Source organism: Nycticebus coucang, chromosome 10, assembly GCF_027406575.1.
Source record: "Nycticebus coucang isolate mNycCou1 chromosome 10, mNycCou1.pri, whole genome shotgun sequence".
NCBI lineage: Eukaryota > Metazoa > Chordata > Mammalia > Primates > Lorisidae > Nycticebus > Nycticebus coucang.
Genome location: NC_069789.1, coordinates 115,027,006 through 115,157,808, shown reverse-complemented (window position 1 = coordinate 115,157,808; position 130,803 = coordinate 115,027,006). Strand labels below are relative to the sequence as shown.

Below are 130,803 nucleotides of genomic sequence, written 5' to 3'. Positions count from 1 at the left end.
GGGTGATTTAAAAAAAAGCATAAGACCAAGAGGTGGTCTGCTCAGGCTGCCTGCCACACGGTGGTTGGGCAGTTTTGTATCTGTGAAATGTTTACTATTATTAAACATACTACAGGCTGGGCAAGGTGGCTCATGTCTGTAATCCTAGGACTCTGGAAGGCCAAGGCAGGTGGATTGCTTGAGCTCACGCGTTCAAAACTAGCCTGAACAAAAAAGCAAGACCTCGTCTCTACTAAAAAAAAGAAAAAAACTAGCCGGGCGTTGTGGCGGGCGCCTGTAGTCCCAGCTACTCGGGAGGCTGAGGCAAGAGAATCGCTTAAGCCCAGGAGTTGGAGGTTGCTGTGAGCTGTGTGAGGCCACGGCACACTACTGAGGGCCATAGTGAGACTCTGTCTCTACAAAAAAAAAAAAACTGAGGCAAGAGGATCACTTGAGCCCAAGAGTTAGAGGTTGCATTGAGCTATGATGATGTCACGGCACTCTACCCAGGGCAACAGCTTAAGACTCTGTCTCAAAAAAAAAAAAAGACATGAGACAAGAGACATGAGACCTCATATCTATTTTTTTTTTTTTTTTTGAGACAGAGCCTCAAGCTGTCGCCCTGGGTAGAGTGCCGTGATCACAGCTCACAGCAACCTCCAACTCCTGGGCTTAAGCGATTCTCTTGCCTCAGCCTCCCAAGTAGCTGGGATGACAGGCCTCATATGTATTAAAAATAGAAAAACTAGGGCGGCGCCTGTGGCTCAGTCGGTAAGGCGCTGGCCCCATATACCGAGGGTGGCGGGTTCAAACCCGGCCCCGGCCAAACTGCAACCAAAAAATAGCCGGGCGTTGTGGTGGACGCCTGTAGTCCCAGCTACTCGGGAGGCTGAGGCAAGAGAATCGCTTAAGCCCAGGAGTTAGAGGTTGCTGTGAGCTGTGTGAGGCCACGGCACTCTACCGAGGGCCATAAAGTGAGACTCTTTCTCTACAAAAAAAAAAAAAAGAAATTGAAAAAAAAAAAAAAAAAAAAAATAGAAAAACTAGGGTGGCTCCTGTGGCTCAGTGAGTAGGGCGCCGGCCCCATATGCCGAGGGTGGCGGGTTCAAACCCAGCCCTGGCCAAACTGCAACAAAAAAATAGCCGGGCATTGTGGCGGGCGCCTGTAGTCCCAGCTACTCGGGAGGCTGAGGCAAGAGAATCACGTAAGCCCAAGAGTTAGAAGTTGCTGTGAGCTGTGTGACGCCACGGCACTCTACGCGAGGGCGGTACAGTGAGACTGTCTCTACAAAAAAAAAAAAAAAAACAAACAAAAAATAGAAAAACTAGGGCAGCACCCTATGGCTCAAGGACTAGGGCCCTGGCCCCTATGCCGGAGGTGGCGGGTTCAAACCTGGCCCTGGCCAAAAAAAAAAATAGAAAACTCGGGTGGCGCCTGTGGCTCAGTGGGTAGGGCGCCGGCCCCATATACCCAGAGTGGCAGGTTCAAACCCGGCCCGTGCCAACTGCAACAAAAAAAAATAGCTGGGGGCAGTGCCTGTGGCTCAGTGAGCTGGGCACTGGCCCCATATACTGAGGGTGGCAGGTTTGAACTTGGCCCCAGCCAAACTGCAACAAAAAATACCTGGGTGTTGTGGTGGGTGCCTGTAGTCCCAGCTACTTGGGAGGCTGAGGCAAGAGAATCGCCTAAGCCCAAGAGCTGGAAGTTGCTGAGAGCTGTGATGCCACAGCACTCTACCAAGGACAGCAAAATGAAACTCTGTCTCTAAAAAAAAACATAGCCAGGCGTTGTGGCGGGCCCCTGTAGTCCCAGCTACTCAGGAGGCTGAGGCAAGAGAATCCCCTAAGCCCAGGTGTTGGAGGTTGCTGTGAGCTGTATGATGCCACGGCACTCTACCGAGGGCAATGAAGTGAGACTGTCTCTACAAAAAAAGAAAATAGCAAATGTGGTGGTGGGTGCCTGTAGTCCAGGCTGCTTGGGAGGCTGAGGCAGGAGGATCACATGAACAAAAGAGTTTGAGATTGCTCAAACAGCTCTCTAGCCTGGGCAACAGAGTGAGACTCTGTCTCCAATAATAATAATTATTATTATATAATTATATAATAAAATAATAAACATGCTACGGAGGATGAGCATATACATATGTTTTTTGCCCACTTGTGCAGCCATTCCTATGGGATACATTCCTAGCAGAAAAATTTCAAACTTAAGCATGCCTGTTTTACTTTGATGTCACTTTTTGAATATTGAAGTTATGTTTTGCATGTGTAAAACCTTCACATGGTTCACAGTTTGAGAGCTTACAGAAAACAACTTGACATACAATCTCAGCTTCTTCCAGAGGTCAGTTCCCAATTTCTTCTGTGTTCTTTTACAGATAGGTACAAGCAGGTAAAAACAAATAGAGATATATATTTATTATCTGGCTTTTGTATCCAGTGGGGCAGCCTACTTTATTCTGCAGATTACTTTTTTTTTTTTTTGTAGAGATAGTCTCACTTGATTGCCCTTGAGTGCTGTGGCATCACAGCTCACAGCAAACTCCAACTCCTGGGCTTAGGCGCTTCTCTTGCCTCAGCCTCCGGAGTAGCTGGGACTACAGGTGCCCACCACAATGCCCAGCTATTTTTGTGGCAGTTTGGCTGGGGCCAGGTTTGAACCTGATACCCTTAGTATATGGGGCTGGTGCCCTATTCACTGAGCCACAGGTGCTTTCCCAGATTAGTTTTTTTTTGGCCTAACAACATATCTTAAAGTTTATATTAGGACAAAAGCCATATACTAATTTTATTTTATTTTATTTATTTATTTTGTAGAGACAGAGTCTCACTTTATCACCCTGGATAGAATGCCATGGTGTCACACAGCTCACAGCAACCTCCAATTCCTGGGCTTAGGCGATTCTCTTGCCTCAGGTTCCCAAGTAGCTGGGACTAAAGATGCCTGCCACAATGCCCGGCTATTTTTTTGTTGCAGTTTGGCCAGGGCGGATTTGAACCCGCCACCCTCAGTATATGGGGCTGGTGCCCTACCCACTGAGCCACAGGTGCCACCCTATTTTATTTTACTTATTTTTTTTGAGACAGAGCCTCAAGCCATTGCCCCTGGGTAGAGTGCTGTGACGTCACAGCTCATAGCAACCTCCAACTCATGCGCTTAAGTGATTCTTTTGCCTCAGCCTCCTAAGTAGCTGGGACTACAGGTGCCCGCCACAGTGCCGGGCCATTTTTTGGTTGTAATTGTCATTGTTGTTTGGCAGGCCTGGGCTGGATTTGAACCCACCAGCTCTGGTGTATGTGGCTGGTGCCTTAGCCGCTTGAGCTACAGGCACCGAGCCCATATACTAATTTTAAAGGCTGGATAGGAGTCTCTTGTATGAATACCACCTTTTTTTTTTTTTTTTCCTGTTTGCCACTGGACAACCAGGGATGCCACCATTTTTTTTCTTTCTTTCTTGCTTTTTTTTTTTGAGACAGAGTCTCAAGCTGTTGCCCTGAGTAGAGTGCAAGTCATCATAACTCACAGCAACCTCCAACTCTTGGGCTCAAGTGATCCTCTTGCCTCAGTTTTTTTAGTTTTAGTAGAGACGGGTCTTAACTTTTGCTGATGCTGGTCTCAAACTGGGGTGCTTAAGCAGTCCACCCACCTCGGCCTCAGAGTGCTAGGATTACAGGCGTGAGCCACCCCGCCCGGCTGCCACCATTTTTTTAAGTGGTCCCCTATTTTGGGCCACTTACAATGTTTCTGATCTTTTGAGGTGTCCACTTTAAACTGTGACAGAACTGCCAAACTGCTCCCTCCATAAAACATTTCATTCACCTATTGACAATCCTACCAATTTGTTTCTCACCAGTTCACCTGGTGTAGATCACACTAGCAGCCAAAGAGACTGGGTAGGACATGGGCAGTCTCAGTGCTTGTTGCCTGTGAAAGTGAGGAAAAGAGGACTGCCGGTTTGGCGATAGGGGAGGTCTGGAAGCCACTGGAACAGTTTCTGCTGGAGGGCAGATGGTGGATCTGAGAGGTGCTGCAAGAGTGGGCTGATCACACCCCCAAGTTGAGTTAATGGCCATGGTGGGGTGGTCTGGGCAGGAGGGGCAGAAAGGAAAGGGCCGTCACGTCTAATGCCCCTTGTTTTTTCCACAAGAAGCCAATGCCTTCTGCTGAAATTAAGACCCTGCACCACGTCCTCATTCTCTCCTTCTCAGCCCAGCTCGTGATCTGAGGCTCCTGCTTCCTGATCCAGGTCTGTAGGATGGGCATCGTAAGACTGTCAACCTCATTAACTGGCATGTGAGAATTCTGTGAGTTCAGACGCAAAGTGCTTAAGGAATACTTATGGATGACTATTACTGCTTCTTCAAGAATTTTTATTTTATTTTTTATTTTTTTCTGTGATTCTTCTCTGCTTCTTTTTTTTTTTTTTTTTGGTTTTTGGCCAGGGCCGGGTTTGAACTTGTCATCTCTGGCATATGGGACCGGGACCCTACTCCTTGAGCCACAGGCGCCGCCCTATTTTTTATTTTTGAGAGAGTCTTACTCTGTCACCATGAGTAGGGTGCCATGGCATAATTATACTCAGTTTTTTCTTTTTCTTTCTTTCTTTTTTTTTTTTTTTATCGACAGTCTCATTTTGTCACCCTCGGTAGAATGCTGTGGCTTCACAGCTCATAGCAACCTCCAGCTGTTTTAAAATTTATTTTATTTTATTGAGACAGAGCCTCAAGCTGTCGCCCTGGGTAGAGTGCTGTGGCATCACAGCTCACAGCAACCTCCAACTCCTAGGCTCAAGCTATTCTCCTGCCTCCGCCTCCCAAGCAGCTGAGACTACAGCCACATCGCCCAGCTATTTTTTGGTTGCAGCCGTCATTGTTGTTTGGTGGCCTGAGCTGGATTCGAACCCACCAGCTCAGGTATTTGTGGCTGGCGCCTTAGCCGCTTGAGCCACACATGCAGAGCCAACCTCCAGCTGTTTTGGGGCTTAGGTGATTCTCCTGCCTTAGCCTCCCGAGTAGCTGGGACTACAGGCACCCACCACAACGCCCAGCTATTTTTTGTTAGAGTTTGGGCGGGGCTGGGTTCGAACCCTCCACCCTTGGTATATGGGGCCAGTGCTCTACCTACTGAGCCACAGGTGCCACCATTCTATTTTTTATTTTATTTTATTTTTTATTTATTTGACACAGAGTCTCACTCTGTTGCCATGGGTAGAGTGCTATGGAGTCATAGCTTACAGCAACCTCCAACTCTTGGGCTCAAGTGATTCTCTTGCCTCAGCCTCCCAAGTAGCTGGAGCTACAGGTGCCCACCACAGCACCTGGCTGTTTTTAGAGATGGGGGTCTTGCTCTGGCTCAGGCCAGTCTCGAACCCATGAGTTCAGGCAATGCACCTGCCTTGGCCCCCCAGAGTGCCAGGATTATAGGCATGAGCCACTGCATCCGGCCTTAAGAATATTTTTTAAAAAAATCAAGTGATAACAGGTTGGGCACCAGCTCTAATTACCAGTTCAGCTGACTAGTGGGTAGAGGCTGAGAGTCAACCAAGCTATTCTTTGGGAACTTCAAAGATGGAAGAGATTGAATCAATCTCTAGAAAACAAGCTGATGGGGGTACATAGACTACCAGGAAGCAGCCACAGGGCCTAATTGAGGTTAGAGGTCACAAATTTGCAGTTCATTTGTTTGAAAAAACAAATAGGAGTTGAGGTTATGACAGCCGATTGGTGTGGGCCCTGCCTTGAGATTGGCAGGAAGTGGACAGTTAGCTTACCTTGCTATTTATTTCCTCTTAACTGTGGAAGTAGAGATCTAATAAGCTGACCTGCTAGGACCCTTTGCAATGGTTGTCAACCTTCCTAATGCCACAATGTATTTTCATTGTTACAAAGGGATCACAACCTGCAGGTTGAGAACCGTTACTTTATAGAGAATTAAATGAGAACTTGAAATTGTATACTTACTGAAGGGTAATCACTTAAAACTGTGGGTCATTCTTTGATAGCTACTGCTAGAGGGAAGGGTAGGTCTATTGGAGGGGACAGCCCAGGCAAAGGCCTGAAGGCCACAAATGGTAGGGCACCTGTGGTGAGTAGACAGATGGGATTAAAGAGGGAGATGGAGAGAGAGAGAGATATCAGACTGTTAGGTTAATAAATCTCAGCAGGGCTGGGTGAAGTGGCTCATGCCTGTAATCCTAGCACTCTGGGATGCCGAGGTGGTTGGATCCCTTGAGCTCAGGAGTTCAAGAGCAGCCTGAGCAAGAGCAAGACCTCTTCTCTACTAAAAATAGAAAAAACTGGCTGGGCGTTGTGTTGGGCGCCTGTAGTCTCAGCTATTGGCAAGGTTGAGGCAAGAGGATCACTTAAGACCAGGATTTTGAGGTTGGTGTGAGCTATTGATGCCTTGATACTCTACCCAGGACAACAGTAAGACTCAGTCTCAAAAAAGAAAAAAAAAATAAATAAATCTCAGCAGTTAGTGGCTGGATTATGGTGCAATAACAACCCCCAATTTAAGTGGCTCGAAATGCCAAAGTTGGATTTTCTTACTCAGGAGAACAGTCTACTGTGAGGCAGGCTATTCCCCCTGGTGGCTCTCTTCCAACAGTGGCATGGGGGTCCTGCTGCTTTCATGCAATAACCAGTCCCTCCATTTCAGAATCCTTGGTCTCCAATACTGGGAACAATAGCAGTAGAGCAAGGCTCTGAAAAGCTCCCACAAGCAAGAACTCTGATCAAACTTGACTACTGGAGAAGCTGGGGGAGGTGGTTTCCTGGTGTGTCCTGAAAGGGGACATGGGGTGGCAAGGATAGCACACTGCCTCGTAGAGTGGAAGAGGGTGTCTAAAGTGGGATGTGCTCTTAGGGAGGTGATGAGGTCATGGCAGACCCAGGTTACCCACTTGTAGTGGGACTAAGTCAACTTTCAGCTGGTGTCTTGGGCTATCCCTGGGAATAAGCTAAACATGGTCATCCTTATGAAGCTCTCAATCTAATGTGGGAGACAAATGATTACAAATTATGATGAGAACATTGAAGGAAGATATTTAGAGCTTATAGAGCATATATCAGGCAGATGTTTTATAAAAAATTAAAAAATCCTTACTTTGTAATTGCAAAGAAAAAAAGAAAAAGAAAGCTGAAGTGGGAGGATCCCTTTAGGCTGGGAGTTTGAGACCATCCTGACCAACATAGCAAGATTCCCATCTCTAACAAAATTTAAAATATTACCTAGGCACGCGGTAATGTGAAAGCTAGGCTATCTGTAGCCTTAGCTACTCAGGAAGCTGAGGTGGGAGGATAATTGAGCCCAGGAGTTTTTTTTATTATTATTATTAAGTCATATACAATACACACAGATCATGAATGCATTTATGCATATGTGGTGTACAATTTGTTGATTTTTTTTTTTTTTTTTGTGGTTTTTGGCCAAGGCTGGGTTTGAACCCGCCACCTCCGGCATATGGGACCGGACCGGCGCCCTACTCCTTGAGCCACAGGCGCCACCCCAATTTGTTGATTTTTTTTCATACAATCTGACGTGGTTACATCAAACCAATCAACATAGCTTTCGCCTCATTTACTTGATTATTGTGTTAAGACATCTATGTTCTACACTTGACAGATTTGACTTGTACCCTTGCTATATGCTCCATAGGTGTGGTCCCACCTTTTACCCTCCTTCTATCAAACCTCCCCCTCCCCTGAGCCCAGGAGTTTGAGGTTACAGAGCCATGATCACACTAGTGCACACCAGCCAGGGCAACAACAGAGCAAGACCCTCTGTCTCTTAAAAAAAAAGAAAAGGGTAGGGCAGCGCCTGTGGCTCAGTGGGTAGGTTGCTGGCCCCATTTACTGAGGGTGGTGGGTTCAAACCCGGCCCTGGCCAAACTGCAACAAAAAAATAACTGGGCTTGTAGTGAATGCCTGTAGTCCCAGCTACTTGGGAGGCTGAGGCAAGAGACTCGCCTAAGCCCAGGAGTTGGAGGTTGCTGTGAGCTGTGTGACGCCACGGCACTCTACTGAGGGCGATAAGTTGAGACTCTGCCTCTATAAAAAAAAAAGAAAAGGGAAGAAGAAAATCCTAAGACAGCAATAAATTTGCTCCTATTTTTTAGTCTAAAACATTTTCACTTATCCATGTTGCCTTCCTGTCCTTGTCTATGTCATATAACTTCTCTGTATTCCCAGTTTGTCTTTTTAGTAAACTCAATCAGACTGACCGTTCATTGGTTAAACAAATGTTGGATAAAACAGGGTTATTTGGGCAGTGCCTGTGGCTCAGTGGCCCCATTATACTGAGGGTGGCGGGTTCAAACCCAGCCCCAGCCAAACTGCAACAAAAAAATAGCCGGGTGTTTTGGTGGGTGCCTGTAGTCCCAGCTACTGGGAGGCTGAGGCAAGAGGATCGCCTAAACCTAGGAGTTGGAGGTTGCTGTGAGCTGTGATGCCATGGCACTCTACTGAGGGCAATAAAGTGAGACTCTGTCTCTACAAAAACAAACAAACCAAAAACGGGGTTATTTGAAAAAGACAAATCTGTATCAGGATAGGCTGGATTATGGCGTAATAACAATCCCCAAATTAAAGTGGCTTGAAATAGCAAAGGTGGATATTCTCATTCATGTTGTATCAAGTGGCAGGTTGGAGCCTATGCTTACAGATTATGAATGTTGCCGGTGACACAGTAAAAGGACTAGTGTCACCAACAATTACATGCTCCAGGGCTGGGTGTGTTGGCTCACACCTGTAATTCTAGCACTCTGGGAGGCTTAGGTGGGTGGACTGCTTGAGCTTATGAGTTTGAGGCCAGCCTGAGCTTGAGCCAGAGCCAGAGTGAGACCTTGTCTCTATGTTAGCTGGGGCACCCATAGCTTAGTGGTTAGGGCACCGGCCACATGCACAGGGGCTGGTGGGTTCAAACCCGGCTCCGGCCTGCTAAACAAACAAACAACAACAACAAATAGCTGGGCATTGTGGAGTTTGCTGTGAATTATGACACCAGAGCACTCACAAAGTGAGACTCTGTCTCAATGAAAAAAATAATGCTGGGTGTTGTGGTGGACCCTTCTTGGGAGGCTGAGGTAAGAGAATCGCTTAAGCCCAAGAGTTTGAGGTTGCTATGATGCCATGGCAGTCTACCGAGGGCAATAAAGTGAGACTGTCTCAAAAAAAAAATGATACGCTCCAGGCTGGATTCACACTTTTGCTTATATCATATTAGTCAGAATTAATCACCTGGCTACACTCAACCATAATGGCCTTAAATGGAGGGCGAGTGGGGATCCATAAATACATGGGAGAATAGCATCAATGGCCATCTTAACATTTCAGATTTTTTTCTTTTGAACCAAGAACTCTATTTAAACAATCATCCTATGTGGGACCAAGACCTCTTTTTCTTTTTGAGACAGAGTCTCACTATGTCACCCTCAGTAGAGTGCCATGGTGTCACAGCTCACAGCAACCTCAAACTCTTGGGCTCAAGCATTTCTCTTGCCTCAACCTCTTAAGTAGCTGGGACTACAGGCACCTGCCACAATGCCTGGCTATTTTTTTTTTTTTTTTTTAGAGACAGAGTTTCACTTTGCTGTTCTTGGTAGATGCTGTGACATCACAGCTCACAGCAACCTCCAGCTCTTGGGCATAGGCGATTCTCTTGCCTCAGCCTCCCAAGTAGCTGGGACTAATAGGCACCCTTCACAACGCCCAGCTATTTTTTTGTTGCAGTTTGGCTGGGGCCGGGTTTGAACCTGCCACCCTTGGTATATGGGGCCAGTGCCCTACCCACTGAGCCGCCCCTATTTTTTTTTGTTGTTGTTGTTTTTGTTGCAGTTGTCGTTGTTTAGCTGGCCTGGGCCGGGTTGAAACCCACCAGCCTGTGTGTACGTGGCCAGCGCTATAACTGCTCTGCTATGGCTGCTGAGCCCCAAGACCTTTTCTCTTAGTATTGGTTTCCTAGTTAGCAAACAAGATCATTTTCTTCTATAAACTATATCCACAAGCAACAATGAATCATCTCTCTCTTTTTTATTTTTTTATTTTTTTTGGTTTTTGGCCAGGGCTGGGTTTGAACTTGCCACCTCCGGCATATGGGACCGGCGCCCTACTCCTTGAGCCACAGGTGCCGCCCTCTCTCTTTTTTTTAGAGACAGAGTCTCACATTGTCGCCCTCAGTAGAGTGCTATTGCATCACAGCTCACAGCAACCTCCAGCTCTTGGGCTTAGGTGATTCTCTTGCCTCAGTCTCTCGAGTAGCTGGGACTACAGGCGCCTGCCACAACGCCCGGCTATTTTTTTTTTTTTTTTTTTTGTGGTTTTTGGCTGGGGCTGGGTTTGAACCCGCCACCTCCGGCATATGGGACCGGCGCCTTACTCCTTGAGCCACAGGCGCCGCCCATCGCCCGGCTATTTTTTTGTTGCAGTTTGGCCAGGGCTGGTTCAAACCTGCCAACCTCAATATATGGGGCCAGTGTCCTACTCACTGAGCCACAGGCGCTGCCCCATCTCATTTTTTTTTTTTTTTTTGTAGAAACAGAGTCTCACTTTATGGCCCTCGGTAGAGTGCCATGGCATCACACAGCTCACAGCAACCTCCAACTCCTGGGCTTAAGCGATTCTCTTGCCTCAGCCTCCCAAGTAGCTGGTACTACAGGCGCCCGCCACAATGCCCAGCTGTTTTTTGGTTGCAGTTCAGCCGGGGCCGGGTTTGTACTCGCCACCCTCGGTATATGGGGCCGGCACCTTACTGACTGAGCCACAGGCACCGCCTCCCATCTCATTTTTTTAAAAGAGGTTTGGTAACCTAAAGACATATAGGAAGCAGATCAAGGGTCTTTGTAGCTTTCATAAGCTTTTCCATTCAGTCATTTACCCTTGCTTTGGATGCACTTGACTTGGCAACATTTTTTTCTTTTCTTTTTTTTTTTTTGAGACAGAGCCTCAAGCTGTTGCCCTGGGTAGAGTGCTGTGGCATCACAGCTCACAGAAACCTCTAACTCCTGGGCTCAAGCTATTCTCCTGCCTCTGCCTCCCAAGTAGCTGGGACTAAGGCACCCACCACAACGCCTGACTTTTTTTTTTTTTTGGTTGCAGCCGTCATTGTTTGGTGGGCCCTGGCTGGATTTGAACCCGCCTGCTCAGGTGTATGAGGCTGGTGCCTTAGCTGCTTGAGCCACAGGTGCCGAGCTGGCAACATTTTTTCTTATAACAACTCATCTTTGTTCTTTTCCTATGCAAGCAAACTGGTTTGCATGTAAGCAACTCTTGCGTTAATATTTCTTGGTTGCAGCCGTCATTGTTGTTTGGCGGGCCCGGGCTGGATTCGAACCCACCAGCTCAGGTGTATGTGGCTGGCGCCTTAGCTGCTTGAGTCACAGGCGTCGAGCCTTGCGTTAATATTTCATTAGTTTAATAATGAATTAAAGTGTTAAGAACAATTGGTATAGGGCGGCGCCTGTGGCTCAGTGAGTAGGGCGCCAGCCCCATATGCCGAGGGTGGCGGGTTCAAACCCAGCCCCGGCCAAACTGCAACCAAAAAATAAGCCGGGCGTTGTAGTGGGTGCCTGTAGTCCCAGCTGCTCGGGAGGCTGAGGCAAGAGAATCGCGTAAGCCCAAGAGTTAAGAGGTTGCTGTGAGCCGTGTGATGCCACGGCACTCTACCCGAGGGCGGTACAGTGAGACTCTGTCTCTACAAAAAAAAAAAAAAAAAGAACAATTGGTATAAATGGGTTTGGGAACAAACAGATGCATCTCAGGGCATATGCAGCCTGACATATGAGAGCAGAATTGCTTAGTCATAATAGTATCAGGCTAGCTGGATATGTCATAAGATGAAATAGAAAGAGTCAAGGTGGCAGACTGGGTAAGTGAGATAGTTTCAGAGAGTTTTCAGAGAGTGTTACTATTAGAATTTCAGCCTATATTTTCATTTCACATTCTGCCATGAGTTTCCATTTTGCTCACCCTGGAATGTATCCTGGTATACCTCTCTCCATACAATCCTAGGTATTTATACCTACACGTGTGTCCTCCTTGGGTCTGAAGGATGGGAAGGCATTAGCTGGGAAAGAGATCATTTGGAGAGGGTGGCAGGGGCCACAATGAGGAATCTGGATTAAATTCTAAGGGCACTGGGAATCCATTGGGTGGTTTTGATTAGTGGAGTGAGAGAGAAGGTGGCAAGGGTTAGGAGGTGTCATCCAGGCAAAACATCTTGCTGTCTTGGACCAAGGAGAATGAGAAGTAAGGAAGCTGTTTTCTGTGGGTTCCTCACCTCCTTCCTGTTGTCAGCAGGGTATCCTGACATGGTAACCCATGGGATGCTGTAAAGTCTGTGTCCAGGGAGCACTAAACCCCTGCTGTTCATAGTCCAGGTCAGACTGGGGGCGTAAGGCTGGACTTCAGTCAGTTCTTGGGGAGGAGGCTTAGTGGGGCAGGGAAATATCACCTGGCCAGGGTTTCTCATCCCAGTTCACTGGCCACTCCTCTGACTCCTTTGCTGATTCCTCCTCATGGCTGTGACCACTAAAGGGATGGAGTGTTTTAGCCTTCTCATGATCTCTTTAATTCAGTCTCATGGACTAAAACACAGATGACTCCCACACCATCTAGGCTGGTGTGTCTACATGGTTTCGTCAACTTTCTACATGGAAGTAGGGTTCCCTTCCCAACTTCCTGGTACAGTCTTGTCCATTGCAGTAAGTGGCACCTCTGGATAAGCAAAACCTTGGCATCACCTTTATTTCTCTCTCTCTCTGTACAAATCCTTTGGGCTCCAGCTTAAAAAAATACTGTGAGGCCAGGTATGGTGGCTCATGCCTGTAATCCTAGCACTCTGGGAGGCTGAGGCAGGTGGATTGCCCAAGGTCAGTTCAAGACCAGCTCGAGCAAAGTGAGACCCGTCTCTACTAAAAATAGGGAAAAAATGGCTTAGTGCTTGTAGCACAGTGGTTACAGTGCTGGCCACATACACTTGAGGGGCGGGTTCAAACCCAACCGGGGCCAGCTACACAATGACAACTGCAACAAAAAATAGCCAGGCGTTGTGGCTGGTGCCTGTAGTCCCAGCTACTTGGGAGGCTGAGGCAAGAGAATCGCTTAACCAGGGGTCCTCAAACTTTAAATAGGGGGCCAGTTCACTGTCCCTCAGACTGTTAGAGGGCTCGACTATAGTTAAAAAAAAAAAACCAGGGCGGCGCCTGTGGCTCAGTCGGTAAGGTGCCGGCCCCATATACTGAGGGTGGCGGGTTCAGGCCCGGCCCCAGCCGCCCTGCAACCAAAAAATAGCCGGGCGTTGTGGTGGGCGCCTGTAGTCCCAGCTACTTGGGAGACTGAGGCAAGAGAATCGCTTAAGCCCAGGAGTTGGAGGTTGCTGTGAGCTGTGTGAGGCCACGGCACTCTACCGAGGGCCATAAAGTGAGACTCTGTCTCTACAAAAAAAAAAAAAAGAAAAAAAAGAAAAAAAAATACCAATGAACAAATTCCTATGCACACTGCATGTATCTTATTTTGAAGTAAAAAAACAAAACGGGAACAAATACAATCATACCACCTCATGTGGCCCGTGGGCTGTAGTTTGAGGATCCCTGAAGCCGAAGAGTTTGAGGTTGCTGTGAGCTGTGACGTCATGGCACTCTACCGAGGGCAACATAGACTCTGTCTCAAATAAATAAATAAAAAGATAAAAATAGAGAAAAAAAATTAGCCAGGCATCATGGCAGGTGCCTGTAGTCCCAGCTACTTGGGAGGGTGAAGCAGGAGGATCATTTTAGCCCTGGAGTTTGCAGTTGCTGTGAGCTATGATGCCACAGCATTCTATCCACGGTGACTGAGACTGTCTAAAAAAAAAAAAAAAAAAGCTGTGAAACAGACCACTACCACTGCATCATCCTGCCTGCAACCCATCCCATCTGTGCCTCTTGCCTGGATTATTGCCACAGCATTCTCTCTCCTGCTTCCACTTGTCCCTGACAATGTTATTTACAACCCAACAAAAGTTAGTCTTCAGCAGCCAACAGTTGCATATGGTAAATATTCCAGCTGCTTCTGTAGACTTGTAAAGATACCCTGTGCATGATTTTTGTTTACAATGTAAAGGACCCACTCTGGGTCTCTTTTTATCCTTCCACTTTCAAGATTCGTGTTCTTGCTGTTCTTAATTTTTTTTTTTTTTGGCCGGGGCTGGGCTTGAACCCGCCACCTCCGGCATATGGGACCGGCACCCTACCCGTTGAGCCACAGGCGCCGCCCTGCTGTTCTTAATTTTAACACACTTCTGCAGCGTACCTAGAATTGCAGGCTGCTTAAAGGTCACTATGCTGACTTCCTGTGCTAAATATATCTCCTCATGGTCACCATCTCCTTCCCTGTGTATTAGCCCACACATCCTAACCTGTGATTACTTGTTTTCCCCAGTGGACCGTGGGCTCTGCTAAGGACCTGGTCAAAAATAGTCATCGTAGAGTACTCATCACCCACATGGAACCGGACAGATTACTAATAGATTTTCTTTTTTTTGCAGTCTTTGGCTAGGGCTGGGCTTGAACCCGCCACCTCCGGCATATGGGGCCGGCACCCTACTCCTCTGAGCCACAGGTGCCACCCAATAATATATATATATATTTTTTTTTGTAGAGACAGAGTCTCACTGTACCGCCCTCGGGTAGAGTGCCGTGGCGTCACACGGCTCACAGCAACCTCTAACTCCTGGGCTTAAGCGATTCTCCTGCCTCAGCCTCCCGAGCAGCTGGGACTACAGGCGCCCGCCACAACGCCCAGCTATTTTTCTGTTGCAGTTTGGCCGGGGCTGGGTTTGAACCCGCCACTCTCGGCATATGGGGCCGGCGCCCTACTCACTGAGCCACAGGCGCTGCCCCCAATAATATATTTTTTTAAAAAAGAAAAGCTAACAGTTAATTGTGCCAAGCACTGGTCTGAAGGATGGAGTTAACATTTTGTTAACTCATCTGATCTTCAGAACCACTCTAAAGTTAAACATTATTCACATTTAAGAAACAGTGTAAGTGATGGAAGAAATTTTACACAACTGCTATTGACTACGCAGTCATTTTAGTTGGGCCAATTAATGGCCAGGGAGACTGGGAGCGGTAAGCTTGGAGGAGTAGATGATAGGTGGTCCGAGCCCAGGCGCGAGGACCAATGAACATGCGCCTGACATGAGTGGGTGGGATCTCTCGGGACCACTGGCTCCGCCCAAAGAGCGCGAAGACCGCTGGGAGCTGTGGTCCCTCACCACGTAGCCACATCATCTCCTGCAAACCTTAATTCTTCTCATGTGTAGTGTAATCCCTATCCCACGCCTCCGGATAGGTTGCCAGACCCGTTATTCCATCCTCCTCTCTTCCCGAGGTCTTTTTGTGTGTTATTCCGGCTCCGCGTCCCGGGGTTCTCGGTAAGGCCTCTCAGCCCCGAGGACGTAGTCGATGTGGTGCCTCGCCCCCCACTCCCTTCCCCTTTTGGTATAGTCTTTGTTCCCGCCACGCCCCCACAAAGTTGTTTCTGGCTTGTCCTCCCGGTTCATCACCCCCTTGCGGGAGCGGCCCATAGTATTTCCCTTAAGCCGTGCACTCACACACCCGTTCGTTTCCCGAAGGCTCCCTCAGCCCGTTTTGGTACGCTCCAGCCACGCCCCCTCGCGCACTTGGTACGCGCCGGGTCCCCCATTCGCCGCAGTGGTTTGGCCGCGGCGACCCCTCCTCGGCGGCGCGTCCCCCGCGTTTGGTACAGCTCGGCCGGTCTACCCTGAAGCCGCGCGCTCGCGCCTCTCAGTCGGTGGAGTCTGCAGCCCTCTGTGTGGTCCGCGGCAGCCCCCAGTCCACTCAGCCCCAGCTCGCCATGGTCCGTCCGCGCCGTGCCCCGCACCGCTCCGGCGCTGGGGGTCCCCTTGGGGGTCGCGGCCGACCCCCGCGGCCCCTGGTAGTGCGTGCGGTCCGCTCGCGCTCCTGGCCGGCCAGTCCCCGGGGCCTGCAGCCGCCGCGAATCCGGGCCCGCTCGGCCCCTCCCATGGTGAGCCCCCCGCCCTTTTTCCAGAGTCTTCCACGGCCCCGCCCCCGCCGGCTCTTCCCTTGGGCTCCTGCCTTTGTCTGCGGTCCCTTCTACTTTGAGGTCTCCCCTGTAGGCCAATGGGTGGTCCCGCCCGGGAACGGGTTCCCCCGTGGAACCCCCGGTGGTACGCGCCCAGCTCTCCCCTTTGTTACGCGTTTGGGCAGGAGTGGGGGGGTTACGGGGGCGGGGCGGGCTCAAATTACTGCTGACTCTGCGTCCCGATTTAAATGCGGGGTGGGGGGCGGGCGGGCAGACGGCCGGCACGCGTGCTTGTTTTTCCAATTGGAAAGTTGGCCTCTTTCAGGGGTGGAAATCTGGAAATAGGGGTGGGGGCTGGGGACGACTGCGAGCGGGGGTCCTGCGTTTTGCACACGCGTGCCCAGATGTTGCAACTCCGGGGCGTTCTCCTGGGCCAGCACGGTGGTCGTGGCCTGCGCACCCAGAATTTGCACTCTCGCCCAGATGTGGGATGTCTTTATGGATGGCATTGAGCCCAGACCTTAAACGTAAACATTCAGCTTTGCAGGTACCGTGTATTAGCACACGCTTCCCCAGACCCAAAACACGTAGGTACTTTTCAAAAATCTTAAAGGTTTATCTGGGGCCATAAAACGGCACATGTTTGCTTAAACGTGAGGTTTCCTTTGGGGTTGTGTTCAAGTTCACATCTTAAATACGCTGCCCCAACCCTTGTTCATGGCAGAGCCATGTCGGTTCTACTCAGGCTTCTAACAGGCTTCCTGGGCTCTACCCAGAGTCTGATAAGCTCCCCAGACTTAACCATATCCCTTCCCTCTCCTGCCTTCTCCCGTTCCTGAAACTTTTGCATCTTGTTCCACAGTGCTTCCTGGGTCCTTAAATATACATCCTAATGTATTAGACCTCGATCCAGATACCAAATGGGCTTCCCTCTGCAGTAAACAACAAATCAGGTGGCAGAGGCACAGCTCAATTTTGCACACGGTTGTCCAGATGTGAGATTTTCTTTTCTTTTCTTTTCTTTTTTTTTTTTTTGTAGAGACAGAGTCTCACTTTACCGCCTTCGGTAGAGTGCCATGATGTCACAGGACTCACAGCAACCTCTAGCCCTTGGCTTCTGCGATTCTCCTGCCTCAGCCTCCTGAGCAGCTGGGACTACAGGCGGCCGCCACAATGCCCGGCTATTTTTTGGTTGCAGTTTAGCCAGGGCTGGGTTTGAACCCGCCACCCTCGGTATATGGGGCTGGCACCCTACTCACTGAGCCACAGGCGCCAACCCAGATGTGAGAGATTTTCTTTAGGGTTGCACTTTTAGCCAAGTCCTTAAATAGAGTCCTCCCTTCTTGGGTTTTAGGCAAGCATCCCTGGTCATTACATGCCCCAGATCCAAACACCTTTCAAGTGTTAAGTCAATCTCCTCTCCCAGACAAGCAGACATTAAATATGTTGCTGGAACTTACATAGGGCCCTTAAATGCCTTCATCTGATCTTAAATCTGTTGTCATGGCAGTAAACGCATATGTATGTGGCTATATATATGTTTTGTTTTTTTGGCCAAGGCTGGGTTTGAACCCACCACCTCCAGCATATGGGGCCGGCGCCCTACTTCTTTGAGCCACAGGCGCCGCCCCCCCATATATATGTTTTTTAAAACTTTTACAGACCAAATACCCAAGGTCCAAGTACACCATAAAACTTCTTGTTGCAAGTGTACCCTCTCCTCCAAGGCCCATCAGCTGTGTGCTTTACTTATGTCTTAGTGCCTGCAAACCCAGGGCTTCCATGCCCATTCTCCTTCTCACATGTGCTCTGGCCTTAAACACATGCCAACACCAAGATGCTCTGGTTCTCTTCCTGATCTTACACAATTACCCAAGTCCCAGAATAATCTCCCCAGGTGGAGAGCATGTTTGTTCAGGTTTTAGTTCCCACAAAATGGGAATTTTCTTGGCTGTCATTATTCTGGACAAAAGACCTCGTACTTATAGGAAATTTGGAAAATACTCTTTTGTAATAAGAGGAAAAGAAACGGACGTTATGAATTTTTCCTGGTGCTTGGAGGCACCTGCTGCTTAGATTTTCATGGGTTTCCTGGTGCCAGGCTGTTTCTAAAGTTTTCTCTTGTTTGCCTTCAGATGTTTTTGGTTTAAAAAAATAAGTGGGATAGTGCCATGTGAGTAGAATGTGTAGGTTTGGCTTTATTGCTAGAACATTCTGGTGTTTAGCAAATGTTTTGGTGGGAGACCCCTCCAGACCCCTGCTTCTCTTGTAAATGGTTCTCCACCTCCCTGCTTTTTACTGGTTGGTTCTGTTCCTCTGTATGGTTTTTGTTGCTGCCTCCTTGGAGTCTGCCTGATGTGTGTGAGGGCAGGCCAGCAGGCGCCTGGGAAGGTTGGCTCTGGCACTGGCATGAACTAGAGAGAAGAGTTTGAACTTTCTCTTGAGGTTGATGAGCCTTAGGAGGGTTCTCAGCTTGGGAGAGGCAGGGCAGGCCATTATGTCTGTGAGGGCTGTAAGGAAGCCCTGGGCCCAACCTGGAGCACAGTCCCTGGCTGCTGGCCTGAACCTCTTGTGGGGGCGGGGATGGCAGGTGAGGAATGGACTTTCTGGAGTTTACTGGGCCAGTGTCATGATAGCCAGTGGGCTGAGGGCAGGGCAGCAGGTGAAGGACACGAGAGCCAGCCTCTCCTGGTCTTGACTGCTGGTGGTGATGAAGCTTCAGAAGTTTCCACAGAGGATTTGGGTCTTAATAGGATGTCTCTGAAATATGTAGCCTTTACCTGTCCTTGCAGGTCCCCCAGCCTTAGTTTTCCCATTTGCCCCCTAACTGCAGGAAGGTGCTCGGGTCTTCGGTGCCCTTGGTCCCATCAGCCCCTCCTCGCCTGGGCTAACCCTTGGGGGTCTGGCTGTGAGTGAGCATCGGCTCAGCAACAAGCTGCTGGCCTGGAGTGGTGTCCTCGAGTGGCAGGAGGTGAGCGAGTGGGTCTGTGTTAGGCTCCCTGCAAGTCTCTGTGATGGCTGGGGGCTGGCCTCCAGGGTCCCATCTGTCCCTACAGGCAGGGGTCAGGCCTGGGCATCTAGGCTGTGTGCTGTGATGCCCCTCCTGCCCCCACAGAAGCGCAGACCCTTCTCTGACTCCACCGCAAAGCTGAAGCGGACCCTGCCCTGCCAGGCGTACGTGAACCAAGGCGAGAACCTGTGAGTGTCCCGAGGCCAGGCAACCAGGTGGGCGGGGTGGCTGGGTGGCCCTCCCTGATCTGCTCTTTCCTATAGGGAGACCGACCAGTGGCCACAGAAGCTGATCATGCAGCTGATACCACAGCAGTTGCTGGTGAGATCCCTCCCCCCCACCTGCTCCCCTGAGTATTCCGTACCCCACCACTGACTTGGCTGTTCCCTTGTCACCCACAGACCACATTGGGCCCCCTGTTCCGCAACTCCCAGCTGGCACAGTTCCACTTTACCAACAGAGACTGCGACTCACTGAAGGGGCTCTGCCGCATCATGGGCAATGGCTTTGTGAGTTGGGATGGGCAGGAGGGTGAAGCAGCACTCTGCAAGCACTCTCTAGTGACAAGCTCAGAACATCCCAGGCAGGGTGCCATGGCCCAGGCAATATCTCCTGGGGTAGTCATTCCTTCTCATTGGCATCTCTATCTCTAGTCCTGGCTACAAGTCATGATCTCAAGAATTCTCATTAAAAGCAGAAGGCAAAGTCACCCTGGGAAGCTTCAGGCCGAGAGTTGGCCATTGGGTATGTGAGTGAACACAGGGGTCGACATTCGCCTGCCGGGGTCCATAAGTCTACTGGGGACACAGCTTATGGCAGGGACCTGGTGAATGAGGATGGCTAGGGGAGTGAGCAAGGAGGGAATAGTTTGTGTTGGGGCTCAGTTTCCTCATCTGTAAAATGGGGCTAACAGTATGTTTTACTGCACAGGGTCACTGTGAGGTTGGAGCAAGTGAGTGTGTGACATGCTTTGAGTGGTGTGCTTGGTGCACAGTACTCAGAAAACAGGAGCTGAACTCAGGGTGACGGTAGTTCATGAGAGGGGCTGGGTTGCACAAGGTGCTCAGGTGGTGGTGAGAATAGGGTGGCAACTAGCTGTCTGCCCAGGATGCCCTGTGGAATTGACTCTGGGGTTATCCCCAGTTCCTGTTCCCCTTTGGGACAATCTGCCTCCCCCTGTCCCTGGCCACAGTCTCTAGGGTGCCCTGTGTGCTGCTGAGGTCCAGGCAGCTCTTTTTCCTGCAGCGCCTGGCCAGACTGAGCTGTGACTAGTGTGAGGTCTATTGGCTGGCGGGTGATGCTGCACTTAACCGTGTTTGCTGAAGGCTTTCTGGGGCCCTGTCTATGTGGCCCTGGGGTGGGGGGCGGGGGGCAGAGATGGGTCCCTGAACAGGTGGTCCCTGGGCTGGACCTGGGGTCAGAGGGACTGGGCTGATAGTGCAGAGGGGAGAGTGTTCTGGGAGGTGGCCAGTGAAGGTGAGCATAAATGTTCTGGGATGTATCACATCTGTGTCACAAAGAGGCACCAGCACCTCACCTCACCTGATTGATATAGCACTTGCTGTGTGCGCTGTTTTACACCATTTACGAATGAGGACGCTGGAGTTTGGAACAGGAAGTGGCCTGCCTTTGGCCATGCAGTGAACAGTAGCAGAGTGGGGTTTGCACCTAGCGGTTGAGGTGATGTCTGTGTTCTTAATCCTTAGGCCAGGTTGCCGCTTATCAGGTGGGTGTAGGCAGCACATGAGCTTGGCTCAGCAGGGTGGGTGCCAGATGGAGCCTCTCGGATCCTCAGTGCCCCAAACGTGTGTCCCTGGTGCCACCCGTGGCCTGCCAGTCACTGCAGGGTGGAGGGAGATGCTGAGATGAATGTTACATGCTCTTGTTTTGTTTGCAAGCCGCTGTGGGGGTGACCACAGCCTAGATTTTGAGGGCTTCTGTCTTCTGACAACTCGCCAGATGGGGCAGGTCAGCATGGAGGGCAAGTGGCCCATGGACCCTGGTGGTGCCCATGGGGTCCCTGACCTGCCGGCCTCCCCTGCAGGCGGGCTGCATGCTCTTTCCCCACATCTCCCCCTGTGAGGTGCGTGTGCTTATGCTGCTGTACTCGTCCAAGAAGAAGATCTTCATGGGTCTCATCCCCTACGACCAGAGTGGCTTCGTCAATGCCATCCGGCAGGTCATCACCACCCGCAAGCAGGTGTGCCAGCTGAGCTCTGCCAGCCCCTACTGGAGCCAGTAAGGTGTCAGGCCCAGGCCAGCCTCTGGCCCCACAGCTGTGCAGCTAAGTTACATGCGACCAGATTGGCTGCAGGCACAGCATGATGTGATGGCAGGAACCAGGGAACTGGGAGGAGACTGAGGCTCGTTCCTGTCAGAACTTAGTGGGAAAAGTGGCCTCAAAGGCTTTGAAGAGCTTTGGCAAGAGGGATGACAGAGGGTGGGTTCCAGTGGTGGGAAGCCCCTTGGAGCAGGGGAAGTGAGGAGCTGCTCATCAAGGAGAAGGCTGGTGTGAGGCTAGAAGACTCTGGAGGCTGACCAAGTGTCCTGGTCATACATTGTTGCCCCCTTTTCTCAGAAGTGTTTGAGCTTGTGTAACACATGGCTGCCTGGTTACCAGATATAGACCCAGGGCTTTGTGCACCAGGTGAGGGGCTGTTATTTTTTTTTTTGCAGTTTTTAGCCAGGGTCAGGTTTGAACCCGCCACCTCCAGCATACAGAGCTGGCTCCCTACTCCTTTGAGCTACAGGCGCCACCCAGGGGCTGGTTTTAGTCTCAGGTATTAGGAGCCATGGGAGGCTGTGAGCAGGTGAGGGGCAAGGCCAGCTCTGGGCAGTCACTGAGGCCAGAGTTGGGACTAAGGCAGGATAATGGGCAGGGCTGGGGTCACAGGGTGGGAGGAAGGGACAGGAGGTCTTAGGACACCACTGAGATTTCCCAGGAGTCTGGCCCCTTTTCCCCACCCCACCTTCCCCCTCCCACAGGCAGTGGGACCTGGTGGTGTCAATGCGGGCCCAGTCCAAATTGTCAACAACAAGTTCCTGGCATGGAGTGGTGTCATGGAGTGGCAGGAGGTGAGTGCTGGGTGGTTGGGGGATCTGGGGCTGCTGTATCCTTGCTGTTTCTGGGCTGTGAGGGGGCACTGGAGTCCAGGTGCCCTTACCAAGTTCTTTCTTTCTCCCCTAAAAGCCCAGGCCTGAGCCTAACAGTCGGTCCAAGAGATGGCTGCCATCTCACGTCTACGTGAACCAAGGGGAGATCCTGTGAGTGCCGGGCTGGGAGCAGAAGCCCTGTATCTGTGAGACAGGCCACCTGACTCTTGCCCCCTCATGCCCCACAGGAGGACTGAGCAGTGGCCGAGGAAGCTGTACATGCAGCTCATCCCACAGCAGCTGCTGGTGAGTGAGGGGGGAAGGTGTGGGATGAGAGCTTTCCAGATGGAAGGCACGGGTAGCAAGGGTACTTCCCAGGGAGTTGGCAGCTGGAAGAGCAGCAGAGCAGGCCAGGGTGGAGAGTGGGGCCCAGATGGAGGGCAGCCACCCAGCCACAACTGTCCAGTGGAGGTGGCGGGTCCTTAGGCCTGACTGAGGGCTTCTAGGAGCCCAGCTGATCACTGTGTTGAGGCTGAGTGAAGGGTGGGGATGACTGGGGAAATGAAGGGGTTTGGACCAAGGCAGTTGCTGTCAAGTATGAGCAAAGAGGCATTTGAACCTGGCAGGGGCTGGGGCTGTCTGAAGAGTAGGGTGGAGGGTGAGGGCTCCCGGGTTACCATGTAGACAGTGTGTCCCATGCACTATAGCACAGCACTGACAGGGTGCCTTGGTTTGGTCCTGGTGTGGGTGGCAGGGGTGAGGCAGGAAGCCCTGGGGAAAGCTGAGGGCCAGGCCCTCCCCACAGACCACCCTGGTGCCGCTGTTCCGGAATTCCCGCCTTGTGCAGTTCCACTTCACCAAGGACCTGGAGACGCTGAAGAGCCTGTGCCGGATCATGGACAATGGCTTTGTGAGTGTGGCCTTGGGTGGTGGGTCACTCTGGGCAGATGGCTCTGAGATGGAGCTGCTTCCTGGACCACTTCCTGGCTGGGGAAGTGATTGCAGCCTGGGGAACACTCTGGGGTGTAGCCATGGCTCCCTGGTGCTTAGAGCTGTCCTGACCCTGCCACACAGAGAGGGATGCGCCCATAAAGCCTTCCCCTTCTTTGCCATATCTGGGTTTATTCAGGGCCATGAGGGGCTGATAGCACTGAGTGCCCTCTCTGTGTTTTCCCTTGCCCTGCAGGGAGGTTGGAGGGGTATCTGCCTCTAGCTCAAGGTCTCAGGGTACCTAGTGATGACCTTGTCTGGTTGTTCTTGGCTGAGTCCTGTCTTTTTTCTGGGCTTTAGTTTTTCCATTTGTGAGATGTGGAGGGTTGGACTTCGGTCATTCTGAACTCTTGTATGTTGCCTTATCTCTGGCCCTTTCCCATCTTAGGGTGATTATCTGTCTTGAAATTACCACATTGTTTCCCTCTAAGCCACTCTAAGCAATAATACCATATAGCTGTGCACCAAGGGTCTGGCTGCATGTTGCAAAATGTTATGTTAATTTACATGAGTTTTCTTGGGAAAACCATAAAGGCCTTGTGTGGCCCTGGGCCCTATACCCCTCACATGGTGCAGAGCTGGCCTCCACTGGGCTTAGTCAGGCTCCTGAGTTGGGGCCATAGGCTCTTGCTGCTGTTGGCTCTGGTGGCTGCGGTGAGGGTGGCATAGGAACAAACCTCACCTGCCCAGGAGCTCTCAGCTCCTTTTGGGGACCCCCCCAGGCAGTGCACAGGGCTGAGACCTTGTAAATCCCTTGAGTTCTTGGCCTCAATTTTCCCCCTCTGTATAGTGGGGACAGTTTCTGTGTAGGATTCAGTAAGACCCATCAGGGATGGACATGGGGAGCACTGGGTCAGTGTACCTATTAGAGATGGTGTCATTACAGCTCCTGGCTGAGCCTGCGACATGAGATCTGTGGTCATCATGGGGAGACCGTGGTGGGAGGTTGGCTGCATAGCTTGGCCTTCTTTTCTCTGGTCACTTGGAAAGAGGTTGGGGCACTGTGCTTACTGCCAGGTGCCCTGGGGCCAGCACCATGCCCCATCTGCTGCATGCCTGTGTCAGCCTGTGGCATTGTGTGGGGCTCAGTGTCAGTGGATGCTGCAGTTCCCCTGGAGTTCGTTCCATGTGGATTCCAGGGCTTCCTGTGCAGAGCCCATTGGCCCTAAGCCCACCTGTGGCTCTTGCCGGTATCTCCTTATCCCCCAGACGGGGGTAATGACAGTGCCCACCCCTGGGGATTGCAGAGAAAAAGCAGTTAGGGTACACCTAGCTCATAGTGCACTTCATGGTGCCAGTGCTGTCTGAGAGACACTGGCCTTTGCAGTGGGGTGTCCCCTGATGAGGCGTTCTGTGCCCTCTAGGCTGGCTGTGTGCACTTTTCCTATAAGGCTTCGTGTGAGATCCGCGTGCTCATGCTCCTATACTCCTCGGAAAAGAAGATCTTCATTGGCCTCATCCCCCATGACCAGAGCAACTTTGTCAATGGCATCCGGCGCGTCATCGCCAACCAGCAGCAGGTCCTACAGAGGAACCTGGAGCAGGAGCAGCAGCAGCGGGGGGTGAGGAGGGCAAGGAGGGCTCTGGGCCCCCCAGGGCTGCATGTGCCCCCCATGCCCTCCCACTGACTCTTGTTTCCTCCCCATAGATGGGGGGGTAGTGGCCACCCTCAAGGCTGGGCCCCTCCAGGAGTCACAGATGAGGCCCCCGCAGAGACTGGTGAGTGGTGACCGTGTGGTGTGCAGGATGGACCCTTGGACATGCTGGGGCTTTCAGGAAGAAGTATGGTGACCCTGACCTTGGGAAGACCAGAGCAGTGGTCTCCTGGGAAGTTTCAGCCCTACCCCCAGGCAGGGGACTTCCAGGGCACAGGGGGCTGTGCTCGGAGCCCTGGCCAGGTCCTCCCACTGTGTCCCCTGCTCCCAGGTGAGATGCTTCTGAGCTGGGGCCCCTGGGGACTGCAATTGCCCAGCAACACAGAAGACAGTGTCCTGAGTCTCCAAGGACGTTCCCTACCCCTGTATGTTTCCCCAATAAAGCCTTTTAAAAATCTGCCTGCTGCTTCTGCTGACTATCCAGGTGCCAGGCAGCCTACAGCCCTGCATGGAAGGCTGAGCCTCATCCACCCACTCACTCACCCCTCACCCCATGGCTACAGTGCTCAGGTCTGTTACCAAAAGGGTCCCCTGAGGCCCTAATTTTTTCATAGCATCCATCTAGGTGGCATCTAGGCACATGTATGTTTTAACATGCTTCTAGGGGAGGCCAGGGTTGCTAGTGTGCAGCCATACTTTTGAGATACTGTTACCTGAGCTGGGACGCCAAACAGTTCAGCATAGAGCTGCTGTGGGTGATTCCCCAGCTTTGACTAGCTGGGCCTGTGGTATGTGGGGTGGTCTTCAAGGGCCTCACCACATCCTGTATAGATACTGCTGCAGGAGGCATGAGGCTGTGCCCTCCCTGTGTGGCTGTCTTTGGTGCCTCCAAGGCTGTGCTTCTGGTTTCCCTTTGGATCCAACAGGCCTCATTTGGCTGTAAGCAAAAAGATGGCCGGGGACATTATCTGCCTATTGTGGTGGCTCAAGCTGCAGGTCTGGCTGGCCCAGGTACTCTTCAGGGCTCAGGCTGTTGTCTGTCCTCAAATCTCCCAGCAACAGTTCCAGACCCACATCTGCTAGGTTAAAGTCCAGTGTCAGAGAATGTGAGCCCTGGGTTTTGTCCCCCCCACACGCCAAAAGACAGCACAAAAAGCCCTTTTTGTCCCCATGTCAACCAAGCTCTGGGTGGGTCACCCTGGCCCACAGGGTGGGTATGGAGAGGCCCACTCAGGGCCCTGCCCCTTGGGTTTGCCATGCTCTAAAGTGTCCACAGCAAGGTCCTGGATGGAATGTGCGTCTCCAAACCAAGATGGATCCTGACCCAGAGGGACAGATGGATGGTACCAGCCATCGGGCACCTACTTTTTCTGTTTCCTGGAAATGTCCCTAAAGTCTATGTGTAGGAGGGCGGCGCCTGTGGCTCAGTGAGTAGGGCACCGGCCCCATATGCTGAGGGTGGCGGGTTCAAACCCAGCCCCGGCCAAACTGCAACAAAAAAATAGCCGGGCGTTGTGGCGGGCGCCTGTAATCCCAGCTGCTCGGGAGGCTGAGGCAAGAGAATCGCGTAAGCCCAAGAGTTAGAGGTTGTTGTGAGCCGTGTGAGGCCACGGCACTCTACCGAGGGCGGTACAGTGAGACTCTGTCTCTACAAAAAAAAAAAAAAAAAAAAAGTCTATGTGTAGGAAACAAAAGAGCTGCCTGGAGCAGGCCTGTGGCCCACCCCCAGCGGGGACCCTCCCCTCCTTTTCCAACAAAATGCTAGACAAGCTTAAGCAAAAATAGCATTTATTGTGGGACAGGGCCAAACGCGGCTCAGGGCTCAGCCCTCGGAGAACTGGCGGTACAGCCGTTCCAGTGGTGGCTCTAGCTGCAGCCGGAAGGGTATCTCCAGGATCTCCAAGAAGCCTTCAGCCTGTGTTGGGGCCTCGAACTGCTTCCTGGTGGCAGATAGGACAGTGACAGGAGGCTGGTCCATTGCCCCTGCACACACCCTGTGCCTGCCCCTGCCCATGAGGTACCTGTAGCTGAACATGACCATGTCAGACACAGGTACATGCGAAGAGCCGGTCATCTCTCGGAACTATAGGGGGTATCGGGGAGAGCAGGACAGTAAGACTGGGAGTCAGGTGGGGCCAGGGCAGCTGAGGGGAGGTGGGTTGCTAGGGAGGTGTGGGGTGGCTCACTCGGTTGTTGTGTCGAGCATGCTCAAGGGTGGCAGTGAAGAGGAAACAGCGGCAGGGGACACCGGCATCTCTGGCGCACTGGATGTACCTGTTGGAGCCAGGAAGGTACTAGGCTGTCTGCAGGCCCTGGCTCAGTACCAGGGGCCTTCCACGAAACCTTGTTACCTGGCCCGGCTGGTGGCATCAGGGTTTGTGTTGTCGATGACGACCCGTTTCCCTTGCTTTAGAGCTGTCTCACATGTGGTCACACAGCGCTGCCATGAGCCCAGTGTGTCCTGGGAGATGAAGGGAGAGCTGGTCATAAACAGGGAGACCCAGGAGGAGAGAAGCCCCTGAGCTGGGGCAGAGAAGCAGGAGACAGCAAGGTGGTGACAAAGGGAAGCTAGCCCCAGAGAGACTGGGACTGAGTGTGGTGGGGACTGTGCAGATGGGTCATACCCTGTTCACATGGACGTATCCGGCTGACACAAGATGCTTCGTGAGGAAGGTGGACTTCCCAGCTGTGGGGGACAGTGTCAGTGGGTGGCTTAGGACCAGATTGGGGATTTGGGCATCCAGAGAAAGGGGCTAGGGCATCTCACCCCCAGGAAATCCCACGGCAACAACCACCTCTGGGTTGGATCTCAGGAGGGAGCTGGATTCAGGGAGGCAGAGAGGCCCAGAGATGGACACGGTCCTCTGGAAGGGGCCAGACAAGATGCGTTAGACCTTTGCCCCAGGCCCACAGCCCTCCCCCAATGCCCCAGGCCTCACCGGGTCAAAGGCGGGGAGCTGGAAGCTGGCTACCGGCCACTTAAGGAAGAACTCTTCAGGTGTGGTGAAGGACAGGCCAAGGTTGAGGGCAAACTGGAGGTAAGGGCACAGGTCAGAGTGCAGGGTCAGACTCCTGAGGGGTGGGACAGAGGGAAAAATGTGGGGATGGGCGGGGCCTTACCAGGCGGTCTGCATAGGAGAAGTCTTTCTTCTTCCGCCCAGGGGCCCAGTTGGCTGGGCGTCCAGCTGCATCTGAAACACACAGGACACCCTCTCTCCACTAGCAAACTTGGACAGGCAGTCCCAGCCCAGCCACAGAACTCTCACCTTACCTCCCACAAAGACACTGTCCTCAATGGAGATGGGCACACCCTCGTTGGCCTAGGAAAGACAAGTAGAGACAACCCCTTCCCACACCACCTACCCTGAGTATTATGGGGCTTGTTGGGGCTGCTTCTCTTGGTCTATGCCCTGCATCAGGCCTTATCTCTTGACTTTTCATGTCCCCATCTTCCGACCCCTTCTCGCCTGTCCTTGTCACCACCTCCACCAGCATATCACCACCACTGCCTCTCACCTGGACTAGTCAGTCATCTGTTCCCCACAAAGCCACCAGGGGGCGCCTTTCACCACTTATGTCTGCCCTATCCCCTCTCCTGGAGCCCTTCTTGGCTCTTGCCTCACTAAGGATAAAAGTAGTCTTCACTGCAGCTCACAGGGCCCTTCTCTCTCCTTTTGCCCACCAGTACTAGCCCATGTCAGTAACCATGCAAGGCCCAGCCCTACCTCAGGGCCTTTGCACTGGCTGCCACTCCTGTCTGGACTTCTCCAGGCATCCACATGGCTCCCTCCCTTACCTCCTTTACACCTTTACTCAAATGTCACCTTCTCAGACCATCCTTGAGCACTGTAGCTAAACCAATACCTTGTTTCACAAATCCCTGCTATTTTACACACAGTCTGTCCACTTCAAGTTGCTCCTCTGTTGGGGTGGCCATGTCTGACTCATTCACTGGCTTCAGCTCAAGAATGGGCTGAACTTCAGAATAAATGTACACACAGAAGTGTAGTGAATGAATGAACGAGCAATTTCTCTCTGGACCACTCTGATTTTCAGAGTTCTAGAGTATTGTACTCATAAACCAATAAATAGGACAAGTAAAAACAGAAGGCAGGGACCAAGGGAGTAAAGACGACGAGAGAGAAAAAAGTCAGGATCAAAGGCTCAAAGGATGACCAGAACAGGGAAGAGGGTGGCAGCCCAGCTTACCCGCTCCTGCAGATGGTCCCACATGCCAGTCACTGGCTTCCGATACAAGCCTGCATGTGTGGCCACCAGCACCTGTAGATGAGGAGGGTCACACCATCCTCAGCTCCCCTAGAGCACCCACTGGATGCTATTCCAATTCTCACCAATCCAGGAAAGCTGCCAATACCCCAGAATTTTGTTGGGTTTCTGTCACCACAACTCCACCTGAGGCCTCCACAGGGTCTGTCTTCCCCACTTGTTCAACTGGAGTCGCGTACCTTCTCTCTGGGTCTCCCACATAGCCCCTCAGCCTCCTTTCCAGCTGTACCTGGAAGGGGACGCCCAACTTCTCCACCACAGCCTCCACCTTGGCCTTGAACTCTTCTGCTGGCAGCTTTCCACGCCCAATGCCCATCTGGTTGGTGAAGATCACCAGCTGGGAAGCAGATTGGTGTTACCAGGTGCCCCCCTCAATAGGGCCCTGGTCTGTTTTGCAGTATGGCCACCACGTGCACATGCACACGTTACACGCACATACCTTGAAGCCCTCTGCTTCTAGCTCTTGGAGTTTCCGTGGAATCTCTAGGTACAAGATCCTAGGGTGGGTAGGAAGCAGAAGGGTGACCTAGGGCCGGGAGGTGGACTCCAGGCCTCACTCACACCATTCTCTTGCCTCTTATCACCTCCAATCACTGGGGCCAGTGGGAAAGACCTTCCCCGAACGTGTAGTGATGAGGGTCCCATCCAGATCAAAGCCAGCTACCTAGTGTTGTCAAGAAAAGAGGAACAACAACAGCATCATTATCCTCTAACCCTCTTCAATCATAGTCTGACTCATACCAATCCTATAAGGCAGGGTCTATTATTACCCCCATCTTAGAGATGGGGAGGCTGAGCAATCACTATTGCATCTGTGTGATCTCTAAGTACACAGCCCAAGATCTTTGCTGGCTCCTATTACTCCTATGTCCCACCTCAGTGTTCCAGTCTTTAAAATGGGGGTTAACATCTTAGTCACCCTCTTCTCCTGCCCTCCTCCACCACAGAGGGTTAATAACCATGAAAATAAAAACAGGAGCAAAGCTTTGTTTGGGTGCTAACTGCAGATCAGGACTGTGACGCATGCTTTTCATGAAATCATCATCGTAGAGGTGAGAGAAAAGGGACTCAGAGAAAGTAGTGGTCACGGGATTTGAACTCTAGTCTCTCTGGCCCTAAAACGATACTTATAATTCCTGCTGAAGTGGTCATGATCACTGCTGATTACTGGGTGGTTCTGTGGGTCAGACAGGAGCCGAAACACACCATTTTCCCTACTGCTTACAATGACCCTTGAGTTTGTCATCAGGCCCATTTCTCAGAACAGTAAGTGAAGGTTAAAAGTAGTAGAGATAGGGGCACAGAACAAACTTGTGATTAAGTCTCCACTATATGGCTGCTCTCTTAGACTTCAGCTTGGACCTCACCTTGCCCTGGGGTTTTACCCCAGAAGCTGTGAACACTAACAACTTCCCGAAGTTCTCCCAGCCGGAGGATGACTTCCGCATTCGCTTTTTCTGCTGCTCAGCATCCTTCTCCTCATTCGGGGCCACTGGATGGGTGCTGGGTAGAGTATCCGGCTGGGCTCCTCGTGTGCCAGTCTCTTCAAAGCGCAGGGTCAGTGGGTGGAGGCCATTGACCAAATACAGTGTGTCCCCCACCCTTAGAGAACACTCCAACCCTGGCTTCAACTCCTGGATCCCCACAGTTGAAGGATTAACTCCCAGCTGCAGAGAAAGAGGGAGGTGCTGTGACTGGTTTCACGACCAAAGGACAGCTCCTCTAATCAAATACCCTGAGAAAGCACTTGCCTTTCTGCATCTACCAATCAGACCCTTAAGCCCTACCTCTTCACTATACACCACCCATCAGGGCTTTGGAAAGATTACAGGTTTCCAGTGCTGTCTAATTTGAAAGGAAATGAAGGGACACTTCACTGAAAGAGGAAATATTGGGCAGCGCCTGTAGCTCAAAGGAGAAGAGTGCTGGTCCCATATGCCAGAGGTGGCGGGTTCAAACCCAGCCCTGGCCAAAAACTGCAAAAAAAAAAGAAAGGGGAAATATTTCTTCATTCTCTTCTCACCAATCAGATTTTTTTTTTTGAAGGACAGAGTTTTATTGTCGCCCTCGGTAGAGTGCCATGGCACCACAGCTCACAATAACCCCAAACTCTTGGGCTTAAGCGATTCTCTTGCCTCAGCTTCCTAGTAGCTGGGACTACAGGCGCCTGACACAACACCCGGCTATTTTTTTGTTGCAGCTGTCACTGTGGCTTTAGCTGGCCTGGGTTGAGATTGAACCCACCACCCTCGGTGTATGTGGCTGGCACCATAACCATTGTGCTACCGGCGCTGAGCCTTCAATCAGATTTTTCTAATGGGCCTGTTCACTTGCTAGCTTGTGATTTCTCCCTGAACCCCACCCCCAGGCCTTGCTGCCCCTTGCAGAGGTACCTGTTTCACTGCCACTGTCCGGTTTTCAAGATCTGCGACCAGCTCCACTGAGGGTTGAGGGGGTAGAGTCAGGATTTACATACTTTCGTGATTGGTTCCCTTATTACTGGGGAGCATAGCCAGATTCAGGTTATGGCATCCATTGAGGGAATAGAGGCGGTTTATTTCTAAATGGGATTGGCTCCTTGACATTCAATAGCCAGAGAGAAGCCCTAAGATTGCCTTACACTAGTCCTTGCCTAGGAGCAGGGTGGATACTTTTCTCTAGCGAAGTGACTTCCTCTTTGACAAAAACTGTGGCTAGATGTTCCTAGGCTTTGCCTGTTACAGCCCATCCCTTCCTAGACAAATTAATTTTTCTCTATAGGATGTTTCTCTTTGACAAGGGTCGTGGCCTGTTTCAGATCTTCAGGGTTTATGAGCATCCTTCTCTGCCCAGTGATAATTTTTCTGGGATTGGCTCCATCCCCTCTCCCCCTGGCGTCTGCCTAGTTCTAAGTCAAGCACAACCTTTCTCTTCCTGTGCTTCCCACAGGGCATCTTCCAACTTCCGGACTGGCTGCACTACACAATCCCACCTAGTAGCCAACCATGTCCTTCACTGAATTAACTGTCCACCTTTGCCATCGCCAGTGTTCCTGCGTTGTAGCAGGCCCTGCCCACCTTGGTTTCTGGAGCACTTCCGGTCCGTAACTTGGGTCAAGGGTCCCCGGCCTAGAACCAGGGCTTGCCCGTCTGAGGGCAGGAAGATTGGGGGCGCCCCTCCAGGGGGGCTCTCCAGCCATAGGCGGCCCTGGACCTCCACCTTGGCCATCCTGGGAGCCGGCCTAGGGGAGAAAGCAGATAAACTAATTTAGGGGTTAAGTCGCCTAGGGTGCTGCAGGAAGTCCCGCCTCCTCCCACTTCCACTAGGAAATCCCTCCATCCGCTCAGGACTCCGGAAATCCCGCCTTTTTCCAGGCAACGAGACCGGTACCATCCATCGGTGTATTGGACTCCCTACTTCCCTAACGCAGAGACCGAGCCTTCCGATTACTCCCGTTTCTCCCCCACACTCACCTGTGCCCGTCTCTCGTGTTCAGGCGCCACTTCTGACCAAGGGGATTGCTAACCGAAGCTTTCCGTCTGCACCACCGATGGTGGCTGGCGGTTTCTAGGCGGACGGAAATGACACGTCCCACGGAGGCGGGCGGGGCCTTGTCTCCTCCCACGACAGCAGCGCCGCCTCTTCCCAGACCTAGGTCCCTTAAGGTACTTTGGCCACTCTGGCATTCATGTCTTGCTGCAATGCAAAGCTCAAGCCAGTAGGAGGAGTGGATACTCCGTTTGTGGATTTTCCTCTTTCCACTTTGACCTCTAAGGTCTTTCTTGCCCCTGACAGCACCCCTAGTCCTAGATCGTTCTTTTGCTTTACCCTCGATAATGCAGTTTTCTCACTTACAAAGGAGATAATCGTTTCCACGTCGTGGTATTACTAGGATTGGAGGAATTAAGACACAGTTTATACATGTTTGCGTGGTAGCAAGGCCTGTTTGTCTATTGTTAGCACTCTTCTCTCCTGGGTCTCATGGGAGATGGAGATTCTAACTGCAGACCACGTGTTCTACCTTCTCTCCAACCTCCAGCCATGTTATGGTCAGAAATTCCCTTCTGGAGGCTCCAGGCTTTGCTGAGAGAATACGTGGGCTCCAGAGACTGATTTCTTAAGGACTATGCCGGCTCCAACACTCATGACCCTGAAGATTGGGATTCAATGGTCACACAGGACTGAAACGCTCTCCCCTAATCTATGAATCTCCGTTTTCTTATCCATAAAATTGGGACAATAATACAACTCTCAATTTTGCTTTTAGAACCAGCTGCTGCTCATTCAGCTTCAGAAAATATCTGTTGAATGAACACCTCACACTCAATTCGTCAGAAGTAAAACTCTTTTATTTAAGAGCGTCCCTCCCAACTCCGGATCCCTTACTCCCACGCTCTCCCCCACACCAGGGCCGGAGAGTAAGGCCCCAGCCCCCCACCTCGGGTGGACGAGGGCCCTTTAAGGCACCTGTGGGGTTGGGGGAAGAGGAGCGGGAGCTGGTACCGTCCTGGTGCAGGTATGGGCTTCAATTGGCAGGTTGTTGTAGGGATGGAACGGATGAGAGGGGGGTGTGAGACACAGGAACAAGATTAGGCCCACCCTGAGGAGGCCAAGGGTACAAGTTGCCAGGGCTTGGGCAAGTATAAGATCCCAGCCCTAGTAGTGTAAAGAACCTATATTGAAAGCTGAAGGCCAATTCTGGGCATGGGTCGAGGTGGGGGGCTTGGCCACTCCCCCAGGAAGGTTGGGCAACTCAGGAAGGGCGGATGGAGACTCTTGGGAAATGGATCAAGCCCTTTGTAGGATTCGAGCCAATCAAATGAAAGAGCTCGCCAGTCACTACGGTGGAGTGAAGGCGCCACTACCCAATCCTAGGCTTCGGCTGTACTCTACCATCGAGAAAAGCCTCTACCATCGAGCAAAGCCCTTGTCGCTAGGCAGAAACCGGATTTGACCCATTTACGGCTCCGGGGCTGGCGGTAAACCAGTCAATCCCTAACAGAATCTGTCTCTGGGTAGAGAAAGCAGCGACAGACTCAATCGGGAGGCCAAACATATCTCGCTTCTCGGTGCCAAAAGTCGGCAGGAATGGTCAATCCGAGGAGGCGTGGGGAGACCGGCCCCACATAGGATCCAAATTGATGGTCCCTGGGGACGGGGCTGGGGTGTAGTGTGGTGCCGGGCAGACGCAGGACGGGAGGCTCCCTCCCTGGCTTCAATATTTCCGCTTCAGTTTCTGGAAGTCACTGGTGTTGAGCCTTGGTCGAGGCAGGTCCCCGAAGACCTGGGTGTCCTCAGCCTCCCGCAGCACCAGCGCGCGCATGCTCGCCGCGATCCGGTCCAGGTCGGGCGAAGAGGGCTGCAGGGACAGCGAAGTCGAAGGGTCAGTGCTGGCACCTCTGACCCCACTGCCAGCGATGGCCTTCACCTTGTCCTGCCCCATGCAGACCTTCTACCTTTGACACACCTCCTCCAAGAAGCCTTCCTGCCCCTCTCTTGCTCTCCGTCTTGGCCTGGACTCACACGGTGGAAGTGCTCTTTGTCCACTGGCCATTAAGGCCGTACACCCACCCAGTCTCATGTCTGAGGATATGGAATGGGGATTCGGTCATTTTCCAATCAGATCGCTGTTCTGACTAGCTGTGAACTAGAGTTTTCGCCTCCCTGGGCCTCAGCCTCCAGCTCTGAAAAATGGGGCTGATGATAGGGTCCCTGTGAAGGCTGAGGTGAGATAATCAACAGTTACTGTTCAAGAATGAAATAACACGTCGCCACTGCTATAAAGAAAGGATCCCCCACACATATGGGCCCCCAATGGGGAGGGGTCCTGCAGCCCCAGCACTTGTGGTACCTTCACTGCAGACCATCACCCCGAGCTGGGCCTCCCCCTGAGTAGAATGGGAGAGGCCATTGGCAGCACTGGGATCTAAGCTGGACAAGAAAACAAGTATTGAACATTCACTTAATGTGTGTCTTCGAGCTGCATGCAAGGACAGCCATGGCTGATGGACCTGCCAGCAGGCCCTGTTCTGTCTCCAGCTGTCACTGCCTCTCTGGCCTGCCTACAGCCTGGGGAGAGGAGGGGGTCACCTTTGTGATCTCTGGTTTGCAAATGAGAATACTGAGGCCAGAGAGAGGCACTACAGGGACCCAGGCCTCCTCTCTCAAGCCCACAGCTCCTTCCCAAAAGAAGCTGGTCCAGTTCCAGTTCTGTTCCTTACAGGCCCAGACTCATGAAAGTAACATGTCCTCTCAGTGCCTTGGTTCAGAGAGTTTCAGTAATAAATAAGGAGGACCCACTAAGGCAGGCCAGCCCAGTGTCATGAATGAGGACAGAAGACAAGGGAGTGGGGAAAATTCTGGAAGATGCCAGGAATGCTTAAGGTAGGCATGGGGGGCTGATGTGAACGCCCCTAGCCTCAGTTTCTCCATTTGGAGGAAATGCCAAAATACCTGTGCCTTGTCCAGGGCAAGTGTCCTAAAATGGAGCTACTCCTGGAATGGGGAAGAGGCTTTTTCTTTTTCTATTTTTTTTGTAGAGACAGAGTCTCACTTTATGGCCCTCGGTAGAGTGCCGTGGCCTCACACAGCTCACAGCAACCTCCAACTCCTGGGCTTAAGCGATTCTCTTGCCTCAGCCTCCCGAGTAGCTGGGACTACAGGTGCTCGCCACAACCACGCCTGGCTATTTTTTGGTTGCAGTTTGGCCGGGGCCGGGTTTGAACCCACCACCCTCGGTATATGGGGCCGGCGCCTTACCGACTGAGCCACAGGTGCCGCCCAGGGGAAGAGGCTTTTTCACAGGGCACTAAGACACACTGAGGCTGCAAGAGTGAGAAGTGGAGGGCTGTGGCCCAAGAACCCAACTCTTGAGCTGAGGGGAAAGACTCAATCAGGTAAAGGGGTGAGGGCTTCATGAAGGAGGTATCTCTGAGCCCTTCCAGACATATTCCCTCTCTCCCCAATGCCCCATTTGTCCCTCACCTGCCCATTCTCCTCATCTGATGACCGTGCCTCTGTCCTCTTCTCCTTAAAGGTCCAGACGGGCACGGACACAGGCAGGGACTTGGCATACTGCTGTGTGGGCAGGGCTGAGGCCGGGGTCACTGAGTAGGTTGGGGGCCCAGCGGGGGTCTCCTCACTCAGGCTGCCATCTGGAAGAGAGGGTAGTCCTTCAGCCTCTGTTCCTGCCCTAGTGCCAGCCCCTCAGGCATGGGGACAGCCTGGGACACTCACCATCTGTGCTCTCAGGGTCTGACTCACAGAAAGGGGGCAGGTCCTGGAGGGTGGCATCCTCATCCATCACAAAAAGCCCTGTGGACGGCATTAAAGGCCCTGGCTAGTAGGGTCCCTGCCATACTCCAGGTATCCTCAACTCCAGCCACCACCACCAACTCCCTGCAGATTTTGTGATTACTATACCTTCTGGCTCAGATACCCTTCCCTCTGTTATCTACCTGTCACCTGCACAAACGAATCCAGTTTCTGTCACTGTTATACTCTCAGGTGCAAATAACTGGCTCCATTAATGTGAAATCTCTCTAAGATTTGTTTGGAATGATGTGACTCAAATATAGGCTAAGAGAAATATGGGATTATGATCTCCATTTGACAATGGAGACCCGGAGGCCCAGAGAGATTAAGTCACTTGCCTGAGGTCCCACAGTTAAGTGGCATCACCAGGATGTGAACCCAGGATGCCTGGCTTTAGCGCCTGCCCTTTACCATATGCATGCTTTCTTCAACACTGGTGAGGCAGCCAGCCACTGGTAATAACCAATGAGTTACTCCTATTTACTGAGCTGCCTGAAAACTCCTATTCACTCCTCAAAGCCCTAGTGTTATAGTCTAGCCTCTAGGAAGCATCCCAACCTCCTGCTAAGGATGTAACCCTGCCTCTTGTGGCCTTCACAGGCCATTGCCTTGTGTCAGGACTCTAATTCGTTGGCCAGACTTGGAGTCTCTCAAGCAACAGGCATGCATCTGCCTTGTCTCATTGTGCAATACTCTCAGCACAGAGCTGGCACAGGACAGCAGAATAAGGAAACCAATAAGGCTCAAAGAGAAAATGACTGGATTAAGGTCACATAGTGAGTCAAGGGCAAGCCTGTCACAAGAATGCAGCTTCCAAGGAACATCAGGGCTCTGAGACAACCAAGTCCTACCCCATGGAAAACCTCCCTTTGCCCGCTCACCTCCGTTATCACTCCCGCCCAGCCGCTCCCCGGATGTCTCAGTCTCTGTTGGCTCATCCTCATCTTCCCCATCATCTTCTGTGGCCAGAGCAGATCGGGGTGGGCTGGGTGGCTGTGGTGCTGGTGGGGGTGCAGGGGGCCGGGCTGCGGCGGCAGCCCTGTGGGCCAGTGCTATGTCATGGAGACACCTGCGGGCAGCCTCTGCCAGCGCCCCCCGGCCGTGGGCCGCATAGGCACAAGGGCCTGGGCGGGGTGGTGGTGGTGGGGCAGCAGTTAGCAGCACCAGTTCTGTCCCAGTCCGGGCCCGGAAGCGCTCAGCGGCCCCCACCACAGCCTCCCACAGCTCCTCCGGGCGCCCTGACGCCATCCACACCCTGTGGGCCAGAGCAGGACAGAGGGGGCTGAAACTTGGCTGACTACACAATCCTTACCCAGCCCCTGGATGGCACTTGCACCTGCCCCCATCTACCCTGTCCCAGCCATGCTCAGTGTCCTTCCAAACCCACTCCTCTGGCAGAGAGGAGCCGTGGGTGTAAGACCCACGTGGATTCAGAAGATTGAGCACAGAAAAATACAATATTTAAATGTTGTAGACAGGCTAAATAAAATACATGATTAAAATGAGTTGCAACTGTTTTCTTTTTGCCCTCTTAACTTAGCTTCTAGAAAATGTAAAGTTATACATGGGGCTTGCATCATATTTCTGCCAGCCTCTGTCCTGGCTTCCCCCTAGTCTGTCTCAAACAAGCCCAGAGGAGTCTCTCTACACCTGGAGCTGACCCTGGCCCACACTTGAATCCCCAGGACAGGGTCCCAGCCCCTCAGCCTAACCCTGACCTCACAGGATATATGCTTCGTTGGCTTTCTAGAGCCTCTGAGGTCCAAGGCCTTTGGACAAGTTGGTCCCTGTATGTGGAAAACTACCTGCAAAGCTTTTGTGCTTCCTAAGAGACCCTGTTCTGACAATTCCTGTCCAGGTCTTCCCTCATTCCCAGGATAAGTTGCATGACTTCACTAGTCACCACAATTTCCTGGGATCCCGTCTTCATACCTCATGTCACCTGAGCTTGTGACAGTTGTATCTCTGCCTGCTTCTTCTATCAGACAGTGAGCTCCCTAAGATCAGGGATTCCCAATCTCAGTCCAGATGGTTATATCTCCTTACCAGGCAAGAAGAGCAAGGGATGAGAAGGCTGGGTTCCTAGCCCGACTGTCTCAAACCTGTTGTGTGACCTTGGACTACTCACCAGCCCTCTATGTGCCTCACCATTTCTTCCCCCCGTTAACCACAGTAGTTGAGCCAGAGCTGCTGGGTAGCAGAAGAGGCTCTTTGGGGAGGTGGTGAGCATGTTCACTGGAGATGTTCAAGCAGATTTGTTGTCTAGCCCACCAAGGCTGTCGTGAATACGAGTAGGGAATTTGGATTCAATTTTCCATCCCTGTGTGACTCCTAATTACAGAAGCCAGTGTTTGCTGAGTGATCCCACACCGGGCACTTCACATGGGGCAGGCAGGGACCCAAGGGTGTGATCAACCTTCTTTCCCACCCAACAGGGTGGAACTGTTATGCCCCCCACTTTTTAGTTGTAAACTCAGGTCCAGGGAGATTCAGCATCTTGACCAGGGTCACACAGCTGGAAAGAGGAAGGGCTGGACTTGGGCTCTCATAAAATCCCAACTGCCATTCTGCCAGCCTCATGAGAAGAGATTTATGATCTAACCCAGACGAGGAAAGTGAGGTTCTGAGCGCTTAAGACACTGGCCAGAACACACACAGCTAGAAAGGGCAGAAGTGGGACTGAAACTGCTGTCTGCCAGGCCCTTAAATCCCAGAGAGCTAGGTGTCCAGTGTCTCAAACACACTCCTCATGTTTTCCTCATCTAATGAAGGAGGAAAGCAAGGCTCGGAACAGGGAAATGCCTAGTCCAAGGCCACACTGTCTGGCAGTGGTGGGCCTGGGGCTTTCATGTCTTTGGACTCATATCCCCTAATGACACATGGAGAATAAGGGGAGCAGGCTCAGGATTAAACTTCCCTCTGTACTGTATCTTGCAGGAGCCACAAGGTTAAAGAGAGTGATGGGTGAGGCTGCCCCACACCTGAAGGGAGGCATGGGCAAAAGGAGCAGGGTCACTTACACACACCTCTCTGCCCAGGCCTTGGACTCTCTTACCCAGCAGGACAGTAAGCCAGTATTCCTTCAGCTTATGAAGGAAGTCATGTCCCCTCCAAGGAGCTGACAGATGGAGAAAGAACCCAGCTCCAGTGGAGGAGTATGCCACTGGGGAGAGGTGAGAAAGAGCTCAGACCTGCCCCCAGAAGAGGAACAGTAAGATGACTGGCCTCCTAGAATGAGCAGGAAAAAAAGGTACGGAGGAGAGGAAGTGGAGAGAGGAAAGTGACTCCAGGAAGAGGTGAGGAAATGCCCCAAGTAATGAGGAATGCTACTGAACCCCACACTTGTCAAAATCCAAGTGCCCCTCACCCGAAGATGTGAGGAACCCGATCCTCCACACCGTGGACAGGGGTGGGGTGAACGTCTGGGGCCTTGCTCCGCGGTTCGGAGACCTCCCCACCTCGCCCAGGGGTCCAGGAAAGACCCGCTTCTCTAGGAAGAAAACAGGAAATCCCGCCCAAGACAGGGGGCAGGACCGGAAGTCCCGCCTTTGGACGGGTGAGGGGCGCCCCGAGGCCCTCAGAACAGCCCCCGCACCCCACCCTGTGGAGGTGATCCTCGGCCAAGGTAAGGATCCCATAGGATCTAGACACCGGAAGGGAAGGATATCTAGGATTTGTCTCGGCTCAGACAGACGGTTCCCCCGAGGGACCTCTTTCCAGCGCTGGGCATAGGGTCCCTGGGCGTTCTCTGCCCTCTAATCTAAGCAGGCCACATCCCTCCCATGAGTCGTTTGCCCTCCCAGCGCCCGGCTGCCTCAGGACCGCCAAATCCTCCCCACGCCACGGTTCACAACGCCGCCTCCACTCACGTGCCCGTAGCCAGCATGGCCGGCCCGGTGCCGTCGCCGCCCTCAAGAGACATGGCGGCGTCGTACGTCACGTCCGCGTAGTTGCCCTTCCTCCACTCTGCACACTCCGCCTCCCCTATCCCGGCCGCCCGAAATCAAAATGGTAGTAACGGGACTTCATCCGGATCAGTGGGCAACGGCGACAGCAGGATGCCCATAAGAGAAAGGTTGAAAGAAACGCTTCAGCTTGCGGAAAACAAGCCTAGATCATTTCGACAAGATCCTCAAGAAATATGGTAGTGCGCACACATTCACTCAAGAGTACAGTGAAACTTAAGGCGAGCGACCTGATTTCCCTCACACACAATTTTTCCCACAAAAGTGGAGGAAATATCTGTGCTCGTTAACGACCTGGAGTCAGCCTGGCTTCACCTGCCCACAATGTGTATGGGGCTCTCCCTCCAACCTACCCCCTTTAAGCACCAAAGCTGACAAAGGTTCTTATATGGCAGCATTCTGGCTTCGGTTTGCCCAGCTTCAAGATGGCGGTTCAGCCCGCATTCTCTCCATGGCTGACTCAGGAATTAAAGAGTCTGAGACTGCTTCGTTTCCGAGGGCACTGACGACTTCATCCCGTTTTCCCGAGTCCCTTAATGCCTCTTGTGATGTATGGTTCCTCTCACCTTTTCCTTTATCCGTTCTTTTCCAGCACTTCGCCGTTGCGCCCCACAAAGAAATGGGACTGCCCGTCATTAACATGGCCTCAGGCGATCTGCTGTGGCCGTACCCTCGAGCAAAATGGCAACTTTTTGGCTTCGATGCCAGTATACAAAATGGAGTAGGAAGTGGGCGTTTCGGGGAGAGCTTGAGCTAGGTGGTGGAGCTCTTCCTAGACCTTCCCACTTGTTTACCTCGTGGAGAGCGTGGTAAAACTGCGCTTGCGCACTCTCCTGCCCCACTTTTAGCATCTGTGCCATGTGATTTGAACTCTTGTAGTTCAAGTTCAGTTACCCCATTCTGAAAGGTGGTTTCACCCACTCCTGCTCTAGAACTGGCAGGGGTAATACCACTATCTGGCCTGGATGGGGGGAGTATCCTTTCCGGATGTGAAAAACACGTTGACCCGGAAAAGGAGGAGGCCAGGGCAGTGGGGCCTTCGGCGGCGGCTATGGAAGTAGCCGGCTACAGGGTAAGTATTCTCTCGCTTCTTCTATTTGAAACGCTCCCTTACAGTGGTCTGCTTCTCCCTGAGGCTGGAAGGGCATACCGAGAGGTGCGGAAAACCTCAACGCGCCGTCACCCTTCAGTCCACCACCCAGGGGGGAACCAAATTCCTTAGCCCCCTGTGTATTAGAGCTCTTTGGGCCCGCCCCCTTTAGAACGCACACCCTCACCCATAACGCCCAGAAGGCCTCTGGGCTGGACTGCTCCCAGCCTTATTCCCTTAGCTGGTCTTCCTGGCCCCGCCCCCTTGGGGGTAGCTCCTCCCCGGGCTCGCCCCCATTGGCTTCATCCTGGGCGTGTTGGTCCTCGCTTGGGCCCCTCCCCTCCCGGTTCTTGCCCCAGGTGGTGTTTGAGAAAGGAGGCGTGTACCTGCACACCAGCGCTAAGAAGTACCAGGACCCGGACTCCCTCATCGCTGGCGTCATCCGCGTCGTGGAGAAGGTGAGCTGGGAGGAAGCAAGGGTTCAGGAGGGCTCCGAGCCGGTGGGATGGAGGCGGCATCTGTTTGAGGGCTGGCAGTTAGCCATGAAACCTTAGAAAATGAAATGAGGCCTGGCGCTGTGGCTCAGGAAGGCTGAGGCAGGTGGATTGCCTGAGCTCACGCGTTCGAGACCAGCTTGAGTCAGAGCAAGACCCCCCCCCCCGTCTTTAAAAATAGACAGGCGTTGTGTCAGGCGCCCGTAGTCCCAGCTACTTGGGAGGCTGAGGCAAGAGAATCGCTTAAGCCCAGGAGTTGGAGGTTGCTGTGAGCTGTGATGTTACAGCACTCCACCCAGGGTGACAGCTTGGGGCTCTCAAAGAAAAAAAAGAAAAGAAAAGAAAAGAAAATGAAGGCCAGATACAGTGGATCACTCCTGTAATCCTAGCACTCTGGGAGGCTGAGGCATGTGGATAGCTGGAGCTTACAAGTTTGAGACCAGCCTGAGCAAAAGCGAGACCCCCATCTCTACTAAAAATAGAAAAACTGAAGCAACAGGATCACTTGAGCCTAGGAGTTGGAGGTTGCTGTGAGTTATGATGCCACAGTACTCCACACAGGTTAACAGCTTGAGACTCTGTCTGAAAAAAATAAAGAAAGAAAAGAAAATGAAGTGAGAGGCAGAGCTTTGAAAGGCTGAGAGTGGAGACTGGAGAAGTTTGTGGAGACTTGCAGGGGAAAGCTTTGGCAGTGGTGTTTGGGAAGCGCCTCTAACTCCTCCCCTCTTACCTAGGACAATGACGTCCTTCTGCACTGGGCTCCTGTAGAGGAGGCTGGAGATTCCACTCAAATCCTTTTCTCCAAGAAGGTAGGCCTCCCTTTCTCCTTCTTCACCCACTTTTTTCTAGGTGGGCGGAGTGGAAGGGATTTGTGGAACCTGGGTACAATTCTAGGCAGGGGCGGGGGGTGGGGGCCCTGTTTGGAAACCGGGTTCTCTCTGACCCCCTCACCTCTCAGAAATGAGACTCTCAGGTCGTAGGGACAGCTACCTGTCCACCCCCTTTACTCCTTGGGAGAGCCCTGCCAGGGTATAAGAGGATAACTCAGCCTGTAAAGTTGGTTGAAGGGGTGTGGCATTTCTTCTGGTACAGTGTGCCACCTTGTCCAAAGGACAGAACCTATAATCCCAGCACCTTAGAAGCTGAGGTGGGAGGAGTTTTGAGATCAGGAGTTCAAGACCAACCGGGGCAACATAAAGAGACCTTGTCTCTAAAAAAATTTCAAGAATTAGTCTGGCATTGTGGTACATACCTGTAGTCTCAGCTACTCAGAAGGCTGAGGCAGGGGGATTGTTTGAGCTTAGGAGCTTGAGGCTGCAGTGAACAATGATCATACCAATGTACTCCAGCCCTGGTGACAAAGCAAGACCATATTTCATTAAAAAAGAAAAAAAGAGGCCGGGCGCAGTGGCTCATGCCTATAATCCTAGCACTCTGGGAGGCTGAGTTAGGTGGATTGCTTGAGCTCAGGAGTTTGAGACCAGCCTGAGCAAGAGTGAGTCCTCGTCTCTACTAAAAACAGAAAAAACTAACTTGGCATGGTGGCGCGTGTCTGTAGTCCCAGCTACTTGGGAGGCCGAGGCAAGAGGAACGCTTGAGCCCAAGAGTTGGAGGGCAACAGTGAGACTCTACCTTAAAAAAAAAAAAAAAAAAAAAGTCGTATTTGTCTGTAACAGAAATAGAAATAACAATAGTTTAAGCAAAATAGAGGTTCATTTCTAGTAAAAAGCCCAGGCCTGGGGGACTCATGCTAGTAATATTAGTGCTTTGGGAGGCTGAGGTGGGAAGATGCTTTGAGGCCACAAATTTGAGGCTGTAGTGAGCTGATCCAGTCATTGCACTCCAGCTTGGACGACAGAGAGAAATCCTGTCTTTTAAAAAAACAACAAAAAACCCACAGCTACTTGGGAGGCTGCAGCAGGAAGATGATTTGAGCCTAGGAGTTTGAGGTTGCTGTGAGCTATGATGATGCCTCCACACTCTAGCCTGGGTGATAAAGCTGATAAAGCATACCTTTCCCTTTTTTCTTTTTCTTTCTTTTTTTTTTTTTTTTTTTTTTTGGAGACAGAATCTCAAGCTGTCGCTCTGGGTAGAGTGCCATGGTGTCATCATAGTTCATAGCAACCACCAACTCTCTTTTTTTTTTTTTTTTTTTTTTTTTTTGAGATAGTCTTGCTTTGTTGCCCTCAGTAGAGTACCATGGTGTCTTAGCTCACAGCAACCTCAGACTCTTGGGCTCAAGTGATTCTCTTGCCTTAGCCTCCCAAGTAGCTGTTGCTCTGGCCATTTTCAAACTTGTGAGCTCAGGCAATCCATGCACCTCGGCCTCCAGAGTGCTGGGATTACAGGCATGAGCCACCGCGCCCGGCCAACCTCCAACTGCTGGGCTCAAGTGATCCTGTTGCCTCAGTTTTTCTATTTTTAGTAGAGATGGGGTCTTGTTCTTTCTCAGGCTGGTCTTGAACTCATCAGCTCAAGCAATCCACCTGCCTTGGCCTCCCAGAGTGCTAGGATTACAGACATGCTCCATGGTGCCAGGCCCAGCAATACCTTTTCTGAAAAAAAAAAAAAAAAAAAAAGAGAAGAACAGGACTGACACCTAATGCCACAGAACTTACCTGCCAGGGGAGTTGCCACCACTGCCAAAATGAGGGTAGAGAGGATAAGAACACCACTGATGTTGTCAAACTCCACCTGTGGCAAGAAGCCACTTGGCACCCACCTTGGCTGGGCACTAGAAGGCTGAGCTGGTCACCACCACTGCCCAGGTTACCTTTACACATGCACCCAAAGCAGCAGGAAGTATGGAAAACTTCTTCATACCTCATTTCTGCTTTTCAGATCTTGAGTGCATCTGGTTGGTGGAATCTGTTAGGTTCTTGTAAGTCTAGCTGCAAGGAAACCTGGGAAATGTAATTTTTAGCTTTCCAGCTTCTTTTTTTTTTTTTCTGACACAGAGCCTCAAACTGCTGCCATGGGTAGAGTACCGAGGCATCACAGTTCACAGCAACCTCCAACTTCTGGGCTCAAGTGATCCTCTTGCCTCCACCTCCCAAGTAGCTGGGACTATGGGCACCCACCACAACGCCCGGGTATTTTTGCAGCCGTTGGTTTGGCGGACCCAGGCTGGATTTGAACCCACCAGCTCAGGTGTATGCGTCTCAGGTGTAAGTGCCTTAGCCACTTGAGCCAGAGGCACTGAGCCAGATTTCCAGCTTCTATAGTAGAGGAGGGCCCACTGGCCTGGGAAGGGACTCAGTTGCAGCTAAGTTGCTATAGCTGTCTTGTGTATTTCATCCCTTCCCTGTCCTTTGTGGACCTTTGTGGATTGTCATCAGCACCACCAGCTTTTACTGCACTCAAATCCTTAGCATGGCCATTATCTGCACCATTTTCCTGAGTCTGCCCAGCAGCCCTTTGAGCTAGTAAGAGTTAACACTGCTAGTACTGCGTGCTGAGCCCCATGCTGGTCTTTTAAGGTTATTTTTAGAACAACCTATACAGGAATTACTTTTTACCTTTATTGAGATATAATTCACTTGCTATGAAAATCCAATTTTACAGTAAAATTAAAAAATTTTCAAAAAAAAATTTTTTTTCAGGCTGGGCATGGCGGCTCATGCTTATATTCCTAGCATGCTGGGAAATTAAGGTGGGAGGATCGCTTGAGGCCAGGAGTTCAAGACCAGCCTGAGTAACATTAGTGAGGCCTCCTGTCTACAAAAAAATAGAAAAATTAACGAAGCATGGTGTTCCATTCCTGTAGTCTCAGCTACCTGGGAGGCTGAGGTGGGAGGATTGCTTGAGTACAGGAGTTTAAGGCTGTAGTGAGCTATGTTCTTGCCAGTGAATGGCCTGGGCCCATAATGAGACTTCATCTTTTTTTTTTTTTTTGTAGAGACAGAGTCTCACTTTATGGCCCTCGGTAGAGGGCCATGGCATCACACAGCTCACAGCAACCTCCAACTCCTGGGCTTAAGCAATTCTCCTGCCTCAGCCTCCGGAGCAGCTGGGACTACAGGCGCCCGCCACAACGCCCAGCCATTTTTTGGCTGCAGTTTGGCTGGGGCCGGGCTTGAACCCGCCACCCTCAGTACATGGGGCCGGCGCCTTACCGACTGAGCCACAGGCGCCGCCCATGAGACTTCATCTTTACAAAAGAATTATAAAAAGTAGGCCAGGTGTGGTATGCACATGTTTGGGAAGTTGAGGCAGGAGGATTGCTTGAGCCTAGGAGTTCAAGGCTGCACTTAGCTATGATTGAATTACCATACTCCAGCCTACAAAACTACCAAAAATTTGGTAGTTTTCAGTGTATTCACAAGGTTGTGCATTTCATTACCACTGTGCAATTTCAAAGGATTTCATCATCCCCAAAAGAAATCCTGCCTGCTGGCATCACTCCCCATTCTTCCCTTCTTGTAGCCCCTGGCAACCTTTAATTTACTTTCTGTGTCTGAATTTGCTTATTCTAGATATTTAGTATACATGGAATTTAATATGTGATCCTTTGTGTTTGATTTCTTAGGACATTTTCAAGGTTCAGCCACATTGTAGGGTATATCAGTACTTGATTTTTTTTTTTTTTTTTTGGCCGGGGCTGAGTTTGAACCCACCATCTCTGGCATATGGGTCCGGCGCCCTACTCCTTGAGCCACAGGTGCTGCCCTTGATTTTTTTTTTTTTTGAGACAGAGTCTCACTTTGTCGCCCTTGGTAGAGTACTGGGTTGTCACAGCTCATAGCAACCTCCAACTCCTGGGCTTAAGCAATTCTCTTGCCTCAGCTTCCCCAGTAGCTGGGACTACAGGCACCCACCACAATGCCGGCTATTTTTTGTTGCAGTTGACTGGGGCCGAGTTCGAACCCGCCACCTTCGGTATATGGGGCCAGCACCCTACCCATTGAGCTGCAGGCGCCGCCCATTACTTGATTTGTTTTTAAGGCTAAGCAGTATTCCATTGTATAGTTGTGCCATATTTTGTTTATTCATCAGTGTGGTTGACATTTAGGTTGTTTGCACCTTTTGGCTGTTGGGAATATTACTGCTTGGAACACTGGTGCCAACTAGTGTTTTCATGTCTCCTGGGCATATACCTAGTAGTGGAATTGCTGGGTTTAACCTTCGGAGTAGTTGCCAGACTTTTCCAAAGCAGTGGTACCACTTGCATTCCCACCTGTGGTGTACAGAGGTTCCAGTTTCTCCATATGCTCGAAAACACTTGTTACTATCTTTCTGAAGCCCATCATCCGAGTAGGTGTGAAGTGCTGTCTTGTTATTTTGATTTGCACTTCCTGGTGGGACACAGCAGCGCCGTAAGCTGTGGCAATTTCACTGCACAGCCTCCTGTCATGTAGTGTTTACGTCCCCATGCACTAGGAGACTTGGATTCAAGCCCTGGCTTACTTCTTGGCTGTGCTGGGTGACTCTGAGCAAGTGCTATACCTTCTTTGTGCCTCAGTTTCCCTCTATTTAATGGGTCTACCTTCCATGGTGGCTCTCAGGCTCAGATTTGAAAACTCTGAATCTGTAGCCCCTTGCTTTCTTCTCCTTTCTTCCTGCAAGGACTCCAGCGGGGGTGACTCCTGTACCTCTGAGGAGGAGCCGACCTTTGACCCTGGCTATGAACCCGACTGGGCTGTCATCAGCACTGTGCGGCCACAGCCCCGCCACTCAGAGCCCACAAGAGGTAAGCTGAGCTGGTGACCCTGGAGGGTACAGGTGGACAGAGAAGGACACATCTTGCCTGCAGTGGTCATGACCCAAAGAGCTTTGCTGCCCACAGTCACGATGGTTGCTGGCTCGGTGCCCATAGCTCACTGGCTAGGGCGCCGGCCACATATACTGAGGTTGGCGGGTTCACACCTGGCCTGGGTCTGCCAAACAACAATAACAACTACAACAAAAAATAGCTGGGTGTTGTGATGGGTGCCTGTAGTCCCAGCTACTTGGGAGGCAAGAGAATCGCTTAAGCCCAAGAGTTTGAGGGTGCTGTGAGCTGTGACACCACGGCATTCTACCCAGGGTGACATAGTGAGACTGTCTCAAAAAAAAAAAAAAAAGATGGCTGCCTTTTCCCACCTTCCAGGGCCAGGAGAGGAATGAATGGGGGTACAAGACTCTGTCAGCCCAGATACAGCATTGCCAGCATCTCTAGGGGTCGTAGTCTTGCTCATTCCACTGGATGCCCAGATTGGCCATGGGCACTCCCACATGAGTCCTGCCTCTTACTTTCCTGACATCACACAGGGTACTGAGGGCATCTAGAGAAGCCACCTTATCCTTCTGGGACGTGCAGGTGCCTTCCAGGAAGAGGTGATGCCAGAGCTGGACTCTGAGGGACACTTGAGAGTTTTCTCCCCTGGCAGAGAGAGCAGCCCATGCAAGCCAGAGGCCGGTGGCAATGGGCACGCTTAGGGAGCCACCAGCCTTGCACTGTAGTTCAAGCCTAGGGCTGGAATAAAGAGGGGCTTGGAGGTGAGATAGGCCAGAAGCCAGGGACAGCCTAGAAGGGCTTTAAGTACCAGGATGAGGAATTTACCCTGCAGGTCATAGGGGGCCTGGGAAGGTTCTGGAACAGGCATACAAGAATATGTCCACCAGCTCCCCTCCCATTTTATTCATTTGCATTTCCAAGGAATTGTGAGCGACCTAGAATTCTCAGAGGCCAGGGCCTAGGGGTGGCTTGTGGTGGGGTCCTCAGGAGATGACTGTACTAAGGAACATCCTGAGTTGACGTGGCTGTCTCTGGCTCCCACACTTCTTCCAACAAGGCACCATCCCTTTAGGTGCAGAGCCCAGCTCCCCCCAGGGCTCCTGGGCCTTCTCCGTGAGTCTAGGGGAGCTCAAGTCCATCCGCCGTTCCAAGCCGGGCCTCAGCTGGGCCTACTTGGTTCTGGTGACCCAGGCTGGGGGCTCCCTGCCTGCGCTGCACTTCCACCGTGGGGGAACCCGTGCCCTGCTCCGTGTCCTCAGCCGCTACCTGCTGTTGGCCAGGTGAGTCTTCTTCCCCTGCTGGACCTTTCATCATGCTGTATCCCTCCACAGTGGCAGCCTGAGCCCTGAAGGCACTGAAGGAAAACACAAGAACTGATTTAAAGGAAGGAAAAAGGAGTTGACTGGCACATACAACAGATAAATCAATGGACAGTATTGATTTCAGGCAGGACCTAGGTTCCAAAAGGTTGAATAGAGTTGGTTGATTTTCCTCTGACTTTCTGTCATTGTCTGGGACCCCCAGGAGTAATCCTGGTGGCTAGAAATTGTCTCCCCCCATTCCAGCAAGATCCCAGGGCTGCATCTAATTGGCTTATCTTTGAGTCAGTCATCTTGGCCAGATAAGTGAAAGGCCCTCATTGGCCAGTCCTGAGCCATGTGCCCACCCGCAGCGTCCAGCTCTAGACCTCCTCCTAACAGCCCTAAGATGAGGGGTTCCCCAAGGTTGTTGGGATGCTGCAGCTGGAACAAACAGTAGGGTGGGCATGGCCAGCCTGGGCCCCTGGGCCCTACCTGTGCATCATCTCCCACCTCCCAGCTCCCCACAGGACTCCCGCCTCTACCTTGTCTTCCCTCACGACTCCTCCGCCCTCTCCAACTCCTTCCACCACCTGCAGCTCTTTGACCAGGACAGCTCCAATGTGGTGTCTGTGAGTGTCTCTGGGGTCCGGCCTGGCAGGGTGTGGGTAGGGAGGGGCAAGAAGGGGTGGGCCATGACCACCTCTGGCTTTGTCTCCAGCGCTTCCTCCAGGACCCCTATGCTACCACCTTCAGCAGCTTCTCCCGAGTGACCAACTTCTTCCGGGGAGCCCTGCAGCCACACCCTGAGGGGGCCTCTCCTGACCTTCCCCGACCACCCGATGATGAGCCAGAGCCAGGGTTCGAGGTCATTTCCTGTGTGAGTATGGAGGGGACCCTCTCTGTTTCTCTCTGGCTGTGTCATCGTACGTCCATGACTTCATTTCCCTGAGTGTCAGTTTTCTCCTCGGTAAAACCAGGATAGAATGGTACCACCTCAGTGAGTGGCAGGAATGATTTCACAGAACATACATACAGCTATGCCAGGTGTGGTGAGCACCTTCTGGCTCTTATTTCTGGGGGGCCCTTCCTGACTTGGGGGACACCTTTGTTGCTGACTCAGAGAAGGAGCTTCCTGCCCACATGTTCACTGTGCATCCAGCTAAGCAGGGCTCTGAGCTCAGTTGGCTGTGGATGAGACGGTTGGGGCCAGACCCAGCCAAGGCCCTGGGCTTACTTACCTGGTGTTCCGCAGGTGGAGCTGGGACCTCGGCCGGCCATTGAGCGGGGTCCTCCTGTCACTGAGGAAGAGTGGGCTCACCATGTGGGGCCTGAGGGCCGCCTTCAGCATGTCTCAGAGCTGAAGAGCCGGATCTTCTCGGGGGTGAGCGCAGGGTGAGCGCCAGGGTGCGTGTAAGGACTGGTGGGGCTGGTAGGGGGCTCTGCTGAGCTGCTCGCCCCATTGTGCCCACAGGGTCTGAACCCAGGACTGCGGCGCGAGGCATGGAAATTCCTCCTGGGCTACCTCAGCTGGGAGGGCTCAACTGAGGAGCACAAGGCCCACATGCGCAAGAAAACGTGAGTGAGGAGCTGTGGTCCCTGGTGTTCTCAGGAGCCCAGCCTTGCTGGATACAGCACCTGGCACTTCCTAGGTGCATGGATGGTTAGCAGTTGGGCTTGTTGCATGAATGTTGGTCTCAAGCCTGCCACATGCTGGGGGCATTGTCCTGTGCCCAAGGGAGATGGCAGTGAACAAGCCAGACCCATCCTATCCCTGCATGGATGTCTCCTGCCTCCATTGCTGTTTTCATTTCTGCACCATACTGTTCTGATGGTCACAGCTTTGCAGCATGTTTTATAGCCCAGTAGGGCTCATCTCTCGTCACTCCTGGGGTATATTACCCCTGCCGGGCACTGAGGATGCAGCAGTGCCTGGCTGCTCCCTGTCCTTGGTGCTCTCTGTCTTGGGGGAGGGAGGAAGGTGGTGGCAGACTTTCACCAAAGCCCCCATGGATGTCTCCGTAGTGATTTCAGGAGAGGGAAGTATGAGGGATGGTGGCAGGTTTGACTGGGAGGCCTGGCTGAGTCTGTTTGGTCAGAGAGTGACCAAGGATCTGAGCTGTACATCTCGCCTCTCCCACCCTCAGGGATGAGTATTTCCGTATGAAGCTGCAGTGGAAATCTGTGAGCCCTGAGCAGGAACGGAGGAACTCACTCCTGCACGGATACCGCAGTCTCATCGGTGGGTGTAGGGGTGGCACCCCGGGTGGGATGGGAGCAGGAAACCATAAGGAGGGCACAGGCATGGGTGCAAGGGAGAGATGGAAGAAACCCCCACATCCCCACAAGCAGGGACAGGTCCTGGGAGGGAAGTGATGTGAGCAACCGTGGAAATGGCCAGTGGGTGGCAAGGCCAGGGAGGGACAGTGGGAAGGGGACTCAGGCTGCCTTGGAGTCAAGTCTCAGCTCTGTTATTTACTCACCGTGAGATCTTGGCAGTTGATTTTATTATCTCCCTAGCCCTCATTTTCCCCACCTGTGGGAGGATATGTTGAGCCAATAAATGTGAGGCCTGGTTCCTCATGGCAGGAGTGTTAGTGATGGTTTCTAGAATTGGCTGCTCTCTTTCCTCATAGTGAGTCCTAAGTTTGGGGGCTAGTGCTGATGGCCAGCAGGAAAGGCCACCTCACCTTGCTCACCTTTGCGCCTGTACCCCATCCCCGCAGAGAGAGATGTGAGCCGCACTGACAGGACTAACAAGTTCTATGAGGGTCCCGAGAACCCGGGGCTGGGCCTGCTGAACGACATCCTGCTTACATACTGCATGTACCACTTCGACCTCGGTAGGGCACTAGGCCTGCGGGAAGGTCTTCCCTTGTGGGGTGAAAAGGGCTGAAGCTGGATGCTGACCCTGTGTCCCCCCAGGCTATGTCCAGGGCATGAGTGATCTTCTCTCCCCGATCCTTTACGTCATTCAGAACGAGGTGGATGCCTTCTGGTGTTTCTGTGGCTTCATGGAGGTTGTGGTGAGGCTCAGGTCTGGAATGGGAGACAGGCCTCTCAAAGGATCAGGTTCCTGCTCCTCACGAGGCCTTCCCTCCCCTCCTCCTCCCCTCCTTTAGCAAGGGAACTTTGAAGAGAGTCAAGAGACCATGAAGCGGCAACTTGGACAACTTCTGCTTCTCTTGAGGGTGCTGGATCCCCCACTATGCGACTTCCTGGGTATGTATCTTGAGTGGATGGATAGGAGACAATGAGGTTACAGATCTTACCAGAGATGCTCTAGTAGCAGCCACTAGTGACATTCTGAACATTTGGTTCAGATCTAAACAAGAGAAACACCTGTATGTACCCAGAATACTTAACGTGTAGAATTGCAGTTCGGAGCAAAATCTCAGCAGATGCAGATGTCTAGGCATTCACACTTGCCCTGTGTGCTGGGTGAACTGGCTACCCCACACTCATTTTGATCCCATTTTGGCTTTAACCTTTCTTTATCTACTTACTAGATAATTTTAAGAATTAAGGACCTGGGCGGCGCCTGTGGCTCAGTGAGTAGGGCCCCGGCCCCATATGCCGAGGGTGGCGGGTTCAAACCCAGCCCCGGCCAAACTGCAACAAAAAAATAGCCGGGCGTTGTGGCGGGCGCCTGTAGTCCCAGCTGCTTGGGAGGCTGAGGCAAGAGAATCGCGTAAGCCCAAGAGTTAGAGGTTGCTGTGAGCCGTGTGACGCCACGGCACTCTACCGAGGGCAGTAAAGTAAGACTCTGTCTCTACAAAAAAAAAAAAAAAAAGAATTAAGGACCTGGGGTGTGGTGCCTACCACTTTTTATCCCCACGTAACTGGTTCTCACCTCAAGCTGAGGATCAGAAACTGGTTCTCTGGGCCAGGCACAAGTGACTCATGCCTGAAATCCTAGACTGTGGGAAGATGAAGTGGAAGGATGGCTTGAGGCTAGGAGTTCTAAATAAGCCTGAGCACAATAATGAGACCTGGACTCTACAAAAAATAAAAAAATTAGCCAGATATTATGGTGGGCACCTGTAGTCCAAGCTGCTAGGGAGGCTGAGGCAGGCGGATCACTTGAGCCCAGGAGTTGGAGGTTGCTGTGAGCTATGTGATGATGATGTTAACTTATTTATGGACTTTCCCTCACTGAAGCTTTAGGACCCCGCCAAGGGAAAGAGCTGAAATATTCTGGGCCTCATTTCACTGAAGAGGAAACTAAGATTTAGGAAAGCACACATGCCTTCCTGGTGTACACATACATAAATTGCCTCCCTGTATCATTTAGTCTCCTGAAATGTTACTTCTGTTGACTGCATGAAATCCTGTCCACCTGAGCATGCTAGAATTGATTTAACTGACCTGGACACTTGGGTCTTTTGCTATTTTCCATCATGATGAATAGATGAATAGTCTGGATAATTTCTTTGGGTTAAATGTCTTTTTTTTTTTGAGACAGAGTCTCACTTTGTCGCCCTCTGTAGAGTGCTCGCTGTCATAGCTCGCGGCAACCTCAAACTCTTGGGCTCAAGTGATTCTTTTGCCTCAGCCTCTCGAGTAGCTGGGACTACAGGCACCTGCCACAATGCCCCACTATTTTTGGAGACAAGGTCTTGTTCTGGCTCAGGCTGGTCTTGAACCTGTGAGCTCAGGCAATCCACCCGCCTCAGCCTCCCATAGTGCTAGGATTACAGGTGTGAGCCACCTTGCCTAGCCTCTTTAGGTTAAATTTCAAGAAGAGGAATTGTGTCCAGAGCAGTATGTATTTTTACAGCTTTTGAAATGTCTATCCTGGGCGGCGCCTGTGGCTCAGTGAGTAGGGTGCCGGCCCCACATATCAAGGGTGACAGGTTCGAACCCGGCCCTGGCCAAACGGTAACAAAAAAATTGCTGGGCATTGTGGGGGGTGCCTGTAGTCCTAGCTACTCAAGAGACTGAGGCAAGAGAATCGCCTAAGCCCAAGAGCTGGAGGTTACTATGAGCTGTGATGCCATGACACTCCACTGAGGGTGACAAAGTGAGACTCTGTCTCTAAAAAAAAAATAAAGAAATGTCTATCGTCCATCACTGCTTTCCAAATAATCATCAGACCAGCTTATGTTTTTCTAGTAGTGTATCTACAAGCGCCAATTTTCTCAACCTTTAGCAAGCTCAGCTCTCAGCTACTGAGATTGATCTTTCCTTGGGTTTATTGGTCTTCACATACCTCCCTTCCATGTCCGTGGCATGTGGAAGGCAGGATAGGAAAGTCCTCCAAAGTGTTCCTGCCTTGTCTCTGAAGTCCCCTGGGCTGGGCATAAGTTACTTTGGCTAGTCTGGGGGGGATGGTCTTCCAGCTGGGATCACTTAGCCTCTCAGTCCTGATGCCAGGCATGCTGTAAGCTGGAATGGGATCCAGGTCGGTTTTGAGACACACCAGCTGTGGGTGAGGCTTAGAGTCGGTTCCCTATCCTCCCCCAGACTCCCAGGACTCGGGCTCTCTCTGCTTCTGCTTCCGGTGGCTGCTCATCTGGTTCAAGAGGGAATTTCCCTTCCCGGATGTCCTTCGGCTGTGGGAGGTGGGCCAGCCAGGCTGGGTGGGAGGCTGGAAGAGGAAGAATTGGGCTCTCCCATCTATAGAAGGGCCTTGGATTTTGGGGGCAGGTGGGCAGAAGGTGCAGCAGACCTGGGAAGACCTTGGGTAGAGCCACGACCTCTCCCTCCCTCTGGCACCCCCAGGTGCTGTGGACAGGGCTCCCTGGCCCCAATCTGCACCTGCTGGTGGCCTGCGCCATCCTGGACATGGAGCGAGATACCCTCATGCTGTCTGGCTTTGGCTCCAATGAGATCCTCAAGGTGAGGGCTGGCTCCCTCTTGGCACCCCCTGACCTGGGGCATGGAGCCACAATTTCGGGAGTAGGTCCTTGGAATGGGATTATTATTTTTTGAGACAGTCTCACTTTGCTGCCCCCAGTAGAGTGCCCTGGTGTCACAGCTCACAGCATCCTCTAACTCTTGGGCTCAAGGGCTCAAGCGATTCTCTTGCCTCAGCCTCCCAAGTAGCTGGGACTATAGGCACCCACCACAATGCCCCATTTTTTTTAGAGATGAGGTCTGGCTCTAGCTCAGGCTGGTCTTGAACTCATGAGCTCAGGCTATCTGCCTACCTTGGCCTCCCAAAGTGCTGGGACTATAGGCATGAGCCACCAAGCCCAGCTATTGGAATGGAATTATTGATAATATGGTTAGCTGGGCGGCGCCTGTGGCTCAGTTGGTAAGGCGCTGGCCCCATATACCGAGGGTGGCGGGTTCAAACCCAGCCCCGGCCAAACTGCAACCAAAAAATAGCCGGGCATTTTGGCGGGCGCCTGTAGTCCCAGCTACTCGGGAGGCTGAGGCAAGAGAATTGCTTAAGCCCAGGAGTTGGAGGTTGCTGTGAGCTGCGTGAGGCCACGGCACTCTACCGAGGGCCATAAAGTGAGACTCTGTCTCTACAAAAAATAAATAAATAAATAAGATAATATGGTTAGGGCGGCGCCTGTGGCTCAAGGAGTAGGGCACCGGTGCCATGTGCTGGAGGTGGTGGGTTCAAACCCAGCCCCAGCCAAAAAAAAAAAAGATAATATGGTTAGCTATGAGCATCATGGGCTGGGCCTGGGTCAGGGTCAGTTTTTTCTTATGCCCCCTCCCAACAGTGTCCTCACAGAGCAGGGGACCTGCTCCTGCCCTAGAATACTACCCAGTGGTAGGGCTGGGGTCTTTCTCTTTGTTGGGTCCCAGCTCAGGCAATCAGTGAGTGCTTGTTGAAGGCCTGCAGAGAGTGAGCCCTGATGGCCCAGCTGCTTCTGAGCCCCTAGAAGGCTAGCCCTGTCTGCCTGACCTCGGTTGTATCCGCAGCACGCTGCAGAGTGGGCACCTGGCGTGAGGTGTGATGCCTGGCGCCTGACTCACCCACTCCCGCAGCACATCAATGAATTGACCATGAAGCTTAGTGTGGAGGACGTGCTGACGCGGGCTGAGGCGCTCTACCTGCAGCTCACCGCCTGCCCCGTGAGTCGTGAGTCGCTGCCCCTCCCCGCAGCCCTCAGCCAAAAGCCTCTCACTTGCTCACCTGCCACCCCCACTCCTCCCCTGCAGGAGCTGCCTCACAACGTGCAGGAGGTGCTGGGTCTGGCGCCGCCCGCAGAGCCCCACAGCCCTTCATCACCTGCCTCCCCTCTTCCCCTGTCGCCCACCCGAGCCCAGCCGGCCTTTCTGCCTCCCGCGGATACAGCCCTGCAGCCCGACAGCAGCCTGGAGATCCTGCCAGAGGATGAGGATGGCGCGGACCCCTAACCCAGCCGGCAACGGGCACTTTATCTTTTGCCCTGTGGCAGGGACAGGGTGGAGGCGGGGACGAGGGGGTGTGCTCCTGATAAGCTGACTTCATTCATTAAGCGCCCTTCTTACTGCCAGTCAGCCAGTTGTTGAGGGAAGGAGGCTGCACTTTGGCTTCGACCTGGATGGGGAAGGGGTAGTGGCTCAGAAGTCCCTTTTGTGGCTCTGCAGAGCAGAAACCTGACATCTTGGCCAGTGAGACACAGGAGGCCCCTTGAGGGTGAGTGATGGGGTTTGGTGGAAGGTAGGGCCCCTTCACCTGCTTGATTTGGGGTTTGGGAGGAGTGACTCAGGGCTAGGGCTGCCACCTAGTAGCTGTGCTGGGACACTTCCCAGACATAACTGACAGGCAAGGGCCTGTGGAGCTGCACACTCTGGAGACCTTGCCTACTAGCTGCTTCTGTCAAGAAAAATAAACTAATGTTTAACCCACGTTCATCAGATTTTCCGTTACTTGCATCAGGACAGATCTGCGCCTCAGCCTTGTGTCAGTTGGGGTGGTCATTGTGACTCCTGTTTCCCAGTCTGTCCTGTCCCTCCCCTCACCCCCCAGGGAGCCCCATTGTCCAGGAGGAAGTAAGAGGCTGCTAGCTCTGGGCTCCAGCAGAGACGAGGCCTTTCTGACTGGAGGGCTAATCGCTTTGGTTCAGGGCGAACTGGGAAACTGCGCCAAGGAGGAGGCAGGATCACACGGCTTTTTCCGAAAATACTTTAATCCGAGGTTCTTTTGTGGGTGGTGTTCGGGAGAGATAACTGGTGTAGGATTGGAAGTTGGGTGGAATCTCCCTTTGCCAGGTCACACGGGGCGCTACTGGCCATTGAGTGCACGCGTGCATGGCTGGGCCGCTTTGGGCTGGGGGTCACGGACACACGACCCTCCCCGCTGTTGATCTTAATGGCAGCCCGCAAGGCCGACTTGACAGCGGTCTCCATCCAGCCGTGGGGGAGGGCCGTGTGCTCGCCTGCGAAGTAGATGCGGCCATAAGGGACCGCCCAATTGTAGTCCTGCCAGTCGTCCTTCTCGTTTTGCCAGAGCACCGGTGGTTGCACCACAAAGCCACCCTGGCTGTGCGGGTCCTCTGCCCAGCGCTTGATGACGCCGCTGCCATCCCATAACCGGTACACGAGCGGCCCGTGCAGTGCCGCCAAGTCGTCGAGCGCCAAGCGCAGAGCCTCGTCCAAGGTCAGGCCGGCAAACGAGGCTGCCGCGTCCGACCACGTGTACGAGGCCAGAAGCAGCGCACCCTCGTGCGGCGGCGGATAGAATATCACGCGCGATGGGCGGTCTGTGTTTGAGTGGCCGCCTTCAATGTCCTCGTCGTGCCAGAAGGGCCGGCGGAAGCTCAGGAATACCTTGGTGGCCGGCACGTAGTGCAGCGCATGCAGCGCCTGCTGCAGTCGACGCGACAGTGGTGGTGAGAAGCTTATGCGCTGCACCGCCGGCCCACTCGCTGTTAGCAGCACCACGTCCGCGGTCAGCGCCTTCAGACTCCGTGCGCGGCGAGCGGTCGCGATCTGCACGTGCACATTGCGCATCCCCTGCGTGATAGCCACGACCGGCGCGTTCAGCAGCACTGGTCCCGACAACGAGCTCAGAAGCGCTCGCGGCAGCAGGTCCCAGCCGCCCGCGATGCGACTGTACCTGCGGGCGAGTGGAGAGCGTGAAACGGGCTCTCCGACCCCGACCACCACTGCTTGACCCTGGCGGCCCCTACCAGCTCCCCGCTAACCCCGCCCATCATCTGCTACTCACAGCCCCCGCGGGTTCCTGCTATTCCTGAGTCCTGTGTGACCCCAGAACCCTGCCGCTATTCCCCTGGACCACGCCCTTCTCCGGGAACCATTCTTACCAGTTCTTCTGGAGGACCCGGATACCCGAGTGACCACGGGCTGAACACTTCTCCAACCTCTTAGCCTCTTTCCTCTCCACTCAGGCCACGCCCTTCCCTCCTGCTCCGCCCGCCCAATCCCCACGGCCTCATTCACTCCCCATTACTTGCCCGCCCACTCCGCCCCACCAAGCCCCGCCCCTCACTGGAGCCGGTCGCTCAGGCAGCTGTGGGCCCTAAGGGCCTCCGCGAAGCTGAGATAGAAGAAACCATCCTTGGACATCACATCTCCTAGAAGCTGCACGGCCGGCTGGCTCAGGTTCCCCTCCCCAAGGAGGTATTCCTGCAGGGTGGGGGCAGGCCAAAGTCAGAGCCCTGACAGGCTGCACCTGCCCACTCTGTCCTTATTCTCATGGGGAACCTTCCCCAGCTGGGCCTCCCGGTTTCGAGGCACCTCCCTGGACTGAAGCAATCCGGTCTCTCTCTTGTGACAGATGAGGGAAACTGAGGTCCAGAGAAGGGGCGTGTCTAGCCCACGGGTCAGGCAGGGAGGAGGTGGCAGGACTGTGGTCCAGGCTTCCTGCTCTCTGACTCTTTGGGGAAGGCCCCATGTGTACCCTTTTGCCCCCATTTCTCAGACAGCAAAGCTGAGGCCCCCACTCACCAGGAGTGTGTGCCTTTCAAATTTCTTCATTGCCTTTTTGCAGCCCATTGTTTTGAGGTCTTTGAGGGCCTGTTGTGAAATAAGCAGACAGTGCTAAGTTGCCAGAGCAGGTGGGTGGAGGCCAGGACTAGAGCCCAAACCTGGGCTCTCTCCCTGGTTCTGCCTATGGCCCCTAAGCTTTTTTTAAATTTTCTTGAGACAGAGTCTCACTATGTCACCCTTCGTAGAGTGCCATGGCGTCACATCTCACAGGAAGAGGAGACTCAACCTCAAACTCTTGGGCTTAAGTGATTCTCCCACCTCAGCCTCCCAAGTAGCTGAGACTATAGGCGTCTGCCACAACGCCCAGCTATTTTTTTTGTTGTTGTTGCAGTTGTCATTTCTGTTTAGCTGGCCCGGGCAGGGTTCGAACTCGCCAGCCTTGGTGCATGTGGCCAGCGCCATAACCACTGTGCTACGGGCACGAAGCCAAGTCCCTGAGCTTTTACCTGTGTTATGCCCTCAGTCTCATGCTCCATTGCAACTCAAATGCCACCACTCCTGCAGGTCTTCCCAAATTGCTAGTGTCCCCTCTGCACCAGATTTCAGCCCACCTGGGTTGTCACCTATCATCCCAGCTGGGTGTTGTTTTGCCTATTTCTATGTGCCGCACCCCCGGCATCAAGCCGTGGCGGGATGGCTCTGTCCGCGTTGTAAAAACTGTGGTAAGGCGGTGGGTGCTCCTCGGAGCGTTGCCCCCAGTCCCCCTGGCTTGCGACAGCAGCGCATAAGTTGCCTAGCATGCCTTTTAGTGAACGTAGGAAGTCATGAGGTGCGGCATAAAAGCCTAAGAAACTTTTACCCTGAAACCTGTCTGTTCAGTTGAATGACTGATTATTGCCTGATTGTTTTGAGAAACTAAAAATAAACACAGTGACTTACTGATCCATAATTAAACACAGCAAGTATGGCTGTGCCGGACTCAGTGGCTCCAAGAGAGCCTGTACAACAGCACGTCCCCACCATAAATGTCAGTGAATTGAAATAGTACATCGAGAGAATGCAGGCACGGCAAACAGGATGTTCCAACATGACACCTCCTGCAGTAAAACTTTACTTAGAAAAACATCTGACTTCACTAATTAGTAAAACTTTACTTAGAAAAATGTCTTACTTCACTAATTTTCATATGTAACACAAATCAATAGAGTAGTTTAATGTTTAATAAACAATTAACTATAAATCAAAATATAGTTACTAATTAGAGTAAAAATATATAGAAGTAGTCAAGCATTATACATAAAAGAATATGTTCAGCTGTTTTTAAAAGAGATCATAAGAAACTGAAAACAATTAAAGAACTAAGAGAAGTTACAAGCCTTGACATTCCTAGATAAGGAGAAGCAACCAGGTGTTACTAATGAAACCACTTCTTTAGAACAAAAACCTTAAAAATATACAGTACATCAAAAGAATGTAAATACTATAAACAAAATGTTTCCAACCTGATATCCACCCACCCTTTCCCCCTATCTCTAACCTTGTCTTTCCTAACCTCACTTTCAATATAGTTTAGTTTTCATACAATATCCTTTTATTTCTCATGTTTCCTTCACACTTTAATCACTTATATGATTCATAATACACCTCTAATCATAACAACTATATATAATCATGAAACTAAAACTATGAAAGAAAGTAGTGTTGTATGTTAAAAAACACATTTCAACTTTAAATAAAGGAAGCTGAAAAGTAACTGCTGCTTATCAGCTACCTCACAGCTGCCATTTGTTCCCCCTTGCGGGCAAAACACTGTGTAAGATAGATGGTTGAATGCCTACGTTTGTAAGACAAGATAAGAACTTGTGACCACCTGCAAGTCATAAAAATGTCTTTTGTGATTTGTAATGCTTTGTCAAAAATGTATAAAAGACACTCTTAAAATTCAGTAAAGTTGCAGCTACTTTCATCATCACTTGTGGTGTCTAGTAGTCTGTCAAAATCATCCTGCGTCGACCTTCCAATCAACCTGTAACGTTCGCCCTGAAAAGCCCTCAGACTGAGACTCATTCGACCGGCTGCCGCGACAGCTGGCGCCCTCGAACAGGGACCTGAAGGACAGGTGATCTTTCTTTTTCTTTCTTTCCTCTCTTTTCAGATTGAAGGCGACTCTCACCAGGGAGCTCGAGTCCCGCCGGTAAAGGCTGACCGGTTAAGTGTGAGTAATCAACAGGTACCATGAGGCACGCATTGATCAAAGAGGAACGTATATTCAGTGTCATGTTACAGCATTTGTTAGTTAAAAATGGGTTCAATGTGTCCCTCAAACGGTTGGAGGAGCTTATACATTTTCTTATTAAGCAAGGTGCGGAGGAGCCGTACCAAGACTTTATTTCAAGGCTGGAAGAAGCCATTAACAGAATGCTCCCCCCGTCTGAGGGCACATCACTGTTGCTCAAACAGTTAGAAGCATGCATGGATGCCTCACCAGCTATAGCCCAGGGTATGGCTTATGCTGCAGCAATGCAAGGGCAGAAATTTAGCTCATATGTGAAAAACTCCTTCAATAAAGGAGGCAAGGGGCCAACAGCTCCTACTAACACTTGCTACAATTGTGGCAAGCCAGGACGCATGCAGAAGGACTGTAAACAGTCCCATGCCAATAAGCCGAGGGGGGACCCACCCGGCTTATGCCCTCGCTGTAAGAAGGGCAGACATTGGAAAAATAAGTGTAAATCAAAATTTCATAAGGATGGAACCCCCTTGAATGACAAGGGTGACACTGATCCTGAGGATCAGGACGTACGGAGATCAAAAAACTAGTAAAAGGGGCATTCTCCCAGCCCAGGCCCCAAGGGAGAGCAGGCTGTAGCTTGTAAAACACAGCCCTCATCTACTTTGAATCCTCAAGCCCCTGAATTTACTATTCATGACCTTTCACGGGGCACTCCTGGGAGTGCAGGTTTAAATTTAGCAAGTGAAAAGAATGTCTTATTATCCAAATGGGACGGTGTTACTTTAATCCCCACTGCAGTAAAAGGGCAACTCTTACCGGGGACAGTTGGAATTATAATTGGGAGAAGTTCAAATTATACTAAAAACTTTGAAGTTATTCCAGGAGTAGTTAACTCAGATTCAGAAAAGACAACGCAGAAGAAGACGCCAGCGGCTGCTGCAAGATCTCACCCGCCGCTTAGAGAAAATGAAAGTACACTCGCCGATAGCAAACAAAACCACCGGCACCCGGCACATTTCCACTGACTCCAAGACGGCTGAAAAGACCCAGCGGGGAAGGAAGCTGAGGGCCCCCCTGCCCTTCGTGGGGCGGGCCTGCCTCCCAAGTGTTACAGCCCCCAGACAACAGCACTGACGAAATCCCAAGGGTGAGGTTTAGAACCTTTATTATTGACTCTTTACCACTAGTAATTTATATAAATAAGAAAAATATTTTTACAAACTGAATCTTTGTCAACGGATAAAATTCTTGCCTTTTAAACCTTGTAATTATCAGTTTGGCTGAGTGAATAAGTAACTTCATGGTAAACTGGAATCCTGTTTGATGGAAAGTGAGTTTTTGAGAGTAAGAGAAATTAAACAGAAAGGAGAATGACATTGTGTAAAGAAAGAATCTTATGTGATAAATTTTGTCCTGAAACAGAATAGTTATGTAAGAAAGTAAAAGGCAGAACAAAAGTTCAAGAAAGTTTAGAATGTTTGTAGATGGTCTGTGCAAGTTAAATGAAACTTATAAAAGAGAATTTGTGAAAGAATTTACATGTGATCCAGTTAACTATGTATTTCCTTTAAAATCTTTTAACTTGTAAAAATAACCAATTGTATTGCTTCTTCTGATATATTTCATGTAAATAATAGATTGCTGAATGTTATGTTAATTGTAAAAAAAACCTTCATATGTAATGTTACCTGTTAATTTACAGAATAATCCTTGGTATGATAACTCTGCCTTACAAGTTTTACATACTGTTAATGAATTAATTAGACCTAAGAGATTTATAGCAGCATTAATTTTAGGAATTTTAGCTTTAATTTCTATAGTCACTACATTTGCAGTGACTACAACTGCCTTGGTACAAGAAATACATACGACTCACTTTGTCAACTCTTTAAGCAGCAACATTACTCTAGCCTTGATGACTCAAGCCAGCATAGATAATAAACTTGAAGCAAAACTCAACATCCTGGAAGAAGTAGTCTTAGCCCTAGGACAAGATATAAAGTTTATACAACATAAACTTCAAACTAGATGTCACTCTGCTTTTCCAGCTATCTGTGTCACTCCTCTACCTTATAACCTCTCCACCTCTTGGAACAAAACAAAGGCACATTTACAAGGTGTGTGGAAGGATAATGATATTACACATGACTTACATACCCTCCAAAAGGATATCACTGCCATCAGTGAAGCTCACCTACCTAGTACATCTCTCGATGCTCTGGCTCAATCACTCTCTGACAATCTTAAGTCTTTAAATCCTATATCTTGGATTCAGTACATTGTGTTTATTGTTATTATTGGATGCCTGATATTCTGTGTTGTTTTACTGTTACCATGTCTTCTTCGTTGTGTCTTTTCCTCCTTAAAGGCTGTTCGCCAAGACCTCTTTGAACTACGTTTCATTAACAAAAAAGGGGGAAATGCCGCACCCCCGGCATCAAGCCGTGGCGGGATGGCTCTGTCCGCGTTGTAAAAACTGTGGTAAGGCGGTGGGTGCTCCTCGGAGCGTTGCCCCCAGTCCCCCTGGCTTGCGACAGCAGCGCATAAGTTGCCTAGCATGCCTTTTAGTGAACGTAGGAAGTCATGAGGTGCGGCATAAAAGCCTAAGAAACTTTTACCCTGAAACCTGTCTGTTCAGTTGAATGACTGATTATTGCCTGATTGTTTTGAGAAACTAAAAATAAACACAGTGACTTACTGATCCATAATTAAACACAGCAAGTATGGCTGTGCCGGACTCAGTGGCTCCAAGAGAGCCTGTACAACAGCACGTCCCCACCATAAATGTCAGTGAATTGAAATAGTACATCGAGAGAATGCAGGCACGGCAAACAGGATGTTCCAACATGACACCTCCTGCAGTAAAACTTTACTTAGAAAAACATCTGACTTCACTAATTAGTAAAACTTTACTTAGAAAAATGTCTTACTTCACTAATTTTCATATGTAACACAAATCAATAGAGTAGTTTAATGTTTAATAAACAATTAACTATAAATCAAAATATAGTTACTAATTAGAGTAAAAATATATAGAAGTAGTCAAGCATTATACATAAAAGAATATGTTCAGCTGTTTTTAAAAGAGATCATAAGAAACTGAAAACAATTAAAGAACTAAGAGAAGTTACAAGCCTTGACATTCCTAGATAAGGAGAAGCAACCAGGTGTTACTAATGAAACCACTTCTTTAGAACAAAAACCTTAAAAATATACAGTACATCAAAAGAATGTAAATACTATAAACAAAATGTTTCCAACCTGATATCCACCCACCCTTTCCCCCTATCTCTAACCTTGTCTTTCCTAACCTCACTTTCAATATAGTTTAGTTTTCATACAATATCCTTTTATTTCTCATGTTTCCTTCACACTTTAATCACTTATATGATTCATAATACACCTCTAATCATAACAACTATATATAATCATGAAACTAAAACTATGAAAGAAAGTAGTGTTGTATGTTAAAAAACACATTTCAACTTTAAATAAAGGAAGCTGAAAAGTAACTGCTGCTTATCAGCTACCTCACAGCTGCCATTTGTTCCCCCTTGCGGGCAAAACACTGTGTAAGATAGATGGTTGAATGCCTACGTTTGTAAGACAAGATAAGAACTTGTGACCACCTGCAAGTCATAAAAATGTCTTTTGTGATTTGTAATGCTTTGTCAAAAATGTATAAAAGACACTCTTAAAATTCAGTAAAGTTGCAGCTACTTTCATCATCACTTGTGGTGTCTAGTAGTCTGTCAAAATCATCCTGCGTCGACCTTCCAATCAACCTGTAACGTTCGCCCTGAAAAGCCCTCAGACTGAGACTCATTCGACTGGCGGTCCGCGACATCTATGCTAGCCTGTGAGTTCCATAAACACAGAGATGTGTCTGTCCCAGTCATTTTGTGTCCTTCTGGTGCTCAGTAATTATTTGTTGCCTTCACTGCGGGCACAGAAGCTGAGTCCCCTCTGCCATCTGTCAGCACTGACAGAGCTTGGCTACTGATGTAACCAACACCCCCAAGGAAAATGTGCCCTTCACTCATTCACTCACTGACCTCCCAGTTCCCCAGGATCCCCAAACTGGTCCCATTTCTGGCCAGGGCACAGAAATGACCTGGACTTGGGCCCCACCTACTTTTGCCCAGGATGGGAGATGGGCAAATAAGGGGCTCTCAGAGTTGGGTATGACCAGCTCCTCTCTAAGGGAATCAAGGAAGGCCTCCTGGAGGAGGGGACCTTGAAGGACAAACAGATAAGCAAGTTCCCTGAGTGGGAAAGGGGAAGGCATTCCAGGAAGGAGGTAGCAAAGGCATGGGCATGGGGCAGTGAACAAGCATAGAAGGAACATAGACCCAGGGCATCTGGGCCACTGTGAAGACTTTGGAGGCACCAAAAACTTCTTAGAGGAGAAAAGAAGATGAGGCTAGTGGGGTGGGGCAGGTGAGGCTGGAACCTGAGCCTGCGAAGCTAGGACTTGGTCTTGGAAGCATCGGGAGCCATAGGGGGCTGTGGGGTCAGACCCTTTTTGTGCCAGACTGGGGAGAATGAGGCTGGGCAGCCAGAGAGGAGGCTGAGGTGAGGGACTGGGGAGATAAGGTGGCCTGAGGTGGGGAAGGACAGACAGATGGGAGCAGGGCTGGGGTCCCAGGGCAGTGGAGAGAAGGACGAGGAAGTCCCTGGGGTCTGCCCATGACTGAGGCATGCTAAAGCACCCAAGTGAATGAGCAGGTTTAGGAGAAGATGTAAGCTCAGTGGAGCTGAAAGGGCTCAGGGGCTGGGCCTAGGTCTGGGTCTCAGGAGACAGATTTAGGAGACATCAGCCTGTAGGTAGAAAGGTGAGGTTGTTCAGGATAATGCGTGGATGAGATGGGGAAGAAAAGATCAAAAGCTGATGGCACTGTGGGGACAAGCAATGGTTATGGGGAAACTAAAGGCTGAAGAGCCAGTGATGAGAGACCAGAGGGATGATAGAGAGAAAGCAAGGCCAGGGAGCAGGCTGTGGTCATCCCAGGGAGAAAAGGCAGGGCGCCAGGGCGGGAGGAACACAGCAGCACCCACCTTGTTGAGAGCCATCTGATAGATGTCTTCGGGGGCGTGGCCCTTCTCCCTGGGGCGCAGGGCATAGCCCAACTTCTCAGGCATCTTCTCCACCACATAGTTCCGCAGTTTCACCTGGTTCACTTCTGTCCATGTGTTCTCATCATATTGGACAAACTTTGTCAGGTTGAGTCCCAGGCTCTTGCAGAGCTTGTGAAGGATCCTGAGGATGGAGAGATTAGGTGGCGGCAGGTGAGGGTTGGGGTGGCCTCGCCCCTAGGGGCTTGGAGGAGGGGACAGGCATGAGGCCAGGGGTGCAGCTAGATCGATGCTGGAAGATGGGAATGAAATAGGGACATTGAAAGGGAAGTACCAGGATTAGGACTGTGTTAGGGGCAGGAGTTGGCTTTTATTGTGGATGAAGTGGGGCCCCGGATTAGATTTGGGACTAGGGATAGTTTGGGTTAGACAGAAATTTGGGGTGGGGAGGGGCGTGAGCTGAGGAGGTATGGCTGGAGGTTTAGAGGGTCTGGCTTTGGGTTAGGTCAGGCTTAGCTGCGGTCTGGCTGGACAAGGTGGCCTGAGTATCACAAGAGGAACAGTGGTGGGGCTTGAGTCAGGAGACCATAAATTGGGATTAGGTGAGGGTGGAGTTGGGGGTCTAGGTTTTAATATCAAGGTGAAGTTGGTGCTGACACTGGAGTGGGGACTGAGTTGGAGTTCTGGTTCAGAGCAGAGAGATGGGGCCGGCTGAGGTGGGTCAGGTCTCACCTGTGGGAGCTGGGCATGCGCATGGCTCCCAGCTCCCCAGTCCAGCCAGTCTTTTGGTTCCGGTAGGTGAAGATGCGGCCCCCAACCCTGTTGTCTGCCTCCAGGATGGTGACCTGAGGGAAGTGAGTGGGGGCCTTTCAGCTCCTCAACTGACCATCTCCCATCCCTGGGGACCTGTGCAGGCCCCCTGCCTTTTTCCCTCCCCATAGACCTAGACTATAAAGATCCCTTTCTTTGTGTGTGTATGGGGGGGAGGCTAGTAGGAGAACAGCACATAGTGAGTGGTTCCGGGCTGCAGCAGGAAGGCCACCAGTTAAGATTGTAGAGGGACTTCCCAGTTCAAGAAGTGTGGAGATTTTCTGTATGCATAGAAGCCCCTGGGTTGGCCCTTTCTCATTCTTGGATTTCAGTGGGAGGGATAGTGGTTAGACTTCAGGGGGAAGTCTTCTTGATGGAATTTCCAGCTCCACCAGCACACACCCCAACCTCAGGTTGGAGGTACTTTCAAGTGGGACTCCCCTCCGACATGAGGAAGAGGAGGGCAGGAAAGTCTGGGGCCTCTCAGTGCAGACACATGACTGCAGGAGGTTTGGACCTCACTCCCAGATCACTTCCTCTCCAGCAACCCTTACCCCCTCAAGTTGGGATGTTCCCCCGTCCCTCCAGAGGACTCCAAGCCAGCAGCAGGAAGGATGAGAGGTAGACTGCAAGCAGCACTTCTTACCTTGTGTCCGGCATCACTGAGCACCTTGGCGGCCACCAGCCCAGCCAGGCCAGCACCAACCACAATCACCCTCTGGGGCTTCAGAGTCCGATTGAGGCCCAAAGTTACCACCTTGAGCAGCTGATCATAGTCAGGATCATGCATGCATTTCTCGAAGGGGTCCTGGATAGGGTCAGCCTTCCAGTCCAGGGAGGCCGTCAGGCTGAGGAGGACGGGGATGAGGACGAGGAGGCGCAGAGCTGGGGAGGACAGGTCAGTAGGTAGGTAGTGAGGGGAGAGGTTCTGTCACACTTGTTCCAGATCCCCCTCCCCTGCTTACTCACCCAATGGGGCCATGTCTCTCAGTGGGAGATGGGGTCTGAGGTGAAGGAGAATTGGTGAGAGCCAATGTGATGGGATCTGTGTCCCCCCAGCCTGACTCTATCTCCCCCATAACCCACGGCCTGCCTCAGCCCTGCCCCATAACCATCTTCCTCTCTGGATGCCAGTGCCCCCCAAGTTGGTTCCTTCAGAGCCCCCTGGACCATACTCACCTCCCTTCTTGCCTGCCTCTGCCCTCATTCTCTACCTCTGCCTGACGACCATGTCTCCCCTGCTCTCTCTGTTCAGCTCACTTGCTCTGTCTCTCTCTCTCTCCCCTCTTTCTGCCAGTCCCATTTCTATCCCTGGCCCCCAGGCCCTGCGGGCTTCGACTCTTTACCTCCAGCTCTGGGACTGCAGCACAGCCTGGTGCTTTTCTCTCCTCTGCCCTCTGCAGGCCCTGCAGCCCCTTCTCTCCCCTTAAACCAGCTGAGCACCACCCACCCCTCCCTTGGGGAATCAGCAGGGAAATGAAACTGCTATCTGGGAGTTACAAAGTCAGATGCTCAGAGTCTAGTTTGGGGCTGGGGATGCGGGAGGGCGGTGGCCAGTGGGAGAAATGGACTTGGGAGGAAGTAAATCAGTCCATTTCTTATTCTTGCCCCAAATAGGCCTGGGGCAGTTTAGAGGCCAGAAATACTCAGGTAATCTTGCTGACAGGAGGGACTGCCCTTTCGGCCTGCCCTGCCCTGGTCCCTGATCACCAGGTCCTTTTTCTACCCACCCTGAGCTCTCTGCCTCCTTGATTTCAATGACAGGAGGACAGAGGGTCTCACCCAGGCTGTGGGGCTCCAGGTGCTTGGGCCCGGCCTCTTTTCTCCCGAGTCCTACTCTGTCAGCTGTCATCATGCCCTGATGGCTCACTCTGTCCTTAGCCTCTCCTCCTTGAAGTAGGGGTGGCAGCGGGGCTCGCAGGCAGCAGCATGGTGGTCAGGGGATGGGCTCTGTGCCAGCCCACCTGGAGCCTAAGCCTGGTGCCTGCCAGCTGGGGACTTTGGGTAAGGGCTTCCCCTCTCTGTGGCTCCTGTCTGCAGCTGTGAAATGGGGCCATTACAGTGTTTTAGGGTTGAGTGAGAGAATCCAGGGAAGTCCTGCAAACAGCATCTGAGTCAGTACTAGTCAGAACTGTGGGGTGGGGGCTAGAGTGGCCACCTGGCAGTGAGAGCACCCAGGCCACGCCCTTGCCCCTCCTCTGGACTCAGCTTGGGGCAGAGTGTGGGCAGCACCCCAAAGTGGGAAGGGTGGGGAAGCAATGGTGGGGACTTTTCTTGGGGGCAAGGGAGTGGGAACAAGGGGGTTGGTAAGGAGAAAAGCCAGAGGTAGGCAGATTCTCTATAGCAAAGGAGTCGGAGACATTACCAAGAAAGAGCAAGATGGGAAACTTGGACATTGAATCAAAGAGGGATGAGGTTTGATGGAGGGAGAGGTTGGAGGTGTGTATGAGTCAGAAAGCATATGACATTGCGGGGGAGGGGGAGGGGCGAAGCAGTGGCCAAAAGGAAATAAAATCGGACAACTGGACAGAGCCTATAAGGCTGCCTGCTGAAAGAGCTCAAGTCAGCAAAATTGTAATCAGAGGCCTGCACTGTGGCTCATGCCTGTAATCTTAGCACTCTGGGAGGCTGAGGCGGGTGGATTGCCTGAGTTCAGGAGTTCAAGACCAGCTCTGAGCAAGAGCAAGAGTTTTCTACTAAAAAAAAATTAGCCAGGCGTGTGGCAGGTGCCTGTAGTTCCAGCTACTTGGGAGGCTAAGGCAAGAGGATCACTTGAACCTAAGAGTTTGAAGGTGCTTTCAGCTGTGATGCCACAGCACTCTACCTAGGGTGACAAGAGTGAGAGTCTGACCCCCCCCCCGCCAAAAAAAATAGTAATGATAACACTCAGAAGTCACCCTGTGCTCAGGGCTTTGTGCTCATTGTGACCCTCACAGTGCCTACATTTGACAGATAAGGAAACTGAGGCTCAGAGGTGGTGAGCCGTGGGCAGAGGAGGACCACAGCACAGAGACAGGAAAGGACTTTCCCAAGGTCTTGGAGCTCAGGTCTTCTCCTCACAGACTAGGCATGTATTATTCACAGTCACGTGCAGTGCACGAATGCCACCTCATGAACTCAGTGGTCTGTGCTATGCAGACAGGACTTCTCATCTAATCCCAGGTCCCCAGAGAGGAGGAACCTAAACCAGAGAAGGGAAGGCACTTTCCCTGGGTCCCAGAGAAGGGAATGGTGGTGCTGTGGGTTCCTCACCAGGTTGGGCAGACCCCAGGGCCCCCAGCCCCTGCCAAGAAGAGCCTGGATGCTATAGCCTCATGGCAGTGTTCCACACAAGTGCAACAGAAACTGCCATGAAGTGAACAGCACAGAGCCACCCAAGGGCATGTCTGGGCAGACTGTGGGTCACCAGAATAGATGTGTGGGGCTCTGCTAGGGTCCCTTAGCTGACCTCCTTGTCTTTCCCATACAGGGTTGCTGTCTAAGCTATCTGGCCCTGGACACACGGGCACCTCACCTCATGCTCTAAGAAGGAGATGCAGTGCTAGCCTCTCCTGGAGGGACCAGTGTGGGTAGAAGCAGGAGAGAAATAGCACTGCTGGGGGCACCCTGCTAAGAGGCAGCACCACCAAGAGAAGCCCAGATCAGGGGTAGCACCACCTGAGGGCAGAGATCCCTTTGGAGCAGGGCCTAATCATGGCCTTGCTATTGATGAAATGACAGTGGCTACTGTTCAGTGGTACTTATTGACTTTATGTGTCAGACACTCTGTTTGCCTTCATTTACTCCAAGAACAGCTCTGGCAAGGTGAGTTTAGCTGTCCCCTTTTATGATGGAGAAAACTGAGGCCCAGATAAGTCACCAGCTTGGAAGGGGCCGAGCCTCCCTTTGATGGCAGGCAGCCTGGCTTCTAGGGCATTCCTGACCACTTTGCTGTCAGGAACAGGCTTAGACTTGAGGATTAGGCATGGTGTTAGGCAGGACCTCTCCACCTCAACACTGTTGACATACGGGACCGGGTTGTTGCTGTGCCTTGTGGGATGGTTGTCAGTACCCCTGGCGTCTACCCAGCACATGCCAGGAGCACTTTCCCCACCAATGCAGGGGTCACAACCAAAGATGTCTCCAGATATTACCAAATATTCCCAGGGGGTAGGGAGGCAAATGGTCTGCTGAGAAGCAACAGATGAGGGTTAGTAGATGTTGGATGCAACTCCAAAAGGTGGCCAGTAGGGTTCCAGGATGGAGAGCTGGTTACAATTAGTGGGAGAAGTGCTGGAAGGCCATGTGGCAGAGTATCCTACAGAGGATGTTTTGGAGTCAGATTATGAATAATTTGGAGATTGCTTTTTTTCCATTGAGTTTTTTGTGTGTGTTTCATATTGTCTTCATTGACCATGTATTACTTTTGTAATTAGAGGGAAAAAATTCCAATTAATGTTAATTTGAATCAATACATCAGACAGAGCCAGGTGCCTAAAGTGAAGAACAGAAATAGAGATTGGGCCAGGTCAGGACTGACATTAATCTCCATTGGTAGAAAGAATGGGCTTTCCAGATCATTGCTGATACTTAAGAGGTTGGCATTTGGGTTAAATCAGAGGTAGGGATTAGGGTGGAATGAGCCAAGGAAAACAGCAGTTTGGATCAGGTTGTGGGTAGGAGACAGTGCAGGATGGATGCTCCGTGGGCCAGAGCTGGGGCAGGGCAGGAGGAAGAAGATGGGAGGAAGCAGAGAGAGAAAGGTCTCATGTCTCTGTTGGTTTTGGGATATCCTAGTTTTATGATCGAATTTCTAGAAAACACTGTTAATCCTTCCAGGTAAAAATGGTCTTTAGGGGGAAAAAACCTACCCTATTTGACTTGCTTATAGAACTGCAGTGACAGTTCTAATGCAGTTTTGGTCATATCTGCACAGCAGCCACAGACCTGGCCCCAACCCCACTGGGGGCCTCGAGGCTCATAAGGGCAGGTATTACTGATGGCAGCCACAGATATGCTAGGGGTGGGCCACTGCATTACACAAATACACACATGCAAGTATGTACGTGTGTTTGTGTATATATATACACAGACACTCTGAGTTTGTCCAAAGACCCAGAGTGTTCAGTATTAAAACTTTCATCAAGTCTCAGAAGACAACAGGGACTACCTAGGCGTTGGCCAGGGACCCAGATGGCAGTTGGGGGTTAGGGCCAGGATGAGGGGAGTGCACAGAGAGCAAGGATGGACTTACCTGAACCCCTTTGATCTCGGGCCTGACTCCCAGACAGGGACCCCCCTTCCACCAGAGCCCTCCTGCCCCTCCTTCCCCAGTTTTCCAAATACCCCTGGCCCTGGAAGGGGGGCACTCACTGCATGGCTGGCTCTGGGGGGCTCTCTCAGCACCCATGGCCTTTCTGGTTAGCCTGGGACAGAAGTCATCATTGGGTGTGCAGAGCTGAAGTAATGATGGTGGCTTTGTCCTGATGCCCTTGTTAGACCAGAGATGCCAGGGTCCTGGTGTGGGGTCAGAGCAATTGAAAAGAAGGCCCTCCCTCCCTTCTCAAGTGTTTTTGTTTTTTGAGAGTCTCATTTTGTCACCCTCGGTAGAGTGCTGTGGCATCATAGTTCACAGCAACCTCAAACTCTTGGGCTCAAGTGATTTTCTTGTCTCAGCTTCCTGAGTAGCTGGGACTAAAGGTGCCTGCCACAGCGCCTGGCTATTTTTTGAGACAGGGTCTCACTTTTGCCCAGGCTGATCTCGAACCTATGAGCTCAGGCAATCCACCCACCTTGGCCTCCCAGAGTGCTGGGATTACAGGCTTAAGCCACCATGCCCGGCCCTTCTCAAGTGTTTTATTTTGGAAACTTTCCCACAAGTATAAAAGTAGAGCTACTAGGATGATGAACCCAAGTGTGTTTGTGGCCTCACAGTTCTCATTTCATTTATATTCTCTCCCTCCCCCATTGGATTATTTTATTTTATTATTATTTTTTTGAGACAGAGTTCCACTTTGTTGCCCTCAGCAGAGTGACACCCTTGGCATCACAGCTCACAGCAACCTCCAATTCTTGGGCTCAGGCGATTCTCTTGGCTCAGCCTCCTGAGTAGCTGGGACTACAGGCACCCACCACAACGCCTGGCTACATTGGATTATTTTAAAGCAAATCCCAGACATCATAGTGTTTTGTCTGGTGTATCTATTTGGTAAGTATGTTGGAATGTTTCTCTCAAGCAGGGGCTGGCAAGCTGTTTGTGTAAATACAGAGGGTGCCCCAAAAAATGTCTATATATTTTTTAAAATTATTTTTTGAGACAATCTCACTTTGTCACAGTTGGTTGAATGCTATGGAGTCATAGTTCACAGCAACCTCAAACTACTGGGCTCAAGCGATCCACCTTCCTCAGCCTCCCAAATATCTTGGAGTACAGGGGCTTGCCACAACACCTGGCTAATTTTTCTATTTTTATTAGGTCTTGCTCTTGCTTAGGCTGGTCTCAAACTCCTGAGTTCAAGCAATTCACCCGCTTCAGCCTCCCTGAGTGCTAGGATTATAGGCGTGAACCAGTGCACCCGGCTTAAATGTCCACACATTTTGAGAAAGGAGAAAACTGTTAAAACTGTAATATTTGGCTGGACGTGGTGGCTGATGCCTGTAATCCTAGCACTCTGAGAGGCCAAAGTGGGTGGACTGCCCTGAGCTCACAGTATAAGACCAGCCTGAGCAAGAGAGAGACTTCGTCTCTAAAAATAACCGGGCATTGTGGCGAGCACCTGTAGTCCCAGCTACTTGGGAGGCTGAGGCAAGAGAATCTCTTGAGCCCAATCTCTTAAGCTATGATGCCACGGCACTCTAATGAGGGTAACAAAGTGAGACTGTCTCAAAAAATAAAAGAAAATTGTAATACTCAATACATACTGTTGACAAAAGATGAATAAAAATCACATTGAGCACTTGTAAATGCAGAAGTCAAAAGTGACTTGAGTATTACAAATTTAGCAAGTTTCTTTCCTTAAGTGTGTATGCATTTTGGGGGCACCTCCTTATCCAAGACTCTGCGTCTAGACTATACCTCTATACCTCTCTGCTCTCCAAGCAGCTATAGCTCACATAATGAGCGAGCGTGGCTGTTTTTTTTTTGTAGAGACAGTCTCACTGTACCGCCCTTGGGTAGAGTGCCATGTCACACGGCTCACGGCAACCTCCAGCTCTTGGGCTTACGCGATTCTCTTGCCTCAGCCTCCCAAGCAGCTGGGACTACAGGTGCCTGCCACAACGTCCGGCTATTTTTTTGTTGCAGTTTGGCCAGGGCTGGGTTTGAACCCACCACCCTCGGTATATGGGGCCGGTGTCCTACTCACTGAGCCACAGGTGCCGCCCAAGCGTGGGTTTTTTATTTATAAAAACAGGAGAGGGGACTAGAGTTTATCAGCCTGTCTTTAAAAACAATTGCTTCTTTTGTTTTTAAACCTAAATTACTAGGGCGGCGCCCGTGGCTCAATGAATAGGGTGCTGGCCCCATATACCAAGGGTGGCAGGTTCAAGCCCGGCCCCGGCCAAACTGCAACAAAAAAATAGCTGGCTGTTGTGGCGGGTGCCTGTAGTCCCAGCTACTCGGGAGGCTGAGGCAGGAGAATTACCTAAGCCCAGGAGTTGGAGGTTGCTGTGAGCTTTGTGACGCCACAGCACTCTGCCGAGGGTAATAAAGTGAAACTCTGTCTCTATTAAAAAAAAAAAACAATGGCGGTGCCTGTGGCTCAAAGGAGTAGGGTACTGGCCCCATATGCTGGAGGTGGCAGGTTCAAACCCAGCCCTGGCCAAAAAAAAAAAAAAAAAAAACTGCAAAAAAAAAAAACACAAAAAAACTAAATTACTATCACATTTAAAAACAGTGATTATTCCTTAATATCACTAAATCAATGTTTGCATTTCCCAAATTGACCCATAATAATTTCTTGAAACAATTGATGTGTTTGAATAAAGATTCAAATCTTTAGTCAGTTTTGGTTCCATGGATTAGGAAATCTGTTTCCTGAGAGGCATGAGGTCTGATGTTGACACCAGGGACCAGGCTAGCTCCTGGCAAGGCAGGGCACCTTGTCTGGTTCCTGCCACAGGGAAAATTTTGGTGGTCATGGGAATTTAATTGGTATCTGAAGGTGAGGTAGGATGGGAATGCCTAGGTGAGTCACAATGTTTGAAGTGACCAGTGTCCAACCGAGTATGTGTGAGCTAGGAGTGTGGTGCCGTGGGACATGCCTGGGAGCAGCTAGGGTTGAGGGATCTCACTCCCTGGGGAGTTCTGCAAGCCACTGTCCCTGAGGGTCTGAAGGCAGATTTTTAAAGCACCCAGATATTTTCGGGTTCACTGAAAATAGGAATAGCAATGGTGTGCTGGAAATGGCTCATACCAATTTGCAAGAGCTGACAAAATTTTCAGGATTTTTGTTTTGCTGTGTAAGCCATTCATTATTTAACTATATTTACAATGACACAGATTCTATTAAAAACAAAGATAATACTCAAAACACATCACTTCCTAATTGGCTACATTTTACACTAATATATATGCTCTTGAGGCAAATTTATTGTCTTTATATAGCATGTGTCCCCAACTTCATGTTCAGTGACTTCACAACGGTAGCTTAAAATTAGCTGTGGTGAGAATATTTACACTATGAAAATCAGCATCTCACACAAATCAGGGCGTCCTTCTCACTTTGTGATCAGACTGCTAAACATTTACCAGCACACCAATGCTTGAGAATCATTAGTTTCAACCTTCCTTAGATTAAGGGTGCTCTCTTGCTGTGCAAACGTTTCAAAAAACCTGACCCTTTTGATGCCAAGCTGTCCAATGAACGGGGCAAGGGAATCCTCCTGGGGAAGGGGTTATAACATAGGTAGTCATTTGAGGGTTTCTTTGAGATTAAAAGAAAGCCACAACCATAAATCCAATTGCCACTCTTATCCCTAAACAGGGAATAGAAATGCAGTAAGAGCTTACTGAGGAGATTCACCTTTAACAGCCTCTGATTCCAAATTTAGTCAGCACATTTGTTGTCTTCCTATTAATTAATGAAGAACTTAAGGCCATTTGTCTGGACTGGCAAAGAAGAACATCTGTTTTCTTCCTGGAAAGGGAAACCGCAGTTACTATGATGCCATCATCACAGAGTGGCACCCAGTCAGCTGCTGATCTTCTTGTACTCTGGGGGACCCCTCCCAGACTCCCCCAGGAAGCCTGTTGGAATCATTTTTTCCAGGGTTCTAGAGCACTGTAGCTGATCCACCTGCTTTCTCAGAATCACTTGTGTCCTTCAAAGTGGGGTATCCATGATCCCTTGGGGTGTAGGAAGAAAATATTGCAAGTTTCTTATTTTAAAAATACAACTGTGAGAAAGCAATTAGCTTTACTCATGTTTAGTATGTCAAATAGGAAAACACACATACACATATATACACATTGAAAATGTATGCTCAGATTTTTCTTTTTTGAGTCTCACTCTGTTGCCCAGGCTAGACTGCCATGACCTCAGCCTAGATAACCTCAAACCCCTGGGTTCAAGCGATCCTCCTCCTTCAAACTCCCGAGTAGCTAGGACTACAGGTGTCCACCACAATGCCTGGCTAATTTTTCTATTTTTAGTAGGGATAGGGTCTCACTCTTGCTCAGCCTGGTCTTGAACTCCTTAGTTCAAGCAATCGTCCTGACTTGGCCTCCCAGAGTGCTGGTATTATACGCTGAGCCATTGAGTGCAGCCAGATTGTTCCTTCTTATCACAACTGTATGGCCACTGGTTGCAATCTCCTTGTAGGCAGAGAAACACTGCTCTATTTTTGTAACTCCAGTGCCAGATCAGGATCTGGTATGAAGTAGGTGCTCTAAAACTGGATGTTGAATGAATAAACACAGGTAAAATACAAGTTACCTTCTACTTTCTAGGGCAGTGATTTTCAATCGGTGTGCCCTGAAAAATTTTAAAAACCATTAATTATTTTTGAAAGAAGTTCAAAGCACATTAAATATACTCTTTTCTTAAAACTTGTTTTTTTATATTTATTTTTTTGAGAGAGAGTTTTACTACGTTGCCCTCGGTAGAGTGCCGTAGTGTCACAGCTCACAGCAACCTCAAACTCTTGGGCTCAAGTAATTTCTCTTGCCTCGGCCTCCCAAGCAGCTGGGACTATAGGCGCCCGCCACACGCCTGGCTATTTTCTTGTTGCAGTTGTTGTTGTTTAGCTGGCCCATGCCGAGCTCGAACCTGCTAGCCTCAGTACATGTGGCTGGCACCATAACCACCGTGCTATAAAACTTGTTTTTGATATTTTAAGTGTGCTACAAAAGTTTAACTACAGGTTCAAGTGTGCCATGAGCTAAAATTAGTTGAAAAACACTGCTTAAGGGAGACCTGAGGCCTCCTTTTAGGCAGAGGGGTCAGTTTGAGTCAAGGCCTTGGACTGTGGAAAAAAGGCCACTGTTGACAGATTTTGAGAGAAGCAACTGAGATTCTTGCCGTCTTCCTCCTCTAATTTGGTTTCTCTCCAACCCTGTGTGGCTTCTGGCTTAGACAAAACTTTGTCCAAAATGTGTGGCCCAGTTTATCAAAAAGGCTGGGGAAGGCTGACAATCCAGACTCCCCACAGCCCAGAAGGAGAGAGATCTAAGTGCTTGGCATCCTGAGGGAGAACATGGAACCACTGAGGGCTCAGGCAGAACATGGAACCACTTATCTAGAAATCGCCTGATTGCATCCTAGCTTTCTTTGTTTTTCCATTGTTGAAGAACCAGAATCCTCTAGCAAGCCCAGGTGACAAAAAGAAATGCTAATGTCTGTGACCACTGGGTTAGGGATGGTGCCAAATGATTTAACATCTGTGATGTTAAGATCTAAGATATCACAACACCTGGGGCCTACTACTCAGAACATCAGCCATGATAACTTCTTCTACCATCAGCACACCTACCCCTTTTCAGAGGCAACCACAACTTGAACTTGTGCATTACTCCCTTTCAAACAAAAACTGCTCCATCACATCCTGACATGTATGTAAAATGTGCTGTTTAGTTTTTCTTGCTTTGACTTGAGAAGAATGGCATCACATTTGATAATAGTCTTCTTGGAACTTTTCTTTTTTTAACTCAAGCTTCTCCTAACATTTATCCATATTAATAGCAATTTTTTGTGTTTTACAAATCTTTTATTTAGGAAAGCAACAACATAAGCAACATAAATACTTCAGAGAATGCAACAAGATATAAAGACAGGTATACAACAGGCTGGCTCCTGCCTTCTGAACTCTGTGGCTTACTGTAACTGTAAGGTTAGCTTTGGCATCGGGAAGCTCAGAAACAAATCTGTGGCCACCATGGGCAATGGTGGCTATTTCAGCAGGCATTTTTGTGGATAAACAAAACATTGGTTTCACCTTCATTATTCTTTCATTTAACAAATGTGACAGGGACCCTGCTGGGGACATAAGGGGAACAGCAACCACTCTCTGTCCACAGGAGCTCACAATCTAACTGTGAGAAAGAGAAGCAAACAGCCGGCACAATACAGTGTTGCAAGTATTGCAAGGGGTGAGCTTGATGTACTGTGGGGACCTGCAAGAACCAACTGACTGAGCTTCGGTGGCTGAGAAGACTTCCTGGGGAGGTGAGGCCTCAGGTGACACCTGGAGAGCGAAGACCTCTTGAGTCTCACTCTTTTCTCAATACCTAGTTCAGGCTCCTCAGCTGACCTGTTTTTAGCCTTTGAAATTCTCTATCCCTTTGTTCTAGTCACAATTCACTTCTTTGTCTTGGTGGTTTTCACAAGTACACATCTTATACTTCAGAACTAGGCTGCTGTCTCCTGAGGATGGAGATTCTTTTAACCTTGGTACTTTTTCACTGCACCTGTGACTATGTGTTGGACAGCATGGCTGCCCACCCAACCTGGCTGGGAAGTGAAGATTTTTCTTAGGTGAGTTGGAGCCATCACTTGGCTGGAGACAGAAGGAAGAGTAGCTATGGTTGTAGCAGGTGAAAGGGGGCTAAGATATGCCAATGAAACACAGAAACTACACTCACAAGCCTACTGCCTGGACCAGAGGGCTCAGAATACTTCCTCTTCACTAAGGGGAAAAAGTTAAACCACAGAACAATTCTCTCAACAGCACAATCATTTGAAGGAAAGAAATAAAGAAACAAACAAGTATCTTGTTGCAACAACATTTGTTGCAACCCACCAAAACTAGACAATTAGGGCACATTCCCCCTCAAAGATCCTCAGAACCCGTGGGCCCTGGAGACACTGTCTGCTTAGTCAAATGTGATCCGGAAGCTGCGCTCCTGCTCCTTGCGACGCCCCTCACACACCTTGGTCACTTCCTCCACTTTCCTCTGCAGTAGGGCTGAGTTCTGGTCAATCCACTGCAGCGAGTCCATGTGCGCATTGAGGATCTTGCAGATCTGCTGCAGCGGGTCGCTGGTGTCGGCAGGGCCCCCAGACGTGTTCAGGTGTTCAATGATGTCCTTGAGGTCCTGGGCCATGCGCTTCAGCTGCGCATCAATGTTCTCTGCCAGCTTGTAGGTTTTCTCTCGCTCCTCATCAGCGTGCTGCAGGTAGATGGTCCCACTTTGTTCCTTGACTGACTCCTCCAGTGGGCTGAGCAGGTCTTCTAGTTCCTTCTGCTGAGACAGAATGAAGTCAAGCTCCTGGTCCAGCCTCTTCTGGTCCAGCTTTACCTTCTCTACCTCGCGATGCAGGCTGGTGATCTTCTCTCCATTCTCAATCAGTGTACGGTCCCAGGCATTGACCTGGGTGGCCTGCTGGAGAAAGTGCCGCTCTTGGTCCTCCAGCTCCAGGCTCCACTTGTTGATCAGGCCCTCCAGCTGTGCATAGGTCATCACGGGACTGGTGGCCGACCCAGTGGTTGCACTGGGACCTGGTGGGGCAGTCACGGTGGCTGCTGCATTGCTGGGGATCCCGGCTGGTGCCAGTGGTTTTAGATTCAAGGCAAAGCCGGTAGTAGTGGTGGTGGTGGTGGTAGTGGCGGTGGTCGTTGCTGTGGAGGCACCAGAAGCTGCTCCAGGGGCCTTTAAGTTGAAGCCCAGCATACCAGCCCCAGAAGCCCCAGCTGTGGTAGTAGGGGGACAGAGGGAGAGCCCAGTGGTGGCAGATGAGGTTGGAGCAGTTGCTATTGAAGCAAAGAGGCTGGGCCCAGCACTGGTGGTGGCAGCAGTGGGTGCCGAAGTGGCTGGCTGTGTGGCCCCTGCTACAGTGGCTGCTGGTGTAGCTGGAGTAAAGGGTAACCCAGTGAGTGCCGTGGGCTGGGCTGAATTCCCCACTGAGCCAATGTTAAAACCAGAGGTCCCAGTCTGGGACGTGCTTCCACCAGTGAATGAGAACCCTCCTGATGTGGTGGATGGAGCAGCAGCAGCAGCTGTAGAAGACCCAAACACAAAGCCAGTGGATGCTGTGCCCTGGCTGGAGGTGACAGTGCTGGATATGGCATTGGTGAGAGTACTACTGCCAAGCCCAAAGGTGCCAGGGGTTGCTGTGGCTGGGGTGGTACTTGTATTGGTCAAGTTTAGCTTTGGAGCACTGATCCCCAAAGAAAATCCAGTTCCTCCTGATGCAGGCGTTGTTGTTCCAAAACCAAATCCTGGAGTCTGTGTTGCAGGAGTTTGGGTAGTGAACGAGAACAGGCCGGTGGAAGAGGTACTTGCAGGCATCTGCGAGGGAGTCCCAAAAGTAAACCCTCCAAACCCTGTTGACGGTGTGGTTGTTGCTGTCTTTGCTGTGCCAAACGTGAACCCGCCTGTAGGGGCCCCACTGCCTCCAAAATTAAACCCGCTCATGGCTCCAGACTCTGGTGGCAACAGCTACTCCAGGTCCCAAAGCAAATCCGTCAGCGTCTGCAACCTTGGGAAGATTTTTAAAGCAGAGGAAGTGACATGATCAGATGGCAGTTTAGGAAAAGCTTGGTCAGTGCCATGACCAAGTGTACTTATATTGGAGGGTGGCAGGACTGGATAATTATAACATGCAGCAACCCTTCCTCTTCCATGTAACCTAAATCAGGCTCTGCTAAACTAAGAGAGAAGGATCCAGAGCACAAGTCCGTGCCCCAGGGGCCAGGCACTAGGAGGTGGGGGGCAGGCACGAGGAGGTAGGAGTGAGAGCAATGTGTATGGCCGTGCTCAGCAGTGTGAGCCTCTAGCTTCATGGAGAAGGCAGGAGAACAGGATTCTGAATGGACTTTAGCCCTTGAGGAAAAGGATCAGATCCCAGGCACTTCTAATGAGCAGGAAGGAAACACAACCTGCACCCCAGAGGGGAACCTGGTGAGGATTCCTTGCTGACTACAAGTGGAGTGTTAAGTTAGTAGATCTGGCTTGTGCTGCCCCAGTGGCCCTCTGGACCTCAGAGAGCTAGATCCCCGAAACCTGAGCTGTATGGCAGGACCTTGGCCAAGGAGGGCCCATCAGGCACACCCATACCATCTACCAGGAGTAGGGCATACCAAAGTATGGCCCTCCTTCTAACTCAGAAGTGGGTGTGAGACCCAGGAGCTCAATTACAGCCTTAGATCCCTCTGGCTGCAGCCATTGCCTCAAGGACAAATCAAGACCTGATGCAGCCAGTGAGTCCTCCCTTGTAGTTTTTCTCCCAAAGAGGCCCAGGTGCAGTGCAGAGAATGCACCTGGGCCTTCCCTGGCATCTTCTCAGCCATCTGCAGACACTGAAGACTATAAGCCACAGAGATCAATGGAGTAGGGGGACTGGGGGGAGGGAGAGGAATAAAACACTCCAGAAGCTCTGTGGGCTGGCACACTGCATGTATTTCTGCAACTACTTCTTCTTTCGTTTGTTTGTTTTTCTTTTTGCAGTTTTTGGCCAGGGCTGGGTTTGAACCCGCCACCTCTGGCATATGGGGCCAGCACCCTACTCCTTTGAGCCACAGGCGCTGCCCTACTTCTTCTTTCTTAAGAGACAGAGTCTTACTTTATTGCCCTCAGTAGAGTGCCATGGCATCACAGCTCACAGCAACCTCCAACTCCTAGGCTTACACGATTCTCTTGCCTCAGCCTCCCGAGTAGCTGGGACTACAGGCGCCCGCCACAACACCTGGCTATTTTTTGTTGCAGTTTGGCTGGGGCCAGTTTCGAACCTGCCACCCTTGGTATATGGGGCCAGCGCCCTACCCACTGAGCCACAGGCACCGCCCATATTTCTGCAACTTCTAACTGAAAAAACCTCCCAGCAATGCTATCTACGAACCAGAAGGTGGAAGGTTACCTGGTAAGGATAGGGGTGTTCAGGTAAATGGTCACATGCTGAGATTGGGTGATGAGGTAGACAGGGAGAAGCACTCAGACACTAGGTCTCCCAAGAGCTGGCAGGCAGGATTCTTATCCCCAAGTGAGACAGGAGGAAAAGGGCTCAGCGAGCTGCCCAGAGTCACCAGCTAGCAAGTGGTGAGCTAGGAGTTGATCCCAGGTTTTTGTGGACCTGCTGGAGTCACTGACTTCCACTGGCCAATTCATGAACCCCCTTGTCTGGCAAGAGGACCAGGTGACAGGATGTTTCCCTATATCCAATCAGACAGAAGAGGCAAGGGCAGCCTATCCCACGCTTTGCCCACCAACGTGTAGTGTGGGGAATGATAGCAGAGGCTGAAGCAGAATGCTAGTGAAAGAACAGCGCAACTCTGGAGAGAGGGGCTGCCTCTGGGTGGTGGGCTACGCACGGAGAGTCTCTTTTCTACTTTACAGTAATTTCAAATGTTCTCTCTATATAGCAGACAAACCTAATTGACAGACTTCAGTTCCTGAAAGGGAACTAAATTACGGAGCATGAATTCACCCTTAGCAATCAGTGACCGATGCAGCCAGTTTTTATAATCACAACGAGAGTGGGACCCATCAAGTTAATGAATTCAATAGCTTCTATCAGACTTTATCTTGCCTCAAAGGTGACAGGGGTGGGAGAATGTTGGAAAAAGTGGGTGGGGACTACAGGCTGGGCTGAAGGCCACAGAGAGCCAGTACATGAACACACCATGCCTGCCTAGGCCTGGTAACTGAAGAGGTAAGTGGTACCTTGCCGGTGGGAGGGCCCCTACATGGTTTCCAGTAGAGCTGGTATAGGAGGCAATATAATGGTCTCCCAAACATGTCCACAGCTCATTTTTGGACCCTGGGAATATGTTACCATATGCCAGAGATTGTTACCATAAAAGGGATTTTGCAGATGTGACTAAATGAAGAATCCTCAGGTGTGGAGATTATCCTGGAGTATCCAATGGGTCCTAAATATAATCACAAATGTCCTTATAACAGTGGTTCTCAATCTTCCTAATGCTGCAACCCTCTAATACAATTCCTCATGTTGTAGTGACCTCCAACCATAAAATTATTTTCATAACTGTAATTTTGCTACTGTTACAAATTGTAATGTAAATATCTGATATGCAGGATATATTTAGGTGACCCCTGTGAAAGGGTCGTTTGATTCCCAAAGGGGTCGTGACCTACAGGTTGAGAACCGCTGTCTTATAAGATGCAGCTGGGGACTAGGCATAGCGGCTGTAATCCTAAGCACTTTGAGAGGCTGAGAGGGGAGGATCACTTGAGGATAGGAGTTTCGACTATAGTCCCACCAGCTCCTTGGGATGCTGAGATAGGAGGATTGCCTGAGTGCAGTTTAAGGTTATAGTGAGTTGTGATAGTGCAACTGTGCTCTGGCTGGGTGACAGAATCAAACTGTCTCAAAAAATAAATAAAAAGGGAAAGGAGAAATTGACAATAGAAAAGAAAGTCATGGGCGGTGCCTGTGGCTCAGTAAGGCATGCGCCCCATATACCGAGGGTGGCGGGTTCAAGCCCAGCCTCGGCTGAACTGCAACCAAAAAATAGCTGGACGTTGTGGCGGGCGCCTGTAGTCCCAGCTACTCGGGAGGCTGAGGCAAGAGAATCGCTTAAGCCCAGGAGTTGGAGGTTGCTGTGAGCTGTGTGAGGCCACGGCACTCTACCAAGGGCCATAAAGTGAGACTCTGTCTCTATAAAAAAAAAAAAAAAAAAGAAAGTCATGTGATCATGGAAGCAGAGACCGGATGGAAGAAGGGCCATGAGCTGAGGAACACAGTGGCCTCTAGAAGGGAACAGACAAGAAACACTTCTCCCCAAGATCCTCCAGAACCAGCTCTGCTTATACTTGACTCCTTTGGACTTCTGACCTCCAGAAGTATAAGAGAAGTATAAGCTTAGCAAGAGCCAAGCTTAGCATGAATTTGCAGCTCAGTGGGCCCTTAGGCTGCATCAGGAGAAGCACTAATTCTGACTAAAGATTTCCTGACCCTTGATGGCTCTGCAGTCCTGCAAGGGAGAGGGAAGGACGACAGAAGAGGAAGAGGCTCAGAAGGAAAGGAGCTATCAGCTCTCACTCCATAGTGGGCTGTGAACTGCAAACCCCTCTTTACTTCTACTGCCCCATATGGGCCTGCTTTGGGGCACAGCCACTATTTGGTAGTCCAGCACTCCATATTCATCTAAAACAGCTGAGGCAGTTCAGCTGGAAGGTCCCTTCCTGTTTTCAGGTACAAAGTTGGTCTCCAGACATCTGACAAAGACCTGGGTTTTTTTTTTTTTTTGTAGAGACAGAGTCTTACTTTACTGCCCTCGGTAGAGTGCCTTGGCCTCACAGCTCACAGCAATCTCCAGCTCTTGGGCTTAGGCGATTCTCTTGCCTCAGCCTCCCAAGTAGCTGGGACTACAGGTGCCTGCCACAACGACTGGCTATTTTTTTTTTTTTTTTTGTAGAGACAGAGTCTCACTTTACTGCCCTTGGTAGAGTGCCGTGGCGTCACACAGCTCACAGCAACCTCCAGCTCTTGGGCTTCCGCGATTCTCTTGCCTCAGTCTCCCGAGCAGCTGGGACTACAGGCGCCCGCCACAACGCCCGGCTATTTTTTTGTTTTTGTTGCAGTTTGGCCGGGGCTGGGTTTGTACCCGCCACCTTCGGCACATGGGGCCGGCACCCTACTCACTGAGCCACAGGCGCCGCCCAACGACCGGCTATTTTTTTGTTGCGGTTTGGCCAGGGCCAGGTTTGAACCCACCACCCTCAATAAATGGGGCCAATGCCCTACTCACTGGGCCACAGGCGCCACCCAAGACCTGGGTTTTAATTCTGCTTCTGCCACTTACTAGCTGTGGACTCTTGTGCAAGAATCCTGTGCTCTTCTAATGCCTCAGATTCCCCATCTGTGAAGAATAAACAAGGCCATGACCAAGAAGCCGAGAAGACAAGTGCTCCGCTCAGAGAAGCACCCATACTGTCTGTTTCCTTTTCCCTCTCCAGGCCAGGTTTTATTCCTTGAGATGTCTACAGGAATTCCCTCCTAGCAAGAGTCAGAGGAAACCTCCTGTAGCTGCCCCCACCTTCCACTCTGCCCCCACGCTTCCTCACAGACCCCTCATTCTTGTTCTCCTCCTCCTCCTCTTCCACACAGCAATGGTGTTCCGGAGAGAAGACCCCATGGTCACCTGCACCGGAGCTACCTGGTCTAAGCCAGTGCAACTCAGCAAGCTGCCCCTCAATCTCCATGGGGGTAAAGGACGCTGGCATTGGCATTTTCACAAAGCTCTTCAGGGAGATTCTGCCAAATGACTCTTCACGCTCAAGAGACCTCAGTAAGTTCTCAACCCCTAGAACGCCAGGGCCCTACCCTGTGCCCAGATCTCTTCTTGCGTGACAGACGTACCTCCTCACTGTTGAGCCACTTCAAACCGATGTGTTGACACTAGCTGCTAAAGGCACCAGAACAGGTACACCTACACATCTCAGTTCTCAAAGACCCAGCTCAAGAGAGCTTATGCTAATAATAAACTGAAATTTTCCAGAAAAGTATTTATAAAAAGCTCTTTGCAACTATTAAAAAACTACAAGAAAAACAATCTTCTGTGGGGACTTGTCTGGTTTAATGGCTCACTATTAAACGCTTCACTGGTTTCCGACACCTCAGCTGCCAGGAATCTTTCACTCATAATGGCAAAGACACATCAATCCAGACCTGTTCTACACTTTCAATGCATTATCACTCACTAATTCCTGAAAGCAAGCTTTGGGGCAGGTCCATTTTACAAAAGAGGAAAATGAGGCCAAACATGGTTAGCTAAGCCATGGCCCATGCCACCAAGGCAGCCAGAGACACATCAAATGTCAGCTTCAGGATCAGGGCTCAAGGCAGAGTCAGGCCTAGGTCACATGTCCTAAGAAGGCTGTTACCTGGGAGAGGATGAGTGTTAAAGATGCAGGATTATCCATGGAAAGACAGAGGATGGGGAGGAAGGGCCTGAGTGAAGGAGAGAAAGAAATGTAGCTGGGTGCTAAGTGACTTGGAACTGCTGAAGGCAGTCTGTGCACACTGAAGGGCTGATGTGGTAGGCTGTTCCAGCCCTTCAAGTTCCAGAGAGAGGATAGGCCTTTGGCTCCTGGGAGTTAGCCTCTAAGTGTCTGTCTGTCCTGCTGGGTAAGAGTGTCTTTTTACCCAGAGCCATGCCAGATAGTCCATCCTAACACCGTGCTCTAAGGTGGGGCTCCAGTCCACACCTGCAGAGGGAAGAAGCTGAGGCCAGGTGGTTGGCACAAGGCCAGGGCGATGGTCCAGGCCAAGAGACCAAGACTGAACCAGTAGACAGAGAAATAATTACCACTTGAGAAACGTGCAAGTCTGCACCAAGACCACAGGTCTACCCAGGTTAACAAAGTCACCAATAATCAAGACTTGGGGAGGTTCTCATAAATGCAAACTATCATGAGGCACTGCCTCATTTATCATCAAAAAAAAAAAAAAAAACTTTCATGAAAGAGGAGCCAAAGGTGCTGGGAATGGGGAAGAGGTGAGTTTCAAGGGAAAAGTGAAGGGAGTATTTGGGCCAGGTACTCAGAGCTGGAGGGCTGAATAGGGCGCTGCCTCAAGGTTACCAGAGGGAGTTACTGGCAGAGCCACCTGCCTCATCTCACCCTCCTCCCGTTTAACCCCTTACCTTTGCTCTTATGCAGGGGTCCTCAAACTGCAGCCCGCGGGCCACATGAGGCGGTGTGATTGTATTTGTTCCCGTTTTGTTTACTTCAAAATAAGATATGTGCAGTGTGCATAGGAATTTGTTCATAGTTTTTTTTTTTTTTTGAACTGTAGTCTGGCCCTCCAATGGTCTGAGGGACAGTGAATTGGCCCCCTGCTCTTATGTTTTAAACAATACCATCTTCATAGCCCTGGGGAGCTGGAGAAAGACCCATCTGGGATTCCAATACACAGACACCTCCAGCTTTGGGAGCCACGGTTTTCTGATGCCACCCCCAACCTTCCCTCCATATTTACTTCTAGCTGCTCCAAGTCCTACTTTCATCTAATATCTTTAATATTAAATCAGCCCTACTTTGAGTAAGGTGATGACAACACAGAGAGAAATAAAGGCCTGTCTCCCAAGAAGGGCATCACAGGGTATAAGCAAATTTCCTCCAGTAGGATATTGATTTGCACAACAAATATTTTTTGAGTATCTGCTATATACCAGGCACCATTCCAGGAAGTATGATGTGAATGAGAGGGAGTCCTGCTTTCAGGAGCTTAAACTCTAGCAGGGGAGATAGACAGGAAAGCAATAAGCATAACAAACTGCATGGTGTGTTAGAAGAGCTAGGCATCACGGAGGAAAAACAGGATAGGGCAAGGGGAACAACTGGGAGCACTGGTGTCAGGGTGAAGGCTGTGGCAGTAAGCAAGCACAGTGGGCATCTCAAGGTTTCTGCAAAGGCCTGAAAGAAGGGAGAGGATTAATCAAGGCCTGTTATTGAGAGAAGTGTCTGAAACAGACGGAGGAGCTAGAAAAAAGCCCTTAGGTGTCACTGTTACTATCGCTGTTAGCCCTGGGACTCTCCTGATTTTTTCCTTTTGCCCTGCTCAACCCCAGCCCCTTTCCTTGGGTGTCTGGGAAAGAATGTGAAGATGTGGGAACTGGCTAGGGCATAATGGCTCACACCTGTAATCCTAGTAGTCTAGGAGGAACACTAGAGCTCAGAAGTTCGAGACCAGCCTGAGCAAAGTGAGACCCCATCTCTACTAAACTCTAAAAAATTAGCTGGCCATGGTGGCACATGCCTACAGTCCCAGCTACTAGGGAGGCTGGGATAGGAGGATCACTTGAACCCAAGATTTGAGGTTGCTGTGAGATAGCCTGTGGCCATGGCACTCTCTAGCCTGGGCAACAGAGTGAAACTCTATCTTGAAAAAAAAAAAAAAAAAAAGGGGGCGGCACCTGTGGCTCAAAGGGGTGGGGTGCCAGCCCCATATGCTAGAGGTGGCAGGTTCAGAGCCAGCCCTGGCCAGAAACTGCAAAAAAAAAAAAAGGATATGGGGGTGGGGAGAACTCAGCCTTGGACCCTGATGAAAGGAAGGATTAGGAAAGATGAGGGGGGGGAAACAGACATGCCCACACCCTAATCCCGGAACCTATGAGTATGTGACCTTACATGGCACAGGGACTCTGCAGATATGATTAGGTTAAGGATCTTGAGATGGGGAGATGATCCTGGATTTTCCTTGTGCAGCCAAGGTAATATGGAGGGTCCTTTAGTAGAACAGGGAGGCAGAGGAGTCAAGTGGCTAAGGAGGAATGGTCTGAAAGATACAATGCTGTTGGCTTTGAAGATGAAGGAGCCACAAGCCAAGTACCGCAAGTGGCTTCTAGGAGCTGGAAAAGGTAACAGACTCTCCTCTACAGGCACCAGAGGAGATGCAGCCTTGTGGAACCATTTAGACTTCTGATCTCCAGAACTATAGGGGAATAAATTTGTGTTGTTTTAAACCACTTGGTTTGTGATGACTTCTTATAGCAGCCACAGGAAACTAAAGGGGGTGGGGTTGGGTAGAACAGAGAAAGAACAGAACAGAATTAAATCTGGATAAATGGATGGGCAAACACATTATTGAGTTGGGGTCAAGACAGGGGCTAGAGTCAGAGGTGAGGGTCCGGGGCAGGTCTGCCTCTGTGTAAGGAGACCAAAGGGCACAGGGGCTGCAGTTGGTCTATCCCTGGCACGTGGGGAGCTGGTGCAGAGAGAACAGTGAAGTGATTCTGAAACTCTGGACATTCCCTGTAGCAGGCCTGACATTCTTGTTTGGATGTGTTTGAGTAGATCTCTGCTGACACCCAGCAACAAGAGGGGATCTATGATGGAGAGAAAGATAAGGTCCTTGGAGCACAGAGGAAGGCTCATCCTAGTAATAGTGTCACTCCACTGGGCTGAATTTCCCTGATTTTTTCACTGCTGTATCAACTCCTAGAGTGGTGCCTGGCATTCAGAAAGGACTGAATAAATAATCAGGGGCAGTGTGACAAAATGAGAATGAGTAATAACTGCCACCTACTGAGCACCGACTGCATAACCCAGTAGCACTATACAGTAGCATGCTGAACCCCTCAGGGAACAGGTCCCGAGAGGCTCAAGACTTCCCTAAGGTCACAAACCAGAAAATAGTAGTCGTAGGCTGGGGCAGCCAGCAGTGAGTCCAGACAAAGGATTCTTCTTCTCAGGATTCTTCAAAGGGGCTCATGACTTTGAATCCAGGTCTGTCTAGTCCAGTGGTTCTCAACCTTTCTAATGCCACAACCCTTTAATACAGTTCCTCATGTTTGGTGACCCCCAACCATAAAATTATTTTCGTTGCTACTTCATAACAGCAATTTTGCTACTGTTATGAATCGTAATATAAATATCTGATATGCAGGATGTATTTTCATTGTTACAAACGGGTCGCGACCCACAGGTTGAGAACCACTGGTCTAGTCCACAGATAGGCAGGGAGGGGCTGTGGTTGGCAGGCTAGAGCTGGAGCTGTCATCAGAAGTCCAGGCCACAGACTGTGCCCTGAGAACAGAAACCTTTTCTGGTCCTTTCCTGTCAGTTGGTGAGCCCCTCCTCTACCACTCCCGGCCTTAAGACCCTAGATTCTAAGCTTATCCCCTATGTCTGTTTCCTCATTTGAAAAACAAGGATGACAGCACGTTAATCATGTGCTCTTTGTGAAGATGAAATGATCTGCCCCATGTGAGTACTGAGTCCTGTGCCCGCTGTGCCTTCCAGGTCAGCAAATGTTAACTTCTTATTAATGCAAATTTTGGGGAGACATCTAAACAAATGCTCCTGGCATTCAGCTGATAGCCACATGGTGGCACTGCTGACAATGCTGAACCTAGATACATGAAGGACAGAGGGAGGAGCTGTCTTTGGGGGACCTTTTCTTCTCCCAATGAAATTAGCTATTTCAGATCTGGAGGAGGAAGTAGGACCAATAGAACCAGAGAGACCAAAAGGGGAGAAAAGAGCCCAGAGTGGGCGGGCAGAGGAGGTGAAAGAGTTAAGAGGGAAAACCAGAGGCTGGCTGGGCCTTCCCAGAGAGTTAATCCCTGCTGAGGCTCACCCTCCTTGGGCACTGCCTTCCCTTATCATCCTCCCATGGTGGCACCTGGCCAGGGCCTTTACCATGTGTTTTAGTGCAAGGATTCCCCGTCCACAATCCTGTCCATCTGAGCATCTCCCCTGGGTTGTGTCAATAGCATGGCAAACCCAACATGTCAAACAGCTTGTTATCCACTCACCTCATGCCCACTGACTCTGCTTCTGAAATATCTCCTGAATCAGTTCCCCTCCCTCCCTTACATCACAGAAAATTGCCCTTAATCTTGGGAAAAGAATGACTCAGTCTTCCCTCTAAGAATGGAAATCAGGGCGGCGCCTGTGGCTCAGTCGGTAAGGCGCCGGCCCCATATACCGAGGGTGGCGGGTTCAAGCCCGGCCCCGGCCAAACTGCAACCAAAAAATAGCCGGGCGTTGTGGCGGGCGCCTGTAGTCCCAGCTACTCGGGAGGCTGAGGCAAGAGAATCCCTTAAGCCCAGGAGTTGGAGGTTGCTGTGAGCTGTGTGAGGCCACGGCACTCTACCGAGGGCCATAAAGTGAGACTCTGTCTCTACACAAAAAAAAAAAAAAAAAAAAAAGAATGGAAATCAACTGGTAAAACAATGGAGGGCCTGCTAAGCAGACCTCAGCCAAGGCAGGCTCAAATGCTCCAGGTCAGAGAAACAGCAGCATGAAGACAAGTCACAGAGCAGCAAGGAGGAGGCCTAGTGGCCAGACCAGTATGACCATGAGGTCACAGCATGGTCAGGGTCTGGGTTATGTTTAGAAAGATTCACCCAAGCTGCAGTGTGGGGAGTGAGGAGGCTGTTGCAGTGGCTACTGCTGGCCCGAGCTGCAGTGTCCAGCTCTCTTACATAGCCACACTATCGAAAGCATATCGAACAGAGCCTTTGCACAGGGGCTCTTTCTAAGCCAAATCTGTAAACCAGAAACCTCAGCTCACCGCCCCCCCCCCAACCCTGTTTAAAGGTCACCATAGAACAAGCTGTCTTTAACAGCAGAGAGCCTGTGGGTTGTGGCAGCCTCTCACACCTCCTTAGATCACTTGAGATTCAACCAGGTAAAAACCATTTGCATTAAGGATTAGAGACCTGGGGCCAGGTGAGGTAACTCATGCCTGTAATCCCAGTACTCTGGGAAGCAAGGTGGATGGATCCTTTGAGCTCAGGAGTTCAAGACCAGCCTGAGCAAGAGTGAGACCCGTCTCTACTAAAAACAGAAAAACTAGCTGGATATTGTGGCAGGAGCCTGTAGTCAGGAGGCTGAGGCAGGAGAATCGCTTCAGTCCAAGAATTTGAGGTTACTGTGAGCTATGATGTCACAGCTCTCTAGCCTGGGGCAACATAGTAAGATGCTATCTCCAAAAAAAAAAAAAGGATTAGAGATCTGTGCAGAGACAAAGGAACAAAAGGTGTGTATGCCTGTCCCTTGCTCTTCAGGGGAGGGCTATAGGAAGCCTCTCTGTAGGCTGGTTAACATCTCAATGCCTACATGACAACTGCCAAGGAGGCTTATCACACCTGTCCCCCTTTCTCAACCAAGCCAATGACATTGGTGGGCACTGTTAAGAATGAAAATTAAACTCATTTTGTGAATACACAGTATATTCACAAGAGTTTATGTTTGAAAGATATAAAAGTCTTCCTTGGGTCCCACAGCCACTAGACAGGCTGTTGATGGCTTGGCGCCTGTAGCTCAGCAGCTCGGGTGCCAGCCACATACACCGGAACTGGCGGGTTTGAATCCAGCCTGGGCCTGACAAACAACAATGACAACTACAACCAAAAAATAGACAGGCAGTGACTGTGTCAAAAAAAAAAAAAAAAAGTTGTGGCGGGCGCCTGTAGTCCCAGCTACTCGGGAGGCTGAGGCAAGAGAATCGCTTAAGCCCAGGAGCTGGAGGTTGCTGTGAGCTGTGTGATGCCATGGCACTCTACCGAGGGTGATAAAGTGAGACTCTGTCTCTACAAAAAAAAAAAAAAAAAGGCTGTGAGGTTTCTTGGGCCTCTTTCTGGAGATTTCTGCATGTTTAAGCCAAAGCATGGTTTGCATTATCTCTGTTTGTATAAAAAGGCAGCATGTTGAACACAGTGTTCTCTCTTCATTTGGAGTATTTTTAGAGATCAATGTAAGCAGGTTTACTCTCTTCATTAGAAAGATGAGGAAAACAGGCCCTCAGAGGGGAGTTTTCTTGCCTGAGGTACCAAAGTCCTGCCTCTGCCCTGTGCCACGTGGGGCTGAAGTATTCAGGTAGTACTGAATACTTCTTGGATTTGTAGGTACTCAACCTTCTCTCTTCCTTTTTTCCTTTGTTGTCACTTTACAGCTAATTAGCAATTACATTCTCCTTCCCACTCCTGAGGCCCAGAATCTAGTACCCAAAGGGGCGCAGGCAGGTGGTGGGACAAACAGCAGTTTTCCCCAGGAGAGAAACATATCAGTTCAGGCAGGTAAAAGAAGTCAGGAAACAACCAGAAGAATATATATGTGTGTGTGTATATATATATATATTTTTTGAGATGGAGTTTAATTATGTTGCCCTTGGTAGAGGGCTGTGGCGTCACAGCTCACAGCAACCTCAAACTCTTGGACTTGAGTGATTCTCTTGCCTCAGCCTCCCAAGTAGCTGGGACTACAGGTGCCTGCCACAATGCCTGGCTATTTTTTGGTTGCAGTTGTCATTGTTTTTAGCAGGCCTGGGCTGGGCTCAAACCCACCAGCCTTGGTGTATGTGGCCAGTGCCCTACTCACTGAGCTACAGGCGCCGAGCCCAGAAGAGTAGATTTGAAGAAGGATTCTAGGACTACCACTCTTAATATAAAATAATACGACTAGAGGAGATTTAAGGAATATGCTGGCGCCTCCTGCCTTTTTTACCAAGATCTGTTTTGTTTCTCTTATATTAAAAGATTCTCCTCCCTACCTAACTGCATTTTCAATATTTACATTTTAACTATAATTACCCAATTAACACATTTTTTTAAACATCCTGATAAAACTAAGATTCTCTCAATCGCTGGTCTCCATTCTGGTCTCTAGTATCTGTCAGGTAACCCCCGGATCAGCTGCTGGGGAGGTTATACATTTGTGTGTGCAACCACAGCCAGAGAAAAAGGTTTTACATGTTTTTGCTCATACACAGGCTGTCAGACTGCAGGCATCACACTGTAATTTGTTTCTCAACATGTTTTTCACTCCTTCAAGATGCTGCCAATCAGTCCATGGTATAAACATGCCAGTTTATTTATCCATGCTTCTAATGATAGACATTTAGGATACTTCTAGTTTTTATTTATCATAAACAATGCTGTAACAAGCATAGCTTACTCCTTCACTCCTAGGTCTTTGCTAAAATGCCACCTACTCAGTGAGGTCTTCCTGGCTTCACTGAAATTCTCCCTGTACCCAGCACTCCCTACCATCCTCCTTACCCTAAGGACTCAGCACCATCTGAAAAAGGACAGACCTGTTTATCGTTTGTCTTGTCACCAGAACTGCCAGCTCTACAAGGGGCAGGATTTTTATCTATTTCTTACTTCTGTCTCCTGAGTGTCTGTACCTGTAGCTGGCCATTGTGGGCACTCAGTAAATGCTTGTGAATGGAATAAATAGATCTAGGGCCTGTTTTGTGCTAGTGCTTTTTGTTACTAAATTTAGTTCTCAACCACCACACCCCCAAGAAGTAGACACCTTTAATATCTTCCTTTTAGAGTTAAGTAAATTGAGCAGGGTTAACATGTCTGAGGCAGAGTGGGTAAGACAAGATCCCTGCTCTCGACGGCATCTGGTAGGGCACCGGCCACATACAGTGGGGCTGGCGGGTTTGAACCTAGCCCGGGCCAGCTAAAAACAAACAAACAAACAAAAAAAAACAACTGCAACCAAAAAATAACTGGGGGTTGAAAAAACAACTGCAACCAAAAAATAACTGGGGGTTGTGGCAGGCGCCCGTAGTCCCAGCTACTTGGGAGGCTGAGGTAAGAGAATCGCTTAAGCTCAAGAGTTTGAGGTTGCTGAGAGTTGTGACACCAAGGCACTCTACCCAGGGCAACAGATTGAAACTCTGTCTCAAAAAAAAAAAAGATCCCTGCTCTCAAAAAATTCAGCTTACTGTAATTACTACAATAGGAAAAAAGGGGGGCGGGGAGAGGAAGGGAGGACAGCATGTTAGACACTGCAGAAGAGTTTTGGTTATAACCTACTGGAAGACCAGAGGAGGTGATTAACTTTGCTTTGGGGGTGGGTGAGGGGAAGGTCGTGGAAAGCCTTGTAGAGGATGATGCTGAGGCCTAGTTCTGAAGGTCATGGAGGAGTCTGGACAGTAAGGGGTGATGGCTTAGATCACCATGTCATGCTAGGCAAAAGTTCAGAGGGGCAAGGCCTTGGGGAATGGAGAAACTACACGAGCCAAGAAGACAAACAGCAGAGCTCAGCACCATTAGCTATTCAGGAAATGCAAATCAAAACCATACAGAGATGCCACTTCACAGGATGGCAGATAATAAAAAAGATGAACAAGAAGTGTTAATAAAAATGTGGAGAAACTGGAATCCTTATTCACTGGTGGTGGGTATATAAAATGATGTAGCCACTTTGGAAAAAGTCTGGCAGTTACTCAAAAGATTAAGCCCAGAGCTACCCTATGACACGGCAATCCCACTCCTAGTTATCTACCTAAGAGAAATGCAAACATAAGCCCCCCTAAAAAACTTTTACGTGCGTATTCTTAGTAGCGTTGTTCATAGAGCCAAAAAGCAGGAGCACCCTAAATGTCGATCGAAATGCCTATCAGTCTGTTCAGAGATGAACAAAATGTGGTATTATCCGGCAGCACCTGTGGCTCAAAGGAGTTGGGCGCTGGCCCCATATGCCAGAGGCAAACCCAGCCCTGGCCAAAAAACTGCAAAAAAAAAAATGTTATGCCGGGTCATAACTCTGTATGGATAATACACGCCTTAAACAGGAGTGAAGCACTGACACATGCTGCTACTCAAGGATTAACTTGGAGTGAAAGGAGCCCAGCACAAAAAGTTACGTATGATTCTACTGAAATAAAATGTTAGAGGTGGGCACAGTGGCTCACACCTGTAATCCTAACACTCAGGGAGGCCAACACAGGAGGATCTCTTGAGATCAGGAGTTAGAGACAAACCTGAGCAAGAGCAAGATCCTGTCTCTACTAAAAACAGAAAAATTAGCTGGGCATTGTGGCAGGCGCCTATATTCCCAGCTACTTGGGAGGCTGAAACAGGAGGATCACTTGAACCCAGGAGTTTGAACTTGCTGAGAGTTAGGCTGACATGACACCGTGGCACTCTAGCTGAGGTAACAGAGTGAGACCCTGTCGAAAGAAAGGAAAGGAAGGAGGAAGAAGGAAGGAAGAAAATGACTAAAATAGACAAATCCATAGAGACAAAAAGTAGATCAGTGGTTGGCTAGAGGAAAGATGGAGAGGTAAGGGCTAAGAAATTTTTTTTTTTTTTTGTGGTTTTTGGCTGGGGCTGAGTTTGAACCCGCCACCTCCAGCATATGGGACCGGCGCCTTACTCCTTGAGCCACAGGCGCCGCCCGGCTAAGAAAATTTTTTAAGCTGATAAAAACCATTCTAAAATTGATTGTGGCAATGTAAACACAACTCTGTGAATGTACTAAAAACCAGTGAATCAAGATAAATGGATGTGGATTATACAGTATTTCAATAAAGCTATTAAACCAACCAACTTACCAATCATTGGGTGCCAGGAAGAGGATGACAGGGCAGCAGGGAGGCTTGGGAGGTGGAGTGGAGTGGACTCAGTCCTGACTCTCTGACTCCTCCCCAGGACTAATGCAGAAGGCAGAGGAATTTCTAAAGATATTATAGGATCGGTGGGCGGCGCCTGTGGCTCAGTGAGTAGGGCGCCGGCCCCATATGCCGAGGGTGGCGGGTTGAAACCCAGCCCCGGCCAAACTGCAACAAAAAATAGCCGGGCGTTGTGGCGGGCGCCTGTAGTCCCCGCTGCTCGGGAGGCTGAGGCAAGAGAATCGCGTAAGCCCAGGAGCTGGAGGTTGCTGTGAGCTGTGTGACGCCACGGCACTCTACCGAGGGCGGTACAGTGAGACTCTGTCTCTACAAAAAAAAAAAAAAAAAAAAAAAAAGATATTATAGGATCGGCTCAGCAGCTAGGGTGCCAGCCACATGGCAGGTTCGAACCCAGCCCAGGGCTACCAAACAACAATAACAAAAAATAGCCAGGTGTGGTGGGTGTCTATAGTCCCAGCTACTAGGGAGGCTAAGGCAAGAGAATTGCTTAAGCCCAAGAGTTTGAGGTTGCTGTGAGCTGTGATGTCATGACACTTTACTGAGGGCAACATACAGAGACTCTGTCTCAGGAAAAAAAAAAAGATATTATAGGATCATGCTTTCTTTGGCGTGGTTGATAATGCTGGCTGAAAACAGGCTGGAGCTGAAATGCTCTGGGCAGCGATGCAGGGCACCAGCTAGCTGGCCATGCAGCTGGGTACAAACAGGACACCAAGACCTGGAGTGGGCCTAAAGTACCAGGGCCAGGGACACTAAGGGGTGGGGGTGGGGAACTGCACACACCTGTGCTCTTTCCTGCCTCTCCTCTAGTCAACTTCAGCTTCCCAGGGGATGAGGCAGTGATGTCAGTGGGAGAAGAAGGAGGGAAGGGTCTGGGCCAGGTTGTGGGAGAGACAGTTGCCATGGAGGAGGTTTCTCTGGAAACCAGGTGAAAACAGCCAGAGGTGGGGGGCAGGGTGACTTTGATACTGAGAGCTAGAACCAACCACAGCCCCTACCTGCCCCTGGGTAGCCATAACCATGCTAGCATTTCACAGCATCTAATATGCATCCCCCCTGTTGTCAGGGCTGTACTGCACTGACTCAATTCACTTTTCCCAGCAACTTTATAAGGTGGCAACTATTATTATTCATATTTTATAGATAAGCAAATTGAAGTTAAGAGAATTTAAGTACCTTGCTCAAAGACACACAGCCAGTAAGGACTCTGAGCCAGGCTGTCTGGCCCACAGCCAAGTTCCTCACCATTAAGGAACTTGTGCTTCCCCTAAAACACATTTCTTACTCCCTACCATGCCCATCACCTGGTGCCACTCTAGTACCCTGTTCCTGCTCCCTAACAGCCTTTCTCACCTCAGTTCCCACTATGACCACCCATCCCTGTAGGTGCTGGCAGGGTTTACGCCCAGCAGCTTTCCTGTTGTCCCTGCACCTCTAGTCTGCCTAATAGGGGGAGTTGCTGCCTCTTGGCCCTGTGGCCGTTTCTCCACCGCTCTTCCCCAATCTTGGCAGGATGTACATGTTTGCTGTAAGAAAGGGCAAGGTAACCCTGACAACCAGACCTGGTGTTCTTCTGTCGGACAAAACAACATTTTAGAACATGAACATCAGGCAGGCAAGACCAATGACCAGGATGGATGGAGACAAGACTACTCCCAAATCACGCCTCAACACAGACACAACAGTGTCCAAACCACCAGCAAGACCAAAATCCTTGTTCCCTGGCTCGGCGCCTGTAGCTCAGCGGCTAGGGCACCAGCCACATATACCGGAGCTAGTGGGTTCGAACTTGGCCCATGCCTGCCAAACAACAATGACAACTGCAGCCAAAAAATAGCTGGGCACTGTGTGGGTGCCTATAGTCCCAGCTACTTGGGAGGCTGAGGCAAGAGAAATGTTTAAGCCTAAGAGTTTGAGGTTGCTGTGAATTGTGACGCCACAGCACTCTACTGAGGGCGACACGGTAGACTGTCTCAAAAACAAAACCCTTGTCCCTGCACAGAACTGACAGCTGCTTCTTAACTAAGCACTAGCTCCCTCTCCTCCTCCTGCCCCTGGATAAGACAGAGCTCCCCTATCATGGGCTTGCCCCTTTCTCTTGGCCAGCAGCCAATCCAGAGCAAGGCCCCACTTCTCTGAACCCTGCCTGAAGTCATCTGACACAGCCCAACTCCAAAATAAGTCATCTTTAACACCCCCTAGAGACTATAGGTGGATCCTGGGGGCAGTCTCCCTTCCTGTGAACAACAACACTGTGCTCCTGGGGGCCAGGTCAGGGGCCATGAATGGCTGATTAGGGACAGACAGTAATAAGACACCAGCCCTTGCTTCTAGGGGACATCCCTGGGTACTCCAACCCCCAGGGATGATTCCTTAGAGATCTCCACCCCCGCCCCAGAGGACAGGCTAAGTCTCATCTGGCTGCTAAGTCCAGCAGAGGGGGTCTCCACAATTCTCTGGAATGAGGACTAGCCCATTTGTTTTGCTTTGTGCTATAGGCAGAAAGGATTACAGATCTGAGGAGGGGAAGTCACTGAACATAAACACTCAGTGGGCCTGCAGCCTGAGTTGAGGCCATACTTGGTCTGCTGGAGTTTTTCAAATTTTCTGATTTGCTTGTCAATCCTTACAACTTGGATCTCAAGAAAATGTGGATTCCAACATCTGTAAAAGCAGCAGCTTTCAGGTGGTTCAGGTGCTTCTCAGGATACCGGTCTCTCTGGTCTTTGACCCAGAGCCAGATGGGTGGTAGAGACAGCTCACACTCACCAGGCCAGGCATTGGTCTAGGCCCTACTGATCCTTAACACTGTCCTAGAAGGCAGTTCTTTTTTTTTTTTTTAAGAGACAAGAGTCTCATTTTGTCGCCCTCGGTAGAGTGCTGTGGCGTCACAGCTCACAGCAACCTCCAGCTCTTAGGCTTAGGCAATTCTCTTGCTTCAGCCTCCTCAGAAGCTGGGAATACAGGCACCCACCAACCTCACTATATGGGGCCGGCGCCCTACTCACTGAGCCACAGGCGCTGCCACCTAGAAGACAATTCTATCACTGTCTCCACTCACTGATGAGGTGACAAAAGCATGAAGAGGGTGAGTAGATGGTATATGTGTGTGCATGCACACATTATCCCAGGCCACATATTGGTAAGTGATGGCATCTTGGGCTCTGGGATAGTATGTTTCCAAATGTCACCTGTTTCCTATGTCCTTTTTCTATATTCAGTCCCTAAGAGTATGTGAGGGAGGGGGCGCTCCAGGACTGACCATCCTTATCCTTTCAGATGAGGAAACTAAGGCTCTGAGAGGAGAGATGCAGTAGGCTGGCCATCCCCTAAAGATGGCCACATCATAAGTCCCCAGAACCTGTGAATATGCCATCATGGAAGGCAAAAGGGTCTCTGCAGACATGATTCAATTAAGGATCTTGCAATGCAGGAATTATCTTGGAGGTGGTCCCTAAATGCAATCACAAAAGCCTTTATAAGAGGGAGGGCAAAAAGATCCAAGGAAGAAATAGATGTGATGATGGAAGCAGAGGTCTGAGGGATATGAGGAAGGGGCCATGAGCCAAAGAATGCAGGTAGCCTCAAACCTAAAATGGCCAGGAAGCAAATTTTCCCCTAGAGCTTCCAATGTTCAGGAATGCTGACCTGCTGACCCAATTTAGTCTTCTGACCTCCAGGACTGAAAGGGAATCATGTGTTTTTCTTAAGCCACTAAGTTTGTGGTGATTTGTTATAATGGCCACAGGAAACTAATACAGAAGGGGACACTGAGGATGCCAGAGCTGGAGCAGCAGTGTGGGGCCTAATGAGGCCGAAAGGAGGTGAAGCAAGAGCTTCTGCTGAGGGACAAAGCAAGTGTGAGGGCAGGGAAGGGGCTCTGGAGGACTCTGAGCTGCTGGGCCACGTGGCAGGCCTGTGCTCTGCCTGCCCAGCCTCTGCACTGCCCTTTTCCCAACTGAGCTGGCCTTGGCCTTCCTCCCCTTCCTTGTTTGCCAGGACGCCCACCTCCAACCCCTGCCCCATGGTTTGCACGACCCAGTTCCCTTTCCTGACACCTCTCAGGGACCACGGTATCAAATTCCCCGCCCTCTGTACATAGCAACTCACTAAAAAAATGTATTGATGCCTACAGAAATAGCATACAGGCCAGTGGCAGTGAGGAACAGTTCTGGGAATGAGGAGAGCCTCCACCTTGCCCTCTCCAGCGCTCAGTGGCTCAGGGACAGTCACATAGGCAGAAATCTATGTGTGAAGTAGCTGTGAAAACAAAGTATGGAGGAAATGTGGAGAGACAAACAAACACAGACCCAGTGCTCTTAGCAAGCACTGGGCTTTATCTACCTCATTTCCACAAGGCCCCTGGAATCCTAAACTCTAGAGGAGCTAATGCTCAGAGGGGGCTTCCCATATGTCGGACTCTCTTCTAGGTATTTTACATACATTCACCAATTTAATTATCACTACAACTGTATGAAGAAAGACCTCTTATTCCCACTTTATGGATGAGGGAACTCAGTCACAGAGAAATGATGCCACTTGCTAAGGATCACAGAAGTGGTGGAGTTGGGATGTGAACCCAGCAGACTGGCTCTAGGGCCCACTCATCAGAAGGCAACTGAGGCTCAGGACCATCTGATGCAAAGCTCAGAGCATTCTTCATCATGTCAGAAACCCATTATTGATTGGGAAACTAGTCAGGGGTTGCTGCAATAGCGCAGGTGAGGAGGAACTCTTCTAGGGCAGGGGTGATGGTCAGGGGCATGCAGAATCGATAGCAATTGGCAACTGTGAGCAGCAGCAAACCTAAGGTGAAGGGCCAGGCTTAGGGGCCTCCCAAAAGGCTGCCTCCTAGGCCTCAGGGCCCTGGAAACTGTGTGGAGTTATGAGGACTTAAGCACTATCCGGTGTGACTGTGTACAATCCCCTTTGCCTCTTGGGGTCTCAGTCTTCTCTCCTGCAAGATAAGCCAGTTGGCCTCTGCAATATGCGGCCCCTCTTGGCACTGAGTCTCAGATTCTCAGCCAGCTGATCTCCCTCCTCCTCTGCACGCCCCACCCTTGCTATGCTAGGGCCTCTCCCTCATCCCGGGTTCTGCTAACCAGGAGCTGTTGCCAGGTCAGAGGGGCCCCCAGAGAATCCCCTTACTCCCCCTCCCCATCAAAGAGCCAGGCTGATGCAACCAGCCTGCAATCGCCGCCTCACTCAAGCTAGGCCCCTCCGCACGGAAAAAAAAAGTCCCCAGCAGCTCCACCCTTGCTTCTGGCCCCAGCTCAGGAATTGTAGGGGACTGGCACCTGGACCCTGGAGGATTTCTGGAAGCTGAAGGAGGCTGAGGCACAAATCTTAGAGGGATCATGAACCTGGCTCAGACATGGACACAGGAGAGGGCTCGGGGTTCTGGGGGGTGGGATGTGGAATAGAAGCAGCCACTAATGGCCTATCACCCATAAACTAGAACATGCTAGTGGGCAGCCACCGGCACCCATTCAGAATGACTGAGTCAAGCTGGGGCAGAGCTAAATTGGGTGGGAGAGAGAGAAAAAAGCACAACTGGCTAAGACAGGGGAACAGGAGTTCCTGCTCAGATGCCTTCACAGTCAGCACCACGCATAGCCAGCAATCAAGTTCATTTCCAGTTATTAAAATAATACCGTACCTGGCCATCCTCTCAAAAAGCCATAATCCCAGTCTATTTCATAATACACCCAACCAACATTCTATACAACTGTCAAGGTCATGAAAACAAGGAAAAGTCTGAAAAACTATCACAGACCAGAGGAAGCTAAGGGGACATGATGCCTGAATATGTGGTATCCTGAAGAGATCCCAGAACAGAGAAAGGGCATTAGGGAACAACTAGAGAAATCAGAATAAAGTGTGGAGTTCAGTCAACAGAAATGTACTAATGTTGGTTCCTTGGTTGTGATAAATGCATTAAGATATTAACAAGGGGGTGGCGCCTGTGGCTCAAAGGAGTAGGGCTCCAGCCCCATATGCTGGAGGTGGTGGGTTCAAACCCAGCCCTGGCCAAAAACTGCAAAAAAAAAAAAAAAAAAAAAAAAGAAATTAACAGGGAAAATGAGTGAGAGCTACATAGAAACTCTCTGTATTATCTCTGTACCTTTTATACACAGTAAATCCAAAAGTACTCCAAGATAATAAAGTTTATTAAAAAAAAATCTACTTCTGGGCGGCGCCTGTGGCTCAGTCGGTAGGGCACCGGCCCCATATACCGAGGGTGGCGGGTTCAAACCCAGCCCCGGCTGAACTGCAACCAAAAAATAGCTGAGCGTTGTGGCGGGCGCCTATAGTCCCAGCTACTTGGGAGGCTGAGGCAAGAGAATCGCTTAAGCCCAGGAGTTGGAGGTTGCTGTGAGCTGTGTGAGGCCATCGCACTCTACCGAGGGCCATAAAGTGAAACTCTGTCTCTACAAAAAAAAAAAAAAATCTACTTCCTTGGGCAGTGCCTATAGCTCAATGGGTAGGGCACCAGCCCCATATACTGAGAGTGGCGGGTTCGAACCCGGCCCTGGCCAAACTGCCAACAAAAAATAGCCAGGCGTTGTGGCAGACGCCTGTAGTCCCAGCTAGTCGGGAGGCTGATGCAAGAGCATCGCCTAAGCCCAGGAGTTGGAGGTTGCTGTGAGCTGTGATGCCACAGCACTCTACCAAGGGTGACAAAGTAAAACTCTGTCTCTAAAAAAAAAAAAAATCTAGTTCCCATGACTAATCTAGAAGATCTTCTCAGAGGACAATTCTGGGGGCACACTGTGTCTCCTCAATGCCAGCGGTCTGTTCAACAGTCCATGCCTAATTCCACCAGCTGTTACTCAAAAATCTATACAGAGAAGTGGAAGGAAGTTGGTCCTTAAGTCTCCCTTAAAAGGTGGCAGACAAGTCACAGTTTGAAAGCACTAAGTGGTTAAGCAGTGGAAATAGTACATATCCACCTCACTAATAGCAACCCCTTGCCTGGCACCTACTGTGCTAAGTGGATTAGTGGATTAATCTAGCAGGGGTCTTCAAACTGTGGCCGGCCCGCTGGTCACACGCTGGCCACATGAGGTGGTGTGATTGTATTTGTTCCCGTTTTGTTTTTTTACTTCAAAATAAGATATGTGCAGTGTGCATAGGAATTTGTTCATAGTTTTGTTTTTTTTTTTAAACTATAGTCCAGCCCTCCAACCGTCTGAGGGACAGTGAACTGGCCCCCTGTTTAAAAAGTTTGAGGACCTAGCCGGGCGTTGTGGCAGGTGCCTGTAGTCCCAGCTACTCGGGAGGCTGAGGCAGGAGGATCACTTAAGCCCAGGAGTTGGAGGTTGCTGTGAGCTGTTTGATGCCAAGGCACTCTACCGAGGGCCATAAAGTGAGACTCTGTCTCTACAAAAAAAAAAAAAAAGTTTGAGGACCACTGGTTAAGGGCTTGAATGGGTTAACTCTGAATCCTCAAATTAGTCCCCAAGATGTGGGTACTATTAATACCACTTTGTACCACAGAGAAGGGAACTCCCAGGGTCACACAGCTAGTAAGTGGGGTGCAGTCAGGGTTTGAACCCAAATGACCTGGCTCCATAATCTGTGGTCTTAATTGACACATAATAACACAGCCTATATAGGCCCAAGGAAATACAGGGCAAGCACTCGAATACTGGCAGAGTGAATAGCAAGTGACCTAAGGGAAGGTGGTCAGACCCAAAGAAGGCCTTCCTGCTTTCCCAAAGAAGGGGAGAACAAAGAAGCCTAAGTGCAATGCTCACTATCAGAGTCCCTCATCTTCTCTGGATTTTGATGTACAGTTTCCTACTTGCCAAAGAAGGGATGAAAGCTGAACTCCAGGTGGGACACCCTGATGCAGATGAATGCGGGGTGAGAAAGACTGGGGTTTCTACAACAGAGAAAAGTCACAATCACCTGAGAAGATGGAGGCCCAGATGACAACTGGGGAAGGGCAGGACTGTTATCAAACTCTCTCTCTTCTACTAAAGGAAACACGTCGTCCATTTTGGCAGGGTTGGTACAGTTCCTATCCTGCTGAGGTCTAGGACTGTTTGAAAGTCAAAGCAAAGCCTGGATGGAGGTGGTCGAGTAGTGAATAGGGGCTGAACATCTGGAATGGAGGACAGTGAAACTGACACCTTGGGGGAGTAAGGGAGAGACACTACAACTGATCCATCAGTAGGTGCCAGATGGCCAAGTGTTTAGGGCTCCTCGGAGAGGAAGGCAAGAGGTGGGCCTCGGAATTTCTATTAATAACATGTTGAACAGGCCAAGCATGGGCCGAAGTGGGCCTTATTTGATTTCTCACAAACAACCCCACCAGACAGAGCTGATATTTCTCGTTTTACAGATAGGGAAAAGTAACAAGAGAACTTATTTGCCCGAGGCCACCCCGGCAGGTCTGGGATTTGAACGGAGGGCGGTCCTTGTGACTCTCACCCGACAAACTAACCCACGAGGATTCTCAGGGTGAGACGGCAGTTGGGTGATGAGATCAAAGTGTGGCTAGAAGGAAATTCATGAACCAGGAGAAGGAAACGAGAAAAGAACTGGTGCGGGCCTGAGAGAAAAGGACCAGGCTGAGGCTGGATCTCTAAAACGGGGGAGTGGGGTGCTGCGGACCTCAGAAGCAGAGAGACAGGAAATAAGACCAGAGAGCCAGACAGAGAAGAAAACCAGACTTCAGAGTCAGGAAGGAGGAAGAAACCAGATCTTAGATTCACAAGCAGAGGGCCGCGTCCTGGGTCAGAGGGAGGAGGGGAATCGACCCCAGAGTCAGGGGGAAGGGACGGTCGAATTCCAGGGTCAGAGGGGGAGAGAGCCGAACCCTGGGGATTGAAAGAGGAAGGTATCGGATCCCCTGATCCCCAAGAGGAGGTCTGGTCCCCTCCCGGTTGGGGCCGCGCGTGGGCGGGGCGCGGAAGGATCCAGGAGGGCTGTGCTGCGCCAGCCCCTTAATATCTGTCCTAAGTCCCCGAGGCCTCCTCATTCCCCAACCTCAGATCATGATTTCTCCTCACACTACCGCGACGCCACCTCCGCCTGCATAGCCCCGGCCATGGCTCTGTAGCCGCGACTCCTTTGTGCCCTCGGCCCATCTCCGTGCTTACCGCGCCTGCGCTTTCCGCTCCCGCTTTCTTTCTTCAACCGAGGCAGCCGTTGCCTCTCCTTTCCGCAGCCATGGAGTAAGTAACCGCTCGCCCCTCCCTCTCCAACCGCCTTTCCCGCCCTTTCGCAGCTCGCGGCCCTCACCACCGAGCCTGGGGGTGGGGGTGGGGAGTCGTGAGCTGCGGAATCACAATCACGCAGGCGCAGAAGAGGACCGCTGGGACGTCTGCGTGCGGCCGCGCATGCGCACTTGGTCCGGGGCGGGCGCGTTTAAAAGAGCTGGTATTTAAGGTCGGCCTGCGTGTGCTTGCGCTTGCACACTAGTCCTTAGAGAAAGATTTGCTTGTTTTTCTGGACGATACTGTCTGCGCACAGTAACTAGTGAGGATTATCTCCTCAAAGCCCCGTAACGTATGAGGGCGTACCTAAGCGGCAGCACATGCGCACTGGCCCCCAGGAGCGCGGAAGCGAGAGAGCATTTGAACCGCCTTGGTGGCGGAGCATGCGCTTTGGTCCTCAGCAAGAGAGCCACGTGTGCAAGGGTGGGGGTTGGGTAGCCGTTCTCCACCAGTTCCCCCGCCCCCTTCCCGGTTCTACATTGGTCTTAATCTGGCACCTGCTGCGGCGGGGACTGGTTTAGATTGACAGGATAGAAGGCGGGGCTTAAACTATCCGTTAAAAGTGGGGTGGAGCTAGGACTGTCGCTAAGTCGCTAAGGGTGGAGCTTGGGGGCGGGGAAGCCCATTGTGAGAAGGGGCGGAGCTAATCCAATCGATGGCTGAGGGGTGGGGTTTCGATAGGATAAAGGGGCGTGGCCTTTGAGGAAATCTTTGGGCGGGGCTAAATAAAGTGGGGCGGTGTGGGCTCCGAGTGGATAACATGGAGGGGCCTCGGCCTGGGAAAGGGGGTGGTTGGGAATTCCCTTGGGAACTGATTGGGGATGAAAACTAGGAAGGGGGTGGGGCTGGAAGAAAATTCCCTTGGGATTGAGATTTTATGAGGGATAAAGGGATTTTAAGAATTGGGATTTTAAGAGGGATATTATGACGTGGATGGGAGGGGCTTAAGGTAATTCACCAGGGAGATCGTTAGGTTTCTGTATTGGGGGGAAAGGGTGGGACTTGGGAATTCTGAAGAAAAGAAGATTGGACTTAAAGAGAATTTCCTTGGGAGTGTGTGGGGCTCTGCAATGTGGGGAAAGAGAGCAGATTTAGAATTCTAAGAAGGCAAGGTTTTGGGGGAAGGGGGAGGGAGGAGTCCCACAGACACGAACGCGTGACTTTGGCTGATGGGCAAGGCTGGCCTCTGACCCACCCACTCTTCTCTCATACACCTAGGTCCTTCACTTTCGCCTTGGTGCCTGTCTTTGCCCAGCTGAGCAGCATCCAGAGTCTCTTTCCTGCTGTTGGTGCAGCCTCATCCTTTGCCATTGGTGCTCAGCACCTGTGCTACAGCCATGTCACTCCTGGCAACCCTGGGGCTGGAGCTGGACAGGGCCCTGCTCCCAGCTAGTGGGCTGGGCTGGCTGGTAGACTATGGGAAACTCCCCCTGGCTCCTGCCCCTCTGGCCCCCTATGAAGTCTTTGGGGGAGCCCTGGAGGGCGGGCTTCCAGCAGGGGGAGAGCCCCTGGCAGGTAAGGGCAGGTGGGGAGTGGAGGTGGGGTTGGCTGGAGAGTAGGAGCAAGGGAAAAGGGAAGAAAGAATTCCTTTATTTATTTATTTATTCAGTCATTAAATATTTATTAAGTTTCTACGATGTGCCAGACAGTTTTCAGTGCTGAGGACGCAGCTGGGAACAAAAGTAGCATGATCCCTGCCTTCCTGGAGCTCATAATGGGGTGGGAAACAGACAAGAGACAAATGATGATGTATTGGGCTAAGAGGAAAACACTTAGCACCTGAGCTAAAAAATGACAAAGGGGATCTAGTTTAGAGTGATTAGCTAGGAACCTTCTCCCATTAGGTAACATGTTGACCAAGGCTTAAAAAATGGCAAGGAATGAACCATGAAAAGGCCCAAGGGAAGGCATATGCAGAAGCTCTGAGGCAGGAATTATTTTATTCATTACTGTACCCCAAATGCTTGGCACATAGTGGGTTTTCAATAATTAATGAATAAAGATGAAATAGGATATGTGTGTGACAGAGAGAGAGAGATGTGGTCTAGTTTGCCTTTTAAGAATAAACCTTTGGGAAGCTGGGGCAGAAAGATTGTTTAAGGCCAGGACTTTTGAGACCAGTCTGGACAGTAGCAAGACTTGGTCTCTACAAAAAGCAAAAAATTAGCCAATTGTGGTGGCGGGAACCAATAATCCCAGCTACTTGAAGACTGAACCAGAAGGATCACTTAAGCCTGGGAATTTGAAGTTGGAGTGAGCTGTATGATGACATCACTGGAAGCTAGCCTGGGTAACAGACTCTGTCTCAAGAAAAAGGAAAAAAAAAAGAATAAACCAGAGAGTAAATCAGAAACATCACAGATAGAGTCTACTCAGTAAAGGAGATACTGGAATGTTTGAGGAAATAGTTGGTTGACTATTTGTTGCTTGGGTCATTGGTTGGGTGACAAATTCTTTCATTAGCTGATTTCTTGGTTGCATGGCCAAATGGTTCATTGGTTGGTTGACTGATTCATATGGTAGGCTGACTGGTTGGTTGACTAGTTCACTGGTTGGTTGGTCAGTTGATTGACTAGTTTATTGGTTGATTGGTTGGTTGACTGGTGTGTTGGTTGGTTTATTGACAGGTTTGATGATTCACTGGTTGGTTAAATAACTGAATGAATGGGACACATGAGCCTGAATGAGACAGATGTGAGTGAGTACCTGTTTGGGTGGAGGATTAGAAACTCAGGAAACTTTACACCCGCCTTCTCTCCTAGGTGATGGCTTCTCTGACTGGATGACTGAGCGAGTTGACTTTACAGCCCTCCTCCCTCTGGAGTCCCCCTTCCCCCCAGGTGCCCTCCCCCCACCTTCCCCATCCCCACCTGACCTGGAAGCCATGGCTTCCCTCCTCAAGAAGGAGCTGGAACAGATGGAAGACTTCTTCCTTGATGCCCCACTTCTCCCGCCACCCTCCCCACCACTACCACCACCACCACCACCACCACTGCCACCTGCCCCCTCCCTCCCTCTCCCCCTCCCCACCTTTGACCTTCCCCAGCCTCCTGCCCTGGACACACTGGACTTGCTGGCTATTTACTGCCGCAGCGAGGCCGGGCAGGGGGAGGCGGGGTTGGCGTCCTTGCCCCCACCACAGCAGCCACCTCCACCTCCTCCACCTCAACCCTCTCGCCCGGCCCCCTACCCCAATCCTGCCACCACCCGAGGGGACCGTAAGCAAAAAAAGAGAGACCAGAATAAGTCAGCTGCTCTGAGGTACCGCCAGAGGAAACGGGCAGAGGGTGAGGCCCTGGAGGGGGAGTGCCAGGGGCTGGAGGCACGGAACCGTGAGCTGCGGGAGAGGGCTGAGTCGGTGGAGCGTGAGATCCAGTATGTCAAAGACCTGCTCATTGAAGTGTACAAAGCTCGGAGCCAGAGGACGCGCAGCAGCTAGTGGGGTGGGGGCCGAGGGCTGGCCTTCAACTAGGGCTCACTTCTGTGTCTGGGGCCAGGGAGAGGGCTCTCTCCATCACTCCCTGTCCCCAGTTTCATTCCAGACCCTTCTCCCTTTTGTACTCATCGCCTCTTTTGCCCATTTCTGAGCTGTGCTTCCCCCTTCCTTCCCCAGAATCAAGGAATCAGGGAATGTTTGGCCTTAGCATTTACAAGTAACATCAAGTAGCAGCCAAAAACAGGGAGAGCTCCACAGGGGAACACAGGTAGCAGGGAGGGCTGGGAAACCTAGTCTCTTGAATCTCAAATCTGGTTTCTTGCAAGTGGTTCTCAGTGGTGTGCAGAGTGGACGTGGGATAGAGTAGAGGAGCAGATGCAGAATGACTATGCCAATGACAACATAAGTCAGGGAGGGATTCAGGAAGGGGACCGTATAATAGAAGCAAAAACATGCCAAGTGACCTTGGGGGGGGGGCGGGGAAGCTAAAATGTGGCCAAGTTAGCAGAGGAGGTGGATATGCAGGCAGATGTGAGGAGGGACAGGGTGGGGGACAGCCATTGTTGGTGACTGGGTGTTCATTTTAGCTCTGGGAGAAAATCAGTGTTTTGTGAAGGTGTTGGGGGTGGGGCTGCATCTAGGTGAGGGAGGGCAGTTATGAACAGAAATAAAATGAAGAATTTCCTCTGGCTTGTGTGTCTTGTCTTTGAGAAAATCCAGGAAGAGGGCAGTTTTAGGTCAAAGACAACAATAAGAATAAAAATAACAGAGTATTTATTCATTAGCAGGCCCCACACACTTGGCAAGGCCCAGACCAAGCAAGATGTCACTGATTCAGCTGCTAAAGACATAAGCCACTTTTACATTCAGACCGTTTATTGTCTACATAGGTAACAAAAAGAACTGTCAGGCCTTGGTGGTCCTTGTCAATGCACACCAGACAGGACAATTCTGTAACAGGAGGGACTAGGAGGGCCAAGCGCTGTGGCTCACCCCTGTAATCCTAGCACTCCTTAGCACTGGGTAGCTAAGGAAGGTGGATCATCTGAGCTCAGGAGTTCAAGACCAGCCTGAGCAAGAGAGAGCGTACTAAAAATACAAAACTAGTCAGACGTGGTGGTGTGCTACCGGCTACTTGGAAGGCAGAGACAAGAGGATCACTTGAGCCCAAGGGTTTGAGGTTGATGTGAGCTGCTATGACACCATGGCACTCTGCCCAGGGTGACAGAGTGAGACTCTGTTTCAAAAGTGCAGGGTGTGTGTGTGTGGGGGGTGGTTAGGCAGCTGGAACAAGAGTTTGGGGTACCCCTCTGCTGAAGAGCCAACTGTCCCATCCTTCCATTCTCTTGTTGGGGAGGATCCTGGTTCTGTGAAGACTCAGAGCCTTTGTGATCCCATGTGGATGTGTGCAAGGCCACTGGAATGTTGTGGTGGACAGGCACCCCACATTTTTTGAGGGCTTGCCAAACACTGTTTGAGCACTTTGCATGCAGTACCTCGCTACCCCAAGAGGAAGGTATCATACACATGTTCTGGGGTGGTGAAACCTCAGTCACACATTCCATCTATGCTGTCTCTGCCAGGCCCTGGCGGGCACATAGTGGTGAACATAGTTGTATTTCCCACTGCCATGGAACCTCCATTCTGGCAGGAGAGACAGATGATGTCTTTTGGTCAAATTTATCAGTTAGAAATGCTTTTGGCTGCAAGTAACAGCAGACCTGCTAGTGGGAGTGGGGGTAAACATAGCTGGTAACTTAGAGGTGGAGGCTGCTGGCACTGTGAGGCTCAGGGCTGTTGCTGCTGAGGTGTCTCTTGATTCCCTTGGCCTTTTTCTTCTGGCCACAAGATAGAGGTCATAGCCCCAGGCGTTGTGTCTGAATTCAAGGCAGGAGACCAAAGCTTTCCTAGAAGATTCTAGTAGGCTTCTGCTTACATGTCATCACATGTATATTCTCAGCTGCAAAGGAGGCCAGGGGTGCAGGCATTTAGCTTTCCCAGAGTCTCTAATAGAGGTAAATAAGACAGTGGGTTGGGAACAGGTGCTGAATTCAGTTACCAAGGTTGCTACTCTCAAGGTGATTGTCATTATGGGCCATAGATTTTGATGCAAGTGGCCTGATGAGCAGATGCAGAAATAGTGGCCCAGAGAGAAGTGTGCTCAGTGTATACTTGTTGAACACTTCTGTGTACCACGCATTGTTTTAGGCACTGTGCATAGAGTGACACAGTCCAGACGTGGTTCTTGTCCTCATAGAGCCCACAGTCTAGGGATGGAAGAAGAAGTAGTCTGCAAGATTACAATCCACGATTATGAGAAATTGCCAACTGTGGCTGATGGTTTTTTCCTTTTATGATATTAAAATTAATTTTTTAAAAAAGTTTAAGTTGTGAGACGTTTAATTCTTGCCAAGTTGTGCCGCCGCAGCAGGCGGGCAGAGCTTTCCCGGAAGCGTGAGCCCTCTCGCCCGCAGTTGCCGGCGCGCTCCTCTGTCCCGGGAGCACAGCCTCAGGATCCCCAACGCTGGCAGCGCCCGCGGCAGGCGATCTGAGGGTGACCACGTCTGCGAGGGACTTTCCTATCAGTCTGCCAGGACCTGGGGAGAAAGAACACCCTGGGTATATGGGGCCAGCGCCCTACTCACTGAGCCACAGGCGCCGCCCAATATATATTTTTTAGAGAGCGTCACTTTGTCACCCTTGGTAGAGTGCTGTGATGTCACAGCTCACAGCAACCTCCAGCTCTTGGGCTTAGGTGATTTTCTTGCTTCAACCTCCCGAGCTGGGACTACAGGCCCCCACCACAATGCCCGGCTATTTTTTTGTTGTTTCAGTTTGGCCTGGGCTGGGTTCGAACCTGCCACTTTCAGTATATGGGGCTGGCGCCCTACTCACTGAGCCACAGGCGCCATCCCTTAGTTGTTTTTTTTTTTTTTTTGAGACAGAGTCTCACTCTGTTGCCCCAGGCTAGGGTGCTGTGATGTCATAGCTCACAGCAACCTCAAACTCTTGGGCTTATCTGTTCCTCTTGCTTCAGCCTCTCCAGTAGCTGGGACTTCAGCTTCTGCCACCACACCTACCTAATTTTTCTATATTTTTATACAGATAGGGTCTCACTCTTGCTTAGGGTGGTCTTGAACTCTTGAACTCAGTCGATCCACCTGCCTTGGCCTCCCAGAGTGGTAGGACTACAGCTGAGAGCCACCGCGCCTGGCCCATCTTAAACTATCTCTAAGTGAACGGTTCAGTGGTATTAAATACATTCATAATATTGTGTGACCATCATCACTATTCATCTCCTGAATCTCATTCTCTTTTCATTTTGTAAAACTGAAACTGTATTCCTAATTTTTTTTTTTTTTGAGACAGTCTCACTTTGTCGTCCTTGGTAGAATGCTATAGCATCATAGCTCACAGCAACCTCAAACTCTTGGCTCAAATGATCCTTGTAACTCAGTTTTTCATTTTTATTTTATTTTATCTTATTTATTTATTTATTTTTGAGACAGAGTCTCAAGCTGTTGCTCTGGTTAGAGTGCCGTGAAGTCACAGCTCATAGCAACCTCAAACTCTAGGGCTTAAGCGATTCTTTTACCTCAGCCTCCAAGTAGCTGGGACTATGGGTGCCCACCACAACACCTGGCTATTTTTTAGTTGTAGTTGTCATTGTTGTTTGGCAGGCCCCAGGCTGAATTCGAACCTTTCAGCTCTGGTGTTTGTGGCTGGTGCTCTAGCCACTTGAGCTACAGGCAACAAGCCAACAGTTTTTCATTTTTAGTAGAGATGGCATCTCACTCTTGCTCAGGCTGGTCTCGACCTCATGAGCTCAAGCGATCCACCTGCCTAGGCCTCCCAGAGTGCTAGGATTCCAGGTGTGAGCCACTGTACCTGACCTGAAACTGAATTCCTATTAAACAATATTCTTTGCCTTCTCCCGGCCCCTGACAACCACTATTATATGTTCTATTCTGAATTTGACTCCTTTAGTTACTTTTTTTTTTTTGAGACAGAGTCTTGCTATATTGCCCTCAGTAGAGGGCCCTGGCGTCACAGCTCACAGCAACCTCAAACTCTTGGGCTTACGCGATTCTCTTGCCTCAGCCTCCCAAGTAGCTGGGACTACAGGTGCCCGCCACAACACTCAGCTATTTTTTTGTTGTAGTTGTCATTGTTGTTTAGCTGGCCTGAGCCGGGTTTGAACCCACCAGCCTCAGTGTATGTGGCCAGCGCCCTACCCACTGAGCTACAGACACCGCCCCAAGCAGAATGTCTTCACGGTTCATCCACATTGTAGCTTGTGTTGTAATGTCCTTCCTTTTGAAAGCTGAATAACATTCCGGTACTTGTATAATCCACATTTTCTTTCTTTTTTTTTTTTTTGTAGAGACAGCGTTTCACTTCATGGCCTTCGGTAGAGTGCCGTGGCGTCACACAGCTCACAGCAACTTCCAACTCCTGGGGTTAGGCGATTCTCCTGCCTCAGCCTCCCGAGTAGCTGGGACTACAGGCGCCCGCCACAACGCCCGGCTATTTTTTTGTTGCAGTTTGGCCGGGGCTGGGTTTGAACCCGCCACCCTCGGTATATGGGGCTGGTGCCCTGCTCACTGAGCCACAGGCGCTGCCCATAATCTACATTTTCTTTAGCCTTGCATCTGCAAGTGGACATTGGGTTGCTTCTGCCTTTTGTTAATGCTGCAATGAACATGGGTGTACAAAACAATTTTCTGAGACCCAATTTCAATACTTTTGGGTATTATTCAGATATGAAATTGCTGGACCATATGGTGATTGTATTTTTTCTTTTTCTTTTCTTTCTTTTTTTTTTTTTTTTGAGACAGAGCTTCAAGCTGTTGCCCTGGGTAATGCTGTGGCTTCAGCCTAGCTCATAGCAACCTCCAACTCCTGGGATCAACGGATTCTCCTGCCTCTGCCTCCCAAGTAGATGGGACTACAGGCGCTCACCACAATGCCCAGCTATTTTTTGAAGTTTTTCTATTTTTATTTATTTATTTTTTCTATTTTTAGTAGAGATGTGGCCTCTCTTGCTCTTGCTCAGTCTGGTCTTGAACTCCTTAGCTCAGGAGATCCAACCTCCTCAGCCTTCCAGACTGCTAGGATTATAGCCACTGCCCCCAGGCCCAAAATACTTGTTTAATCAAATCAAATTCTCCCTAGGCCCCTGAATTTTTGTCCACCACAGCTTCAGCCAGAAGCACTTCTGAGAAGAATAAAACATTCCCAGCCAGGTGTGGTGGCTCATTCCTATAATCTCAGCATTTTGGAAGGATGAGGTGAAAGGATCACTGAGGCCAGGAGTTCAAAACCAGCCTGGGGAACATAGTGAGACTCATTGCTACAAAATAAAGAAAATGCCCTAGTCTGCTATCCTATCAAGCAACTCTTTCCTCTCACTTCCCCACATCCAGTTCTTTCTAGCCTTGCTACTCCTATAAAGAAAACTTTCTGGTTCAGTGCCCGTAGCACAGTGGTTATGACGTAGCCACATACACCAGAGCTGGCAGGTTCCAACGTGGCCCAGGCCAGCTAAACAACTGCAACAAAAAAATAGCCAGACGTTGTGGCGGGCACGCCTGTAGTCCCAGCTACTTGGGAGGCTGAGGCAAGAGAATCGGCTAAGCCCAAGAGCTGGAGGTTGCTGTGAGCTGTGATGCCACAGCACTCTACCGAGGGCAACATAGTGAGACTCTATCTCAAAAAATAAAATAAAATAAAAATAAAATAAAAGTATTCACTATATGCCAGGAAAAACTAAGTTCAATTAACAAGACATATTCTACTAAACTTACTGAATTATAAAACACTCCTTGGGGCATTCAGATAAAACACAGGCTGGCCTCAGATTTCTCCAATGCACAGTCTACCCTAGATGATAAGAGAGCTATGCCTATGAAGTCCTCAAGGAAAGAAAGGTTAATCCATGAAAACTTCAATTTGTGTATGAAGACAATGAATATTTCCAAGCATTCTGAAGGGGGAAAAAAATCCTTTATAGAGTATCTTCATTTACGAATACTAATGCAAAAACTATTAGTAAATAGTACTCAGCAGCACATTTAAAAATAATATTCAATGACCAATATGATTTATACCAGGACTGCTGGGGTGGTTCAATAGTAGGAAACTATTAATTTAATGCACTCCTAAAGAGATTAAAAGAGAAAAATAATAATGATCACATCTTCATAAAAGCTCATGAGGCATTTGATATAATTTAACTATACTCTTCATAAAAAACACCAAAAAACATTCAGTAAAGAAAGGGTGGGCTGAGTGCCCGTAGCTCAGTGATTAAAGTGCCAGCCACATAAACCAGGTCTGGTGGGTTAGAACCCAGCCCGAGCATGCTAAACAACAATGACAACTACAACAACAACTACAACAAAATAGCTGGGCATTGTGGTGGGCACCTGTAGTCCCAGCTACTTGGGAGGCAGAGGCAAGAGAATCATGTAAGCCCAAGAGTTTGAGGTTGCTGTGAGCTGTGACGTCACAGCACTCTACTGAGGGCAACATAATGAGTCTCTGTCTCAAAAAAAAAAAAAGAAAACTTTCTTTTACCTAACTCTGGTGTCATTCACAAACTTTATGCTTCTCCCTACTGCAATAGTCACACCTTCATTGCCACAGTCTTTCCAATAATCCTTTCAAGAAAGTCTCTCTTGCCGAGGCAGCTGCCAAAGATGGCGGACGGACAAGTCTTGGTGCTGGATGGCAGAGGCCATCTCCTGGGTGGCCTGGCAGCCATTGTGGCCAAACAGGTACTGCTGGGCCAGAAGGTGGTTGTGCATTGTGAGAGCATCAACATCTCTGGCAGTTTCTACAGAAACAAGTTAAAGTACTTGGCCTTCCTCTGCAAATGGACAAACACCAAACTGTCCCTTGGCTCCTACCATTTCCCCAGCCGCATTTTCTGGTGGATTGTGAGAGGCATGCTGCCCCACCTGCCACCCCTGGTGTATGTGGCCAACACCTTTGCCAACTGAGCTACGGGTGCTGCCCAAGATCATTTTTAAAAAATACATCCCTGTAGCCGGGCATGGTGGCACACCCCTGTAATCCTAGAACTCTGGGAGTCCAAGGCAAGTGGATTGCTTGAATTCAGGAGTTTGAGACCAGCCTGAGCAAGAGCAAGACCCCGTCTCTACTAAAACAGAAAAACTAGCTGGGCATTGTGGTGGGTACCTGTAGTCCCAGCTATTCAGGAGGCTGAGGCAAGAGGAACACTTGAGCCCAAGAGTTTGAGGTTGCTGTGAGCTAAGATGACTATGGCACTCTACTGAGGGTGACAAAGTAAGACTCTGTCTCAAAAAATATATATATGCCTCTAAGAAGCCGTGCTGTAGGCCAGCTTTTTTTTTTTAATTGGATACTCAGAGTTGGGGACACAGGAATCCTTGGGGATTGAATTTAGTCTGTAGCATCCCTGACTCATGTTGCCGCCAGTTTCCTGGCAGGAGTCATTACAAATGTCAAAGCCCAAGTTCAAATTCACTGGGGCATCCGAAGTTCTCAGGGCAAGGTGTCTTCGGCACTAATTCCCCTCTCAGGCTCCATCTTTCCCATGGACTTTGGCCTGGGCAGTCCTGGCCATTTGCTGTTCAGAAGTCCTTGTCCTTGTTGTGCAGGAGATGTTATGTGGGATGGTTTGTTTGAACAAGCAGAACAGACTGCCATATCTTCAAGACAGACTCTTTATCTTCATCTCGGATCATTTCCTTACATATGAAGACTCGTATTTTTTAAGCTGGACCTTTTGGAATGTTATTAATTTACATTAAACAGTATAAGAAAACAGCCGGTCAGGGCAGCTCTGTTTTATTGGCAAAAATGGAGAAAGGGATGAATTGAACTTTCCTTAACATTGCTGACTGGTGACAGGTTACTTGGTAACATGGATAGTTTCTGTGTAAAATTACTGGTCAACAATGTGTTAACATGGCAGCTGTTCCCTGATGCATTTCTCCTAGTCTCAGTTTCCAGTTGTCCCAGACTCAGCCTATTCTTTCTACACTCCTCATCTCTCAGCTGCTTATAATATAGACTCTCTTAGCAACTCTAATATCTTAACGTGTTGTTGGCTGTCAATTTTACACAGACACTATCCATGTTACTGAGTAACTCCTGACTAGTCAGCAATGTGTTAATAACTGAAATTAGGAGTGTTTTTCTCCTCTGGGAGTGAGGCAGAAGCTGAGCCTACAGTATCCAAGCTGCGTGGGCTGGGACAAAGTGCCTTCACTTCTCTGAGCCCAGATTCCTTATCGGAAGTTCAGAGATAGCAGCTCTCATCCCCAAAGGCAGCAGTGTGGAGAGCTAGCACCTAGGCACTGACCCTTTCTCTAACACAGGCTTTCTCTGCCAGCTGAAAAAAAAAAATGACTCAGGTGGGCACCCCTTATAGAGTCAGGGGAATTAGTTTAAAGGATTCTGACCAGCGTTTAAAAGAAGAAAAGGAACGGGGATAAGCACGTAGTACAGTGTATTATTCGTGAAACTGTGCAACTTGAGACATGATCCCTTACTGTGTGTCACGGTCGGAAAGGTTCAAGGTTCGGAAGCTGCTGGTAGACGGCTCCCAGCTTGGCATAGTGACTTGCAGACAACCGCCCAACTGCCTTTCAGCGGACAGTTCCAGTTGGCCCGAATCAAACGCTCCGGGAGTCTCCAGGGGGAGCTGCTCTGGCGGGTCTCTGCCGCCAGGTGGCGCCCCTGCACCGCCCGGAGGGGATTTGCTGAGGCCTGATCTCCAGGTCAGTGGAAAAGCGAGACAAGTCCATGTCACTTTAATGTAATGAACCACGCCAACTGCAATAACAGAGGGACAGAGCAAAATGAGCTGGCAATAGCATTTATAGAGCCACAGGGCTTCTACAGTACTATATTTTAATGAATTCCCACGTAGTGAATTCCAAACAATACTCGACCAGGTGTAGGACCTCAGGCAGCAGGGGAACCTCTCAGGGCCCCAGAACTGGGATCTTGATGGTCTCTATGAACCTTGCCATGGGCCAGGCGCAGTGGATTACGCTTGTAATCCTAGCAGGCTGGGAAGCTGAGATGGGTGGTATTGCTTGAGCTCTGGATTTGGAGACCAGCCTGAGCAAGAGCGAGATCCGGTCTCCACTAAAAATAGAAAAAAATGAGCTGGCATGTTGGCGGCCAGTGGTAGTTCCAGCTATTTGGGAAGCTACGATGACAATAATGCCATGGCAGTCTACCCAGAGCGACAGAGTGAAACTCTATATAAAAACCAAAAACCCCCAAAAAGGACCCTGCCATGTTCTGTGATTCTCTCCACAAGGAGGTTATAATCAAATGCAAAGTTAAATACGCAAAAGGATTTGTTGAGCAGCAGCGTAGTCCATTTGAGAGCAGGGAGTGTTTTCCAAGTGGATGGGTGATGGGTCTTTAGTGCCTCTATGCTTCCACACTAGTTCTCTTATCACACCAGGCCTCCTAACTTCCAGGGGGAGAAAGGCAACACTGCTGGTGTCTTGTGGGGTCCAGAGCAAGAGAGGTTCTTCAGCAAGTCCAGACTGTGATCCCATTGGCTCTGTCTTGTGAGCTACAGAATTCTCCTGCCTGCCTTTTTGTTTGTTCCCAGTAGATACCTAATATCCACTCATGGGGCACTATGTGACAATGTTGCTCATTCTGTCCATCTGGAGCTGGAGTTACCCACCCTGTTGTGTCCTAAGGTTGGGTGTGGCCTTAGCCCTCTTTTGGGAGAAGGACCAAATGGCCAGAATGCACAGGCCATGGACATTAACAGGCACCTGGATTCCTGATTCTATGTCTGCTGCTCTGTGGCCTCGCACTGAATATTTTTAAAAAGTAATTTAAATTTCTGACTGGGCACAGTGGCTCATGCCTGTAATCCTAGCACTCTGAGAGGCCAAGTCAGGTAAATTGCCTGAGCTCAGAGGTTCGGGACCAGCCTGAGCAAGAGCAAGACTCTATTGCTAAAAATAGCTGGGACTTGTGGTGGGAGCCTGTAGTCCCAGCTACTTGGGAGGCTAAGGCAAGAGGGTCGCTGGAGCCCAAGAGTTTGAGGTTGCTGTGAGCTCTGACACCACGGTACTCTACCAGGGTGACAAAGTGAGACTTTCTCAAAAATAAAATACTTCAAATTTCCGGGCCAGGGGACAGTGATGGGCAGGGGGAGGGCACCAGCTGGCCCCCCAATATATAATTTTTCAGACAGAGTCTCACTTTGTCACCCTGGTAGAGTACCGTGGTGTCAGAGCTCACAGCAACCTCAAACTCTTGGGCTCCTAGGTAGAGTGTTGTAGCATAATAGCTCACAGCAACCTCAAACTCTTGGGCTTGAGAAATCCTCTTTTTTTTTTTTTTTGGTTTTTGGCCGGGGCTAGGTTTGAACCTGCCACCTCCGGCATATGGGACCAGCGCCCTACTCCTTGAGCCACAGGTGCCGCCCTGAGCAATCCTCTTGCCTCAGCCTCCCCAGTAGCTAGAGCTATAGGCACCTGCTGCCATGCCCAACTAGTTTTTCTTTCTTTCTTTTTTTTTGCAGTTTTTGGCCAAGGCTGGGCTTGAACCTGTCGCCTCTGGCATATGGGGCCAGCGCTCTACCCCTTTGAGCCACAGGCGCCGCCCTATTTTTTTTTTTGAGACAGCAATTGTTGGGTTCAAGCAATTCTCTTACCTCAGCCTCCCAAGTAGCTGGGACTACAGACGTCTGCCACAGTGCCCAGCTACTTTTCTTTCTTTCTTTTTTTTTTTTTGCTACTTTTCTTTTTTAAGAGATGAGGTCTCACTCTAGCTCAGGCTGGTCTTGAACCTGTGAGCTCAGGCACTCCACCTGCGTTGGCCCTCCCAGTGTGCTAGGATCACAGGCGTTAGCCACCTCGCCTGGCTTAGTTTTTCTATTTTTAGTAGAGATGGGGTCTTGCTCTTGGTCAGGCTGTTCTCAGACTTCTGAGCTCAACAATCCACCCACCTCAGCCTCCCACAGTACTGGCATTACAGGTATAAGTGTTTAGCCATGACCATGTGTGGGTCTCCCAGGACCAACTATGCATGTTGGGTTGCAAATCCTGGCTTTATCACTTTTTGAAGATAGACTTTGGTTTTTAAGTGCAGTTTTAGGTTCATAGGAAAGTGGAGAGGAAAGTATAGAGAGTTCCCATATCCTTCCTATCACTCGCTCTGCTCCAGCCGAGCAAGCAGGCTACTGCCCCAGGTTCTCGCACATTCTCTTCCCTGTGCCTGGTTCGCTCTTTCCCAGATTTCTGTGTATCTCCCTCCCTCACTTACTGCATGACTGTACTCCCTTTTGTGTGTAAGGAAACATAATCACAAGTTCCAGGGCTGGGGATGTGGATACCTTTTGGGGGCCAACATTCAGTTGCTTGCGTATATTTGTTGCCTTCTTGAATCCTCTACTTGGGGAGTACAGCATTTTCTCTGGTTCTTTCTATAGAAGGAGAGAGAAAGAAACAGGTACTCTCAGCCCCACCCCTTGCCACTTCCTCTCCCTCTCCCTGGGCAATGGTCCTTCACTGTAGTCCTGGAGGCCCTGTTCTTGCACCTGGTCTGACTTCCTCCCAGTTCCCAGCCCCCAGGAGCATAGCCAAGACCCTGGGTGGAGGCCAAGGAAGTTACTTGCTTACTCAGCACCTATGGTGTCCCTGGCTCATATACTTACGTGTGATTTTACTTTTTTTTTTTTTTATTAGAGACAGAGTCTCACTTTATGGCCCTCGGTAGAGTGCCGTGGCCTCACACAGCTCACAGCAACCTCCAACTCCTGGGCCCAAGCGATTCTCCTGCCTCAGCCTCCCGAGCAGCTGGGACCACAGGCGCCCACCACAATGCCCAGCTATTTTTTGGGCTGCAGTTTGGCCGGGGCTGGGTTTGAACCCGTCACCCTCGGTATGTGGGGCCGGCGCCTTACCGACCAAGCCACAGGAGCCACCAAGTGTGATTTTACTTTCATGCCATGACTCAACCTAGGACAGCTCCAGGGTGCCAGGAGCTGGAGGTTTGACCCTCTGAGGTCAGCTCAGCCTGGCAGAAAGGCACCAGGCTGAGAGATACCCCATGCAAGACTGGAAGGGATGAGCCTCACCATGTAGAGCGAGTCAGAGGATGGGTGAACAGGCTCTGTATGACCACATATTATACAAGTACGATTTTCCTGCCTATAAACATGTTAATGGCTCCCCTTGCTCCAGAAATAATGATACAAGTCCTTAATGTGCTGCCAGTCCACGTACAGTCCCTCTCAATATTAGCCTGTGAGGCTAGTCTCAAATGCCTAGCATGTGTGTGGGATACACATATACACACGCACACACAAATAGATATCTTTACCCCATCAACACACAGGTACAAAACATGCACTCACAGACATAGATATGCACCCCATGAGCAGATACACATGACAACACACATACAAGCAGACGTGTTCAGACACACACAGAATAGATTGACACATACATACATATGCAAGCTCTCAAATACACAAGCTTACACTCGTAGATTTGGGTGTCATTTATTGCGAGCATTGTGATAGACTCTTCACCTTACTATTTCTCCTGGGAGGGGTGAGTCTCCGTATCCAGGCAAGCAGGCCTGGTTTCAGCCACTATCTGCCAATGTCTTATGGTCCTGGGTCCCTGGAATCCTATTAGCGGTTGACCTCACACCTCCATTCTTCCTTGCCATCTTTTGGAAAAGTAATGAATACCTTACTCGGTGTTTTTTTTTTTTGAGACAGAGTGTCATTTTGTCACCCTGGGTAGAGTATTGTGGTATCATCATAGCTCATAGTAACCTCAAACTCTTGGGCTTGAGCAATCTCTTGACTCAGCCCCCCACCAAGTAACGGGGACTACAGGTCCCATCACTATGCCTGGCTAGCTTTTCTATTTTTAGTAGAGAAAGGTTTTGGTGTTGCTTAGGCTGTCTCGAACTTCCAAGCTCAAGCAATCCACCCGCCTCAGCCTCCCAGAGTGCTGGGATTATAGGAATGAGCCACTGCACCTGGCCTACCTTATTTAATTTTAAAGGAGGGCAGTTTTGGGGCCCTGTTTTGCGGAAATATAAAACAGAATCAAACCAAGACCAAGAAGAGTGACGGAGTCACAGACAGAAGTTCAAAGGTCCCCTTCCTGCACAGCCTGCTCAGAGACCCTTTCCTGGGCTGCCCTCCATGGAGTCCTCGCTAGGCTGTGGGTGAATGAGTAGCAGTGGTGTCCTTGAGTATAACCTAGGACCATTTATTTAAAGTGGCAATTACCTCATGTTTGAGAGCCAAGGGGTTGGGCAGTAAAGTGAGGACTTGGTTAAAGTGGAAACGGAGCTGATGCTTTCTCTTTGTGGTTTCAAATACATCACCTCATATCCCTTTTTGTGTGTGAAAAACTCAGCAGTTTTCTTGGTCAGCAACTTTCCATCTTAGACAAGATTGAGGCCGGTTGAGAGTTGACGCTTCATATCCGCTGGGGCACATACCACCCCGAGGCCGCAGAGTGCTGGTTCAGGGAATCAACAACCCGGAAAGTTGGGCAATGTCTTACTCATTTCGAAAAACAGTGGCTTCCTGTACCACAGACTGAGAAGAAACACAGACTATAGGGGAATCCCTCAGACCATCCTGAGATTTGGTTATTCATTAGGAGGACTCATGGAACTTAGAAAAACTGTTAGACTTACGGTTATGGTTTATTATAGCAAAAGAATAAGGACTAACCCCAACAAAGGGCTGTTGATGCTGCTGCCCTGCTGATGTTTGATCAGGGTTCGGAGCCTACACTCCTCAGAACCTAAGAGCCCCCTACCTGGGGCCACTGTCACTGACAGCAACCCTGCTGGCTCCTGTCCCAGGAGCAGGGCTGCAGCACACTTGCCTGTGCCCTGCGGGAAGGCCCTCTCTGCCAATAGTGGTTGACGCCACCACCCGAGTCATGTGGTCCAGGGGTATGGGGCACGCAGCACCTTGCCCACCACAGCCTCCACCTGCTCACACCACCACAGGGCCTGAGGACAGGCCTGCCTGGCCATGCACCAATGCCCCTCCAATGCCCAAGCCAGCTGCCCGGGGCCTTGGGATTGCCTGCTCACATCCGCCTCTGTATCCTCCTCCTGGGAGCCTCAGGATGGGCCAACTCAGCCTGCCATCACGACCAGGCTCAGCACACACTCACATTTATTCCCTGGGGGTCTGGGGATTGGCCCAGCAAGCGTATCTCAACCATTGCTAACCCCAGTGTGTGCTGCTTGGTAATGTTAGGGCTGTCCCACCACTGCCACTGCTGTCACCCATGCCACCCATGCTGCTCAGTGAGGACCTGCCCACCAATTCTGCCAACCACTGTCACTGCTGGCCAGGATGGTCAGACCTCTGTACCTAGTGGGCTATTCTGGGAGGAGGTGTGCTGTGCTTTGTGTTAATCATCTTTCTGCCCCACAAGGGCACTGAGAGTTAGGCTTATCGTGTCAGGTTACAGAGGAGGGCACTGAGGGGTGAAGTAACTCCGACAAATATAGGCTTTTTTTTTTTTAATGTTAAAATGGGAACCACTCAGACCCTGTCCTCCCCCTCTTACTCTCCCAAAGGAAGGGAAGAGAGAACACCGATGGTGAACAACAGGTTTCTGATGTGCTACACATTTAAGGAAACTGCTCCAGTGACAAACTACAGAGGTGGTCCCCCGAAAGGTACCACCAAATACCACCAAGCTCAAGTTCTCATCTGGGGGTGGGGCTGAAATTCGAGGCCAGGCTGCTCATCAAGAAGTAGAAAGTGGGACTCCTATAAGCTAGTTGGTATCCTGTTCACACGGGGACTGTAATGCAGGAACCATCGCTGATATCGCCAGAGAAGCCCCGGGCCCTGCAGCAAGGTCATCACTTGGGGATCTTGATCTCTGAGTACTCGGTGGAGCTGGTGGCCTCCTGGTCCTGACACTCCCGGTGCCTCAGCTCGTGGAAGCTGAAGGAGGCGTAATGGAGCTCCTTCTCCTCCCCGGAGGTGGGGGTGGTGGCAGCAGGGGCTAGGGGGCACTCATGCCGGTCACCCTAAATGGAGGGGAGAAAGGGGTCAAATTAGGATGATGCTACCCAGGGGAGAGCAAGCAAGATCCACAGCAGAACCTGGAAACCAAGCATCTATTCATTCCATAAGTACTGGCTGGGCCCTCATTCATTCATTCATTTGTTCATACATTCAGCAAATGTTTGAGAGTAGTAACACCTGCCCTTGGTAATTTACTGCTAGTCTCATACAATCCTCATGACAATCCACTGGGGAGACACGATTATCCCATTTATCAGATGGAGAAACGGAGGCTGAGTAAATACCCTTAGACCACACATCTTATTAGAGGTCAAGCCAAGATTCATGGCCAGGTCCTACTCCTAACGGAGCAGCTCCCTTGTGCCAGCCCCGAATATTCAGGGAAAACTAAGCACACACCATCCTTGACCTCATGCAGTTTGCAGTATGGAGGGAGAAGCAGATAGTAAAGGAATAGTCAATTAAGTTACCATCTAACTGCACATTGTGATAGGATGCACAGTAGTAGGGTGCTGTGAGGACAGGGGTTTGCTCAGACCTGGATGGCCCTCAGGGACCTCAGAGGATGAATTATTCAAATACACTTGCTAAACTGAGCTATGAGCTCAAGACACAAAGCATATAGCTCAGTAAAGGATTTACCTTGTACAAAGAAAGCTTTGACCCTTTGTGCCCAGCTCCTGGGAGAAAGCTCTAAGTAAATTATCTTCTTCAGCTGGGAGTAACAGACCATGTCAAATGGTCTATGCCAACACCATGCTTTATGGAGGGGCCATGGGCCCGGGAGACTAAGTTTGACCCTGATGGGTCTGGAGACTGAGGAATTTTGGTGAGCCACCAGGGGCTGTCTATGTGACCAAGCCTCAGGCGACCTCCGTGATTAGCAATACTTTATGAGTGTTGTCACACATTTCTGTTGGCAGAGGTCACTGCTGTCATGTGACCCCACTGGGAGAGGACAACCAGAAGCTACAGGTGTAGTCTACCCTAGACCCCTCCCCATGCTCCTCTTCCTGTCACTTTATAATCTACAAATTGTTCTCAGGATTCAGAGACTTCCAGAGGGTGCTGTAGTTCCCCTACTGATTGTAAACCTCACCGTGCTTTTGACCGAGGACCCCCTAGCTTTGTAGTAGACATTAATTATTTTGGGGTGATCTCTCTGGCATCCTGTGTTGAGGAGAGCCAGGAAGGAGGGCAAAGGGGTCAGGGATCCAGAGAGAAATGAGGGATGGGTTCGGAAGGGTCCACTGGAGCTGAGCACAGCTGACAGCCAGGTGGACCTTGGCTCTGTGGGAGACGTGGGGAACAGTGGGGCAGGGGCTCGTGGGTCACAGAACTAGGGGCTGCTTTGATAGGGAGCCAGGCAAGACAGCCTATTTGGCACATGATGAGTCACTAAGTCACCAAGAGGACTGTGGCCTTCACCATCCTAGGAAGAGGACCAGATGGAACCCTGGTTGACAGAGGGCTCCTCACTCACCAGGGAAGCGGGACCCAGGGTGGAGGGCGTATCCTTTCTGCAGGTCTTCACCCTGAGGGAGGAACCAGGGCCATTCAGTGCCTGCTGGCTCAGAGTCTGGGAGAGGACCACTGTCCCTTGCTCTAATGCACCTAGAAAGGCTTCTGAGGCCGTGTAAGTGAGTCACATCACCAGGTGACTCCCATGGTGGGCAGAGGTGACTCTCCTGGGTGACTGGGATCAGGGAGTGGGAACAGACTCTGCTCTAATCCTCTGGCCCAAGGCCCAATTTTCAGGGCCCCTGCCCTGTCCAGGTAACTGCCTCTGGGACTGTCTGAGGCTCAAAGGCCTGCACACCTCCCACAACAGGCACTCCCACCCACTGTGGCCCACACTCACCTGAGAAAGGCAAAGCAGGAGCAGAGAAACAGCAGGACAGCGACACTGGCCCCCACCACGGCCCCCAGAGCAAGTCCTGCCCTGGGCTCTGGCTTCCCTGCAGATCAGGGGTTCAGGGTGCTGCCTCTCTGAACCCCAGGACCCTTGTGCCCTCTTCTCCCACAGAACCTGGGCTCTGGGGTCCTTCCTCCCCCAGCAGCCCCAGAGCAGAGCCTCTTCCCTCTCTTCCCAAGAGACCTGGCACTGCCCAACCCTGAGCCCCATCTGCCCAGGGTCCAGGCTCCTCTCCCTGAGTCTCAGCCCCACTGTGTCCTCTGACCTGGCAGCAGCAGGACGGTGCCACTCTGGGCCCCATAGACATTCCGGGCCTCGCAGCTGAGCCTGAGGCTCGAGTTGAGCCCCCCATGGAGGCTCAGGGAGCTGTTGGCCCAAGGCCCCTCTGAGCTGTTGGTGGCCGTGAAATAGTCCTGGCTGCTGGTCCCTTCTTGAAGACCCTCCCCGAGCCGCCAGTACAGAGAGGGGGCTGGCTGGGCACGGGAGCAGCAGCTGCAGCGCAGCTCCTGGGCCTCCCAGGAGCAGGAGGGGCCCAGCAGCTGTGGGGGGTCTGTGGAGGGAAGACAGGGTTTGGCAGGGGATCCTCCCTTCCTTCAAATGTTGGGGTTCTGGCTCCAGGTTCCCCTAAACTCACAGTGCACAGAGAGGCTCAGAGAGATGCTCTGGGAGCCCAGAGGGTGCTGAGCGTGGCAGGTGAATTCTCCTTCGTGCTCCATTTGTACCCGAGGCAACTCCAGGACCCCCGGGTCTGAGAGCTGGGGTGGGCTCAGGATCCGACTCCCCCAGGCCCAGTTCAGCCTGGCTGGGGGGTTGCTGAGGGAGACACAGACCAGGCGCAGGCTCTGGCCCTCCAGGACTGGGAGGGACGTGTCATTCCTGAGGATTTCCAGGACTAGGGAAGAGAAGAGGCAGAATCGATGCCCAGCTGAGGACACAGGGACCCTCCTTCAGATACCAGGACCCCTATTTGGGTCTGAGATTTGTGGGTTCCTCTGTCCCCCCTTCCTACCTGTCCTGTTTGCTTGGGAAACCATCACTGTCAGGTTCTCTGGAGGATCTGCATGGACACAGGGCACCAGCTCAGGACAGGCCAGGGGCTTCCCTCTGGGCAAAGGGAAGGGCCTGGGAGACTAAGGGGGGAGGTGGCAGGAGCTGAGTCATCCACTGAGGCTCGGACAGCCGCTGAGTCTCAACACCAGGTAAGAAGGCCTGGTCCTGAATTGACCCTGTCCCTCCCCCTTCCCCCTCCCCCAGGACACCAGGCCCTGCAGGTCCCACTCACACTGCACAGAGAGCTCCAGGCTGCGGTGCTGGGAACCCAGCCTGTTCTCTGCCAGGCAGGTGTAGCGCCCTGAATCCCCAGCTTTCACCCTGGGCAGCTCCAGCCTCAGGGTTTTAGGGCCGCAGGGATGGGACGAAGACAGGACTCTGTGCCTTAGGATCCAGCGCAGGGTGGCGGGGGGCTGGCTGTCAGCAGCACAGAGGAGCTGCAGGAACTGGCCTTTCTGGGCTTGCAGATGTGGAAGGGTGTCCTGGGGCTTCAGGGCTGGAGACACAGAAAGAGAGACAGAGACATAGAGAGAGACAGAGACAGAGAGATTTGAGTGTGCAGGGAGCAGCTTCACTCTCTCCCTGAAGCCTTGTTACCCCCAGAGAAGACAGGGCAAGCCCCAGCCCAGAGGACCCTCAGTACCTGTCCCATTGTCCCAAGAAATGCTGACATCCAGGTCTCTGGGGGCATCTGCGGTGAGATGGTAAGTGGGTTTTAAGGAGGGCCTTTTTCTTCCTCCCATAGTGCTAATAACTTCTCCAGAGAAAAGCAAGTGCAGATGGACAAGTGACAGGCCAGTGCCAGAGCACATGTGTTTGGGGCAGAAAGACGAGGCCGGCCCCCTCCCCCTCCCAAGGATCCCCTGGCCTCCTCTCCATGGACCCTGCTGAGCTTGGCACTGCTCTCTGCCCCAGTGGGCTTCTGTTACCATTGGGCCACCAGGCCTGTTGTCATCCCCCATGATCCCACACCACACTCACAGGCCACGTTGAGACCAATGGTCTGTGTGCTCACACCCCCTGTGGAGAAGGACACCTGGCAGGTGAGGTCGGTGTCACGGTCCTGGGGTCTCAGCACGAGGTTGAGCGTGGAGACAGGGAATGGGTGGGGCCCGGTTCTTCGGGAGGAGACAGCAGCCCCTATCCAGGAGAAAGAAGGGGTTGGACATTCCTTGAAAGCCCAGTTAAACACACAGATGACCATCATTGGCTACCCGGGCTCCAGGGTCTCCAGGTTGTAGACATCTGGCTCCTGAGTCAGGGCTGGGCTGAGAGAGGGGTCCTAGTGCTCCAGGGGACCAGTGCTCAGCCTCGCCCCTGTCCCTCAGGGTCCCTCATACCTGTCACTTCCAGAGAGAATGCATGCCTAAAGTTATAACATATGTAACTCCCTCTCTCCACCCGAAAGAAGTATGATCCTGTGTCTTCCTTCCGGATGTTTCTGATCACCAGGGAGCAGTCCTTGTTCTGGGGCCTCCCATGGAACTCGAATCGGCCACGCGCCCTCCTTTGCACCTCTTGATTTGGTTTGCTTGTGGCCACTAGAGCATCAGCGTTATGGTTGGTCCCTTCTTTGAACCAGTAGCCGTCAGTTGGGGTAGACCCCATCCAGCGATCCTGGGGGTAGGAGAAGGTGCAGGGGATAAAGACACACAGGTCCTCCTGCACCCTCACCACCTCCTTAACTTGAACGTGGTAATCAGGAGCCTTCTTCAGAGACCCTGTGGGGACACAGAGGCTCAGTTGCTGCCCCAGCCCCATCCTGGGAGCCCCAGCCCCTGACTCACTCACCTGCCCCCAGCACGGGCAGCAGCAGGAACTGAAGCAGCATCCTCAACTCCCAGTGGCTGCAACTGACTCCTGGGTGGCCCCATGTGGGGAGGAAGCTTTTACAGCAGGCCTGGGGGAGGGACAGTGCCCACTCACAGAAGAGGAACCTCAGGGAGTGCCCATGTCCTGCAAGTTCCCCTCTCCTGACTTCTGAGAGGGAAGCAGCAGGGCAGGGGCATTCATTCATCCTCCAGCAAATACCTACTCCATGAGGACTGGACCTTTGAGTGACCCCCAACCCAGGGACCCCTCCAGGCTCCCCAAGGGTGCTGAGCTGTTCTGCCTACCTTGGGGCCACCTCTGAGGCCCCCCTCAGGCTCTCAGCTCCACGGGAAGTGGGGCCATAGCAGAGGTCCCAGCACTCAGAAGGCCTCACCCTTCGGGTTTAAGGTGCTGAGTTTGGCATCTTGAATTTCTCAACAATGTTGGCTTTGCATTGGGTTTTGTATGTGAGGTCTAAGGGGATCATGGTAACTGCACTGGGTGGGGGGCAGTGTGTATCACACAAGCTGGACTTGTCACCTCCCTAGCCCCTTCATCCCCCAGACAGCATCTTCCCAGCCCACTCTCATTCCCCTTCCTGGGCCCTGAGAGAGTCGGGGTCGTGCTGAGTTGAGGGGAAGGAGCCCCAAGAAACTTGAGGGTCTGCACTGCCCAGCCCCAGGTTCCCCAAGGCTTGGGGATTGGATAATAACAAGCCAATGAAACTCGCCATGGAGACAAAGGGGTCTGTCCGTATGATTGAATAGTGTTCAGCTACAGAAAGGAACATAGCACTGATACCTGCTACAGCATGGTGGACCTGGAAACATCTTACTACATGTCAAAAGCCAGACAATATTGTAGGATCCCTTCACATGAGATGACCAGAAGAGGTTAATTAATAGAGAAGTACAGGGCAGTGCCCATAGCTCATTGGGTAGGTGTCGGTCACATGCATGAAGGCTGGCGGGTTCAAGCCTGGCTTGGGCCTGCTAAACAATAATGACATGCCGTGGCGTCACAGCTCACAGCAACCTCAAACTCTTGGGCTTCAGCGATTCTCTTGCCTCAGCCTACCAAGTAGCTGGGACTATAGGAGCCCACCACAATGCCCAACTACTTTTTGTTGCAGTTGTCATTGCTGTTTTAGCAGGCCGGGCTGGGTTCGAACTGGCCAACTATGTCGCTGGTGCTGAAACCTCTGTGCTACAGGTGCTGAGCCTTGTAAATTTTGTAATGAATATTTTATACATAAAGGTGCCTTTAGCTACAATTTCCCATTTTCCCCTTCATGTGGAGACTTTATGGGGGACCTCTGGGACACCCCATAGATCAGTGGTTTCCAGGGTAGGAAGAGCTGGGGGTGCGGACAATGTTAGTGACTGTTTAATGGTTTCCATGAAAGTTCTGGAGCTGAAGGAAGGGTGTGGTTGCACAACAATGTTCATGGTACTGATGAATCCTACACTTTAAAATGATTAAAATAGGCAGGGTGGGATGACTCAAGCCTGTAATCTTAGCACTCTGAGAGGCCCAGGTGGGTGGATTGCTTGAGCTCAGGAGTTCTAGACCAACCTGAGCAAGACCCTGTCTGTAAAAAAAAATATCCAGGCATTGTGGTGGGCTCCTGTGGTCCCAGCTACTCGGAAGTTTGAGGCAAGAGAATCGCTGAAGCTCAAGAAGTTTGAGATTGCCGTGAGCTGTGATATCATAGCACTCTACCCAGGACAACAGAGTGAGACTCTGTCTAAAGAAAAGAAAAAAATGTTAAAACAGTAAATTTTATTTTATGTATATTTTACTCAACTTTTTCATTTCATTTTAATTGATAAATACAAATTATTGATATTTATGGAGTACAATTTGATGTTTTGATATAAGTATATATTATAATATGATCCAATCAAGCTAATTAACATATCTATCACTGCACATATGTAATTATATTTTTGTGGTGAGAGTATTTAAAATTTACTCTTTCAGCAATTTTGAAATACATAACATATTATTATTAACTGCCACCATGCTGTGTCTCAGAGGCCAAACACTAGCTGGGCACAGTGGCATAGGCCTGTAATTCCAGCAACCAGATAGATTGAGGCAGGAGGATCACTTGAGACCAGCTGGAACAACATAGCAAGACCCTGTCTCTTAAAAAAAGATTAGACATGGCTCGGCACCCATAGATCAGTGGGTTAGGGTGCCGGCCACATACACCGAGGGTGGTGGGC

At 50.6% G+C, this 130,803-nt stretch overlaps 8 protein-coding genes across 21 annotated transcripts; 3 read left to right on the top strand and 5 right to left on the bottom strand.

Moving 5' to 3' along the window:
* The first annotated feature begins 15,517 nt into the window (after positions 1–15,517).
* On the top strand, positions 15,518–25,170 carry PTOV1 (PTOV1 extended AT-hook containing adaptor protein). Of its 3 annotated transcripts, XR_008383156.1 has the most exons (13): positions 15,518–16,005; positions 18,857–18,994; positions 19,139–19,221; positions 19,297–19,354; positions 19,435–19,542; positions 21,078–21,233; positions 22,019–22,108; positions 22,224–22,297; positions 22,375–22,432; positions 22,932–23,036; positions 24,481–24,678; positions 24,765–24,835; positions 25,043–25,170. XR_008383156.1 is itself a non-coding variant. In XM_053606672.1 (12 exons), the coding sequence occupies exons 1-12, from the start codon at positions 15,835–15,837 to the stop codon at positions 24,774–24,776; spliced, it is 1,251 nt and encodes a 416-aa protein (XP_053462647.1). In that variant the 5' UTR covers positions 15,519–15,834; the 3' UTR covers positions 24,777–25,170. The 3 variants fall into 3 exon arrangements, 2 of the variants coding, with proteins under 2 accessions (XP_053462647.1, XP_053462648.1); XM_053606672.1 differs by having other exon boundaries at positions 15,519–16,005; positions 24,765–25,170; XM_053606673.1 differs by lacking the exon at positions 15,518–16,005 and adding an exon at positions 16,080–16,168 and having other exon boundaries at positions 24,765–25,170.
* A 1,314-nt stretch (positions 25,171–26,484) lies between these two features.
* PNKP (polynucleotide kinase 3'-phosphatase) lies at positions 26,485–32,596 on the bottom strand. Its single transcript, XM_053606663.1, has 17 exons — positions 32,451–32,596; positions 32,055–32,218; positions 31,392–31,438; positions 30,366–30,665; positions 29,583–29,662; positions 29,438–29,495; positions 29,228–29,335; positions 28,921–28,992; positions 27,983–28,031; positions 27,832–27,902; positions 27,651–27,743; positions 27,479–27,575; positions 27,336–27,397; positions 27,063–27,172; positions 26,898–26,985; positions 26,733–26,794; positions 26,485–26,651 (listed from the first exon to the last, which is right to left on the bottom strand). The coding sequence occupies exons 2-17, from the start codon at positions 32,203–32,205 to the stop codon at positions 26,534–26,536; spliced, it is 1,566 nt and encodes a 521-aa protein (XP_053462638.1). The 5' UTR covers positions 32,206–32,218; positions 32,451–32,596; the 3' UTR covers positions 26,485–26,533.
* A 708-nt stretch (positions 32,597–33,304) lies between these two features.
* Positions 33,305–40,955, bottom strand: AKT1S1 (AKT1 substrate 1). Of its 5 annotated transcripts, none has more exons than XM_053606668.1 (5): positions 40,823–40,955; positions 37,173–37,546; positions 36,214–36,291; positions 35,962–36,131; positions 33,305–34,336 (listed from the first exon to the last, which is right to left on the bottom strand). In XM_053606668.1, exons 2-5 carry the CDS (start codon positions 37,537–37,539, stop codon positions 34,193–34,195), a joined length of 759 nt encoding a protein of 252 aa, XP_053462643.1. In that variant the 5' UTR covers positions 37,540–37,546; positions 40,823–40,955; the 3' UTR covers positions 33,305–34,192. The 5 variants fall into 5 exon arrangements, with proteins under 5 accessions (XP_053462643.1, XP_053462644.1, XP_053462641.1 ...); XM_053606669.1 differs by having other exon boundaries at positions 40,610–40,895; XM_053606666.1 differs by lacking the exon at positions 40,823–40,955 and adding an exon at positions 40,161–40,603.
* Positions 40,956–41,075: 120 nt separating this feature from the next.
* On the top strand, positions 41,076–56,654 carry TBC1D17 (TBC1 domain family member 17). The gene is made up of 17 exons (XM_053606656.1): positions 41,076–41,328; positions 41,706–41,804; positions 42,575–42,649; positions 47,406–47,529; positions 48,629–48,836; positions 49,375–49,486; positions 49,576–49,734; positions 50,110–50,238; positions 50,329–50,432; positions 51,002–51,096; positions 51,581–51,697; positions 51,780–51,880; positions 51,977–52,076; positions 54,321–54,418; positions 54,579–54,695; positions 55,803–55,889; positions 55,977–56,654. The coding sequence occupies exons 1-17, from the start codon at positions 41,308–41,310 to the stop codon at positions 56,172–56,174; spliced, it is 1,944 nt and encodes a 647-aa protein (XP_053462631.1). The 5' UTR covers positions 41,076–41,307; the 3' UTR covers positions 56,175–56,654.
* Positions 56,655–56,807: 153 nt separating this feature from the next.
* Positions 56,808–105,317, bottom strand: IL4I1 (interleukin 4 induced 1). 6 transcript variants are annotated; one of them, XM_053606657.1, is made up of 9 exons: positions 105,179–105,317; positions 75,813–75,926; positions 72,163–72,306; positions 67,457–67,695; positions 66,733–66,845; positions 65,983–66,184; positions 58,710–58,778; positions 58,252–58,388; positions 56,808–57,858 (listed from the first exon to the last, which is right to left on the bottom strand). In XM_053606657.1, the coding sequence occupies exons 3-9, from the start codon at positions 72,197–72,199 to the stop codon at positions 56,928–56,930; spliced, it is 1,728 nt and encodes a 575-aa protein (XP_053462632.1). In that variant the 5' UTR covers positions 72,200–72,306; positions 75,813–75,926; positions 105,179–105,317; the 3' UTR covers positions 56,808–56,927. The 6 variants fall into 6 exon arrangements, with proteins under 6 accessions (XP_053462632.1, XP_053462634.1, XP_053462636.1 ...); XM_053606659.1 differs by lacking the exons at positions 72,163–72,306; positions 75,813–75,926; positions 105,179–105,317 and adding exons at positions 67,780–67,814; positions 68,157–71,140; XM_053606661.1 differs by lacking the exons at positions 72,163–72,306; positions 75,813–75,926 and having other exon boundaries at positions 105,179–105,288.
* NUP62 (nucleoporin 62) lies at positions 77,955–105,318 on the bottom strand. The gene is made up of 2 exons (XM_053606664.1): positions 105,179–105,318; positions 77,955–80,705 (listed from the first exon to the last, which is right to left on the bottom strand). The coding sequence occupies exon 2, from the start codon at positions 80,639–80,641 to the stop codon at positions 79,100–79,102; it is 1,542 nt and encodes a 513-aa protein (XP_053462639.1). The 5' UTR covers positions 80,642–80,705; positions 105,179–105,318; the 3' UTR covers positions 77,955–79,099.
* ATF5 (activating transcription factor 5) lies at positions 105,118–109,431 on the top strand. The gene is made up of 3 exons (XM_053606665.1): positions 105,118–105,253; positions 106,514–106,810; positions 108,058–109,431. Exons 2-3 carry the CDS (start codon positions 106,633–106,635, stop codon positions 108,732–108,734), a joined length of 855 nt encoding a protein of 284 aa, XP_053462640.1. The 5' UTR covers positions 105,118–105,253; positions 106,514–106,632; the 3' UTR covers positions 108,735–109,431.
* A 13,839-nt stretch (positions 109,432–123,270) lies between these two features.
* On the bottom strand, positions 123,271–128,649 carry LOC128597563 (sialic acid-binding Ig-like lectin 10). Of its 3 annotated transcripts, none has more exons than XM_053608027.1 (11): positions 128,552–128,649; positions 128,101–128,377; positions 127,742–127,900; positions 127,404–127,451; positions 126,993–127,256; positions 126,720–126,767; positions 126,345–126,602; positions 125,976–126,260; positions 125,657–125,753; positions 125,279–125,330; positions 123,271–123,797 (listed from the first exon to the last, which is right to left on the bottom strand). In XM_053608027.1, exons 2-11 carry the CDS (start codon positions 128,366–128,368, stop codon positions 123,627–123,629), a joined length of 1,650 nt encoding a protein of 549 aa, XP_053464002.1. In that variant the 5' UTR covers positions 128,369–128,377; positions 128,552–128,649; the 3' UTR covers positions 123,271–123,626. The 3 variants fall into 3 exon arrangements, with proteins under 3 accessions (XP_053464002.1, XP_053464001.1, XP_053464003.1); XM_053608026.1 differs by having other exon boundaries at positions 128,101–128,481; positions 128,552–128,612; XM_053608028.1 differs by lacking the exon at positions 125,657–125,753 and having other exon boundaries at positions 123,717–123,797; positions 128,101–128,481; positions 128,552–128,612.
* Between the last annotated feature and the right edge of the window lie 2,154 nt (positions 128,650–130,803).

Coding starts and splice junctions, on each gene's coding strand:
- NUP62 (XM_053606664.1), bottom strand. CDS start 80,641: ATGAGCGGGTTTAATTTTGGAGGCAGTGGGGCCCCTACAGGCGGGTTC.
- IL4I1 (XM_053606657.1), bottom strand. CDS start 72,199: ATGGGTGCTGAGAGAGCCCCCCAGAGCCAGCCATGCA. Junction 67,696..72,162: donor CCCCCAGAGCCAGCCATGCA/GTGAGTGCCCCC, acceptor TGTCCTCCCCAG/CTCTGCGCCTCCTCGTCCTC. Junction 66,185..66,732: donor CGCATGCCCAGCTCCCACAG/GTGAGACCTGAC, acceptor CTCCATCCTCAG/GATCCTTCACAAGCTCTGCA.
- PNKP (XM_053606663.1), bottom strand. CDS start 32,205: ATGGCCAAGGTGGAGGTCCAGGGCCGCCTATGGCTGGAGAGCCCCCCT. Junction 28,993..29,227: donor AGTTGGGCGTCCCCTTCCAG/GTACAGCTGGAA, acceptor CCTCATCTACAG/GTGCTGGTGGCCACACATGC. Junction 27,398..27,478: donor TGCCGTGGGATTTCCTGGGG/GTGAGATGCCCT, acceptor TGTCCCCCACAG/CTGGGAAGTCCACCTTCCTC.
- ATF5 (XM_053606665.1), top strand. CDS start 106,633: ATGTCACTCCTGGCAACCCTGGGGCTGGAGCTGGACAGGGCCCTGCTC. Junction 106,811..108,057: donor AGGGGGAGAGCCCCTGGCAG/GTAAGGGCAGGT, acceptor CTTCTCTCCTAG/GTGATGGCTTCTCTGACTGG.
- PTOV1 (XM_053606672.1), top strand. CDS start 15,835: ATGGTCCGTCCGCGCCGTGCCCCGCACCGCTCCGGCGCTGGGGGTCCC. Junction 22,109..22,223: donor GTGTCATGGAGTGGCAGGAG/GTGAGTGCTGGG, acceptor CTCCCCTAAAAG/CCCAGGCCTGAGCCTAACAG. Junction 23,037..24,480: donor GGATCATGGACAATGGCTTT/GTGAGTGTGGCC, acceptor TGTGCCCTCTAG/GCTGGCTGTGTGCACTTTTC.
- LOC128597563 (XM_053608026.1), bottom strand. CDS start 128,591: ATGCTGCTTCAGTTCCTGCTGCTGCCCGTGCTGGGGGCAG. Junction 127,901..128,100: donor ATTCTCTCTGGAAGTGACAG/GTATGAGGGACC, acceptor TCTCCTGGATAG/GGGCTGCTGTCTCCTCCCGA. Junction 127,257..127,403: donor TTCTTGGGACAATGGGACAG/GTACTGAGGGTC, acceptor CTGTGTCTCCAG/CCCTGAAGCCCCAGGACACC.
- AKT1S1 (XM_053606666.1), bottom strand. CDS start 40,213: ATGTCTCTTGAGGGCGGCGACGGCACCGGGCCGGCCATGCTGGCTACG. Junction 36,292..37,172: donor GGGCGGGAGTGATAACGGAG/GTGAGCGGGCAA, acceptor TGCCGTCCACAG/GGCTTTTTGTGATGGATGAG. Junction 34,337..35,961: donor CAGATGAGGAGAATGGGCAG/GTGAGGGACAAA, acceptor CTGTCCCTGCAG/CCCTCTTCGCCCGACCTGGA.
- TBC1D17 (XM_053606656.1), top strand. CDS start 41,308: ATGGAAGTAGCCGGCTACAGG. Junction 50,239..50,328: donor AGAGCCGGATCTTCTCGGGG/GTGAGCGCAGGG, acceptor TTGTGCCCACAG/GGTCTGAACCCAGGACTGCG. Junction 54,419..54,578: donor ATGTCCTTCGGCTGTGGGAG/GTGGGCCAGCCA, acceptor TGGCACCCCCAG/GTGCTGTGGACAGGGCTCCC.